We start from the raw sequence: 115,181 nt of genomic DNA on the forward strand, positions 1-115,181 counted from the left end.
CACTGCAACTTACAGTAAATTCAGTTCCCAGTTACTGTGTTATATTAAACAGTGACAGTGGCTGTTTTAAACAATACAACTGAGATATGAATTGCTTACTGAAAGATTTCCAGGGTTTTCTCACCAATTGAGGCAAGGAAAATGGTGGATGTTGGAAATATCTGCAGGAAAGGCTTTATTGCTTTATGCTCAGGATTCATTTTGTGGTTAAAAGATAGTTGTTACTGAACTCTAAAGCAGACAATAACAGTGGCAGCATATGGGACAGCTAAAGATCTATAACCTACAGGGCTCTAGACCAAGAGCTGGGAAGAGGTATTAAGCTGGAGTCCATGATTGGCTAGCAGAAACACAAGGGGCCTAATGGCCTTCTTCAGTGCCATGTTTCTAAGATTCTATAAACAAGGCTCTTTTCAATGCTGTGTTGGCTGTCATCATGGATTGCCTTGTTTAGTTCTAACCCATTGCTTGATTACTAATGCTTAGAAACTGGAATTTACCCTTATTTGATTTACTACACATTTGCTGGACACTTCCAGAAAATCATGAAGTCAGGAAAGCCTACCTTCAAAGATTATCATGGTGTTCAACCTGAATGCTGTGTTAAGATGCAAACTTTTAAGTTCTGGACAGCAGCCAAGTGCAGAAATGCGACTACCACTTCTCTGCCACCAGAGATCATGGAGCACGGGTCTCTATCTTGTAACCTTCTCTATACCAATTACAATACTTCAACAATAGCAGTTGCTATGCAGGTGAAAGGCAAGCTTTAGTGTGTGTGACCGCTCCCCAATGATTCAAAGATCAATGACACAAGTCAAGCCCTGTGCCATGAGACCACACAAGGTATTTCTGCCTCACAAAGATGCAATTAATAAATTGGAACCTACCAACGATGTACAAAATATGCAGAACATTAAAACCTCAGGCAGGTAGATGCAGGCAACAACTCATCAGTGGGTACTCCTTAGTTCATGCTTCCTAGCTGATGCATTGCTGAGATTGCTTCATGCTTTACTAGGAGTTAAAAATGAAAACTGCAAATTGAGCAATACAGGTGACCACCCCAGCATTACAGAGCGGTTTCATTCCTAGAAAATGGGCAGTATCGCTATTTTCCATAACGCGAAGCCACACCATCTGCACATGCGTCAAGAAATGCAAGTTTTAAAGATGTGTTGACTTATTTACCTTTTTTAAAATAAATTCTGTGAAAGCGAATTTTATTCCGTCTCAATTTTTGGGTAGTGATTTATGAATTCTGTAAGGAGAATTTTCCGTAACCCGAACCACCGTAACGTGGGTGTCGCTGTATTTCTCCAATTTCCATCAGTAAGGCAAAGCATTGCTCATGCTGATGATGTCATACATTGCTTACAATACCGGGATTTGGGGGGTGAAGGGGAAATCGCCCTTGGAAGTGTCTGATCCAACTCTCTGCTGGGCAGATTTCAACAGGGATCATTATTGCATTAAGCTATGCTTAAACAGCTTTTATGTGCAATTTAGGGTCCAATATCTGGATTCTGATGTTTATTTTTTCTGTACATGTTACTATAGTTTACAAGACCCATAATCTGGAATTCTAAATAGATGTAAATTAGCAATTAACTAAGTATGAAGGCCATGGAAATCAGATTTAAATGTGAGGCAATTGTTGCTAAAGCTGGTCCAGGGGACTAAATACACATTAGCTCAACACCTGAAGTCAGCTACAGCTTTTGCACGTGATGTCAGTTACTATCATTCTAAGAAAATCCATAAGTGAAAATTCTATGCCCATAATCTTATTTCCTGGTCCAGAGACATCAGCTCCAAGGCTAAGGCCTTGGCACTGTTAATCTTCAAACTGGAGCCTGAAGAGGAGAGACCAAATGAGACAGAAGGCAGCAGTCAGAGGTAAAGCCAACTGCCGTATTTGATGAAGGCAAATATTACAATAAATTTTTCCAGATTTGTTGGGGAAAAAAAGCAGATGGAACAAAACAACAGGATTGATGCTAGACAGTAACTTACCTCAGGTAAATAAATTAGAAAATAATATGAGCTTTGCACATTAGCAGTCAAAAAGGAGGAAGGGTGGTGAAAATCACACTGCTCTTATGTCAGGTACAGGTAACTAATTCTTCCAACAAATTCACTGAACTTGCTTAAAATGATGAAGTCATATGTCCTTGTAAACAAAGTCAACCTTTTTTAAAAAAAATGCCAGACATTGCACTGATACTCAGGGTGACATTGTGCCAAAAAATATAATTTCTAGTAATAGGATTCTGACCATGGAGGAATGGCAATATATTTCCAGCTTCAGAAAGGTGCGTGACCTGGGGGGCATCTGTGGGACATGGTGCCCCACGCAACTGATGCCCATCTTGAGGGTCATTGCTGCAAGTTGAGGAGATGTTGCTGCAGTGCATCCTGTAAATTATAGATGCCGCAGCCACAATACTAAGGCAATGGGATGAATGAATTTTAAAAGGTATTGGGTGGGATGCCAGTTGAGCAGATGCTTTGTCCTGGATGGTGTCAAGCTGCACTCATCCAGGCAAGTAAAGACCATTCCATCACAATCTTGATTCCACCATTGTAGATGGTGGAAAAAGTTTGGGGGAAGTGAGGTCACCAAGGAATACTCAGTCCCAGACCTGCTCTTGTAGCCACTGTACCTGTGTGCTTGGTCCAGTTAAGTTGCTGGTCATAGCAAATGATTTGGTGACTGTATTGCTGGTGAATGTCCAGATAAAGTAACAGAGAAGAACATTAGAACACCAGGTTGACGTTGCAACTGATGCAGGATTTCCATTATGGATTTATTAGGATTTGAACATTAAATTCTTTGGATTTAGGCCAGTAATATAACTACCACACTGCCATTAGATAGCAGATTACCAAATCATAATAGTGATGCAGCACAGAAAATTTTCTTTTGTCAGCTGAAGGAAAAAGCTGAACTAGAAAAGTAAACATGCCTGATATTATTGCATTGCCCAAAATCCGTTTGCTTAATATTTTGAAAGATTTTTCCCTCGTACATCAAACCCCAACATTTGGCAATGAGACCAGATTAAATTTGAGTTCTGTTAAATCTCATTTACTGTGGAAAATGTGTCAGAGTGGAAGAACACAGACCAAAACTTTTTCTGTATCCGTCATGATTATGCTTCCTCATTTCAGATTCTTAATCTAAATATGTGTTAAGTATCTCAAATATATGCCACAGGATACCAAAAATAGTTGCCACATCCTGAACAGAGCAGCATCTGCATTGAAGGCCTAGCTGGTAACATCGATTTAAAAGGACATTCCAGTCTGACGCAGTTAAATGCCTTTCTTCTTTTGCACAACTCTTTCCACCTCCTTCATAAAACGTAGGCAAAGTTCATCCTGCCAAGGTAAAGCTACACACTGCACAGCTAATGGCAGACCAACAGCACCCGACACAGCCTGAAATACAAGAGGGGGGATAAAAAAAACAGCAAAATAAGATCATTTGCAAATGAGATAATAAATGTTAAAATTAGTCATTAGCTTTCATTGGTTACATTGTCAATACATTTTTGGGTGGAAGATCAGGACACTTGCACTGCTTGAGAATGTAAAGCCAAACAATAAACAAAAATCAAAGACAATGGAATGACTTTCAGAGGCAGAGAGCTGACACAACCATATAGGTCTAGTATTAACAAATGGGGATGAAGTTCAAGGCATAAAGTGCTAGCTGGACCAATTCATTCTCACATTTACGTAAGGCAGTTTACTGTTAACATATGATTAGATGTGGGGTAATTTCTTCTCCAGCCTCACAGTAACAGAAAATAAATTTATCTTTTTCATCCCTTTGTCCAATTTGGTTCAGGAACAGTTTACATTAAAAATAAGTTATAGTTCCAGTTACATACCTCATCAAGCACTCCAACCTACCAGAACCCAGAAGAACAACACTATATAATGAATTTTCCTTCTATGATTGGACATTTGTGTTCTCCCAAAAAAGTGACATTATAATCACCCCTTCCTCTTAGTTCCAGAATAATTTTGAAGTTTCCAACACCCATCAATGTTAAAAACCTGTGTTGAGATTTTCAATTTAATCCTAAATCATGCTCATCAGAATTAGGTGAGAACTGTAACATTATTTTGTCAAGGGAGAATTCAGGGCTAAGTCAAGGAGGATTCTGCCAGCAAGTTGTGCCCCCAACCTAACTGAATTCCAGCAGCAGGCAATTCTGGATATGGCACCAGTACCTGAAGAGGTGGGGGACAGTCACGTACAGGCATCCTAAACCACATGGGAGGGCAGCGGTCACTGGTACTGGGATACTTGCTGCAGAGACCATGATCAGTGGCAGGGCTGACCCATCAAAGATGATGGTATCTTCATACCCAATCTCCCTATTCACATTCTTCCCTCTCAACTTGGATTGTGAAGGCAGCACTTATTACCACCCGCACCCCCCAACCCCACCCCCCCCAACCAACATTACAACCGTATCAAGAGCCCTTTCTCACTTCATAGAGCGGAGAACTGTTGGAGCAACATGCAGCAAGAAATCAGCGATAAGAAACCCACTTGCAATCACTAGCTCAGGTACTGGCCTTTCCCACAGATTAGAGGATAATATAAAGATGGATCACCATGGGGTGATACCACAGGAAAGAGTAGCTTCCATCTGGCAAAAGGTAAATTTCAACTGTGAGTTCATGTAGCTTGCAGGGAAGCTCTCAATTAATATCAAAAGGTTATGCAGTAATACAACATCAACCTGGTGCAAGACTAGGCACAGAGCTTAGTCCTCATCCTTTCCCATGTGAAAGAAGTGGACAAATCATCTCGGACAACTGAGGAGCCAGACACGATGTGGTGTTCGATCACTAATGTTGCTGCCTTTATCTCAGTATATGCAGTAGCCACCCAATATCTCCATGTGATGGATGCTCAGACTAGACTGTTGCCATCATGGACAAGGGTCTGAACATTTACAATCTGATTGGGTGCCTGTGAGGCAACACAGTTGTCCAGTAGTGGAATGGGAAAATTCCTAAAGGTGCCATCCTGTGCACAGCAGGCAGATCAGAGGCCTGCAGACCTCTTTCAAAGGTACTTTCCTTCCTCCACTGCCAGTTTCTTTGCCTCTGCTCATCAGCTAGCCATCATAGACAGCCTCCTCTCATGCCGAGTATGGCAGCCAGACCTCTAGGGCCAGTGCTTTGAGGAATCCTTAGACACCATCAGGAGTCTCTTCCACTAAAAGTTACCCCCTACAAAGCTTCCACATCCTTCCTGCAGTGTGGCAACCAGACTGCACACTGTACTCCAAATGTGGCCTAACCAAAGTTTTATACAGCTGCAATATGATTTTTTGACTGTTATGCTTGATGCCCTGACCAATGAAGGCAAGCATGCTGTACACTTTCTTTACCACCCTATGTACTTGTGATGCCACTTTCAGGGAGCTATGGATGAGTACCCCAAGACCTATCTATACATCAATTATCCTAAGAGTCCTGCCATTTAGTCTAGAGTTTCCTTTTGTATTTGACTTCCCAAAGTGCAACACCTCACACTTATTCAGATTAAACTCAATCTGCAATTTCTCTGCCCAAATTTCCAACTGATTTATACCCTGCTGTATCCTTTGACAACCTTCCTCACTATACACAACTCCACTTCACCAATTTTCGTGTCTTCTGCAAATTTAAATAATAATCTGGCTTGGAATGCGGTGGCTTTTATCTTTGCCTTGTGGAGCTGTTGAGACTGTAATTGGTGCCGTAGTTACTGGTGACTCATTAGCTAGAGTTCAAAAAACAGGCAATAGAAGGACAGTCTAGATTGCTCCACCTTTCCATTACCACCTCCTGCTGCTTTCCAGCTGCTGGTGATAGGCACTGCCCCTTATATTAGTGATGTTGCACAGCCTACGTTATCTACAGTGAATCTTGGCAGCCACTCTGTGTGTATTGCAAATCTCTGCCAGAGCGACTCAAGCAGTGAAGACCAATGACTTTTTCCATCACATTCCATGTTGCAGCATGGATTAAACAAGATAGGGGTGGAAGGCATTTTTTTCTAAACTCTGAGATGAGCTATGATCTGGAACTCACTGGCAGGAGGGGTGGAATTAAATGGGCACTGAGATACAATAATTTGGAGAGTTAGAGGGTGAGAGAAGTTGAACCCGATGGGATTGCTTGACTGGGAGCGGGCATAGACTCAGAGTGTCAAATGGCCTCTTTTGCACCATATCAATTCTGCGATTGTATGATCTATTGCAGGCCTGCATCTGGGCTGCGCATCAGTTATGAGTTAAATCATCACAGGTGGCCTTGTTGCCAAGACATCACCCTTTCCTTGGCCTTGGTCTCTCAAATGCTGTTAGCCAACTAAGCTACTTCAAAATGAAGGCCTCATGACTTGTGACAGAAATTAATGGAATCAAATTTTGTAAGAATGGATATGCTACTGTATTTGCCATTTAACACATGCAACAGAGGACAAAGTTCCAGCCCTGTATCTCCATTGTACTGAGTCTTTGTGCACCAGTGGGAATTGAACTCACAGCCTTCTGACTCAGGGGCACACGTGTTAATGCTAATGTCCTGGCACAAGAGAGGACAAGTATCAGCCAAACTGGTTTCATTGGTCAAGCAGAAAAATTGGAAACCAAACAAATGGGGAAGAATTAGACATCTGAAGAAAGAAGCACTGTTGCGTCACAGGAAACTAAAAGGTGACAACCCTCAACAAACAAGTTGGTAGTGGCATCCAACACTGTTAAATGTGCACTTGCAGACTTGCACAATGCTTCAGTGTTTGAAAGTGTGCATTGTGGTGACGCCCCGCCAACTGGACAGAAGAGAAAAGAAAGCAGATGCTTAAGGATAATGTAAGAATGACTTTTGTACAGTGGGATAGCACAGACCCATTAGGAACCAGGGCTACCATAGATCAGAAATAAAACTAAGACCAAAAGCATCATTTTCTTCCACTCTGTAGCAGACAGCACCCGAATCATTAGTACCTGGGGATGACATTTCACCCTCAGAATGAACAGTTTAAACTAGAAACTAGCACTAAAGGTCTCAAACTGTGTTATTAAGTACATGCTTGTTGAAGGTTATGACTTAAAAGAGTAAGATGTGATTTCCAAACAGTATGGGGAGGAAAAAAATGAAGTGAAAATAGCAAATGAGAGAGCTGAAATTGATCTCACATACTTACTGGTTTTGAGATCAACCTTTCAATGCAGACATTTCTGAATCAATTCTAAATCAAGGGATCCAGGGAAGCTTGGCCGTGTGGATTCAGAATTGGCTTGCTTGTAGAAAGCAGAGGGTTGTGGTGGAGGGAGTACATTCAGACTGGAGGGCTGTGACTAGGGGTGTCCCACAAGGATCGGTTCTGGGACCACTGCTTTTTGTGATTTTTATCAATGACTTGGATGAGGGGGTAGAAGGGTGGGTTGGCAAGTTTGCAGATGACACAAAGGTTGGTGGCGGTGTGGATGGTATAGGGGATTGTCGAAGATTGCAGAGGGACATTGATAGGATGCAGAGCTGGGCTGAGAAGTGGCAGATAGAGTTTAATCCGGAGAAGTGTGAGGTGGTACACTTTGGAAGGACAAACTCCAAGGCAGAGTACAAAGTTAATGGCAGGATTCTTGGTAATGTGGAGGAGCAGAGGAATCTGGGGGCTCCATATCCACAGATCCCTGAAAGTTGCCTCACAGGTGGATAAGGTAGTTAAAAAGCTTATGGGTGTTAGCTTTCATAAGTCGAGGGATCGAGTTTAAGAGCCGTGAGGTAATGACGCAGCTCTATAAAACTCTGGTTAGACCACATTTCGAGTACTGTGTCCAGTTCCGGTTGCCTCATTATAGGAAGGACGTGGAAGCATTGGAAAGGGTGCAGTGAAGATTTACCAGGATGCTGCCTGGTTTAGAGAGTATGCATTATGAGGAGAGACTAAGGGAGCTAGGGCTTTAATCTTTGGAGAGAAGAAGGATGAAAGGGGACATGATAGAAGTGTACAAAATATTAAGAGGACTAGATAGAGTAGAGGGCAACAATGCTCAAGACAAGAGGGCATGGCTTTAAAGTAATGGGTGGGAAGTTCAAGGGAGATATCAGAGGAAGGTTCTTTATCCAGAGAGTGGTTGGGGCATAGAATGCGCTGCCTGGGGCGGTGGTGGAGGCAGGTACATTGGTCAAATTCAAGAGATTAATAAATAAGCATATGGAAGAATTTAAAATAGAGGGATACGTGGGAGGAAGGGGTTAGATAGTCTTAGGCAAGGTTTAAAGGTCGGCACAACATTGTGGGCCGAAGGGCCCGTATTGTGCTGTACTGTTCTATGTTCTAAGGCTCACATTTCAGTCTGAAGCACCAACCTTTTTGAAACTCCTGTCCCAGAAATCGTTGCAGTAACCTACATAGTCCTTCAGCTCCTCTTCATCCTTCTCAGTCACCATACCCACTGGCACCACACCAGCTGGGAAATTTAACAGGTTGAAAATAATCTTGCTACTGGATGAAACTGTAGAAGAAAAATAGGCCTTCTCAATCTTCAAAACACATGGGGTACTAAATATCAGGAGTAACTGAAATAGAGTATTTTATATTGTAATATTTACAAGAAAAGACCACCATTGCGAATGTTCAGTCCTCTAGAATCACTGTGGTGAACAAGAGAGTGATGGACAAGGGCTGGTCCATCAGACCCAAGTGTACTCAGCACCCCTCAGGGTCCTAATGCTCATTGGGCTACGGTTCCTATGTTGATTGGTTAGCAAATAGTACTGTGAAACTGTGGTTATGATCTACCTCTGGTTTCTAGTGCCCCATCATTCATTTTTGATTCAACCATTCAATTATAAACCTCTTCCCTGACCAGGGAATGATTCGAAAGGTCTAACAAAAGCATGGGGGATAGAGATTGTTGGCAAGATGATAAAGAACAGCAGAGACTCACTGCATGGGGCAATGAGCTATTGAAATTGGTTTATTATTGTCACTTGTACTGAGGTACAGTGAAAACTTGTCTTGCATACTGCAGAATAAAGTGTAACAGCCACAGAGAAAGTACAGTGCAGGTAGACAATAAGGTGCAAGGTCATAACAAGGTAGATTGTGAGGTCAAGTGTCCATCTTATCATACTAAGGAACCGTTCAATAGTCTTACAACAGCAGGATAAAAGTTATCATTGAGCCCTGTGGTACCTGCTATCAGGCTTTTGTATCTTCTTACTGATGAGAGGGGGAGGCTGCTTTACTGATGCAGTGAAAAGTGTAGCCAGAGTCCATGGAAGGGAGGCGGGTTTCCGTGATGTACTGACCTGTGCGTCCACATCTCTCTATAGTTTTTTTGCGGTCATTGGCAGGGCAGTTGCCATACCAAGCCGTGATGCATCCAGATAGGATGCTTTTTATGATGCATTGATTAAAAATTGGTGAGCGTCAAAGGGAACATGACAAATTTCTTTAGCCTCCTGAGGAAGTAGAGGCACTGGTGAGCTTTCTTGGCTGTGGCATCTACATGTTTGGACCAGGACAGGCTATTGGTGATGTTCACTCCTAGGAACTTGAAGCTCTCAACCCTCTCGACCTCAGCACCGTTGATATAGACAGGACCATGTGCACCGCCCCTTCCTGAAGTCAATGACCAGCCTTTTCGTTTTGCTGACATTGAGGGAAAGGTTGTTGTCATGACGCCATGTCACTAAGCTCTTTATCTCCACCCTGTACTCGACTCATCATTATTTGAGATATGGCCTACTATGGTGGTATCATCTGCAAACTTGTAGAGCAGAATTTGGCCACACAGCCATGAGTGTAAGGGGAGTAGAGTAAGGAGCCGAGGACGCAGCCTTGTGAGGCACCAGTGTTGAGAAGAATCATGGCAGAGGTGTTGCTGCCTATCCTCACTGATTGCAGTCTGTTGGTCAGGAAGTCAAGGATACAGTTGTAAAGGAAGGTGTTGAGTCCCAGGTCTCTGAGTTTGGTGATGAGATTCTTGGAATTCTAGTATTTAAGGCGGAGCTGTAGTCAATAAACAATAGTCTAACACAAGTGTCTTTATTGTCCAGATGCTCCAGAGAAGAGTGCAGGGCCGGGGAGATGGCACCCACCGTAGACCTGTTTCGGCGGTAGGCGAATTGCAGTGGGTCGAGGTTTTCTGGGAGGTTGGAGTTAATGTGTGCCATGACCAGTTTCTCAAAGCACTTCATGATGGTGGATGTCAGAGTCACCGGGCGGTTGTCAATAAGGCACGTTACCTTGCTTTTCTTAGGTATCGGGATGATAGTGGTCTTCATAAAGCAGATTGAAGCAGGGAGGGGTTAAAGACGTCTTCAAATACCCCCACCAGCTGATCTGCACAGGATCCAAGGACACAGCCAGAGACACCATCTGGGCCAGATGCTTTCCGCAGCTTCACTCTCCAGAAGACTGATCTTACGTCCTCAATGGTAACTATGGGTTCAGGTGCATTGGAAGCTGTCAGGGTGGGTGGTGACATACCAATCCGCTTCTGTTCAAAACATGCATAGAATGCGTTAAGCTCATCGGGACGGAATGCACTGTTGTTGGCGATGCTGCCCAACCTAGTTTTGTAGCCCATTATAGCATATAAACCCTGCCACAATTGACAGCTGGTCTGGGACTCGATGTTGGACTGGTATTGTCTCTTGGCATCTCTGATAGATTGTATCTAGATTTCTTGTGATGGTTAGGGCCACCTGATTTGAATGCTGCAGTCCTAGACTTCTGTAGGGTGTGGATCTCCCGTTTCATCCATGGTTTCTGGTTTGGGAACACCCAGATTGTCCTCTTTGGTACACAGTCCTCAACACATTTGCTGATAAAGTCCGTGATGGTGATGACATATTCATCTAGGCTGGCAGCTGACTCTTTGAACATGGACCATTTTACCGACTCAAAGCAGTTGCATAGATGCTCATCTATTTCCGCAGAGCAGCACCATACAAATTTCTGCACTGGATCCTCCCGTTTCACCTTCTGTTTGTATGCAGGGAGAAGCCGCACAGCCTGGTGGTCTGACTTACCAAAGTGAGGGTAGGGGGTGCTTGGTAGACATCTTTCATGGTTGTATAGCAATGGTCAAGGGTGTTTGGGCCCCTGGTGGGACAGAGGACATGCTGGTAGTATTTTGATAATACACTCTTGAGGTTGACCTGATTGAAGTCCCCTGCAATGATGAAGAGGGCCTCAGGGTATCCCATTTCAAGGCTGTTGACCACAGAGTATAGCTCATTGAGTGCAGGCTTCATGTCTGTCTGGGGTGGGATGTAGACTGCCATCAGGATAGCTGAAGTGAACTCCCATGGCAGGTTGAATGCATGACACTTCACTGTTAGATATTTTAAGCTGGGGGAGCAGGAACTCACCAGGACTGTCACATCCGAGTACCACAAGTTGTTGATCATGAAGCAGACTCCTCTGCCTTTGACTTTGCCAGAGGACGCTGTACAGTCCATCCAATGAATTGAGAAGCTCTCAAATTGTATGGCACAGTCAGGTGAAGCAGGTGTAAGCCACATTTCGGTGAGACATAGCACACAGCAGACCTCAGTTCTCTTTGGTATGTCAGTCTTGCCCTTAGTTCATCAACTTTGTTCTCAGTGGCCTGGACATTAGCTAGTAGTATGCTGGGGAGGGGGGTCTTGAACCCACAATGTTTCAGCCTCACCTGCAGCCCAGCCCTCTTACCACACTTCTGAGGTAAGTGGCTGTGTCCAGTCGGTCCTGGAAGTCCTAGAGTGGAGCCAACCGAACTGGAAGGTAAGTGACCATGTAAGGACAGACCTGGAATGGATGCATCTGGACTGGAAGATAAGTGATTTCTTCTGGTCAGGCCTGGAGAGGATTCAGCTGGCCTGTGAGGTCAGTTGTTGTTCCCAAACAGATCTGAAGGTCTTAAAGAGGGGTGGGCTGCCCCAGAAGGTAAGTAGGGGTGTCTAGGGGAGCCTCAACAGAAGGGTAGCAAGAGACAGTGCTTAGATAACAACAGAGCTGGCATGGTTTTGATAATCAAAATTCAACCTAATTGTAAAGTTGATAAGATATTAAATTCAACAGACTGATAATAACACCAAGCTTTAACAAAGAATGGTATTTGTATCTTCATAAATGTAACTAAAGATATTAATATGATGCATGATTAAAATAAAACAGATTTTCATGAGCAGCCCTCGTAAGTGTTTCAGACTGTCAATCTGATCCACTCTGCAAAACCAACTGCATTTTCAATCTCCAAATTGGTTTACACCAAATGTGTTTTGCACCATCTAAAATAATCAACATTCACAAACAATCCCAACTGACTAGACATTATTACTGTAAATTACGAGCTGTGGAAAGTACTTTATCCACTGGATCATTTGTCACTTTTGATGCATGAGAAGATTTCATAGCAAGTGCCCCGAAATGTTAATTCTGTTTCTCTTTCTACAGATGCTGCCTGACCTGTTGAGGGTTCCTTGCATTTTTCTGTTTCTATTCCTATGTAAAAGCAAGTTATTGGGTAACTTTGGCATTCAGTCCCACTTGAGCATTAAGTACAAAAGAAACCCAGAGCCGCCATTCCCAATGAAAATCAAGCAAACCTTGGTGGAATAAGACATGAAGTGGGTAGAGATCAGACATCAAGGATGCCTGCCACCCTGGCCATTCCCTTTACTCCCTTCACTCCCTTCTACGAGATGTTACAGGAGCTTGAAAGCCCAGATGACTAGACTCAAGAACAGCTTCTTCCCCACTATCATCAGACTCCTGAACCAATCACCTCTTTCACATCCCCTTCCTGATAATGCTGCCATTCTCGAACCCTTAGTTCTACTTCTTCTATTATGTCACTTTAGCAGTTCTTTTTGCACTACCTCAGCTTGTACTACTATACTTTGCACCATTCCATTGTTATTGGACTCATCTCTGTATTTATTATTACCTCTGTGAGCTTCACAGGAGCGAGGGATTTCACTGCACCCTGATGTATATGACAATAAACTAATCTGAATCTGTGGGATATCCCATAATGGTCAAATAGGATGATGACACTGGAATATGACATTATAAGAAACCTTTATTTCAATTAAGGGCTTACTTTCAGTTTTACCTACCTGTTAGCTTTCCAGCATATCCAAGGCTGAAGGCAGGACCTAATGCTGGACAGAGCAGGACATCGAGCTTCTTGCTTTTCCACAAGTTGACGTACTCCTCGCAGTAAGCCTAGGCAAAGTACATTTACTTGGTTTTCTTACTGGTGGCAGTTTGCTTTGCATATATACAGCTCAATCTCAACCCCGATAATAGGAAAAAGTAGGTAGTTAATATTGCAAAAATTCACTCACCATTTTAACTGTGCAATTATTTCAGGTCACTTACTCATCCACCAAAAAGAGGAGACCAAGAGACTGCAGATACATCAGAAAGAGGCTGGCTCATGAATAAATTTCAGTAGGCATTCAATTATTTCACTCAGCTCCTGATGCAATTTTAACTGGACTGTTCAGCAAGCATACTGGGTGACAAACACAGTTCATCAAATGGAGCTTCACAGAGACTGACCGATATGACTGGGCACTCGAAGTGAAGGGGCAGTCACCTGCAGCCAATCTGTGCGCAATTGAGAGCAAGTGCAGCCTCAAAGCAGTTTGGAGCTTTCTAATTGGTGCTGCAACAATAACCTCTCATTCAACATCAGTAAAACTGAAGAGTTGATTGTTGACTTCAGGAAGGGGGAGGAGGGTGAACATGCACCAGTCTGCATTGGGGGAATCAGTGGGAGAGAGTCAGCAGCTTTAAATTTCTAGGCGTTAACATATCGGATGACCTGTCCTGGGCCCAGCACATAGATGTAGTCACATGGAAGGCATGCCAGCGTCTTTACTTTCTTTGGAGGTTAAGGAGGTTCAGCTTATCACTGGATCCTCTAACAAACTTCTACAGATGTACTGTTGAAGGTGTCCTGACTGGTTGCATCATAGTCTGCTATGGCAATTTGAATGCGCAGAAACACAAGAATTCAGAGAGTAGTGGACTCAGCCCAATACATCACCTGGACCACGACATCTTCTCACAGCTACCATCAGGCAGGAGGTACAGAAGCTTGAAGTTGCACACCACCGGGTTCAAGAGCAGCTACTTCCCTTCAACCATTTGGTTCTTAAACCAACTGGCAAAACCCTAATCACTACAGTTTAGCAACACTATGACCAGTTTAATCACTTTGCACTAAAATGGACTTTTTTTTATTCTAATTGTGTTCGTTCTTGTAAAACCTGTATTTAATTTATGTTTTTCTTGTGAATGCTGCTTATATGATGCTAAATAAGCTGGCCATTGACTTCAGGAAGGGGGCTGGTGCACACGCTCATGTTTACATCAACGGTGCTGAAGTCAAGCAGGTTGCAAGCTTCAAGTTCCTGGGACTGAACATTTCCAATAGTCTATCCTAGTCCAACCACGTGAACACCACGGCCAAGAAACATCACCAGTGCCTCTACTTCCTCAGGAGGATAAAGAAATTTGGCATGTCCCCTTTGATCCTCACCAATTTTTATTGATGCACCATAGGAAGCATCCAATCTGGATGCATCAGGGCTTGGTATGGCAACTGCTCTGCCCGGAACTGCAAGAAACTGCAGGGAGTTATGAACACAGCTCAGCACATCATGAGAACCAGCCTCCCCTCCATGGACTCTGTCTACACTTCTCACTGCCTTGGTAAAGCAGCCAGCATAATCAAAGACCCCACTTGTCCTGGACATTTTCTCTTCTCCCCCCTCCCACTGGGCAAAAGATACAAAACCCTGAAAGCATGTACCACCAGGCTTAAGGACAGTTTCTATCCCACCACTATAAGACTATTGAATGGACTATTGAATCTATCTACCTCATTATGGCCTTGCACCTTATTGTCTGCCTGCATTGCACTTTCACTGGAACTGCAAAACTTTTCTGCATTCTGTTATTGTTTTCCCTTGTGCTACTTCAATGCACTGTTGTAATGAAATGATCTGTATGGATAGCATGCAAAACAGAGTTTTTCACTGTACCTCAGTACACGTTACAATAATAAACCAATTTAAGTGCTTGAGATGCTGCTGCAAGTAAATTTTTCAATGCACCTGTGCATACATGCACTGGTGCATTTGCCAATAAACTTGACTTTGATTTTAGAAATAAGAACAATAGCAGTCATATAAAATCCAGACAGGGTAAGATAGGCAGATTTCCTTCCCTAAAGTACAGAAATGACCAAATGGGCTATTATGATTAAACAGCATTTCAATGTTCATTATTACTGCAACTTAGTTCTTAAACCATTTATATTCAATTAAGTTAATTTAAATTCCCCTATACACCAATAACTGAAATTGAACGTGGACCTCATCCATTACTCCTGCTCTCCAGTGAGATAACTATGATACTTACACCATAGTGCAGATTATACTTACAGAAAACATGTTTTTTTTTGGTGTGCATCCCTTAATAAAAGTCATAGATCTTATTGGACTCTTTACTGTTTCAGATTTTAAAAATATATAAAATATAAACAAAAGCCAAATAAACATTCTGCAAATGGAATACAGATTGGTCACTATCCAAACTATGGAATAACAGATCTCACCTCTACTGCAGTTTGGTGCTTCCATAGTTCAGAGACTGATCTGTAAGAACATAAACAGAAAACATTGAGGGCCTCACCAACAAGAGGAAAAGAATATGCAGCCTAGACTAACTGCATTCATTTTAACATTGGAGCAGTCCAACAGCCTTAACATTTGAACAACATTTCAAACCAATAAATACATTTAGAATCAATAATGTTCTATATTATAACTCAATAGCTGTAATATCTAAACAATCTGGATATCCAAAGTGCCAGGTTTAAACAAAAGCATTTTTAAGTTAGAGAGGGAGGAACGAGTAATCTGATAGCAGAGGCTGCCTGTTCAGGCACAGAGGTCCCTGACCAGCAATCCATGAGGTCCCCAAAACAATATCAGTTCCTCAGGTTCTGAGCCTGCAAAGAAGAGGGCTTGGAGTTATTTAAAATAAAATCCCTGTTCCACCTGCTGCCCTTGCCATGTGCCTGATGACTTCTGCTTATGGCTCCCCACTCCATATTGGAAAATCTTGATGGCACTTTATGGATATCCAATACTTTAACTGCTGCCAAATGTCAAAATGTCATTCACCCATTTTTGTTTTGTTTGGATCCAACAGCTACTCATACCATTTAAACAGCCAGTCATTTAGCTTTTCCCCTGTTTCACCACTAAGCTCTGCAATCCATCACTCTTTGTAGATCATGGAATCTGCCCTTTTAAAGTCCCATCCACTCCGTTTGCTCTGTTTCAGATCATAACTGTGAGAATAGCATTTGTTTGATTGTTCTTGCTTGTAAACATGCCCCCTTTTCCTCCAGGTCCATATGCCTGAGTCCTTTTCTGATTCTTTGATCACCAAAGAGACACGGATTTCCTTTCCATCCCTCACAAGAGCAGTGCAGCTCATCCCTGAAATTTAGAACCCTGGGAATGAATACTAAACCGGAGCCTCAGCCTGCAGGAAAATGATGTTAACCAGTGAAATATCACTGATTTCAAAAGCACATGCTAAACAAATTCAGGATGAAAGAAAAAATCAAGTAGTAAATGACTTGCCCTATTCCACAAAGGTTCTTCAAGATATCTGCCATTCTTCGACTCTAAGACAGGGGAACAAAGTTTAAGATTAATCACTGGGAAAGTATCAGCAGTAATTAAGCACTGTAACTAACAATAACTATTCTCACAAATCTCACTACAACTAATACCCGATAGGCTGACTAGCAACCAGTCACGAGTCAAGTAATTGGCATAAGGGAGAAGGAAAGTATGACAGACAAGGGTGGGGATAGAGAAAGTAGATCTATAAAAGTAAAAGAGCTTAAAATGTTGGGGCATTCTAGACAAGAATTTCAAGTTTGCTTCCAAAATGGGCTGCAAGGGAGACTCAAGGATCAGCATAACCCTGCTACCATCTCACAATTCTTTCTATGCTCCTAATACCCTGATTTTTAACAAGTTAAGCTGTATTAATTATTACCTTCTTATTTTTAATGTGTGTGCCAAAATATTGTTTCATATAGATTAAGTAAACTCAGTAAATGAAATTATATATATAAAAAAATGCAGATTCTGGAGATCTGAAAGAGAAAAAAGAAAATTCTGGAAATACTCAGCAAACAAAGAAATAAAGTTTCAGGTTATAGACTCTTCAGCAGAATAGGGTAAGGGTGAAAACAGGTTAGCATTATGTTGTCGAGAAGGTGGGGGAAATTTGGATAAGACAAAAGGAACACCTCTCATTGTACGAGGTTAGGCTTGTCTTGGGCAGACTTAGTACAAATCATTCAGTTGAAGAGTCAGTGGGGGCAGTTAGAGAGAGAGAATAACTGGAACAAACTGGGCAGTACAGTGGCCAGTAGAGCTACTTCCTCGCAGCACCAATGACCCGGGTCAATCCAGACCTCAGGTGCTGTCTGTGTGGAGTTTGTACATTCTTCCTGTGACCATGCCAATTTCCTCCAGATGCTCCTATGACCACCAGCACCCCAAAGACACGTGGGTTGGTAGGTTAATTGCTTCTCATATGTAGGTGAGTGGTCGAATTTGGGAGGCGAGGGGGGTGGTGGGGTTGTTGATAAGGTTGTGGTGAGAATAAATAAATGGGATTAATGTATGATTGGAGTAAATAGTTACAGGTCGATGCTGACTTAGTGAGCCAAAGGGCCCGTTTCTGTGCTCTCTCTCTCTCTCTCTCTGATTCTAAAAGCTACGAGGATTGGGAAAGTTAGAGAGTGAGAAATCAAACAAAGGAGCATGAACATGCCCAGCAGGTCAGGCCATGCTAATAGAGAGAGAAAAACAAAGCCAAAAATCACAAATGTGTGACTTACAGAAGAACTGACCAGTTCTGATACAGACAGAGAAAGCGAGTTACCAAAAGCTGTAGAATTCAATATTGAGTCCAGTCGACTACAATATGTCGAGATGGAAAATGAAGTGCTGTTTTTCAAGTTTTGATTGGGCATCATTAGAACAGTGTAGGAGGCCATAGAGGGAATGGGATGGGGACAACGGGGGCTCCAAGTCATCCCTGTGGACTGAACGGAAGTGTTCCACATAGTCATCTGCATTTGGTTTCTCCATTGAAGAGAGGACCACATTTTGAACACTGAATGCAGTACACTAGATTGGAAAAAGTGCAAGTGAATCACTGCTTCACCCGAAAGGTCTAGTTTGGGTCCCTGATAGTGGGACAGAGGTTGTGGGGGCAGATATATTAGGGACATTTAAGAGACTCTTAGATAGACACATGAATGATAGAGAAGTGGGGGGCTATGTGGGAGGGAAGGGTTAGATAGATCTTGGAGCAGGATAAAATGTCGGCACGACATTGTGGGCCGAAGGGCTTGTACTGTGTTGTAGTGTTCTATGATAGTACAGCCTGTCCTGCCAGGCACGTCCTACAGCCCTGCGTTTTGCACCTTTTCACATTCCTTTGTTTGTATTCTCACCTGCTAACTGCCCCCATCTCATAGCTTTAGTTCTACTTCTCTCCCTATTCCCCTATTAACCCACAACCAAATGACCTCTACTACTTATTCCCACAACAACCATGGTCTCACCCTATTAGAGATAGTCCATTTGTCCCACACATTCTCTGCAACTTAATACAAACTTGTTTTCTCTCTTTCTCAGTTATGGGGAAGGGTCTTAAACCCAAAACATTAACCCAGTTTCTCTTTCCACAATTGCTGCCTGACCTGATGAATGCTTCCAGCATTTTCTGTTTCTAATCTTATCTGATATTTAAGAAAACTAAGAGGGTCTTCCAAACAGATCTTAACATACTGAAAGTTCTTAAAAACTGGATTAGAAATTCCGTTACTTAAAGAATTCACTGGAATACAGATAAACCTCTCCACCTCTGTTGGAAGGTCACATTTCAAGCAAGTCAGTACAATTCATGCATCCAGGTGTCAGTGTGATTAGCAACATGAGTAGTGCTCAGTCAGAAAATAAACAGCTTTGTACACAGAATAATTAGGTTGTTAGGATTTCTCAGTGAATTTTGCAGCCATTAAGTAACAGGGTGGTGGACAAGATAGTCGGGGAGTAATTGATTATAATTATTGAAACTAGTGGGACAGTGACTTGACCAATCCATTAAAATAATGCTAATCTGGTGTCACTGTTGAGAATAGCACCAGCAACAGCTGAATAGTGGTACTGCAGATCTAAGGAACACTAGTGATCAGAAATTAGTCAGCCAGATAGATGCAGATAGAAGCAGCTCCAGCCTCTACAGGGTGCGTGGGGTGGAGAGTAGTGACGTGGACTCGACTTAACATTGCAGTGGAGTAGGTAGGGAGTCCTGCACTAAACACCTTCTGGTCAAGTCTAGTAATTCACTTTGTTAACAATAACCTTCAACTAAATATTATTTTATCTATACGATCCACAAAAGACAATAAAAATTTATACTCCGTTAACAGATTGATTGTTAAATTTAATCTCTACATCGATTTGCATTGCAACCTTTTTTTTTCTAAGAACGGGGAAAAAAATAAGTCAATTAAAAATGTTAACAATGCACATAAGCAAAAAAAACGAACACACCTGGATAAATAAGTCTATTGTCAAATATCTTTTATCATTTTCTAATCACCTAATACTTGTTTCACAAGTGATTGGCATAGAACCCCTTGATGGCATTTTACAGGGTGGGCAGTGACATCATACACATCTCGACCCCACACCAAAAAGGACACAGCCGAAAAATGCTTTCAGTGCTTCCATATCGAGGAGGAAGTGGGAGTTAGACATTTTTATTTGGGAAAAAATACAAAGGCCACCCACAGTCTTCATCTAATTATTTTCCCTGAATAACTCTGCTTTGTGGGTTGGCATTTTCTACAAACAATTATATGGGCACAGGATGTTCACAAAATTCCGCCCCACTCAAGTCCCAGAGACCCCATTCTTCCTGGGATCTTACTCAGCACAGGTCTCCTGCCATTCAATAGTCGAGGTGCATTGAATAGTTTTGGCAGAACTGGATTGCTGAATGGTGCCTGCCCAGAACACAAAACTCAGGAGATTCTAGCTGCCAGTGGCACACAAGCAACTGGCTTCACTTGTGAGCTGGCAGGTGGAAGGTGGCCACCTTCAGTGATCAGCAAACCATTCCACTGATCTGTCCACCCAACCAGAGAACAAAGCAAGAACCACATTTCCGCCTATAACTGGGCAGTCAGATGATCTGCTCCGGGGTGTATTGCTTAACACATTCTGTCACTGACTGCACAATATGCTCTTTCAATGAAATTCTGCATGTGACTATGTATGTTTATCCAGTACTTAACTAAAGACATTCTCCATTGTATTTCAATAAGCTAGCATTGTAAGAATTTTATACAGAGGCAATACACTCAATTTTAATATTCCCAAAGTGTAATCTCAAAGGCCCTTTTTAAATGCCTGAGGAGATTTATATTTACATTCTGTTTCAGGCCTTACTTTTTAAAAAACTTAAAAAAAATACTTGAGTGGCTTTTTAACTTACAAAAGGCTTCAGAAGGAAGGACATGATCTTCTTTATTACTGGAGGCATCTTGTATACATATAAGAGATCTTTCAGATTAGGATCAATGATGTCACCTTTTCTAGCAAATGCAAAACAAGAGTTACTTGTATTCTTTTGTCCTCAGCCACCTACTCTACTCCCTCTACACTCACGAATGCTTTAACTCCATCTACAAGTCAGCAGATGATACCACCAGAGTGGGCCATATCTCAGATAACGATGAGTTGGAGTACAGGAAGGAGATAGAGAGCTTAGTGACATGGTGTCATGACAACAACCTTTCCCTCAAGGTCAGCAGAACAAAACAGTTGGTCATTGACTTCAGGAAGGGAGGAGCGGTGCACATGCTCCTGCTTACATCAATGGTGCTGAGATCGAGAGGGTTGAGATCTTCAAGTTCCTAGGAGTGAACATCACCAATAATGAACGTCTTCAAACACATTGACACCATGGCCAAGAAAGCTCAATAGCACCTCCACTTCCTCAGGAGACTAAAGAAATTTGGTATGTCCCCTTTGACCTTCACCAATATTTATCAATGCACCATAGAAAGCATTCTATCTGGATGCATCATGGCTTGGAACGGCAATTGCTCTGCCCATGACTGCAAGAAACTGCAGAGAGTTGTGGACACATCCCAGCACATCACAGAAACCAGCCTCCCCTCCATGGACTGTTTACACTTCTAGCTGCCTCAGTAAAGCAGCCTTGGTAACACATTCATTTAGGATTTTGCTCACATCCTCCACCTCCAAGCACATGTTCCCTCATTTATCCTTGAGTGGTCCTACCCTCTGCCTAGTTATCCTCTTGTTCTTGATGCATGTATAGAATGCTTTGGGATTCCCTTTAATCCTACTTGCCAAGGACTTTTCATGGCCCCTTAGGCTCTCCTAATTTCCCACTTCTTTATAAACCTCAAGGTCTCCATTTGACTTTGGCTTCCTGAACCTTACCTACATTTCCTTTTTCTTCTTGACTAAGTTCATCACCTCTTTCAACATTCAAGGTTACCTTGCCTTGCGATCCTTCTTACTGGAACATACCTGTTGTGTACTCTGTGCAGTTGGTCTTTAAACACCCTCCACATGTCAGATATGGACTTGCCCAAAAACAGCTGTTCCCAAATAACTCTCCCTAGTCCCTGCCTAATATTCTCATAATTTTTCCTGCTCCAATTTAATACTCTTCCGCAAGGTCCATACTTATCTATACCCATCTTAAAACTTATGATCACTATTTCCTAAAAGTTCGGTCACCTGGCCAGGCTCATTTCCCAACACCAGGTCCAGTATGGCCACTCCTCTTGTTGGACTATCTACAGTGATTTATGAAACCTTCCTGGATGCACCTAACAAATTATGCCCCGTCTAAACCCAAGGAGCACTAAGGAGGCCCTAGTCTATATTGGGGAAGTTGAAATCTATGACAACAACCCTGTGGTTTTACATCTTTCCATAATCTGTTTGCATATCTGTTCCTCAGTGTTCCATTGGCTTTTGGGGGGGGGGGGGGGGGGAGGTCTGTTGTATAATCCCATCAGAGTGATTACACATTTCTTATTTTTGAGTTCCAACTACATAAACTCAGTGGATGTCATCGATTATGTCCCCTCTGAATGCAGATGTGATATTGTCCCTGATTAGTAGTGCAACTCCTCCTGCCCTCCTCTCTTACCCCCCTCTCTAGCTTTTCTAAAACATCAAAACACTGGAACATTAAGCATTCAGTCCTGTCCCTCTCTCAACCAAGTCTCTGTAATGGCCACAACATCACAGTCCATGTACTGATCCATGCTCCAAGTTCATCACCCTTACCCTTAATACTCCTAGCATTAAAATAAACACACTTCAACCTGTCTGTCCCATCATGTCTATTGACTTGGTCCTGCCTGTTCTTCCTTACAGACTTGCTGTTCGTGACATCTACCTTCCTCTCAATCCCTCTTCTTTCTGATCTGGTGCTCTGGTTCCCACCTGTAGAAGAATAAATGGTGTCTTTTGACTATACTGGGGCTGATGGGATACTTGACATTGTATAAGAGAACTATGCTTGCAGCCAGCAGTAAATCTGGGCTTGGAGCCAGCAGGTCTGCAGCAGTCTGCTGAAACCAGACTTTGACATAAAACAGAATGCAAGTTCAGCCTTAAGCATGCTGATAAGAGGAACTGGTTGGCTTTGTTTTATTTTAATCTATGTAACACATTGATTAAATTCTTAAGTATGTAACAACCGTAACTGAACTAGTCACATGATAGAGCTGGCAACCTTCTATATGTTAGAGTCTGGGTGACAGTGGAGATCACTGCCCACTCTCCGTGGTACCATGTAACAGGCTTGGAACGAAACTCTGAGTTATCATCTCTTATTGTAGATTAAATCAGAGTTTCCATGACACCATCTCCCTGTCAAACCAGTTTAAACCCTCCCGGACAGCACTAGCGAACCTCCCTGCCAGGATATTGGTTCTCCTCCAGTTAAGATGCAACCCATCCCCCTTGTACAGGTTGCCCCTGCTCCAGAAGAGGTTCCAATGATCGAAGAACCTGAAACCCTGCCCCCTGTTAATACAATGAGCAACAAAACAGCAAGAGGCGATGATTCAAATAATATTCAAAGAAAAACAACCTCAAGTAAAGACCTACAACCAACTAAAATTACCTTAAGTCTCTCTTTTCATAGCCGGCTGTCTCATCTGTTTTTGAGATCTATGCTGCACCAATACCTTTATAGGTTTTCTGTGAAAATGTGCCCAACAATATCTAGACATGGCCAAACCCAGCTGGCAGTGAATAGTGACTACCTGGCATCCAGTTGCTCTCAGCTGAAGAAATCTTAAGAGCAAACAACAAACTGCTGAGGAACTTGGCAGGTCAGGCAGCATCTGCAGAGGCAGAGGGATGGTCGACACTTTTAGCGTCAAGACCCTGCATCGGGTCTGAGGGAGTAGAGGGGAGATAGCCAGTATAAAGAGGTGAGGGGTAGGGATGAGGCAGGCAGTAGGTGGAATCAGCTGAGGAAGGGATGATGGGCAGATGGAACCAGGTTGGCTGCGGGGGGGGGGATGTGGTGGAGCAGGAGGGGAGGGCAAGGATAGAGACAGAGGCCGGAAGGTGATAATTGGAGACACGAGGCTGCAGATGCTGAAACCTGATAAGTAAAGTAAGGTGATAAGTGAAATCAGGTAAAGGAGGAATTATGGGCAGATAGTGCCGGTTGGGGGAAGGGATAGTAGACCCTATGGGTTAAGTGTGTTGGTGATAGGCAGATGGAACCAGGTGGGAGAAGGGAACAAAATTAATTGACAGAGAGATGGGTCAAGGGAATAGGAAGGCGGGGGTGGGTGGGAAATTGGGTGAGAGAACCTGGTTGGATCAGAAGGAGCAAGAAAGGGAAACAGGGGTGCGGGTTGGAAAATTCAATGTTCATACCATTGGGCTGCAGACTGGACGGGGGAATATGAAGTCATGTTCTTCTTGTTTGCATTGAGCCTCACCCTGGCAATGGAGAAAGCAGAGGACAGGTAGGTTGGTGTGGGAATGGGAAGGGGAGTTGAAATGGAATGCAATTGGGAACTCAAGATGACCTTTGCGGTGGTGGTGGAGGTGGGGGAGGAAGAGAGAGAGAGCGCGAGAGAGAGAGAGAGAGAGAGAGAGAGAGAGAGAGGTGTTCCACAGAACAGTTGGCTAGTCTATGCTTGGTTTCAGTGATGTAGAGGAGTCTACGTCAAATGCAGTAGACAAGGTTGGAGGAAGTGCACAGGAATCTTTGCCTGACCTGTAAATTTTGGATTTAGGTGGATCCGCTACAAATGTCAGATGCTGGCACATCCACCACTGGGTTGGATCCACCAGCGTTACGCTGGGGAATTTGTTTCTCCTGTCCCATGCCAGCCAGGTGTAGTGTAGGAGCAACAATCCTATTTATTCAACTGAGGATTCCTGACCCTATAGTTTAGATGAGAAAAGGCAAGGCAAATTCAGATTTCTAATAATTATTTCATTGTTTTTTTTAATTCTCTTAAAGTATTTTAATTAATTTAAATTCAGCATTTTTAAAACATTATCCTGCATTAATAATCCTGGCCTGCCTCCAAACACCTATAAAATCAGTAATAAAGCCCAGTTAGGCTTGACAGGTGGTGAGCCCTTCTCTTACTTTATGTCAAGGTATTCTGTGGGCTGGGCCCTAACAAGTATGCCTCCAAGGCCTATCCATTGCAGAGGCCGTGCCAGACACCTACCAGTGATGGAGGGGTCAACTCACTCTGCCCTCTATACCTGGGGCAGGTGGGGACTGCAAGTTGCAAGCTGAATCCTCCTCTTACTTGATCCAGTGCTGCTAATATGGCCTACGGTTATGATCACAATAGACACTAACTTCTTGCTTTCATATTCTTGACTTCAGGTGCAAAACTTAGATTTGCTTTCTCTTTTTCCTGACCTTATCCACTTACACTGCCACTTCAATTATCTGCACGTTTGCACAAGGAATGCAGATAATTAAAGTGGCAGAGTAAGTGCTTGAAGTCAAAACAATTAAAATTCATTGTCCAATCACTATTTTTTTTAAGACTGAATTCAATCACTTCTTCCTTATAATCCTGTCAAAAGTTACCATAAGAAATTTACCACCATGCATCCCCACCCACAACTGTACTCAGCAACATAATAGATAGAGGTGTATAAGATGATGAGAGGCATTGATCGTGTGGATAGTCAGAGGCTTTTACCCAGGGCTGAAATGGTTGCCACAAGAGGACACAGGTTTAAGGTGCTGGGGAGTAGGTACAGAGGAGATGTCAAGGATAAGTTTTTTTACTCAGAGAGTGGTGAGTGCGTGGAATGGGCTGCCGGCAACGGTGGTGGAGGCGGATACGATAGGGTCATTTAAGAGACTTTTGGATAGGTACCTGGAGCTTAGAAAAATAGAGGGCTATGGGTAAGCCTAGTAATTTCTAAGGTAGGGACATGTTCGGCACAACTTTGTGGGCCATAGGGCCTGTATTGTGCTGTAGGTTTTCTATGTTTCTATAAGTTTTTGTAAATCCCAAATCTGGACTACAGGCCCTCCCTGGGTTACAAACACCCAAATTACATATGTATGAGATCCCAGAAATATTGCTAAATTCAAATGAAAACCAGTCTTGAAAGAAAGCACCCATTTGCATGCAACCTTTCTGCAGTAATCAGACACCTTTGTCTTTTAAGAACACAGGCTGCCAATTTCATTGTGGGAGGCCACTTAAGAGAGTTGCTTTGGATATTGACAAGCAATTGCTTCTAATGATACTTGTGCAACAATACCCATTGAATAACAAAACATCTATTGATACTTCAAGCCCACTGAAGCCAGCAATTGAGTGTGGGACACCCCGATTCTATACCATTGTGAAAAGCAGGGGATGATGATAAATAAACGTTCACATTAATTGGCCCTCATCAACATCATTCATTACAATACAGTGGAGGTATGGTAACCGTATTGAGTGATTTTGTGTATATTCTGATTTGTGGTCAAAATAGACTTATGAACATTTGTAAAAACGGAATCCGTTCATAACCCTGGGACAACCTGTTTTTGTATGTCATAAATACAACTGGTTCCAATATAGGTTCCTGCAGAATAGCACTCACTACATCTTTCTTGTTCCGGAAACATTCTTCGACCCTCTTCTTTTGCTTTGTTTTCCCTCCACCTATCCATTCATGAAACCACATTCCCTTAGCTCTGGTCTACGCCCATTATCGAATCAAAACTCTTATCAAAATGTGTTTAAAATGAGAGTTGAATATCATTTTCACATCTGATTTACCCATTTTCCTTCTTTGATCAAGTATTTGGAATTCAATTTTGCTGGTCATGATCAACTCAACTTTTTCTCCAGGATATTTTTCAGGATGTATACATTGCTGGCAAGGCCAACATTTGTTGCTCATTCCTAATGTCACTCAAGGTGGTGGTGGTGAGCAGCCTTCTTGAAGTTCTGTAGTTCTTCTGGTGAAGGTACTCTCACTGTAGTGATTTAGACACAGGGGCTATAAGGGACAGCAATATATTTTAAAGTCCCAGTTGTATAATTTTATGTTCATATTACATGTTCAGATACCTTACAACAAGTAAAATGATGCCAAAAGCTGACACCTTATTTGACTGTCTTTATGACTGATGTATTACGTTTATCAAGGCTTTTTGGATGCTGTGAATTCATAGCTACTTGGAATAGTCAATGTGTATATACACTCAAGGTGAGCAGCAAAATCGAATTCCTTAAAATTTGGATAATAACTGCAATAAAGTTAAATATATAACACGGTACAGAAAAATAATCAATTCTCTGCAATCCCTCTGCTAAGAGGAGGCTTACAGTTTTTCCAGGATTACAGTGGAACCAGCTGACCCAAGACCCTTTATCACAAGCTCCTTAAACGCATATGATGGTTTCAAAGGTGTGAAAGGAACCAGCTGGAAAAAAAAGAATCAAGAATTTAGAGTATAGTTAACTCATCTCCAATAATAATCTAATCTATTGGAGAGTTCATGCAATTCATTGCACCAACTAAACTTATTTAATACTATTGTTAAAGTCCATTAATAGGGAATTCTTGAAACTAGTCTCATTTACACAGCCTTCTGCTGACTTAAATTCATTAACTGGACTAGTTTTCAGGTAAGCTACCAAGGATGTAGTCTTGACCAGACAGGGTACGAATAAAAGGACCCGCTTAATTGAGCTGGATGGTGATTCTTAAATAAATCCGAATCTCTCCTTCCAATACTGCTTCAGTCAGACATGAGGAAATCACAAGTTTTCCCTGTACTATTGCAAGAAATCTTTGTCCCATCCCATACAAAGTGTTAGGAATGGTACAACTGTACAGTTTTAACAAACACGAAGAAATAATGCAAAACACTTCAAAATACGAGACTGACCTTCCTGGCTCTTGGAAGGATTAAGCACAATTTAACCAAACAGTTCCCTTCAATCAAATAAAAAGATACTAATGGCATATTTCCTTCAAGAACCAAACAAAATTCAGATCCTATTAGGTAGAATTGTCTTAGTTTTTTTTAATTTTTAAACCATTAAAACAAATTTTGTGCCTCAGTTCCCAAAAGCTACTAGCAATCTCTCAATCATAAGCAAGCAAACCCACCGTATGGCCAGCCTCCTCCAGCAGCTGTTTGGTCTCCATGATTGCACGTTTCATGCAGGGCAAGGGGATCCAGAGCCCATCACTCTCATAATAACCTATTCTCAGCGGCTTAGAGCTAGAATACACCTAAAAGGGAAATGAACAGTTCAGACAGGACAGGAGTAAAGTTTACCTGTTGAGCAGAGCAACCTTGAGCTAGGCAGGCTTTTAACATCCCAATATAACATTACTAAGGAAAGGAGTCAAGAAATGTGAATCCATGAAAACTGCATGAAGGCAACTTGGTTCAGTTTTGCCACAATTTAATGATGTACAATATTTATCAGCTTTCAGCCATGTCTCATGCCAAGCTTGCCTCTTCAGTTATCAGCCCACAGGCTGTGTGTGCTCATTTCTGACACAAATCAAACTGCTGGTAACTGGCTCCTGGATTAACGCCACACAATTGCATAGCTGCACTTTACTGCAGCTGGTGGCACATCACCATGTCCCCAACTGTGCATCAATCTTGGTTATCCATCGGGCATCACAAATAGGAACTGTCCTCTTCTCACTGCAACTACTAGCTTCTCCCCTTGTACTAAGACAACACTGGCCACCCTCTGGTCTGTTGGATTTCTTAAAAGTGATTTTGCAAGCTACTGAGTAAGGTCCCAGCTGCTGTTAATGACTAGCTGACTGATACACGCTCGTAGTTAAGTGAGCCATTTCTACAAAGCACCTAAACTTGACAGGTGTGTGAAAACAGTTTGATACAGCTATTTAAAATTACTGTTGAGGAAAGGCATACAAGTTCAACACATCAACTTCAAACTGCATGTGTTCAAGTATCAGTGCAAGTTGGGACAAAAAGTAGAATAACATTGATTTCTAAATGTTCTCCACAAATCCTTTCTCTCCCAATTGATACAATTACCAGTCTTTACTGGCCCAGAATGTGTGCTCTACTGTAAACACATGTAGGTGACCCAAAAGCCACTCATTTTGGTGACTAATAAAGTTACAGCTGGGAAAATCCAATTTCTAAAACTTTGACTTTTGATAACCTAACAAACTGATTATAAACTGCCAGGATGGCCTTGACAGTCAGTGAGAGGTATGCCAAAAACTGTAAATCTGACATGAAAACATAAAGTGGCAGAATTTCTCGATGAGTCATTGGTGGAGAGAGAAACAGAGTGAAGGTTTCAGGCCAATGACTTTATATCAGAATGAAGCCCAGACAACTGGTGGAAATAGATACAAATTCCTTACAGCTCTGAAATCCAACTAAATCAATGTCATGAAAACCCTTCTTGCCACATCTTTTCCCATCATCATTCTTTGCCAATATATGCTTAAAATATATTTGCAAAGCAATTGGAAGGAGTTTGGCTGTGCTTCAAACTAGTCCCTTTTAATTGCAATTACATGACAGCACTAAACAATCTGTAATTTGGCTCTAGTTAGCCACTCATTGAATGCACAAGGAAACCCAACAGTGAAATTGAAATGATTGGAGAAACACTACAGAGGTGCTTTTGCAAAATGGGTTAAGAAAATTTTCAGTGTAGTATAAAAGGAAAGTGCAAGACTAATTTTATAATGGAAACATGTAACAGTAATTCAGCAAAGCATTTTACCTACGAAACCAAATGAATGCTGTAGACACTGAAACATAGTGCTTGTGTTACTGGATTAGTATCCAGATAGAACTCTGGCCTGGTGAGTTTGAATCCAATCACAGCAGCTAGGGAATACATCAAATAATTAAGTACTGTACCTTCAATTACAAGGCCAGTAATGTAACAGTGACTATGAAACTACCAGATTGATATAAAAACCCATCTGATTCGCTATCATTCGTCAGGAAAGAAAATATACTACTCAGTTTATTGATAATTACAGAGAACAAAGATGCTGGTCTGGCTGTCAATGACATCCTGAGACTGAATACATTTTAAAAAGTCATAGGAAGCATTAGTCTAAGGTTTAAATAAATATTCCCGTGCATAAAGTTCCAATTTGGGACCACAAATCTGCTTTGTATCAAAGTTTGATGTTATGATATAATGGCAAAGAATTTTACATACTTGGCACTTCTCAATGTAAACAACACAATATAATTATTCTGAGGGTGCAGAAGCTTTCAAACATACAAAGTACAAATGTCATTCACATCACACTTTACCTCATCATTAAAGGGCAGTGGTGGCACTGTGGAATCCAAATAGAACATGTCTTCACATAACAGGGCTTTCATGCACAATGCCAGGCTATCTACATCTCTGGCCAGGGGGCCAATGGCTGTTTCAACTAGAAGGCAAAGATTGTATCAACTCAAAAACATTTCCTGCACTGTGCCATGAAACAATTTGTATGCAGCTAGATCTAAAATGTCAAACCAATTTACCATTTCCAGGAGCAGACTATAAAACTGTGTAGGACATGTGTATTAGAACATGTCCTATCCTCCAACATTGAACAAAAAACATTTCTAAAGCAGCCTCTTTCACTTTTCTCCGTCCACCCCACACCTCCCCCTCCTTTTACTCATCGCCTCTAACACCCTTCTTCCCTCCCCAACACTTTACTCCCACATCCCAGCTCTCCAATTCGTCTCCCACTGCCCAACTCCTTACTCAGCCCATGTGTCCATGACCCCACCACCTCCCCTCCTGTCCCCCTTCCTCCCCCCCAACATCCCCACTACTCCCCGTGTCCCCTCCACTCCAACCAAATTCAAGGATCAATTACCAAGGAAATCTATCAACATTGACAATATAAAAACATTCAAGCAGCAATCAGATTTGGTACTGCAGGTATGTGTGTGCATGTGTGTGTGAAATATCATGTTGAAATCAATTATTATATTCTTTTCTTAAAATAAAATTATTGCTTAGGGAAAAAAATGCTATAACTCACCAAATTTCTGTCCAGGTACTGACATTTTGAGTCCTTTATAGCTGTACAAAGTATTAACCAAAATGTTACTAAAAGAACCACATTCCTCCTCAACCTTTGTATTGGATCACAGCAAAATTGTAAATTAATTTCAAAGTAAATGTGTATACAAAAACAAACAAAAAACAAATTTCTGGATCAACTTCCACTATCTGAAGTAGTAGATCTTAATAATCACAAGTAGAGCATTCCATTGCACTGTAATGGGTTAAGAATACTCCACAAACCTCATTTACATAGTAAACAACAATTTGACCAGTTGTATTGCAAGAATGCAATTTTTCAAAAAGAATCTGTAAGTAAACTGTACAAACTTCCCATTCTTATACTGTACATTGGAATAGTAATTTCTACATTACCACCTCAGATCTTTTTAACCTGATAGGTCTAAACATTATAAAGCAATCGGTACATCATATACAAAACCAGGCATGTAAATGAAAGTGAGACTCTCCACCTACAGCCACGTAGAAGAGACTTAAAGAAGCACAGAACGCAGTGTATTGGAGCCCCAACACATTCAATGCTAGATTGACAAATATGAGATTTTACACTGCACTATGCACAAACTCTGTTACTTTTCAGATAAAGGTAAATATAAACACTTCCTACAGGGGAGAAAAATAATATGCAGTATCAACACATACTATTCTTGTACTTCTTGGTGGTTACCTGCAGAGCAGAACAGAACAGATAAAGGTCTAGAAATATATCAAACCCATTCCTGAGCTTATGCAATGGCAAAGAAACAAAAAGTCATTATTAGATTTGAAGGGAAAAAGTGTGGGGCAAACTTCTTATTCACCGTTACTTTGGTCAGAGTGACGCAACAGCTGAATTTAAATAACTATACCACCACTTGTAACAGACCACCATCACAGCAAGTCCTCTTGTTCCATTTTAAGTACGTTGATGCCTTGTAAGAAGATTAATTGTCTAAACCTGCATCTAGAACATAGAACACTACAGCACGGTACAGGCCCTTCAGCCCACAATGTCGTGCTGACATTTTATCCTGCTCTAAGATCTATCTAACCCTTCCCTCCCACATAGCCCGCTATTTTTCTATCATTCATACAAATTAAATACAATACAAATAAAATACAAATTCTCCTCATCTTTTTGCTCATTCATACAACGTAGAAATCATCGACAAAGGCTGGCATTTATTGTTTATCCTTAATGGTCACATAACTGAGGAGGCAGTTAAGAGTCAAGCACATATAGTCCACACCAGGAACGATGGCCAATTTCTTGTATTGAAGCATATTAGTGAACCAGATGGGGTATTCTTACAATCCAGTAGAGTTGTCATTGTACCATTACAAAAAAGGCCAGAAAACTGTCAGAATTGTCACACTTCCACTATATTTTATGATCAAGCGGCATTATACTTTCCAAATTAGCAACTTTATAGGAAAGAAAGAGCAAAGGGGTTTACTGGAGTTAAAATAAAATGGTTATGGTTTATCCACACAAAACGGTGGCTTTTGAATTTCCTCAACAAAGTTGAGAACTAACAACATTAACAGGTAAAACCATTCAAATCCATTAAGTCAAAGGATGATACATTTCAAACCTTGAGATTTCAAACTAGAGGGCATCGGTTTATGATGGGAGGGGCAAGACTTAAAAGGGACCCGAGGGGCAACTTCTTCACGCAGAAGGTGGTGCGTATATGGAATGTGATGCCTGAGAAAGTAGTTGAGGGAGGTACAATAATGACATTTAAAAGAGATTTGGATAAATAAATGGATAGGAAAAGTTTAGAGGGCTATGGGCCAAACGGCAGCAGCTTAGGTTGGCACCTTGGTCAACATGGATGAGTTGGAGCAAAGGGCCTGTTTCCATGCTGTATAGTTTGATGACTCTCTCTGATGACAAGATTGTTAGGAAACCACTCATACTAATGCAAATGAAATTCTGATTTCCTCAGAAGCAAAAATAATTTGATTTTTTTTTTACCTTAGTCGTTTGCCAGTTGGTTTGAAGCCACAAATTCCACAGAATGAAGCTGGCACCCGGACGCTACCACCAATATCACTTCCAATGCCAAGGATGGAGCCGCCCGCTGCAATCAGGGCAGCCTCTCCACCAGATGACCCGCCGGATGTCCGCTTGGCGTCGTGTGGGTTGACGGTTTGCCCAAAAATGGGATTAGAGCATTCGTAGCTTTTGCAAAGAACAGATCTTTATCACAAGGTGTTCTATATTTTCCTGAACTTGCCCTATGCTCTTTCGTAACAGTCCTCCACAAAGACAAGGCTGCGCCAAAGTTATTCAATAAACAGGGGGAGGTAATTCATCTTCCCAGCCTTTTGCCCAGAAATTGGTCCTATTTATTCACTATTTGTGCATAAAAGCCATTTTGTGTCCATTAGATTATAGTAGTAATCATTCAAGTGCTTATTAGCAAACATGGGACATTGGCCCAAATAGCTCAGGACGTCTTAGCACAACCCAGCAACAGATTAACAACCGAGATTAACTGATGTGCGGCAGTTATTTTCATGTTTAGTGACAGTAATTGGATGGTAAAAGTGCTATTTGCATTTCCCACCCTTGATAAAACAAGGAGAAAAATCTTCAGCAAGTAGGAAAAGACTGTGAATTAAAGGGTCCTCACTGGGACATCAATATTTTGCCACTCATTTTTCAGCACATCACTTTTGTCCACAAGTTTCATTGACAAAGATGAGTATACTGTTATGTAGTGTTCTATGCTGTAGTGGCTTGTGCCCACTTGTAGCTCGGGGACCCATCAGGTGTCAAAAGGTATGAAAGTGGGGTGGGCGACAGTGACAAGATATGCAGGAAAGCACTGCCTGCCCCCCTCCTACCTGATTTCACTCTCCTCCACGCTGCTATATGCTGGCAGCCATAGAATGTGTTCTTTAAAATTGACTCACTGCCTATTGTCTTTAAGGTAATAATACAGCAGCCAGAAGCCCTGCTAGCAGCTGCCTTCAGAAAAAGTACAGGGAATATTTTGCAAATGATTCACACTGAAAACCACCCTCATAGTTTAACTGGATGTTTCACCTATTTCATGACTTACTTTTGTGTGGGACACCTGTCTCAGCTTCAGCATGTCACACACCACTTGTGTAATGCACCAAAAGAGGGTGAAGTCCAATTTCTAGCCACTTGTTTCTTTAAGAAGCATTGAGCTTCTGATTGGTTCTTAACCCAGCAGCAGAGGTGAGATCGGGAACTCATTATGTTGAAGAAATAATATGTTAGATGTCAATGATGAGAAATCTGATTCTGAAATAAATTTGCATTGAAAATAATGCATTATGAACAAGTTGGGCAAGGAGAAAAGGAAAAAGGGAATAGAGTTTCACTGATAGATTTACATGAGGAACGAGGAGATCAGAGATAATAGGGCTTAAGACAAGAACAAACAAAGATCTCTCAAACATTGCCTCAGTCTAACCATACAGTGTCACAGAGATCATGAGATTGATACAGAGCAAAGTTCACAAGACAGATTTGAGTGAGGAACACCCATCAACCCACTGGATCCCATTCCTCCAGAATATTCCATCATGGTATTTAGCTGTATTAAATGAATAAGGACCACTATTCCTTTTGCAGCACATCATCGCACTCTATGTAAAAAGGATCTCAGCCTTGATTCAGAATCTTCCAAAAAGGTGCTTGGTTGCAGGTGCATGAAGACCTCTGTGGTTGGACTGAGTGACAAGAAGAAATGGATAGGGTCAATGTATCTGAGCCTTGTAGAAAAGTGGATGGCACTGTAAGTGGGAAGTTGGTGAAGAATATGAGAAATAGGATAGGGAAATATTAGGATGAATAGAAAAGTGGGTATCCTATTGATGGAATATTAATCAAAACTGCCACTTAAGTTATGACAAGTCCATGTCCCACTTTGCTCCCATTAACAAACAATAATAGCTTTCACACAAATAAAAAAATAAATTACAGAGGGCATTTACAAAAATCCATAAATATTGTGTTTCAATGTAATAAGGGATGGAACCTATTTGGTCAACAAAGATAGTGGCTTTTGTTATTGTTAGTCAGCTTTTCCAAGTTTTATAGGTTGTATTATGTGCCCATCAGAACGAAGTCACTAGTGGAATTTATGGTTACAGAGAGAGAGATCCAGAATTAACAAAACATTCATTGTGATACAAGTATATATATGTTTTTTTTAAGTTTATGATAATTTAGCTTTTGTATTTATGTGTATGTTCTAAGTTTTAATTTATGCTCAAAAATAAAGTTTAAAATACTTCTTCAAAAATCTGCTTTTTACTTCCTGGTTTGCTTTCTGAGAGAATCCTTCAGTGTGAATAGTTGCACAGTCTGCTTGATAAAATATCATCTTTGCTAAATGGCAGGGATACTTTGCACCGTGGCCTTAGAACATAGAACAGTACAGCACAGAACAGGCCCTTCGGCCCATAATGTTGTGCTGATGTAGCTATTCCCTCCTACCTACAGGATGCCCATATCCCTCTATTTTCCTCTCATTCATGTGCCCATCCAAGCCCCTCTTAAAAGCCCCCAATGAATTTGCCTCCACCACCCTATCAGGCAACACATTCCAGGCATCCACCACTCTCTCAGTAAAAAAGATACCCCTCATGTCAGTTCTGAACCTAACCCCTCTCACTTTAAATGCATGCCATCTGGTATTGGACCTTTCAATAATGGGGAAAAGATATTGCTTGTCCACCCTATCTATGCCCCTCATAATTTTATACACTTCCAACAGATCACCCCTCAGCCTCCGCCGCTCCAGAGTGGAGTGCCCAAGTATGTCCAGCCTCTCCTGATAGCACATGCCCTCTAATCCAGGCAGCATCCTAGTAAACCTCTGCACCTTCTCTAAAGCCTCGACATCCTTCCTATAGTGGTGACCAGAATTGCACACAATACTCTAAATGCGGACTAACCAGAGTTCTACAGAGATGCATCATAACTTCTTGACTCCTATACTCTACCCCGATTAATAAATGAAAGCATTCCATAAGCCTTCTTAACCACCCTGTCTACCTGTATCATGGACTTGCACCCCAAGGTCTCTCTGCTCTTCAACACTGTTAAGGGTCTTGCCCTTAGGAGTGTACTGCCTCTTGACATTAGTCCTACCAAGGTGAAACACCTCACATTTATCTGGGTTAAACTCCATCTGCCATTTCTCTGCCCACACCTGCAGCTGATCTATATCACGCTGTATCCGTCGCCAGTCTTCTACACTATTCACAACTCCACCAATCTTGGCATCATCTGCAAACTTACTAACCCATCCATCAACATACTCTCCAGGTCATTTACATACATCACAAACAGCAGATATCCCAGCACAGATCTCTGTGGAACACCACTACTCACAGGGCTCCAGCCCGAATACGTCCCTTCAACCACCAACCCTTTGTCTTCTACAGGCAAGCCAATTCTCCACTGACCCCATGCATCTGAACTTTTTTGATTAACCAATTATGTGGGACCTTGTCAAATGCCTTACTGAAGTCCATATAGATGACATCCACAGCTCTACCTTCATTATTCTCTCTCGTCACCCTGTCAAAAAAAACTCAACCAGGTTAGTAAGACATGACTTGCCCTGCACAAAGCTATGCTGGCTTTCCCTAATCAAGCAATTGGATTCCAGATGCTCATATATCCCATCTCTAAGAATTTTCTCCAACAATTTCCCTGGAACTGACGTGAGACTCACCGGTCTATAGTTCCCTGGATTTTCCCTTGTTCCTTTCTTAAATAGAGGAACAACATTAGCCACTCACCAGTCCTCCGGGACCTCACCAGTGGTCAAAGAGAACACAAAGGTACTGGTCAAGGCCCCAGCAATTTCCTCTCTCGCCTCCCTCAGTAACCTGGGGTATATCCTATCAGGCCCCGGAGACTTATCCAACTTAATACTGTTTAGGAGACCTAACACTACCTCCTCCTTGACCTCTAAGGACAACAAATTTTGGAGAGAGGCGATTACTAGATCTTTATGATAAGTTTTCCTAGAAGTAAACATCAAACAGTCTCATTACCACTGATCAAATAAAAGCCATAATGAATATATTATAATCATGTGAACAGAAAACGAATTTTGATTCCTCCAGTTCATTCAGAGCATCCTTTGAATTACATCAGAAACAATTAACTGTTAAAAGATCCTTCACCTATTAGTCAATATCTGCCTCTAGGTGCAGCTCAGCGATACAATTATTACCTTAGCAAGGATTGGGGGAGGTTAGTTTTCACAAAAGGTACAGCCCCTTGTTTCTTCAGCACTTGGACGACGACACTGTCTTTAGTTGCAGGCCAGTTTAAGAATTTTCTGAGTCCACAAGTTGAATCATGACCCTGTGTTTAAACAAAAAAATTCTTCTTAACTAAAAAATATATTTTACTTACACAGCAGTGGATAACAGAAGATAGGAGGGATAGTGGAGATGGGAAGGGGTTGGAAGCTGTGGAGGACAAGCTCAGTAAACAAGAGAGAGGACAAAAATTACATCTGGAGGACTCTTCAAATCCTGCAATCAAAAGGCAAAAATCTGCAATGCTGTCCTGAAAAATCCTCAAGAAACCTTTCTACATTTACTGTAAGTGAAAATAGAAAATGCTTAAAATACTTAACAGATCAGGCAGAATTTACATAGAAAGAAAAAGAGTCAACTTTTTGACTTGAACTGTTTCTCTCTTCAAACGTTGCACCCAGCAATCACCATACGTGGGTCCCGCAATCAGAGCGTTAACTGTATTGTTTATATACAGTGTCTGAATGCACTTCAATGTGGCAACATCATATTCACAAAAATTATGCAATAGGTTCGGTATGAGAGCTCTGTTCCTGAGAACTGTCCGTAAGCTGATTTCTCCCCAAGTCAGAAATGCCCCTTTTCTATAGCTACCCATACCATATTGCTCTATATGCTCTGGCCATAATTCTTCCATTTCATCAAATATGCACCTTAAATAGCAAATTTTGCAAAGCTCTGAGATACAGAGCACAATTCTCAAAAGGCTAGAACAAAGGTACAGCAAGTAATTTATTGCTAGAGGAATTTATTGTTAAGGGAATTGAATTCAAAACTAGGAAAGCTATGCTTCAGTTATAAATGGCACTGGTGAGACCATATATAGATTACTGTGTTTAATATTGGTCTCTTTATTTAAGGACATTAGTGAGTTGGAAGTAATTTGGAGAACATTTACTAGATTTATACCTGGAATGGGTGGCTTGTCTTACAAAGATAAGTTGAACAGGCTCGGCTTGTGTCTGCTGGATTTTAGAAGAGCGAGATATGGCTTGATTGAAACATATAGTTCCAGAGGGGTCTTCACCTTGGGGAACCTTGGATGACATAGGTTAGTGAAGGTTTGATCAGAAAATAAAAGGAACCATATGACAGGTACAGGCAACAATAATCAAGCAAGTTCCTTGAGGAATATAGAGGGTGTAGGAGAGTACTTAAGTAAGAAATTAGGAGGGCAAAAGGAGGCCAAGGAATATCCTTGGCAGGTAAGATTAAGGAGAATCACAAGTCATTCTATAATTTGCTATCCTTAAATCCGTGGGAACTAATGTTTGAAAATGATCACCAATCACTATTTCTTGGGCCATTTCCTTACGCACTCTGGGATTCACACTATCAAGCCCTGCAGTTTTATCATCCCTCGGTCCTATCAACTTCCCTTACACCATTTCCCCCCTAAGGCTAATTTCCTCCCTCTCACTAGAACCTATGTTGCCAAATATTTTTGGGAGGTTACATCTTCCTTTGCAAGAACAGACCCAAAATATTTGTTCAGTTGGTCTGCCATTCCTTTGTTCCCCATTAGAAATTCCCTTGATTCTGACTCTGAGGGGCCTAAAATATGTTGTCAGCAATCTTTTTCTCTTCACGTTTCTATAGAAGCTTTTATAGCCTGTGTTTACATCACTTACAAGTTTACTCTCATTCTCTATTCCCCCCTTTAAATTAATGCCTAGGTCCTCATTTGGTACATTCTAAACCACTTACCTCAATGTAAAGTCTTTCCCTTTATTGTGTCTAATGAATTGAAAATTATACAACTATCAGCCAGATTCTAATTACAAATCACTCCTTGTAACATCCGCCAAGTCTCTCCTCCCATGCAGTAACTGCATTATGAAAATGTCAAGAGACTCACCACCCACCTACCAGACTGGCAAAAGTGTCACACTGCAGAAGCAAAGCACAGTGTTGAGACTCTGAGAAACCATAGAGATTCTACCCATTGTCACCCCTCCCTCAGTGAAGTCCACTGACTTATCTTGTGGCAGTTCAAGATAAGACGGCTTTATTAGTCACATGTACATCGAAACACACGGTGAAATACATCTTTTGTATAGAGTGTTCTGGGGGGCAGCCATGCTTCTGGTGCCAACATAGCATGCCCACTACTTCTTAACCTGTATGCTTTTGGAATGTGGGAGGAAACCAGAGCACCTGGAGGAAACCCATGCAGACAAGGGGAGAACGTACAAACTCCTTACAGACAGCAGCCGGACTTGAACCTGGGTCACTGGCATGTAAAGTGTTATGCTAACCACTACACTACCGTGCCTACCCGTTCCATGTCCCAGACAACCACATGTGTAGAAAGATCATTAGTTGGAGTTCACGAGTTATAGAGCTTGAGCAAACAGTTGCCATCACATGATCCATCCTGAAAGAGTTTCATGGATAGCATGTTTCAGGAGATGGTCATCCTGTAACACAAGACAGTGCAGGCACAGTGGGAATGATTAACTCTCAAAGTCAAAAAGGGCAGGACAGGTGAGGCGATACCTAAAGTCATCTTATTCGCTAACCATAACAGATGAGGAGATGGTTCCCCTGAGGAATACAGCCATCCAAGATCATGGCTGGCTTAGCTGCACAGAGAGGGAGAGGAATGGTCAACGATTTCATCTTTATTCAGGGGAGCAATCAGGTATTTCTGCAGCTGCTGATGTGATTCCATGAAGGTATGTTGCCTCCCTGGTGCCAGGGTTAAGGATATCACTTAGCAGCTAGAAAACATGTAGCAGGAGAAGGGAAAGCAGCTAGAGTTTGTGATTCATGTTGGTATAAACAACACGAGTAGAAAAAAGAATGAGGTCCTGTAGACAGATTTTAAGGAGCTTAAGTAGCAGGACCTCAAAAGGTAGAAATCTCCAGTGCCATACACAAGTGAGGAGAAAAGTAAGAGAATAGTACGGCTGATCAGATGTGGCAGGAGGAAAAGCTTTAGATTCTTAGGGCTGTGAGACCAGTTCTGGGGAAGATGGGACCAGAGCAGGATTTGAGGTGTGGTACCTCCACAGGCCCAGGACCAATATCTGCATGTGTAGGTTTGCTGGTGTTGTTTGAGAAGGATTTAAAACAGCTTGGCAATGGAGAGGAAGCAGAGGCAGCAAGTTCAATAAGGTGGTTAAGAATGACATGGATGCTTTTCTGTATTAGCCAAGGAATGGAATACAAGAGGAAGGAGGCTACGCTGGAACTGTACAGGCCATCCCTGGGTTAAGAACGCCCAATTTGTGGACATCCCCAACATACGAACAAGCTCCCATAATGTCATTAAATTCAGAAATCCAATGTGCGAACACAAGCTCATTATTACAAACAGCAAAACTAATTTTCTTTCTCTCCACTTATTGTGATGGTTCTTTCTTATGAGTCTTATGTGCTTTTGATGCCATTCATTACAATACTGTGCAGGTGTGGTTACCAGCTCGAGTGACTTTTGTTTATTTTCGGACATGGACAAAATTGACATGGATGTCTATAAAAACAGAACCCGTTCATTACCAAGGGGTAGCAGCCTGTATGCAATACTAATACCGTGTATGGTACTGATCACCAGATTAGAGGCAAGACAGGACTGGAGTCGAGGTTGTGGAGAGGAGATTTACAAGGACTTGAAAATCTCAGCTATGAGAAAACATAAAATAGGCTGGGATTGTTTTCATTGGAACAGAGAAACATAAAAGACTTAATTAAGATATATAATATTATAAGAGGCCTGGATAGAGTAAATAACAAAGACTAAAGAGAAGTCTAAAACCAGTGGATATGGATTTAAACTGATTGCTTGAAGATTATCGAGGGAATAAGAGTTTTCCTTTACACCAAGAGAATGACAGGGATCTGAAACTCACTGCTGAAAGGGGCAGAAGAATTGAAATCCACATTTTAGACCGGCACAGGCACAATGGACTGAATGGCCTCCATCTGTCATAAATTTACTGCGATTCAATCTCCATCTTTTCTCTGTCACTCTAGCAGTAAACTTTCAGAAAGAGCTATCTCCACTCTTTGGTGAACCCATACCTTGTAGTCAATGTTGTCTTTAATGCTGACAGGGATCCCATAAAGTAGTCCCTTCTGCTTCACCTGGGCATCCTGAACTTGTGTTCGACAGTCAGGAAGAAAATCCGTGAGGCAGTTCAGCTGCTTATTGACTTCCAAGGCCTTCAAAATAACACAAGGAAACTTTTACACAAGTCAAGCATGTAGATTTTACCATGAGATTCAAACTTTGGATTGGTATTGGTATATTGTTAACAAGTCAAGCATGTAGATTTTACCATGAGATTCAAACTTTGGATTGGTATTGGTATATTGTTGTCTCTTGTACCGAGGTACAGTGGAAAAACTTGTCTTGCATACCGATCGTACAGATCAATTCGTTACACAGTGTAGTTACATTGGGTTAGTACAGAGTGCATTGAGGTAGTACAGGTAAAAACAATAACAGTACAGAGTGAAGTGTCACAGCTACGGAGAAAGTGCAGTGCAATAAGGTGCAAGGTCACAACAAGGTAGATCATGAGGTCAGAGTCCATCTCATTGTATAAGGGAACCGTTCTATAGTCTTATCACAGTGGGGTAGAAGCTGTCCTTAAGTCTGGTGGCACATGCCCTCAGGTTCCTGTATCTTCTACCCAATGGAAGAGGAGAGAGAATGACCCGGGTGGGTGGGGTCTTTGACTATGCTGGCTGCTTCACCAAGACAGCAAGAGGTAAAGACAGAGTCCAAGGAGGTGAGGCTGGTGTCTGTGATGCGCTGGGCTGTGTCCACAGCTCTCTGCAGTTTCTTGAAGTCCTGGGCAGAGCAGTTGCAATACCAACACAAAAGGTTCTACGTAATATAATCACGGTACACCCACAGTTTTAATATTAGTGGCTTCAATTCACAATGGAGGAACCTCTTATGCAAGATTAGTAAAACTGTTAGCTTATCAAAAATAACATGAATAAAGTGACTTTCATGGTACTTGGGATTCCCAATGATTAATCTGCAATGCAAGGATGGCTTCTACATTGTATACCTCTTAAAGCCTAATGAAATAGTCAGATCCCTTTTTGGGCAATGATCGAGGGTGAGTGGGAGATTCTACATATTCATTCCCTCCATGTTTCATCACCCCCACTTGAAGTCAGGCTATTCAAGCCCAACATCAAAGTTCATTTCTGGCCTCAATTTGACATTGCACTTTCTGTCCAGGGGTTTGCTGTACATGCCTCTCAGTTCACTTCTGCCCTAGTCCAAGTGAAAAGTATCTAAGTCTCCCCTCACTCCACAATCCCACCCCTCCCTTCTAAGCACAACACAACACTACCTCATACCTTCTTCATGTAGGCATGCAGTACACTATCAGGAGTAAGAACGCCTCTCTGCAATTTTTCATGGAGCTCGTGAAGTGATAAGGACAGAATGGATTCAACGACTCCAGACTGCTTCTGAAAATGAAAAGTAAGTTTTGGTTACATTTTAAAGAAAAGCATCAAAAATCAATGGTGTCTCTGTAAAGAATTTTCTCGGAAGGTGCACCAGGATCTGAGCTGCAGAGTGCAGCTCCATACAGAGTTAGAATGGAGTGAGGGAGGGTACATTGCACAATTGGTATTAAACAGCTGGAAACATTTAAAAGGTTAGTGTAACAGATACAAAAAGTGACACATTGCAAAAGAGACAGCTAATTGGTAATTACAGGCAAGTACATCTACTAATTTGTTTACTGCTTATGTGATTTATTAGCTTAAGTGAAAGGACTTTACATTGCAGCAATTAGAATTTGGAGTGGAATAAGATCCCTAGCATTATTAGCATTCTTTAATTAAGGTGAGTAACTAAGGAGCTTAATTTAAGGGCAATTCACAGCAGGAGAGCATGAAGCTGCAGAATGTTCCTCCTGTGCAACGTGGGAAGTAATTGATACTTCCAGCATCCATGGTGACCATAAAGGTAGGAACTGCATCCAGCTGTAGCTACTGGTTAACCATATTATAGAGATGGAGCTGAAGGTGGATTCACTGTGGAGCATCTGCAGTGTTGAGATGTACATGGATAATATGTTTAGTGAGGTGGTGACAGCCTAGGTGAAGCAGGAACAAAAGGAATAGGTTTCTGCCAGGCAGAGCAGAGCAAGGCAGGTGGTGCAGGAATCCTCTGGCCATCCCCCTCTCTGACAGATATACTGCTTTGGATACTGTTGAGGAGGTGGCTCCTACTGCTTTCCTCTGGGAGGCCAAGTTTGTGGCACTGAGCAGAAGGGAAGGAAAAAGAGTAGGACGGCTATGGTGATCGGGGATTCCATTGTAAGAGGAACAGACAGGCATTTCTGTGGCTAGAGACAATATTCTAGGATGGTACGTTGCCTCCTTGGTGCTAGGGTCACAGATCATGCGGAAGGGGAGGGGGTGAGTAGCTAGTGGTCTTAGTACACATCACTACCAACAACAGAGGCAGAAAAAATGATGAGGTCTTGCATGGTGAATCCAAGGAGATAAATTTAAAGCAAAACCTCCAAAGGTCAGAATCTCACAACTGCTTCCAATGCCACATGCTAGGGAGTATAGGAAGGGGAGAAAAGACCAAATGAATGGTACAGGACGGAGTGATAAAGATTTCTCAGACATCAAAAATGGTTCTGGATAAGGTGAGACCTGCAAAAGCAGGTCAGCTTGCACCAAGGCAGGACCAGGACCAACATCCTTGTGGGTGGTGTGCTTGTGCTGTTGAGGCAGAGTTTAATCTAGAAAGGCAGGGTGATGACAACTTGAGCAAGGTAAACAGGGAGAGAAAAACAAGGACAATGAAAGAACAAACTGTAAAATACAAAAGAGCAAGGCAAAGAAGTCAAGAGGCAAATAGGGCAGGAAAGTTAAACAGATACTTCAGTTATAAAGTAATACAGCACAGATAACAGGCCCTTCAGACCAACTCTATTCATGCCATCCACTATTATGCATCAGTATTTACTGCAGAAAACACTGCTAACATCCCATTAATACTGAATAATGCCAGGGAGGAATAGAATACCATCATCCTCTCACTAGAGGAATAATGTAGAACAAACTAATGGAGGGAAAGGCTGATATGTCTCCTGGTCTGGAAGTGTCTACTGATAAAGTAGATTCTGGAGAAGTACCCAAGAATTAGAAAATTGCCAATGTGACACCCCTATTCAAAAAAAAAAGGCAAAAATAGGTAACTGTAGACTGTTTATAACTATTTATGCCCTTGCTGTTTATGTACTTATAAGTAGTTGTTGGGAGTTTCCTTTATTACCATTTTTTCCCTAGTACTTTCTTTACTAACTGCCCCTTTAATTTACTTTCATTTCTACTCTTTCTCTACCCTTCTGGGCTTTTTGCTCTTGGCAGAAGCTTCCACTTTTTGCCTTGTCCTATATTCTAAGTACCTTGTAATCTGTAAACACTAGATTTGATGGCCCACTCTTTCTCCTTGGGTGAAGATGATTACCCCAAACCTACTGAATGCCTCCCATTGCTCAGAGAGTGGTTTACCTTCGAGCAACTGCTTCCAGTCCACTTTTGCCAAGTCACTTTTCAGTCTGATAAAACTGCCCTAAATCAAACTCAGAACCAGTACTTCTACTTAATTTGTTTTTTTTCTTCTAGTACCAGGCTGAATCTAATTGGATTGTGCTCACTACACATCAATGCCTTCTGAGCAGGCTCTTTCCAGCTTCATTCCCTGAAACTAAAGTAGCACTACCCCTCACTAACTTTTTATGCCCACTACCACCAATACAAATGTCCCATTTCTATTCTTTGGTTCAACCCATAGGGGCCTAATTTGACATTTTCTTCTAAAACATCATCCCCTTGCACAACTGAGTACAGAACTAGGAGAATGTCTGACTGGAGAAATGGTTCCTGGTGCAATTTACAGCAATCTTTATTACTTCACCAAGATCACTTTGTTCCTCTGACACAAACTCTAAGTAATAGAAGCAAAAGCAATGGAAAAAAAAAAGCTGATCCTTAATTTCATATTCCTGCTGTCTCACTATACCCCTTAATGCCTTTTGCTTCCAGAAATCTCTATCCTTTTCATTGCCCTCTGTATGTTTCAAGGAGATCCCCTCTCATTCTTCCTAGACCTAGTAAATACAAATCTGGTCAACCCAATCTCATTTTTTATGATAGTCCTGCCATCCAAGGCATAAGGCTGAAGAATTTTTGTGGCACCTGCTCAAGGGCAATGCAATTATGCAGGGACTGTACTTTAAATGTACTACCATTTAGCTGCATTGAATTTTTTTATATACATTTGCCCATCATGCAATATTATTAATATCCTCTTGTAATTTGTTGCAGTGTCCTCATCCTAACAATTATGAATAAATGTTGAAATAGATTGGTAGATGTCCTTGTTTTCCTCTGGGTGGGGCTTTAAACAGCCAATCTGGTAGTTTTTCGGTCATTATTCCAGATTTAATAGATCATTTATTGCCCTGCTCACAGCTGCCTAAGAGAATTTTAGGGTTGTTCCCAGGGATGCATACCAGAACAAACCAAGCGCTGCTGAAAGATCAGCATTTTGGTGAAAGATGTACTTTGGTCTGCTTGTTACTTGTTGGACTTCCAGTACAATGAGATATACATAAGTGAATGCTGTCAATTAGCATATTCCAGGCTGGAGGAGTACGTGCTGAGGAACGCACTGAAGCTTGTTGCAGCCAACGTAAAGGTTTTGTGGGGAAGGACTGCAAGATCCTTCTGTCACGTGTACACAAAAAAAACTCTCAAAATACTAGTTCTGTATCGCCCATAGAGAGCCACATGCGAGGCAGCTGTACTCTGTATCAAGAGCGTGCTCACTATACACACATAGTACAACCGAAAACAGCAGGTCAAGAAAGCCTTGCATTTTATTTGCTTTATATAAAGTTAGGAACAAAGCTTATTTTTGAAAATAAAAAAGTTGTTGGACCCAAGCCTCTGGTTATTTGAGCAGATCCAGTAATTTAAACACAGTCCTATCAACCAAGCTCTGGGTCAACTTCAGTAACAACCAGAAGCTGCAAGGGGCGGCAGTCCTGGGCAAAAATGATGCTTAGGGCCTAGGAAGGGCCTGCTAACTCGGGGCGATCCGCTGCCGTGTTTGTTAATCCGTTTCCGCATCGGAATACCGCTCTCTCGAGTCTATCACAAGGGACCCCCATCGGCCAGTCAACACTTTATTAAAGCTTACCACCACACCCGGCTGGCCCATCCGCCCCATCTTTTCAACACATACCGACTCTTCCAAATCCATCGCCGCTCTCTCCATTTCCCTCAAGGCTTTCTCCCTGTTTGAACGAGCTTTCCGTATCTTTGCCTGATAGCTCCTTCTCTCCATCCATCTCGATAGAAGCAGCAATGCAGCACCGCCGCACACCGAGCCAAAGACTATCTGATAAATGTGAGGCTTGAGAAGGAGCTCATCCTGCGCCCAGAACATTGTAAACAGTCCTCGGGCTGAAAGTGAACGCCTTTCAGTGGTGATCATGTATATAACCAAGCACAGCTGCTCTAAAACCAGGCATGGATTAACACAACAAATGGACTGGATCATCCAATCCTTTGGGGATTATAAAAGATAACATAAAATATCTTTATTAGTCACATGTACATCGAAACACAGTGAAATACATCTTTTTGTGTAGTGTTCTGGGAGCAGCCCACAAGTGTCGCCACGCTTCCGGCGCCAACATAGCATGCCCACAACTTCCTAACCTGTACATTTTTGGAATGTGGGAGGAAACCGGAGCACCCCGAGGAAACCCACGCAGACACGGGGAGAACTTACAAACTCCTTACAGACAATGGCCAGATTTGAACCCGGGTCGCTGGCGCTGTAAAGCGTTACGCTAACCACTACACTACCATGCCTGGATTACTGTGGAAAGGTTGTGTAAAGCAGCACGCAACCACTGGCTGGAATCATACCTAGCACAAAAGAAGATGGTTTTGGTTGTTTGAGACCAATTATATTTTAGATAAAGTATTGTCACAGGAATTCATCACCACACTCTCGTCATCATGTGGTGCTCAAGTCGAGTTTATGATTATGTGCACAAGTATGGTGAGGTACAGGTACAATAAATAACTTACTTGCAGCAGCATCACAGCCAAGTAGGTACAGACAACACACAGAATATGAATTATGCATAAATTATACAAGACAGTGAAGAGGGAGAGAAAAAAACTGTGCAAAAAAACATGAACTTAATAAAAAAACACAAAGACACAATCAGAAGCAAGTCCATGGTAATGCCAGAAGTTGTATGTAAAGTTCCATTGCTGAGGTAGGATAATGGTTGTGCAAGTCTGTTCAAGAACCTGATTGTTGCAGGAAAGTACCTGTTCCTAAACTTGGTGTTGTGGGACATTGGGCTTCTGTACCTCCTGCCTGATGGTAGAAGAAAGAAGGGGGCATGATCCGGATGGTAGGGATCTTGATGAGAGATGCCACCTTCCTGAGGCAGTGCCTCCTGTAGATGTTGTCAATACTGCAGAGGGCTGTGCCCATGATGGATCAGGCTGTGTCCACTACTCTCTGCAGCCTCTTACATTCCTGTGCATTGGAATTGCCGTACCAGGTCGTGATACAAGCAATCGGGATACTTTCAACAGTTCATCTGTAGAAGTTAAAGAGAACATTTGGTACCACGCCAAATCTCTTTGAGCTTCTAAGAAAGCAGAGGTGCTGGTGTGCCTTCATCGTACTCCATCCATTCTTCCATCAATATGGTCAGTAGTGGAATTGTTTGATGCATTTCCCTTCTAAAATAATGAAGCAGTTCATGGCCACTTGCTGCCTTTTCATCATCTATGTGACACAAGTCAGGATGATGACAGAGAAGTACTTGCCTAATTGACTGCAGCTCTAATACCACTCATTCCATTATGGTCTTCTGTGCAAATGATACCCTTGCACACAAAGGCTGCTGGGCATGTTTGAAAAAATGTCAGTCTGTGTCCAGTGCACAATCGACATCACTTTCATGATGTTCTTCTGTAAGTGTGAGGAACACAATTGTGTAGGTCTCACATGGTTATCCAGATACTCTAACAAACTTCTACAGATGCACTAGAGAAAATTTCCTGACTGGTTGAATCATGGCCTGGAACAATACTGATGCAGATCCCCTGCATAACATCAGGTTGTTGTGCATTTTCACACAGTGAAGACTTTTCGACCCTCTGACTTCACCTCAGTTAACTTAGGCAAGCTTTTTCCTTTTAAAAGCATACCTGTCATATTTGCACAAGTGCAGATAAAATAGGCTTGCAATACCCTTGAATTTCTTTGTAGTTCAATTACTAACACTTTGAAAAACCAAACATTCACTATTTCAATTTGAATATTTTTATTTTGTATACTTCTGCTCAAGTTTTGGAATTACTTTGTTTAAATATTAAGTGCTACATTATCTTCCAAAAAAAATTCATTGTGAGGAGCTGCTGAGATCAATGCAAGGAGATAATTCCCCACCATCATTCAAGAAAATGTCCTAATAGTAGAAGTGTAATTGCAAATGTAAGAGCTAATCTAGCACATTGACGGTGAAAGACTAATCATCTCAGAGCAAAGCTTGCTCTATAAGTAACTAAGATTATCCTACGAATTATTGCTCTGGTCCAGAAATAGCTAAGTAATTTTCTTTAAATTGACGAGTCTTTCCACCTCCTTCATGAAACGAAGACAGAGTTCATCTTGCCAGGGTAAGGCCACACATTGCACAGCTAAAGGAAGATCAACACCTCCTGCCATAGCCTGAAATACATGGAATTCAAAGGTATTAGTACAGGGAGAAGTAGTTTACTGAAGTAGGATTTAAGATTCTACATTCCAATTCACATCTAAATCATTTAGATCTGTGGACATAACTTCCCTGGAATCCAATTTTTATGACCCTGCTGAAGGCTAAATTGAAAATGATCAAAATGGTGCACCATATTTATTTCTCATTGTTGCATCTTATTGCTATCCTAACATGCCATTCAGTTGAGGCAAAGATTCGCATGCACCTCCTCCAACCTCATTTACTGCATTCCCTGGTCCTGATGTGGCCTCCTCCATCAGCGAGACCAAGTACAGACGAGGTGATTGATTTGCAAAGCCTGTGTTCTGTCTGTAACTAAGATTATTCTACAAATTAATGCTCTGATTTTAGAGTTTCAGTCAATCAGGTAAGTACTTCTCCAGCATCATCATCCTGACTTGTGTCTTGAGGATGATGAAAAGGCAGCAAGTGGCCATGAACTGCTTCATTATTTTAGAAGGGAAATGCATCAAACAATTCCACTACTGACCATATTGATGGAAGAATGGATGGAGTACGATGAAGGCACACCAGCACCTCTGCTTTCTTAGAAGCTCAAAGAGATTTGGCGTGGTACCATTTAAGAGGCATTTTGACAGGTAGATGAATGAGCAAGACATAGAGGGATATGGAATTAATGCAGACAAGTGGCATTAGTCTAGATAAGCATGATGGTCAGCATAGACACAATGAGCCAAAGGGCCTGTTACTATGCTGTACCACTCTTTGATTCAATGACTCTAAAGATAGGAAAGTAATTTGTGATGAAGAGGGAATATAGGGAGTTAGGTAGGAAGATGAAAAGCAGGACCTGAAGGGTAGTAATCTCTATTGCTGCCTGTGCCACATGCCAGCGAGGGTAAGAATAGGATGATTTGGCAGACGAATGCATGGCTGAGAAATTGGGGCAGGGTTTCAGATTTGTTGATCATTGGGATCCCTTCTGGGGAAGGTACGACCTGTACAAAAGGGATGGGTTACACCTGAACTGGAGGGGACCAATATTCTTCTGGGCAGATTTACTGGAACTGTTGGAGAGTTTAAACTAATTTGGTGGGGGATGGGAACCAGAGTGATAGGCCAGAGCTTGGTTCATTTACTGTACAAGTAGATGCAGAGTGTAGAAAGACTGTGAGAAAGGATAGACAGTTGACTGGGCAAAATTTCAGTCAGTTGGATAGCTAAAGTGTGTCTAATGTGAGAAGCATCAGGAACAAGGCTGATGAACTTAGACTGTGGGTAAGTATGTGGAACTATGACATGGTAACCATTACAGAGACTTGGCTGTCACAAGGGCAGGAATAGCTGCTGGATATTCCGGGGCTTAGACGTTTCAAAAGGGACAGGGATGGAGGTAGAGGAGGTGGGGGAGTGGCTTTGCTGATCAGGGACAGTGTCACAGCTGTAGAAAAAGAGGACATCCTGGAGGGATCATCCACTGAGTCAGTGTGGGTGGAAGTCAGAAATGGGAAGGGAGCAGTCACTCTATTGGGAGTATTCTACAGGCCCCCCCCCCCCCCCCAATAGCAGCAGAGATGCTGAGGAGCAGATCGGGAGGCAGATTTTGGAGACGTGTAAAAATAACAGGGTTGTTGTCATGGGTGAATTCAACTTCCCTAATATTGATTGGCACCTCCTTAGTGTAAAGGGGATAGATGGGGCAGAGTTTGTTAGGTGTGTTCAGGAAAGATTCCTGACACAGTATGTGGACAGGCCGACTAGATGAGAGGCCATACTGGACCTGGTACTAGGCAATGAACCTGATCAGGTTTCAGATTTCTCGGTGGCAGAGCACTTTGGAGATGGTAACCATAACTCCTTGACCTTTACCATAACCTTGGAGATGGATAGGAGCAGACGATATGGGAAAGCATTTAACTGGGGGAGGGGGAATTATGATGCTATTAGGCAGGAACTTGGGACCGTAAATTGGGAAGTGCACAGTGGAAATGTGGAGGTTATTTAAGGAATACTTGCATGAGGTTCTAGATAGGTTTGTCCCATTGAGTCAGGGTAAGGATGGTAGAGTGAAGGAACCATGGTTGACAAGAGATGTAGAATATCTTTTCAGGAGGAAAAAAGAAGCTTACCTGAGATTTAGAAAGCTTGGATCGGACAGGGCTCTGGAGAGTCACAAGCTAGTCAGAAGGGAGCTTAATGGACTTAGGAGAGCTAGAAGGGGGCATGAGAAGTCCTTGGCAAGTAGGATCAAGGAAAACCCCAAGGCATTCTACACCTATGTAAAGAATAGGATGATTAGAGTGATGGTAGAACCGATCAGGAATAAGCGGAAACATGTGCCTGGAGTCGGAAGAAGTAGGGGAGGTCCTTAATGAACACTTTGCTTCAGTATTCAGAGAGAGAGACTTTGACATTTGTGAGGATGGCGTACGACAGGCTGATATGCTAGTGCATGTCAACGTGAAGGAAGAGGATGTGCTGGAAGTTTTGAAAAACATTAGGATTGATAAGTCACCGAGACTGGACTAGATATACAGTATCTAAGGTTATTACGGGAAGTAAGGGAAGAGATTGCTGTGCCTTTGGCAATGATCTTTGCACTTTCACTGGCCACAGGAGTAGTGTCAGATGATTGGAGGGTTGCAAATGTTGTTCCTTTGTTTAAGAAAGGGAGTAGGGATAACCCTGGGAATTACAGTCTTACTTCAGTGGTGGGCAAATTACTGGAGAAGATTCTTAGATACAAGATTTATGGGCATTTGGAGAAGCATAGTCTGATTAGGGACAGTCAGCATGGATTTGTGAGGGGCAGGTCATGCCTCATGAGCCTGATTGAATTCTTTGAGGATGTGATAAAGCACAGTGAAGGTAGAGCAGTGGATGTGGTGTACATGGATTTTAGTAAGGAATTTGAGGTTCCTCATGGAGGGCTCATTCAGAAGGTCGGGGAGGCATAGGATCCAGGGAAACTTGGTTGTGTGGATTCAGAATTGGTTTGCCCATAGAAGACAGAGGGTGGTGGTAGATGGAGCGTATTCTAACTGGAGGTCGGTAACCAGTGGTGTTCCACAGAGATCTGTTCTGGGACCCCTGCTCTTCGTGATTTTATAAATGACTTGGATGAGGAAATGGAAGGGTGGGTTAGTAAGTTTGCTGGTGATACAAAGGTCGGTGGTGTTGTGGATAGTGTAGAAGGTTGCTGTAGATTACAAGATATTGATAGAATGCAGAGCTGAGCTGAGAAGTGGCAGATGGAGTTCAACCTGGATAAGTGTGAAGGGAGATCGAATTTGAAGGCAGAATACAAGGTTAATGGCAGGACTCTTAGCAGTGTGGAGGAACAGAAGGATCTTGGGGTCCACGTCCATAGATTCCTCAAGGTTGCCATGCAGGTCCATAGGGCGTTAAGAAGCCTTCATTAGTCAGGGTATTGAGTTCAAGAGCTGTGAGGTGATGTTGCAGCTCTATAGAACTCTGGTTAGACCACACTTGGAATATTGTTTTCAGTTCTGGTTGCCTCGTTATAGGAAGGATGTGAGAGGGTACAGAGGAGATTTACCAGGATGTTGCCTGGATTGGAGAGCATGTCTTATGAGGATAGGTTGAGTGAGCTAGGGCTTTTCTCTTTGGAGAGGAGGATAAGCGGTGACTTGATAGAGGTGTACAAGATGATCAGTGGCATAGATTGAGTGGACAGTCAGACTTTTTCACAGGGTTACAATGGCTAACATGAGGGGACATAATTTTAAGGTGATTGGAGGAAGGTATGGGGGGGATGTCAGGGGTAAGTTTTTTTTTTGAGTGTTTGGTGTGTGGAATGCACTGCCAGCAGAGGTTGTGGGGTTAGATACATTAGGGACATTTAAGAGAAACTTAGCCCTCCATTTCTCTATCATTCATGTGTCTATGTGGGGGGGGGGGGGGAAGGGTTAGGTAGATCTTGGAGCAAGATAAAATGTTGGCAAAACATTGTGGGCCAAAGGGCCTGTACTGTACTGTATAGTTCTGTGTTCTAAGGTGAGAGATAGAGATCTGGATGACCTAGTGCAAGATTTACAGAAGGCTTCTATGTAGATACTGTTATTGAGAAAGCTAACAGAACAGTATTGTTTATTGCAAGAGGAATCAAATACAACAGTAGGGAGGCTGTGCTTTAGTTATACACCCCACTGGTGAGACCACATATGGAGTACTATGTACAGTATTGAAGGATTTAAATGTGTTGGAACCAGTTGAAACTGAAGCCTAAAATGAATAGGTTGCCTTATGAGGAAATGTTGGACAGGTTGGGTTTGCATCCACTGGAGTTTAGAAGAATGAGGGGCTAGATTGAAACATAATTAATTCTGAAGGGTCTTGATAGGTACCTAGCAAGAAAATGTTTCCTCTCATGGGAGAGACTACAAGGAGGGGGTCACTGTTTATATTAAAAATGAGGTTGCTCATCTAAAAAACATTAATGAAGAGGAATTTTTGCTCTCAGGAGTGAGCTTTTCTCTTTCTCAAAGGGCAGTCAAAACAGTCTTTGTATATTTTTAAGATGGGTAGATAGATGCTTGATTAGCAATGCAGAGAAAGGTTATTGGTGGTAGACAGGAATGCAGAGTTGAGATTACAATCTGATAAATCACCATCTTATGGAATGGCAGAGCAGGCCTGAGGGACCAAGTTGCTCATGCCAGTTCCTAGTTTGTATGTATGTTCATATATTCACTCTCTGAGCAGCTTCTCAAATGGACACTGAGAAAAACAGGGCCAAAACTAAGTACTACTAGTCTTTGACTGGACCTGCTGAAAATTCCTTCTTCTGCAATACCATTGCCAGCTCTGCCATACCGATGTTGATCATTCCTGAATGCCGAACAATTTACTCATTCCTGCAATTCACTATTTTATATCCTAATATTATCTAGTTCATGTTATAATGTGCCCTGATTTGCTAGGATACGTGAGTGGGTACAATGAAATTCCACTATCTACCGCCCACACCAAGAGTAACAACATCCTTTCAAGTCAATCAACACTATTTATGATTAGCTGCTGGCATCAAATCTCAGGTACTCTGTAGAAAATTTGGTGCCTCTATAGGAAAGACAAAGAAACCAGCTGATCCAGTACTCTATGTCGTGGGGTCCCTCCAGCTGAGCACGCCCAGATACAAAGATCGCCACTATTTGCTGAACTTTACACTTTGACTAAACATTAACTAGTAAATTCATATTAGAAGAAAATCAACAAGATATTGCAGATAGTAATTTGTTTACTGCAAATTTAATGGTGACAGCCATTTTAATTGGCAGCATTCTTGCCTCTTGGCCTCAATGTGGCCCTATAGTGTCAGCTAGATTTTGGTCTCTGGAATATGAACCCACCACATTTTGACTATGCTAAACTATTATAGTTGCTGCCTTTCAGGCAGACATCACAACAGTGAATGTACTTCAAAAGCACACTTAATTGATGTAGAGTACTTTGGGATGTCCTGAAACTGTATAAGATATAATTTAAATACATGTCTTTTTTTTAAACTTGCTCATCACTTCAGGTTGATAACCTTTTGGTGAATATTAATAACTGGCTTTTGGTCATTTTTAGGTTATCATCTTTCAGGATATGTAGTTTCAAATGCCACCATTGGCTCTTCCCCCACTTTGATAAACTGGCAGACTGCATAGGTGGTGCAGTATGATTCACCCTCGTACTGCTGCTTTATTCTTGACGATGGCTCATGTCACCTTACCAATATTCCCTCAAACATTGGTTCACAGTGAAACTAACAGAAAGCAGGATCAACCACCTGAGGTCTTCAAGCTGCAGAAGAGTTGTCCTGGAATTTAATAGGCCTTGTGATAAGAAACACCTTGCTCCTGGGAGGTTTAAGGCTTTGCAGTGCTGTGAAGTATCTCCAACATCTCTGGGCCTTCACCTGGATGAAGCTCTTGCTCCACTGGGTTTTGTAATATTGTTTTTTTTAAAAAATGAAAGTAAGTTTACCTTAGTTGGTGGCAGATAAAGAATCATTGTTGATTAATTTAGTAAACTGGTCCTTCAAAATGCGTTATATCTCTAACTATATATTAAAGAGATTCCACTGAAGTGCCAGAATAATGGGTTCTGCTAACTGAACCAACATCTGTGCTGTGTTTAAAGCCTGAAAAATAGATGCAAATCATGCAACCTTCTATGTCTTTTAATTTTATTAATTTCATGTTTGAATTTGGCTCATTATATAGAGTTGTTTGCTTCCTACCTTTTGAATGATGAGAACATACAAACATAAGAAACAGAAGCAGGAGCAGGCCAATTGGCTATTGAGCATAGTCTGCCATTCAGTATAATCATGCTTCATCAGCGTTGGCCTTAATTTCTGGAATTTCCGTCTTAAACCTCTCTCTTGCTCTTTGTTCTTTTAAGATCCTTCTTTAAAAATAAACACATTTGGAAAAAGGTCAAAGAGTATGGGGGGAAAGTGGGAATGTAGTGCTGAGGCCCAGGGATGTTAGAGATTCTTCACTGTGCTGTGAAGCCTTAAACCTCCTAGGAGCAAGGTGTTTCTTATCACCAGGCTCCAAATGATCATGCAGTCTTGCAAATCTGGAACAATTTCAAATAATTTGCATTTATATAATGCCTTTAGTACAGCAAAACCTGCCAATTTTGTGTACTAGTACTATTGTGCCACGTAAGTTGATATTAGGGCAAATGACTGAAAACTTGTTCAAATAGATGGTTTTTAAGGAGGGTCTTAAAAGAGCAACAGAGAAGTTTGGGAAGGGAATTTCAGAAATTAGGAAACCTCTGATGGAGCAATTAAAATCAGCAAGATATCTGAATTAGAGGAAGCTATGGGATAAGGAGAGGCAAGGTCATGGAATGATTTGAACTCAAAAATGAACATTTTAAATCCTCTCCCTATTCCTTCCTTCTCATGCTAGTTTGCAATCTGGGTTCATCATATCACAACTGTGGCACTGCAAATCACTAGAATTGTATTGCCTGCACAATGGTGAACATTGCTGCTCTGGTAAACACTACAGTAAAATTATTATGCTTACTATAATGCAGGAAATCAAAGGAAGTCAGAAAAAAATATTTGTGGTTTCATTTGAGCTTCTTCTATCTCCTGTATAATAATTGGAATCCATGATAAAGATTGTGATCACAGGGTGGCAAGTGAATAACATTTGGTGAGACTTAAGACATAGGCAAAAGTTTTGGAAGTGGTCAGGTTTATGGAGGGTGGTATTAGGAGAGCACTGGAATAGAAAGAAAGGCTGATGAGCTGAGGCAGGAGGAGTGCTGTTGATAGGTCAGCACCAGACAGTTTCCAAGGAGAGGTATGAAGTCAGTGGACTGAAAATTGGGAGGGACCAATGACATTGTCAATCCTAACATTTTGATGGAGGAATATTCTGCTAATGCTAGATGATGGACAATTTAGAGACCATGGGGGAATCAAGAGAATTAATGGCGAGGTAGTGTTGGTATTGTCAGCAGGTATTGAAGAACCTGCTATTGTGGTTTCAGCTGATATCACTAATAGATAGAGGAGAGCTATAAGGCACAGGCCACAGCACTGGATTCCACCGGGACCCCTATTCTCTGTCCCACTTTCTTGGTCTTCAGTGCCTCCTCATGTGTAATGCTCAATCAGCACCTTTTCCATTGGTATAATACACTATGGCCTAATTTTTAACACTCAGTCTTACAGCTGTCCAGACCTTCCAGATGGTTACTAGCAGAGAGGAAGAAGGGATAGATGGATTGTGCAATAGGAGGTTGATAGAACCAAAGCAGCAGGGTCCTTCCCACCTGTAGCTCTTTTCTTCCTCATTTTCTTGTGATTGTGCAGGAAAAACATTTTAATAATGCATTTGTAATACTTTTCATCTAATAAGGGGTGTATCTGAGAAGACTAGCATGTAGAAAGCTTTCCAAAATGAGGTAATCCCACTTACTGACAGTGATGGATGATGATGATCCATTTATGATCATGATTGTCAATATGGTGGGTGCCACTATTTTTAAATACGGCAAAATTAACACCCATATAGTTCAGAGAAATCTTGGCTATGCTGTTCTGGTGAGGTTAAGATTCTTTTGAACTGAAGAAATCAGAGATGGTACCACTCATTCACTGAGTGCAACTAATCTCTCACTGCTTTCTTTAAATTCCAAGTTCAAGGTTTTCTTCCAACCTCAGACCTTGCTTCATCAGACCACATCTGGCAAAATACACACTTCAAAATCCCTGAAGCTGAATGTTTTCATTCACATTGTGTCTGCCACTGCCAGTTCTGCTGCTTCCAAAGGAGATCTCAATTCCCATTTAAACAAAATGTCTATTCCTGCTGCTCTGGGAGTGCGTGCAGGACTTCTGGAGGGGCATCACACACATCACTAATGTTATCAGGTGAATATGTAGATGTGCATAACCTCACCATAGCGCAATTATAGCAATGCAAATTACTAGAATTGCATTGCCTGCACAACACTGAATATTCCTGCTATGGTAAACGTTAAGGTAAAATTATTATGCTTCCTAAATCACACATTTCCCAGCTAGCATCAATATTCTGAGACTTTGCACATGCTGTGCTATTTAATTTCATCGGTAAATCTGGATTTTAATCCCACATGCACTGAAACAAAAAGAACAGAAACCAATACTATAATAGAACATTGACAAAACTGAATCAATTTTTATCACACTGACCTTCTTGAAAGTTTTGTCCCAAATATCATTTAGGTAACCAGTATAATTCATCAGCTCTTTCTCATCTTCCTCTGTTACATTGGTAACTGGTACAACACCCGCAGGAAAATTTAACAAGTTGAAAATAACCATGTAGCTGGATGCAGCTGAAAAGAAATATTTTCAAATAATTTATTTGTAGCTTTATTTTTGAGTTTATTTTCTATCTCCTGTAATAATAACAAAGGACATTCTGGACAATATCCCTACGCAAAGCGAGTTACCTATGGTCTTTGAGGAAAGATGGACAGAATCACAATGTGATTTCCAAAATATGACAGAGGTTGTTAATACAAACAGAATATCATTAGAAAGTACAAAGCATTATAGGTCTGGTATAGTCCATCCCTATAAACTAATTCTTTTCAAGCCCCTTTGCATTCCAACAAATACTGGCACACTCCCATGAACACACACCTGTGGACCATGTGTCGTAATTGACAAAACTACCCAAAGAAAAGCAATTGTAAAAAACATTTTCCAAGCATGCAGCTGTAAAAGTTGTTAAGCTGGAAAGGGAGAAGAAAAGATTCACAAGGATGTTACCAGGTCTGGACAGCATGAGTTATAAGAAGAGACTGGATAGGTTGGTGCTTTTTTCCTCTAGGAAGCCGAGGGGTGAACTTATAGTGGTATATAAAGTCATGAGGGACATGGATAAGGAGAATGGTCACGGTCTTTTTCCCAGGGTGGGTCCCTAGAGTCTAAAACTAGATGGCGTACATTTAAGGTGTGAAGGGAGAAATTCAAAGGTGACCTGAGAGGCGATCTTTACGCATAGAGGGTGGTGGGTATGTGGAATGAGCTACCAGAGGAAGTGGTACAATTACAAAACTCAAAACACATTTTGTCAGGTGCATGGAAAGGAAAGGTTCAGAGGGATACGGACCAAATGCAGGCAAGTGGGACCAGCTCAGGTAGGCAGCTTGGTCAGTATGGACGAGTTGGGCCAAAGGGCCTGTTTCCGTGCTGTCTAACTCTATGGCTCTAAGTGAGCAGTGTTCTCAGTATTCTGGGCTCATAATGTTATGACTGTCCATATAAAGAAATCTAATGAACTTGTGGAGGCATTCAGTTTCATTGACACAATCATAGCAACTACACAAATGGTAATTATTTCAGGACAATGAAATAATGTCTAAAATATTGTGTATTGTTTGTATTTTATTTCTAAAATGTACGTGCCAACAAATTACAGGTTCTTAAATCAGTTTACACTATGTTTGTAATTCAAGATTTTCAAAGTACATGTTCATCAATAATGACTGCCTCCTAATTTATGACGTGTATTTCATCCTAATGCGACCATTTCTATTTACACTCAAACTGAAATAATTATGTTTCTACATCTAATGGAGGGGTTTACTGATTTTTTAATGACAACCATTGTTATTTAATTCATACATAAAACACAAAATCTATTGCACCCATATCTTAAGTTCACCGACAATCATCCTGTAGAGATGTGCGTGACCCTTCTGATAACCCCCAATGTGAATTATTAATAAACATTGAAGCTATTCTTATTTTTTGATGTAGTTCTAATTTCTGGCAACCTTTGAAGAAGTTCATCCTAAATTGTTCCTTACCCGACAATTTTCCTGCATATCCAATATTAAGTGCAGGTCCTAATGATGGACAGAGTAAGACTTCAATGTTCTGGTGTTTCCAAGCGTTCACATATTCTTCACGGTACGTCTACAGAAAATAAAAGAATTTAACCTCATTAATCTTTACAATGATTTTTTTCTGAAAATAACTACCCATGAAACAATGAGCAACCTAGTTTTATTATGTCAGGAGGAGGCCATTTGATCCATCACATCCATGCCAGCTCTCAGCAAAACAAATCACATTAATCCCATTCCTTTTCTTGTATCCTTGTGGCCTGCAAATTATTCTCTCACATGACAATCAAACTATCTTTAATTCATTTTGCCATTTGCCTATACTAAGTGGTAACGTACATTACCCAATTACCCTACCAGTACATCTATGGTATGGGAGAGGAATTTGGAGCAAACAGCAGAAACTCACATGCAAACTCCTCACTGACAGCACCCAAGGTCAGGACCGAACAAAGGCCCTCAAGCTAGGAGAGAGCAGTGCCAATTGGAGCCCCTACTTTTCAATAAATATGGCACTAGTTCAATTTTATTGTCATGAGCATGCATATCCAGGGTATAATGCCATGAAAATTACCCTTTTTTTCAGCAGTGGCACAGTACATTACAAACATAAATTACATAAATTTAAATTAACATAAATTATACAAAACTTACATGACACAATAAACAATAAAGTCAATCAAAGGCAGAACTCCCTGGCTCTGTAGCCTAGAAGAGTGCATCAAGAGCAGGAACAGCCGGAAGCTTTTCAAGCTGCAATTGGATCAACCTGTGAACTGGGATCTGAGAAGTATTATGAACATCTGAATGATCTGGTGATGGCTCCTGCACCTATACCTCCACTTCTTGTATCAGGTGGTCCAGGCTCTGGAAAATCCCTACTGCTATCTAAGTGGATTGAACATCAGCAAAAATGTTCCCCAAGCACTTTAATTTAATATCATTTTGCAGGACGGCCTTTAACCACCAGTTCTGAGCCTGCATTAATAACTTTATGTACATTTTTATGCACCGTGCCAAAAACATAATTAATATTGTTTAAGAGGCCCTATAAAGAAAATACACTAGAACCCAAATAACATTAGTTAACACTCTATTCTATGTTCTACAAAGTCTGTGTGCCATTTCTATATTTCATAAATCAGAAGCTGTGAAACAATAGCAGGAACAATGCTACAAAGCTGTAATTTAAGTACAAGGAAAATTTACTCAATCTTAAAGGTTATCTGGGAGATTAAAATAGGTGAGTATTCACTGAGTTTGTAAGCAAGATAAAATGTATTCTCCTATATTTGAGCAATGAGTAATACTGAAGCATCAAAATGTTTTCAGTTTATTTACAAATCAGAATGCTAGTGTTTGACCTTACCACTGCTGCAATGTGGTGCTTCCACAGTTCCTTAACTGACCTGTAAGTATATGAAAATAACAATGTCAAACATAGTTAGAAACAAGTTTCTTGATTTTGATCACACCACACTCCCATGCTACAGGAAAAGAGGAGGAGGGAGAGTGGGTCTGGCCGTAGTCCTGACTCTTCCTAATCCAGCCACTTCAAACCACTCAGGTTCAGTGCCCCTCAGAAATACAGGGCCTTACTTACATGGCAAAATCACTGTCTGCTGACATCAGACAGACATCCTTACCATTTTAACTTGTGACTGACTAAGAATCAGAAATGGCAGCATTGTGGCCATATAAAGCCTAGGCATGTTTAGATATTTTTTAATGATTCCTCATGGATTAGGAATGCTTCTCCTGGCCAAACATGGATACCTTGGACTTCCCTACCTTGAGCTTCCCCTGCCCATTTCTCCTGAGTGTGACTTTTGCTGAATATTTGAAGATCCATATCCATGTCCTGACATCCTGCAAAGTTTCACTCATCCATTTCGCATTGTTCTTGTGGAAATAAATTTCAGACTATGCAGATAAGTTCCAGACATCTTCAAGAACTCTCTCCATAAGATTTGCAGGAATCGCTCCCCATTGTGGCCCACCCTCCACATGTCAAAATCCTACAGCTTTTCATTGCATCCCATACAATCCTAATTAAAAAGGAAAATTTAAATAGTTTGAACAACAATAGCACAGTATGACAAATGGTTTGAACCATGTACTTTTGCAAATTCAACCCATAATTTAAAATTTTCACCTGTACTTCAGTTAGTGGCACATTTGCCTTGAATTCAGAAGGTTGTGGCTTCAAGTCCTTTTGCATAAACTTGGGCACAAAAATCTAAGATGACACTCCTGTGCAATACTGATGGAGTGCTGCACTCTCAGTAGTGTTGTATTTTAGGTGAGACATTGTCTAAAACATTGTCTAAGGACTTGTCTGGTCTTACTAGTGTATGTGCAGATCCCATAGCACTATTTAAAAGAGTTTTCCCTGTGTCATAGCCAGATGTCAGCTGCCACATTTTCTTTATTACAACAGTGAGCTCACTACACAAGTACTTCAGTGACTGTGAAGTACTTGGAACATCCTGAAGAGGACATGAATGGTACTTTAGAAATTCAAATCTTTTCTCATCCTGCAAAATATTCTAGGTCAGAAATATTTAATTGGTATTCTAAAATTCAAACAGCTCCACTTAACTATGCAAACTCATTTCCAGAGAAGCTTCCATGAAATTTCATCTTTTTTTTAAGTCCACTCCTTGTACTAAAGAAATGTTGTCTATGGCTCAGAAATGTCTGTCCTTCAAGAGTCATAGATCTGACATCTTGATCCACTCTCCACCTGTTGAGTATATCCAAAAAATTTTCTTTGGCATTAATTCCTGGCATTTGTGGTATTCTGTTTTTTGTTGATAATCCTTTAATATTCTAGCCCATTAGCACTGCACATGTATACCTGCATTTGAACAACCTGATTAAGTAGCACATTGAGCACTGTTGTCACCTCAGTAAGTGAAAATCAAAAGAAAACTGCAGATGCTGGAAATTTAAAATAAAAACAGATAATGCTGGAAACACTCAGCAGGTCAGCCCACACCAGTGGGAAGAGAAACAGAGTTAATGTTTCAGGTCATCGACCCTTCAGCGTGCTGACCTGCTGAGTATTTCCAACCTTCTCTGTTTTAATTTCACCTATTTATTTCACCTCAGTAAGTCTCTGACTTGCTTTCCCTATGATTGAAAGTCCTTAAGTTGTGGATAACATTTTTAAACATTACCAACAGCTCAGATGATCAGCAATATTAGTCAAGGGAGAAAGAAGATTAATGCTTCAGGTCAATAATTCTTAATAAAACGTATTCTGACGAATATTAACAATTTCCATCACCACAGATCCTGCCTGTCCTCTGGACTATTTCTAGCATTCTGGTTCAGATTTCCAGCATCTGCAGTACTTTGCCCATGCATTAGTGATTAGGAATGTTCAGTACATCACATTTATACTGTATGCACCTTTAAACCAGAAACGCTTCATAAGAATAGAACTAGACAAACACAGAGCTAAAGAAGAAGGTATTATGAAGAGGTGAAAGACATGGGTTATATAATGTGTCAAAAAGGAGGAAGAGAGGCAAGTTTAGAGAAGGAATTCCGGGACTTAGAGCTAGCATGACTGAAGACATGACTACCAAATAATGCAAGGAAAGAACAGGGAATGCCCAAGAGAGAAGAATTGGATGACAGCAGAGTTTTCAGAGATTTGTGAGGAAGTTAGAGAGGTGGGAAGGGACTGTTGACATTATTCCACTTTTGTCTCACAATACAAAAACTCTGTTTCTAGCTATTTTCTTTAAACATAGGATCAATTGTCTGTTTACAACGTAATCTTGTTCTTCAGAGAACTTCACATTTTCAAACCTGTAAAGGACCAATTCTTACCACAAAAAAGATTAACGAAAATCTCTATTAGAACTTGCACATATACATATCTTTTCACCCTCTTTCTTAGCTCACACTCACCCTATTCCCCCTATCGCCCTGAAGCCAGCAGCAACCCTGGGACTCTAGAAAAAGGAAAATCAAATTAAGTAACTGCCTGATATCATCAACATTACATTTGATCAGACCAAGTAATAGAATCAAACTTAATAGATTGCTCTATCATAACCTATTTCAGTATATAGTACACTTGTAGGAAAGACTTATGGCTTGCTTTATATGTTCTATCATGAAGGACCAGAAGTTAGACCAAACCCATAGAAATGTGCTACTGGCCTAGAAATGTTTGGTGGGTCTTAAATTGCAGTCTTTCAGAAAGTTTTATGAGCTATGCAGTTCTGCTGAAAATCCTCCAATGTGATAGCATTGCCACGACTCAAAGAATTCAAAGGTGAATAGTTACAAAACATTAACAAAGATATTAATAAATAATTGTATCAGATTTATGATTAATGGTGGAAGTTATAAAGCAGGCAGTCCCCGGGTTCCGTAAGAGTAATCCGGGGACTGCCAATTTTTCCATAAGTCAGAAACATCCATTTTCTATAGCTATCCATACTGCGTTGCGCTACACACACTTCTTTCATTTCATCTAATATCTTCTATATTCACCCTATCACTACCCATAATTAAACTAATGGAACATGTATGGTATCCAGTTGTTAATGAATACCACAAAACATTTTATTATTATTTATTGAAAAATTCTTTAAAATCTTATGGGAGAATTTGCACAAAGTCAGATTTCCATAAGTCAGGTCTTCCGTAAACTGGAGAGTTCTCCTGTACTGGATGAGAAATCACAGTGATAACTATTGAGCAGTCTTGAAAACTACAAGGCTCATGGTTGATAAGTTAATGAGCCTTGATCATAATGAGTATCAGAGGAAATAGTTGATAACAATTTTTTAAAATTCTCTTTATACATACAGATTTTGTTTGAATGCTGGAGGCTGCATAAATAAGGAGAGAAGTTTACTGGTTAGTTAGTCACTCTCTGGCAGCAGTCATGGTTCATTTATGCTGTACCACATTTGTTCCAAACAGACAGCCAAGTCATAAGTTGGCCTCTGGGTGACCGGGGTATTTTCCCCGGCTGGTCAACAACTACGGAATGGTCAATCAGCACAGACCAGCAAACACTATTCTGTGAACGAAATAGCACAGAGCAGACCTTCAGTGTATTCAAGCAATGCTTCTGCTGCCTGGGCTGTTTGCAATTCTGACTGGACTCATCATCTTGTGCTGTGCATTACACAATGTAAGTAACCAATCCTTACTCCTGCTGTGACAACAAGAAGTGGAGCAGGAGGAAAAAAGGTCAATAATATTAAGAAACAGTAGAGAAGAAGCACCACTGATCAATTGTGCCATTAGCAGTAAGAATTCCTTAGCAGCAGATTGTCCAAGAGCACCCTGCATCCCTTGCCGTCACCATACCTACTAAACCATCTGATTACTTCCCCTCATGTGGGTCATGCATTTACTATAAGTATTAACACCAGCACCAAATGCAGAAAACGTATTCCAATGACTTGATTTAATTGGTGTATAATAGTTAACAGCAATAGTTAATCCCAACTCTAAACTTTGAGCAACCTCGTGGCTGTCTTTTGTGCTTATTAACATATCCTAGTGCTTCAACAAAATCAGAATCAGGATTATTATCGCTGACTTATATGACATGAAATTTATTGTTTTGTGGCGGCAGTACCGTGCAAAGACATAAAATGACCATAAATCACAGAAATAAATAATAGTGCACAAAGAAGTGCATCCCCAGTAGATGCAGGTTGGTGTAACGAAGTACATCTTCGCTACAAAATTAGCGTAGTCAGCAGGATTCAGTGCAATGTTTCGCAAACAACAGGATGTACCCGCAGGTGGGACTGAGTTTAGGTTACCGGTGTGGACAGACAACACCCATGGTTTTGGAGCAGTGGCCGACACATTGTCTGCGTGTTGCTCTCCCACGTGTTGGAGAGCCGAAATGTAAAGCAGGAGTGGTGATGTCCTGGGTACAGTAGCCACTCTGTTAAATAAGGTAGGGTTTCCCAAACAGAAGGAGAGTAAGGGTGCAGCCTAATGGATCTTGCTGTGCACCTTGAAAAAGGAGCATGACTTGCGACAGGCAGCAGAGCAACGAGTGGCCACCGTCACTGGGAAAGTGGTAATCCTAGAACAGCAAAATGTCACCTTAACTGAATCAGCTAAGTCAGCCCACGAACGGGCCAATAAAGCTGAAACCCAGCAAACCACCCTAGCCTGTAAACTGACTAAAGTACGCCAGGAAGATTGGGCAAGGCTGATGGATCAGGATCCGGATCCCGTCAGAGTAAGGGCATTAGTGGCCAAGGGTTGGGACCCTGATAACTCTAATAAAGTAGTTTCTATAACCTTTAACACGTGTACAGTGCCTCCTTTGTTTGCGAATACCTCTTGCTGCTGAATCAGGAAAGAACAAGGAACGAATTTTAAAATATTTTCATTACAGTTGGGAGATGAAAGGTTAATGAGCTTCTGTTAAAGATATTCAGATGGCCAGATGCTTACAAAAATAATTCACTTCACTTTTTACAATCTTAGCAATGGTCTTGTAGGAGACCCAGTGACTGCTGGCCGCTCTGGGAATTCCAAATGAGTTTTTGATATTTGCAATGTCTGTAACAGCCACCCATCTCCCCATCCCAAACCATTTATAAGGTAACTATAATACTTACAAAAGGCTTCAGAAAAAAATACAAGAGCTTTTTCATTATTCCGGGCATAGAGTACGTCGATACCTGAGTTCTTAAATGAGGATCGATAATGTCGCCTTTACTAGAAAAATTAAACAATTTTTAGTGCCTTTAGTTATCTTTACAGTGCATGCACTAAAAATAGATCACTGTTTGAAGATAAAGATACTGAGGATATCTGTGATATTAAAATATATTCTTCCTGGAGGCTAACAGCTACAAACTCAAAAATTGGTCTGTGATTATGGATTTATGGTGACTGAATACATCAGCTTTGTTCCTTCTCCAAGTGAAATTTTGGCCTGTTTTCAGGTTCAAATCTTAAAAGTCAGCCTTCCTTCTCTTATGATTATAAACTAAAGGCATGTGGACAACAAGTAACTGTTACATTTGAAGAGCAATTGAATAGGACAAGCCCATATTCATTCTAGTTGAATGAGAGTTTACCAAAAGATACAAGATTCTGAGGGGGATACATAGGCTGGATGCTGAAAAGATACTTCCTGCAGTGGGAACATCTAGAACTAGATGAAATATTTTCAGGGTTAGGAGTTGCCCACTAATAGTGGAGATGAGGAGGAATTTCTTCTCCTGGAAGGTTGTGACTCTTTGGAATTCTTTACCATAGAGAGTTATGGAGGTGCAGTCAAGGGAGCAATTGACATACCGTTGAACTACAAGGGAGTCAGGAGGTATGGTGGGAAAGTGGTAAATGGTGTTGAGGATGAGACTAGATCAGCCCTGACCTTATTGAGTGGCAGAGCATGCTTGGAGCTGACTGGCCTTTCCCTGTTCCTGTTTCTCATGTTCTTATACTTAGTGGGACATGTACTGACTGTAACTTAAGCTGCTTATAACACAACAGTCCATCGCCGTATAAAGAAAAAATCTAAAGCAAAGATACCAGCATTCGTTTTGGAAGGTTTACAGATTCCCAAAAGGAGATTTACCTGACTTTTAATGCACCTTGAACAATGCAATTTCAGCTTTTGGATTAAAATTGCATTAACCAGCATTCTCTTTGTGAGCCCAAAAAATTCTAAAAGAGTAGTTGACAGCTTGCAATATTGTTCTCCAATTTAGTATTTAGCCCATTGCTCAAGTAGAACAGGAAAGTGCTTAGACATCAGGTAAATCTGACAACAACGCAATACCGAAGGTGAAAGCAGAGCACAGAAATATCTGCTACAGACACTTCCAATCCATCCTTACATTTAAATCATTAGGAGAGAGATAGATAAAAGTAGCTCACTCTTTAGAAACAGTAAGTGACCGTAACTTTCTCCCCTTAACTTAGGCACAACATTTTTCCTCAAAACCATTTGTTTTTCACTTTATTCTTGGTGAAGTCAGATGCCTTCTCGAACCTGTTTGTGCATCCGTCTTATATTCCTCTGATTCTTCCTCCCCAGCACATTTGTTCAACAGAATGTATGCAACCATAGCAATTCCAAGGCAATGTTAAAGGTTGCAACATCTAACAGTCTCCATCAGAAATGATCAGAGCATACTGTGGCTATGGAAGCCTTGGACTCTTTACAATGCATTAAGGGAATTGATGAAGAGAACAGTAATGGGAGACTATAAGAAAAAGTAACCAGCAAGGAGGGCACGCCTGGAGTATGTGTTGAAATCCTTCCTTCTCTGGGTGATATCATATTTTTCCCCTCCCTTCCCAAATAGTAAAATATGCAAAAGCAACTGTGCAAGAGCAGCCAAGACAAGACTCAATGTGGTGCAGTCAGTTGCTGTGCAGACCTACATTTAGTGAGAACAAACGCAGACTCAATGCTGCAAAATGGGGTACATCAATCTCTATCCATCTGCAAGCCCATTGCACCTATGCAGTCATGCACTTTGGAAGAATTTCTCTCATAATATTGAACATAATTATTATAACTATTTTTTGTCAAGCACCTTAAAATTTTCTTATTATCCAAATATAATGCTGCCCCTAGGCTCCCTTTGTTTATGCAATTGGCTATTTATTCATTAATTTTATCTCTAATTATGGATTAAGGTGCTTGTGTATAACAAATTGACACATTGGTTGACTTTCCCCTTTGAATACATCATGAGCAAAAGGACACAGAGAAGGGTAAACCATGGAAAGATTTAGGATAACAAGGAGGAAAAGGGATCCTGAGAGGAGAACATCATGTAATAGACAGAGGTTGCAGGAAAATGATTGACACAGCACTCCTTGAAAACATGGTTTGGCCAGACATAGTAATAGACTTCATTGGTAAAACCTATGCAAAGTTTGCTTGCTGTCTCTGCTTAGTACATTGGATTTTCTAGACAATCAAATCATCTCATTTGTTTAATATGTATATATTTAAGCAATGAATTCTGGTAAAATAGAAGGGGAATGGGATAGAAAGAATTGAAAATTTTAAAAAATTGCCAATGCTGTAAAACTAACACAAGGTTTGAAGTTTAAAACAAGGTTTGAGGTTCACAGGATGATCCCAGGAATGAAAGGCTTAACATATGAGGAGTGTTTATGTCTCTGGGCCTGAACTCAATGGAGTTCAGAAGGATGAGGGAGGATCTCATTAAAACCTACCAGATACTGAAAGGTTTGGATAGAGTTGATGTGGAGAGGATGTTTCCATTAGTAGGAGAGTCTAGGATCCAAGGGCACAGCCTCAGAATAAAGGGATGTCCCTTTAAAACTGAGATGAGGAGGAATTTCTTCACCCAGAGGCTGGTAAATCTGTGAAATGCGTTGCCACAGAGGGCTGTGGAGTCCAAGTCACTAAGGCAGAAATTGATACGTTCTTGATTAGTAAGGGGGTTATGGGTTACGGGGAGGAGGCAGGAGAATGGGATGAAAAAATTAGCCATGATTGAATAGGGGACCAAACCCGATGGACTGAATGGCCTAAGTCTGCTCCTATATCTTATGGACTTATGGACTAAATGCAGAAAATGCCAGAAATACTCAGCAGCACAGGCTGCATCTGTGGGAAGAGAAACAGAATTAATGTTTCAGTTTGGAGGCCTTTCGTCAGAACTGAAAAGCTGCAGGCAAGGTGGGGGGGGGGGGGTTATGTCTCTGATAAGGTGACCATGGGGATAAGTGGTAAGGAAAGGTATCTGGTCAATGAGTGAATGGGAGCAGTTAGAGGGTGAGAACACAGACAAAAGAACACAGTCCAAAAAATGCAGGAACTGCAGAAACGCAGAATGGGAGAACTGCCCAAAAGGTCAGGCTGAGCATGTCCCTCACTCCCAGAGAGATTTAAAAAACAAGCTGGGCTAATATTACAGATGGATGGCTGATGGATTTCCTTGGGACCTCACCTTCCACCCCACCAGCCTTCACATTCAACAGCAATACACAATGTTCACATTCAACAGATCACTCTCTGCAATTGCTGCCACCTTCAAAGAGAGTCCCCTCTCCTTCCTTCCGGCATTTCGCAGAGACCATTCCCTTCATGCCTCCCTGGTCCGCTCTTCCATTCCCATCATCCACGCACCTTCTTATCCTTGCAACTGGAGGCAATGCAACACTTGTTCCTTCACATTTTTCCATTCCACCACCTAGTGACCCAAACAGTCTTTCCAGGTAAGGCAGCAATTCACTTGCACTTCTTTCAATCTAGTTTACTGCATTCAGTGTTCGTAATGTGGCATCCTCTACATAGGAGAAACCAAATGCAGATTGGGTGATTGTTTTGTGGAGTACTTGTATTCATTCTGCAGGAGTGACCCTGAGCTTTCTGTTGCCTGCCACTTTAATTCCCCAGCCCATTCCGAGTTATCATTCTGTGGCCTCCTGTACTACTACAGTGATTAAACTTGAGGAGCAGTACCTCACCTTCTTGTTTGGATACGCTTCAGCCTTCTAGACTCAATATTCAATTCTACAATTCCAGGTAACATAATTCCTAAGTCTGTGTTAGTCATCCATCTGTAACATTAGCTCAGCTTGTTTTTTTTATATATATCTCTGGGAATGAGGGACATGCCCAGCCTAATCTATTGGGTAGGTTCCCACACTCTGCATTTCTGTATCTCCCACATTCTTTTGTCCATGTTCTTTTGTCTATGTTCCTGCCCTCTAACTGTTCTTATTAAGCCACTGACTCAATAATCTTGTTCACATATTAGCCCCATGGTTAGACTGGTTTTCTTCTCCGTGGATTGTTACCTTGTCGTGGTGGAGAAGCTTGTGTGGTCCTGATATCCCGAGAGCGATGCTGTCTGGAGCCATGCTCCTGGTAGGGTCACCCATGGCGGTAAGGTCGATGGGGAGGTCCCTGACAAAGAACAATCCAACCAAGATCTCAACGGTGGAACAGGCAAACAAAGTTATTTCGAACTCAACGGCTGTGAAGGCAGATGAAGGCGGCAACAAATCCATTAGCTCCAATCGTCATGGTTTCCATGCCATTGGAATCAGTTGGTTGATTTGTGAAATATCATGTGCTTTTTGTAGTGCAACATCAAGTACACATTAAACAAATACACGCACAGGTGTCTTCGCTCTGTGGGCTACCTCTCAAGTCTTTTGGCGATCGGGGAAGGGTGACAGGAGCAGGCAACATGACGATTGGACTCATAAGCTACTTGAGAGCCCATAAGTAGATCAACGGAACGAAGACCATCATCCTCGTCCTTGAGGGATAGCCACGACGATGACTGGTTTTACCCTATCAGAGACATCCCTTCCCACCCCCGCAGCTTTAGAAGCTTTTTTGTCTCCTTTTCATTTCTGATGAACAGTCTCCGACCTGAAACATTGACTCTGTTTGTCTTCCCACTGATGTGGCTTGACCTGCTGAGCATTTCCAGCATTCACAAAAGGCGCTGGAGGAGCTCAGTGGGTCAGGCAGCATTTGTGGAGGGAAAGGGACAGTCAACAATTCGGGTGAAGATCCTTCATCTGAACTCAATATTCAATTCTACAACTTCCAGATGAAGGGTCTTGACCAGAAACATCAACTGTCCATTTCCCTCCATAGATGCTGCCTGACCCACTGGGTTCCTCCAGTGCCTTTTGTGTGTGTTGCTCCACATTCCAGCATCTGCAGTCTCTTGTGTCTCTATTTCTAGCATTTTCTGTTTTGAAGGAATTGCTGTTAAGATATGAGGGAGCTAAAAATCAGAAAGCTTATTAAAGATAAACAAATTGTTAAGAAAGCAAAGAGTGGGTATATTTCGGCAGTAGTAACTACCATATCATTTTATAATTCCATTAACACACCCAATTCACTCTGAGGGCATTGCCCCAACCTGTGCCACCTATTCCAAAAGTAAATCTATTGCAAAAAATTTGTTATAAAAGCAGTTAGTGATTACACATTTTTCAGTAATTTAAACTCTGAGGTTACCTACAGGTTTTCCAGGAAGGTAGCACCGCTGTCTGCAAGAAGTCCCTGAAATATTACTTCATTCATAGCATAGAACATTTTTGGTGGTGTGAATGATATCAACTGGAAAGTGGGAGAAACAAAAAGAAAATTGTTTGGTGTATTGAAATTAAAATATAAGCTCGACGGGCCAAATGGCCTAATTATGCTCCTCTATCTTATGGTCTGTAGAATCAGTAAAAAGTTGCTACAATGGATTATATATTGACTGCATTCCATAGACATAGTATTGTTGCTCATGGTTGTGAAGCAGCTTGGATATCGGTGCTACTCATGTCCTATAAGGATCAGTGTTAGGGTTATTGCTATGAATATTGATAGGAAAGGACAGAGTAAATGTGGCTAGGCTGTTTCCCTTGGTGGGTGAGTCCAGGACCAGAGGGCACAATCTTAGAATTAGAGGATACAGTTTCAAAACAGAGATGAGGAAAAATTTCTTTAGCCAGAGGGTGGTGAATTTGTGGAACTCCTTGCCACATACAGCAGTGGAGGCCAGATCAGTGGGGGCGTTCAAGAAGGAGATAGATAGATATCAAAATAGTCAGGATATCAAGGGATATGGGGATAAGGCCGGAAATCGGGATTAGAATAGTTTTTTTTTCCTTCTTCTTCCCCCATTCCCCATTTCTCATTTCTATTTCCCTTTCCTTGGAGCAGACTCGATGGGCCGAATGGCCTGCTTCTGCTCCCTTGTCTTGTGATCTTGTGAATCAGATATATGTGTTTGGGATAGTTACCAAGTTTGCAGATGATAAAGAGATTTATGCAAAAATTAGGAATGTGGAAAAAAAATAAATTTCTGCAAGGATATTTAAATATTAAAATCCACCTAAGATTTTACTTGGATCCCATTTTCACGTGTTCATATTTTAAATGGTGAATTTAACAGCAACTTTTCATACACAGCATAAAATATTATGTAAATAAAACAAAGAAAAATATATTTTTCAGACTTTGATACATGTTTCTCGATTCATTTTGGGATGTAGGGGTTGAGGAAATAGTGGGGTGAAGGGGGAAAGGATATGGATGAATTAAGAGTCTTAGGTGAATTAAAATAATTAAAAGTATATAATTTCTTAATCCTCTCAGTAATTTCCCTCCTCAACCTCCCTCTAGCTCTAGGAATTTCTCCATTGCCCTTGCGCATCAGTTAGCACACCGTGTGTCCAGCATCCTTCAGTAGTTGTTTAGTTTCCAACACGGCACGTTTCATGCTTGGGGAGGGGATCCAGTATCCATCGCTTTCAAAGTAACCGATCTTCAAAGGCTTGGTATCGGCATAGACCTTCAAGATGATTTTAAAAAAAGTATACGTTAAGAGGCAATTCTTCATGAGTTTGTTTTCACTATGAATCCATAGTTTGCAATACTATAAAAAGCAAAACACGTTCAATGTTTTCTCTGCACATTAAATGGTTAGACTAGTGACTGACAGAAGCTAAGAATAAATATTTATTACATACCAGTTTTAACCTGCATTTAGGAGAAGTATACTCAGAAAATTTGTTATCAAGATTATTTGTTGATTTTTCAGGATTCAGCTGTGGTTACCAAATATCCCTGATCATCAAAGATCAAATGTCTCTGACAATCAAAGATATATGGAAACAGTGAAGGGTAATCCATGAGACTGCACTGCCCTAAGCAACTACTCCACAGTGTAGCAGTTCAATTCCGGCCATTGTCTGTAAGGAGTTTGTACGTTCTCCCCGTGTCTGCATGGGTTTCCTCCAGGTGCTCCAGTTTCCTCCCACATTCCAAAGACGTACAGGTTAGGAACTGTGGGCATGCTATGTTGATGCCGGAAGAGCAGCAACACTTGTGGGCTGCCCCCAGCACATTCTCAGTAATGCAGGAAGATGCATTTCGCTGTGTGTTTCGATGTACATGTGACTAATAAATAAATATCTTATCTTATAACTTCAGGTTTATTTCTAAACACTGTTACTTTCTTGTGTTTTCTTTCTCCTGAAGAAAAGATCTCCAAGGACAACCTTACTGAGGTTGCACCTGAAGTACTCTAGGATTTGCAATTAAAATGCTCTCCTACAAGCTAACTATTTTCTTTTTTATCTGGTGCAGGATTAAAATACAGAAGGTGAGGGGCCACAGATTATCTTGTGTGGTTGAGGATTTAAGAGTGCTCACAGAATCTCCAACACCAACCATTCTTTGCAATCAGAGATCATGGGAGTTACAAAAACCAACTGATTTTCATTTATTTCAATGAAACAAAAATTGAGCATGTTCTACAAGTCGAGAGTCTACTTCTCACAGTCCCTGAGGATGTCAGTAACCAAAGCCAGACACCTGGCTATCAATCCATCCAATAAGGCAACAATGTTTGTCAGCAGATAACTGGGAGAAATATGATAGAACATTCCAATTTTAATAACCTTTTCCTAGTTCCATTCCCCTCCCTGGCTGCTTATCCCAGGATGAATCTAATAGCACACAGCTTTAATATTTGGTTTAATAATGAACTGAGCTTCAAAACTCCAATATGTTTAACCCATTTAACCATTTCAATATTGTCCGCCTCTACCCTAATCTCATCTCCACACCCTATCAAACATAGTCATGGTTTTGTTAGCTTCAAGCTCAAATTTCTTAATAGCCCTTTCGGCAGAATGTTCATTCCAAACTGTGTAAACTTGAACTCCGCTAAAAATCTTCAGTCCCTCATTACTCCTGTTAATTCTATCTTCATTAATATTCCATATACCCTAAAACATCAGCTCCTGCTATGCATCCCATGCTTTGTTCTTTGATCTTATCAAAAGCTTCCTGTGTATTTCACCCTTATTTCACCACATCGCTATCAGCCAACTTGCCCAGCAACCTCGCCCCGCTTTCAAAATCCTTTATGGAACCTGTAATTTGAACCTTACTTTCAGTCATCCCTCTTCACTAAATTCTTTGCAGAAACTATTTCTTTTATTTGAAGCTTTTTAAAGTATTTAATACTTGGCAAGGACAATATAAATGTTAGCAGTTATAGCTTTGTACATTACCATATCATCGAAGGGAATAGGTGGCACAGTGGGATCCAACTCAAACATTTCTTCACACAACAGAGCTTTCATGCAATATGCCAAGCTATCCACATCTCTGGCTAGTGGACCAACAGATGATTCAACTAGAAAATACAAATCACTCAAAAACAGCATTGATTGTTAAATAAATAGAAACTTTGAATGAGACATCTTACATCTTGTGCTTTCAAGTGTGAATTTAAGTAAATGATCTCATAATCTTGGCTGAGCAGTGCACTGGTGAGAGGCAACACGAACTGGAATGACAAGGGAGGATGATGTTATTCCAGACAACCACAAAATAACAAGTCATTACCAAACTTGCAGAATGGGCATGTAACATGCAAATTATTTTCAGTATAAAGTATGAGGTAATAATTTTTAGCAAGACAAATAAGGAGACAATATACCCCTTGGAAAATAACTGTCTAAATGGGGAAGAGGAAGATTTGGGTATACAGATACACAAATTACCAAAGGGTGCAATTCAGTGTTGTTAGGCAGTAAGAAATAACCCCAACAACTAATGGAATTAATTTCCAGAGGGATAGAATTAAAAAGTTGAAAGGTTGTCTAAAACTGTATTTTGATTAGACCACACTTGAAGTTATTATGAAGAGCCTGTAGAGGCAGATTTTAGAAGACACAAAAAAAGTTTACTAAAATTATACTAGAACTGAGGGATTATATCTTTTGGAAAACATTGAATACCATCTTTCTGATATGAAAAAATTATGAACGTGGCTTCCTGACCCATGAACACAAACTTAATGCCAATATATAAATTAACGTATCATTAATCCAGCTGTACAGCAGAGGGCAAATATTAATTTATAGTGAATTAATAATGTCAATTAATTGGCCAGGCCATGGAGATCCTTATAAATTCCATTTTTACTCTCCCTCTCCTCACTGAGAAATTATTTTTCAGTTGTCTCAGATGTTCAGAATCAGAATTCAGCTGCCCACAGAAATCCAGCTGCATCTTGCATTCACTCCGTGATGACATGGAAGCCATGATCCTAACCAACGGGTTAACCTAACAAAGTAAAACACTGTGAAGAGCAGTGTTAAACAACGCCATGTCATTGCTCCTAAACTTGCTTACTTTTCTCACTGCAGTGCTGAAGCTCATTTCCAACTAATTGCCTGTGGGAGTGGAACTAATGGGAAACTGTTCAACTATCCAGGACCAAGGTTACTCAAATCTCAGCAGTCAATTGTAGATGATGCTTGTATTTACGCACACTTGGAGGATGATCTCCAAGCCATCATCCACTGAAGTACAAAAGTGGATGAGTTTTACACTCAACATCTGCAAGACAAAGATACTTCACAAATTTTCCCTGCTGAACAGCATTGCCCTCCAACAATAACAAGACCCCTGAACATGTGGACCACTTCCCATAACTTGGAAGCCACCTCTCAGTGAAAGGGGATGATGAAATTCACTACTGTTTTCAACGCACCAGAACAGTCTTTGGTTGAATGAGGGAAGGGGCATTTGTGCATCAAGACCTCAGACATGCAACAAAGCTCATGGTGGACTAGACAGCAGTATTCCCTGTCCTCCATCTAGCTTCTGGAACTCAGACGACCTACAGCAGGCACCTCAAGGTACTGGAAGGACACCAGCAATGCCATCTCCTTATAAATCCTCCTAAACATTGCAAGTATAAGCAACCAAAATCAGTGTGCTCCCCCAGATCAACATCATTAGTACTCAGGCCCTGATTACATTTAGACCATTGGCAGACCATGTCATCTGCATGCCCAACACCAGGCTCCCAAACCCCTAAATAAACTAATCCCATCTGCCTGCACACAATCCATACCCCTCCATTCCCTGCATGTTCATATGCCTGTCTAAATACCTCTTAAACCTGCTTCCACCACCAGCCCTGGCAGCGTGTTCCAGGTACCTACCACCCTCTGTGTAAAACGCAAGCCCCTTGCATCTCCTTTAAACTTTCCCCCTCTCAGCTTAAGCTATGCCCTCTAGTATTTGACATGCTCACCCTGGAAAGGAGACTCTGACTATCTACCCCATCTACACCTCTCATAATTTTATATACTTCTATCAGGTCTCCCCTCAGCCTCCAACGTTCAACATAGGGATAATGACTATTGGTTGAAGCAGCTTCATTTCATGAAAACAGACAGTGTGTGGGGGGTAACATCCATCTTCTCCCAAGCTTAAGAATAATTCTGGTTAAGTCTGGCACATTGGCATAACTGCAGAGCATTCATGCAGAGAAGAAACTCACCCGTTCTCTGTCCAGATGCATTTACTGTCAACCCCTTTTTGCTGCATGAAATAAAAAACATATTATTTCCTCAAATGAAGGAAGACGTTTCTTCATAAATGTTCCCAGTTTAGTCAATAGTTTTGGATGTAGCAAATTATTTACTCTTATTTTACCAAAGCTAACCCTCTGAGTTGCCGGGTTTAGCTATTAGTTAAAGCTGCACAGCACAGAAAACAGGCCCTTCGTCCCAACTCATTCACACCGACCAAGTTGTCTGCCTGAGCTAGACCTATTTGCCTGCATTTGGCCCCTATCCCTCCAAACCTTTCCTATCCTTGTATCTGTCCAAATCTCTTTTAAATGTCGTCACTGTACCCATCTCTACCACTTCCTCTGGCAGTTTGTTCCATATAAGCACACCCTGTGTGGGAAAAGTTGCCCTTTGGGTCCCTTTTAAATCTTGCTCCTCTCACTTTAAGCCCATGCCCTATTGTTTTGGACTCCCCTACCCTGGGGAAAAAAAATGTGGCTATTCACCCTATCTATGCCCCTCATGATTTTATAAACCTCTATAAGGTCATCCGTAGGCCTTCTATGCTCCAGGGTAAAAAGTCCTAGACTCTCCAGCCTCTCCTTATAACTCAAACCCTGCAGTCCCGGTAACATCCTTGTAAATCTTTTCTGTACCCTTTCCAGTTTGATGGCATCCTTCCTACAGCAGGGTGATCAGAACTGTATGCAGTGCTCCAAATGTAGCCTTACCAATGTCTTGTACGGTTGTAACATGACGGCCCAACTCCTGTACTCACTAACCTGACTGATGAAGGCAAGTGTGCCAAACGCCTTCTTCACCACCCTGTCTACCTGTGTTGCCACTTTCAAAGAACTATGTACAATCACAGCATTTAAAAAGCATTTCAGTAGGTATATGGAGAGGAAAGATATAGAGGGATATGGGCCAAATGCAGAAGTAGATAGGCACCTCAGTCAGCATGGACAAGGCGGGCCGAAGGGCCTGTTTTCTTGCTGTATGACTATGACCCTATTATTTGCTTTCTTTAATTTTACTTTGTTGCTAAACTCTTTATTTATCCACAATATTGTAAAACTTGAAACTATCACTTTGTAGGATTCAATCCACTAACTGCACAAATCTTGAATGTACTCTAAGTATATTATTCTAGATTTTATTAAATAATTTCTTTTCTGCTAATATCATTGCAATTTTTAAAACTGTATCCATGCAAAGTCAAAACAAAAGCAACAATTTTGTAAAATGCAGCCATATGTGTAATTTCAGTCCTTAGAAAAAAAATGTTTGCACTGCATCTTATGAGAGGATTTTTATTGGACAATCTGCTGGGAGCATCTGCTGTGAAAATGTAATTTATCCTCAACTCAAGACTATCTTAGCCTTTGAGTGCACGGCAGAACAACCAACAATGATAATGAGCCTTAAAGATTAAATATTGAGGACAAATTGCATAGAAGATTGAAGTGTAATCTGATTAAGGTGCTTAAATTGTTAAAATGGCCAGGGGGGAATAAAAAAAAGGAACATAATTAAACCCAGGCCATTCAGGGGAGATATCAAGAAGTACTTTTCCACACAAAGGCTGGTGGAACTCTGTATTTCTCTCCTTCATAAAGATATGGATGCTCGAGCAATATGGGCTTTTAGTAAAATCAAGATAAAATGAATTTGGTGGCAGGCATCAAGTAATATTGTTATTCATCAAGCAATGAAGACTCAAGGTACAAATCAGTCACAATCCAACTGAATACCAGAGAATGGTAATGTGATGGTTAAGGGAGCAGCGGGAGTGGCCATTTACTGGATTAGCTTCGTGGTCTTGACTTTTGATCCAGGGATACGAGTTTGAATCCCACCATGGCGCCATAAGACATAGGAGTAGAATTATACCATTCGGCCCATTGAGTCTGCTCTGCTATTTGATCATGGCTAAGGGAGTAGTAGTCAACCGGAGAATTTGAATTCACATGAATGACATAGATCTGAAATGAAATACCAGTATTGATAAAGAGACTATGAAACAACTAAAGTAGCTAGATTCAAGGGGCAGAATAGTCTATTCCTTCTTCTCTAAATGCAACAAAAATATCATCTCACCTTAATCGGCTTGCCGTTGGTTTGAAGCCACAGATTCCACAGAATGCAGCTGGAAAGCGTATGCTGCCACCGACATCTGTTCCAATGCCAAGGATGGAGCCACCTGCTGCAATCAGGGCAGCCTCCCCACCAGATGACCCGCCGGATGTCCGCTTGGTGTTGAATGGATTGACGGTTTGACCATAAATGGGATTACTGCATTCATAGCTGTAGCAAGAAATAAGTCATTTTCTCATGGATGATCTGCAACTTTAACAGGTGACAAGAAACCTGAAATGACTTTCTCACCCCATTTATATTTCAAAAAGGCTACTGTAAACTTATTGACAGGAAGGGGACGTCACAAACACTCAGATCTCTGTGACATCGGTTATATGGCCCACAATCTGCCACACACGTCATTCAGTAAGTTTATATACTCACCCGTGATTTTTCAATCCATGTGGCAATGTCACCATTTCATAAGCCATTCTTTTTCTTTGGGATTGGAGATTGTCAACAGTACAAGAACAGAACAGGAAGTAATATAACCAATCTATTCCACTTGAGACATAAAGGTTTCGAGATGGGCTAATAATGAAAATTCTTATAACAATGTCACAGAGAACTGAGTGTTTATGATTTCACTGCAGTGCACCACTGTGATTTATGTTGTAGGTCTTTGATGAGGGGTGATAGCTGCTGTTTTTATTTTCTTAGCCAGTTTCAGACTTATTATGAATACATTGCTATTGCTGTGGAGGAACTGGAGAGAGACATTAGGAGAATCAATGTCCACAAGAATGTATGAGGAATGATATCAATAACAATTGCACTAATCATTACCTCCAGACTGAATGTGGTTGTGTTCTTGAGGGTTTTGCAAGAACAAATTTCAGCTCCCTATGGCTGTTCTGTGGAAGCTGCGGCAAGGCGAGGGTTAAGATAGCGTGCAGACAGAGATGGTTTGCAGATAGTGTGCAGAGCAAAGGTCCTTGAGAGCATAGCTCCCCTTTGTACAGTATTTCAGCATTTGAGAAACTTTGGCAATTCTGTTTCCACCTCCACCACTGCCCCAGGAAACACAGTTTCACTTTAAACGACCTACCTGATCAACACCGACAGCTTGATTTCTTAATTGATATGGGAACCACTTATCCCACAGTTCGTGCTTCTGATTGTCCACTAGCACCATTGAGCAATGAGTCAGTAAGTGTTGTGGGATTTTCAGGACAACCAGTCTCTCGACCTGTCTCTCGTGGGATCACTCACCATCTTATCGGACGTGAAGGAAAACATCAGTTTCTCATAGCACAGAACTCTCCGGCTAATCTTGTGAGGCAGGATCTCTTTTGCAAGCTAGGTTGCACATTGGTATGTTCCCCTGATGGAGTACAACTTGAAGTACCAGAAACGGTATACCCAACTGTTTGTGCCTGGTTAGAATCTGCTCGGGTAAGACCCGAAGTCTGGTGGTGGAGGTTTACTAACAGATCTTTGTCTACAAAAGTGTTAGCCACAGTTAATCAACTGCTGCAACTCCCTGAAGCCTGAATAGTACCTGCCTTTGTGTAATAGGGCTTTATATTCACCCTCTTTGGTCCTGATGGGGTGAAGGAAAGGTGAGGACTGTATCTGCCAATGGGAAGGTTCTATTCTAGTAGACAAGAGTATATGCATATTCAATAACACACGGGCTACTGCGCCACTCCTGACCCTCAATGGGATGTAATGGATGTGAGGCATTAAGGCATATCCATGGTTGCCTATGGAGTGGAAAGGTTGCTGTTACTTGGCCTATGTGGTCCCATATATGTACCATCAGCAATCATTCTCCTTATATCCAGCCATGCAAGGCCACCATCGAAGGGCTATCACAGAGGCTGAATGCTTCTGGATAATGGTGGCCCCATTCTGGGGACCTGCAAGACCGGCTCATGAAAACATCAATATGGCCTCGGCAATGGAGAGATTGGCTAATGAGATGGCCCTCGCATTACAGGACACGAGCCAAGCCATTAAGGGCATTACATTTGAGATGGTAGCAATTCGTACTGTGGCCCTCCAGAACCGGTTGGCTTTAGACTTCTTGCTGGCTGAGGAAGGCGGTACTTGTGCCATTATTGGTTGGGAATGTTGCACGTACATTCCTGACTCATCTGAAAACATCACTGATTTGGCTGCACACATCCAGAAGAAGGCTGACAAGGTCAGAATGATTGGGCAGGAGTTACATAGGACCCCTTCATCACATTGGGGACCCTTTAGCTGGCTTCATTCCCTGTTGGGGGGGGGGGGGGGTTGGGGCAGCTCCATCATACAATGGACATCGGGGGCGTTATTTCAGCTGGCTGTGGCATTTGTTTTCATCTCATGCTTGAGATCACTCTGTGCAGTGATGGCCCACAGAACAGCCGTCTCCATCATGATGCAACAGCCTGGTGATGTCATTACAGAGTTCCAGAAACTCTGTGCAATTGAAACTCAGTAAAATTTGTGTTGTCCTGTAAAAGGGGGGGGGGGGGGGGGGGGGGGGGGGGGGGGGAGTGTGGAAGCTGCGGCAAGGCGAGGGTTAAGATAGTGTGCAGGCAGAGATGCTTTGCAGTGTGCAGTCATCCGTGCTGAGCAAGGTCCTTGAGAGCATAGCTCCCCTTTGTACAGCATGTGACCCAAAGTCACCAGACACACCAAGACAACGATGCAAACAAAGGATTGCAAGGCACACAATAACTATTGGCCAATTATTTACTAACACTGAGGTATTTTTTATCATTAACATGTAGTTTTTATTGGTTATTAATACCTATATTAACATAACGATTGGCATTTTATGTATGCAAATAAGGGATTCTAGGGGGCACAGGACTTTAATTGGTCAATACCTGTATAAAAAAGAAAACTCTTTGTTGAAACTTTGGAATAGTTTGGTGACAGGGGTCGGACTGTTCTCCTTGTACACAAGTAAATAAAGTGTAATTGAGAAACAAGTGCAACTTGTCAGAGTCCAGTTGATATCGGCGACAGCAGTTCCAAGAAATCAAGTTTTTTGAGCACTTAACAATTTTTATGTGACAACATTTCATAAGGAATCTCTAATAGTAAATCACCAAAACAGCACCTTCCAAACCAGTAAGTTCCAACTAAATGCATAAGATTCCCATTGGTATATCTTCCCTTTTAATTTTCCTTTTCCTTCAAGCACTATTCCAATTTGGACATATTGGTGCTACGTCAAAATCCTGGAACTATCTACCTGCAGAGATGTTGCAGAATGTTCATTCACCACGGGGAACAGAACTCAGGAAGGTCGACCTCCACCCTTCTCAAGAGTTCTAGGAATGGGCAATAAATACTGCCCTTTTCAGCAATATCAATAACCATGGATGGAAAAAATTTAAACATATTGCTAATTTCAAAAAATACTACTAACTATAAATCCAATTTCTATGAAAAGTAAAATGTTGATGAAAATACAGTGCTTCATGTCATGTGCTCCAGGGTCTGGATTACCTAGTGGCAGACTCACAAGCAAAACACATGTTGGCCTCTGTATTGGGTCAATTTAATGTGCCTTAATCGGTACTATTTAAATTCTGGACAGGGACGTGTGCATGGCTACATGCATGGCAGATATTGCATTGCCAGCACATGACTTAGGAACCTCAAACTGTACAGGTAGCTCAAAATTCTTTCAAACTCTTCACATAACAGCAAGATGTATTATGGATACAAAATGGCATGTTGGAACAGAAGCAGCATTACCAACATGGTTGTGAAATCATAAGAGTCATGGAGAGATACAGCACAGAAACAGGCCCTTCAGCCCACCGAGTCTGCGTCAACCATCAAGCACCCATTATTAGACTAATCCTACAATAATGCATTTTGTTCTCCCCACATTCCAAGATTTGGCCACTCATCTACACACTAGGGGCAACCTACAGTGGCCAATTATCTTACCAACCTGCACATTTTTCAAATGAGGGAGGAAACCGGAGCACCCTGGAGAAACAGACATGGTGACAGGGAGAATATGCAAACTCTGCACAGACAGCAGAATTAAACCTGTGTTTCAGGAGCTGTCCCAAATTAGCCAGCATTACACCATTATTTATTTTATAAAGACAGTTCACTGGAAAACAATATGTAAGGTTGACACATTGCTTGGTCCAATAATCACCCACTTTTCTGCCCACATCACAGTCTGCAAAGTTCTCTTGGTGCTCAAATGTTCAGTATTTTTCAATTGCAATTTATTCAATAGTACCTGAATAATGTCTGAGGAACATTGGTTTTCACAAATGGAATCGCTCCTTGTTTCTTCAGCACCTGAACTATCACACAGTCTTCACTGACAGGCTTATTTATAAATTTCTTAAGTCCACAAGTTGAATCGTGACCCTGTATTAAAATAATTTTAGAACCTTTTAGTTAGGTTGCTGTCATTGGTTTACATGAGATTCTGACTGGATTATTGATCATTGACTAAAATGTAATATATGCTTGCCCTGCATTGGAGTTCTGATAAAATTGCATTCCACTTCGCTGACATAAAGACATGCAACCAGAAGCATGGAGTATGTTTTTGAACTGTCAGCAACTAACCTTCAATATAGGCACAATGAATGGATCATTCTTATCCTCTCATGATTGCAAGCTCATCCATGCCCCCATCCAGCCTGGCAGAGTTACTGGTGACTGTTCAACGTAACAGTTGTGCAGTTCATTTACATTCACCTCTCTCAGTGTGCCCTTCTGTTCTTCCAAGAGGTAATATTACAGAGCAATCCCCAATAGAAAAGCCATAAAAAGTGGGCGACGTTAACAGTAACTCTTCAGCAAATGATACAAAGGGTTAAACAACAAACTTAAACAATAATTATTTTTACATATTAATACAGAGTAAGCTTGTTCCTTCAAACTTATTTCCAACCTTCAACCCTCTTCACAAAAGCTGGCAGGCCTGTCTTAGAACATAGTACAGCACAGGAACAGGCCCTTTAGCCCACGATGTTGTGCTGAACTAATTAATTTGGTAATTAAATGCCTAACTAAACTAATCCCTTCTGTTTACACAATATCCATTTCCCTCCTTTCACTGCACATTGTCTCTCAAACCTCTCTCTTGTATTTGCCTCCACTACCACCCCTGGCAGAGCATTCCAGGCACCCACAACTCTCTGTATAAAAAAACTTGCCCCGCACATCTCCTTTGAATTTACCCCCTCTCACCTTAAATGCATGCCCTCTAGGATTAGACATTTAGAACCTGGGAAAAAGATACCGGCTGTCTACTCTATCTAAGCCTCTCATAATCTTATAAACTTCTATCAGGTCTTCCCTCAGCCTCCGGCACTCCAGAGAAAACTACCCAAGCCTGTCCAAGCTCTCCCCATAGCACATGTCCTCATAACCAGGCAGCATCCTAGTAAACCTCTTCTGCACTCTCTCCAAAGCCTCCACATCCTTTCTAAAATGGGGCAACCAGAATTGAATCCAATACTCCAGATGCACGGGGGGACATAATTTTAAGGTGATTGGAGGAAGGTATAAGGGGATGTCAGGGGTAAGTTTCTTTCACACAGAGAATGGTGGGTGCGTGGAACGCACTGCCTGCAGAGGTTGTGGGGGCAGATACATTAGGGACACTTAAGAGACTCTTAGATAGACACATGAATGATAGAAAAATAGGGGCTATGTGGGAGGGAAGGGTTAGATAGATCTTAGAGCAGGACAAAATGTTGGCACAACATTGTGGGCCGAAGGACCTGCACTGTGCTGTAGTGTTCTATGTTCTATGTTCTATGCAGCCTAACCAGAGCTTTATAAAGCTGCAACATAACTTCCTGACCCTTGAACTCAATGCTTCAACTAATAAAGGCAAACATGCTGCACACCTTCTTCACCACCCTATTAACCTGTGCAGCCACCTTCAGGGAGCTATAAACTTGGACCCCAAGATCCCTCTGTACATCAATACTGCCATTAACTGTGTACTATCCCTTTACATTTGATGCTCATGATTCTACTTGGACCATTAACCTCAAGGGCTTCCTAGGTAATGGCTATAAGGTTAGCTGCCCTTCACTGGTCTTGGTCTTCTCCCTGCCTTGGTCTTCTCCCTGCCATAACCTCTGTCTTTGTCTAGAGAAAGAGAGCAAAAGAAGCTGTTGAAAACGTAAATGGATCTTGGACATATAGTGCATGTGCTAGAAGTGACGAAGATGGAATGAAATGGGGAGATAATGAACACTGACCCTCACTGACACTCCACTCTGCTTTGGAGCACCTAGACAACTGCAAGACATATGTCAGGCTACTGTTTATCAAGTACAGCTCGGCGTTCAACACCATCATTCCCTCGGTACTAATAACCAAGCTTCAAAACCTGGGCCTCTGTGCCTCACTCTGCAACTGGATCCTTGACTTCCTTTGTCAATATTTTTATTAATTTCAAATAAGAAGTACAAAATGCATGAAACAAAGGAAAAAAAGAAAATGTTACAAAATAGATTGTATTGAATCACACAAGAAATCACAATGCTTCATATTGATAAACAAAAAAAATCAATTGATATTGATAAGTTGGAATAATTTTATTATAAAAAAAGATCTAACCCCACTACCAAAACCAAAACTGTTTATTAACATCCTAAAGACTTAGTAGCATTGGCCAATATCTGTACATTTAGCACCAAATCAGTGGTTTTGAAAGTAGTTCAAAAAAGGTCCCCATAATATTTGAAAGTACAAAATAGATCCAGAAATAGAGCAACGGATCTTCTCTAAATTTAGATATGACATAACATCCTGTAACCATTGAGCATGAGTAGGGGGAATAGTTTCCTTCCATTTAAGCAATACAGCCCTCCTGGCTATAAGAGAAATGAAGGCCAATATATGTAAATCGGAAGTCATCAGAACTATATCTTTTTCTCCAACAATCCCGAATAATGCAGTTAAAGGATTTGACTTAAAATTTATTTTAAAAAGTACGGAAAAAGTTTGAACTACCTCTATCCAGAATTTTTCCAAACTCGGACATGACCAAAACATATGGATTAAGGAAGCCTCTCCATTATTGCATTTGTATCAATAAGGAGATATATCTGAATAGAAACGCGCTAACTTGTCTTTGGACAGGTGGACTCTATGGACTACTTTAAATTGAAGGAGGGAGTGACGTGCACATAATGATGAAGTATTAACCAGTTTAAAAATTTGATTCCAAGTTTCCTCAGAAATTGAAATCTGCAGATCACGTTCCCAAGCATTTTTAATTTTGTTTAAAGGGACCTTATTCATTCCTGATAATCTACCATAAATCTTAGATATTGAAGCATCATAGAAAGGCTTCAAATTAAAAATTACATCTAATAAGTTCTTATCAGGACTTATAGGGAGGGTATGTCCTTGAGATCGGAGAAAATCTCTAATTTGCAAATATCGAAAAAAGTGAGTTTTTGGCAAGTTATATTTAGTTGCCAATTGTTCAAACGTTAAGAAATTTCCTCCAACAAACAGATCCTGAAAACGAGTAATACCCAATCTATCCCATTCTTTAAAAACTGTATCAGTCATAGAAGGTTTAAAGAAAAAATTAGCAAAAATGGGACTAGACAAAGAAAAATTCAATAAACCATAGTATTTTCTAAATTGTAACCAAATCCTCAAAGCATGTTTAACTACCAAATTATCAGTTAATTTATTTATTGATAAAGGAAGTGAAGAGCCAAGCAAAGAAATACTAGAACATTTTTTAACAGAATTAACTTCCAAAGAGACCCATACTGGACAGGCTTCGTGATTAATATAATGTAACCAAAAAGTAAGATTTCGTATATTGACTGTCCAGTAATATAACCTAAAGTTAGGTAAAACAAACCCTCCATTACTTTTAGCTTTCTGGAAATGAACTTTATTTAACCTAGGATGTTTATTTTCCTATATGTAAGAAGAGATAATTAAGTCAAGAGAATCAGAAAAAGACTTAGGAATAAAAACAGGTAAAGCCTGAAATAAATACATTAATTTAAGTAAAATATTCATTTTAATAGAATTAATGCAACCAATCAGCGATATAGAGAGGGGTGACCAATTTGGTAAGATTCTTTTCACATAATTTAATAAGGCAAGAAAATTCTCTTTAAATAAATGTTTATAATTCTTAGTAATAGTTACACTCAAATAGGTAAAATGGTTTCTTACAGTTTTAAAAGGAACATTAATATCAAATGGTATCAGATTGTTCAAAGGGAAAAGTTCGATCTTGTGTAAATTCAATTTATATCCTGAAAAGTGCCTAAAACGGGAAAGTAAAGAAAGCATAGAAGGTAACGAAGTCTCAACATTAGAAATGAAGAGCAGTAAATCATCAGCATAGAGCAAAACTTTATGGATGGTACCTCTCCTAGAGATACCAGCAATCTCTGTAGATTCTCAAAAAGCAATAGCTAAAAGTTCTAGGACTAGGTCAAATAGCAGAGGGCTCAAAGGGCATCCCTGTCTAGTTCCATGTTGAAGTTTAAAAGGTTCAGAAAGTTGAAAATTAGTAAGAACAAGGGCAGAAGGAGATAAATAAAGTAATTTAATCCATTGAATAAAATTGGGCCCAAAATTAAATTTCTCTAAAGTTTTAAATAGGTAACTCCATTCGACCCGGTCAAAGGCCTTCTCAGCATCTAGAGGGATCACACATTCCAATATTTCATTAGGAGAGTAAATAATATTCAATAAACGACAAATATTAAAATGGAAATAATGGTTTTTGATAAACCCTGTCTGATCATCGGATATAATTAATGGTAAGATATTTTCTAACCTACAAGCCAAAACTTCAGATAAAATTTTAACATCAACATTTAGTAAAGAAATTGGTCTATATGAAGAACATTCCGTTGGGTTTTTAGTCTTCTTGAGAATAAGTGAAATGGTAGCTTCATGAAAGGATTGTGGTAACCTTCCCGATTTAAAAGAATCCAAGAACTTAAATAAGGTATAAGCAATGAAGAGAAAGCCTTATAGAATTCTCCCGGAAATCCATCAGGGCCTGGTGTCTTTCCAGAGTGCATTGATCGTATAGCCTCGGCAATTTCCTCATGAGTAATAAATTTATCTAATTGTTTTTAGTTATCAGCAGAGAGTGTAGGAATATTTAATTGGTCGAAAAAGTTGTTCATTACAGTATCTTCTTTAGGAGAATCAGAACTATAAAGTGTAGAATAGAATTCTCTAGAAGTATCATCTAAATGATCTGTTGTCCTTTGTCCATTGGCTTTGCGAATTTCTTTGATTTGCCGTCTAGCTATAGAGGTTTTTAATTGATTAGCCAATAATTTACCAGTTTTATCTCCATAGATATAAAATTGAGTTTTATCTTTTAAAACTTGATTCTCAATTGGATATGTTAAAAGGAGATCGTATTTGGTTTTAATTTCAACTCGCCTTTTATATAAAGTGGGATCTGGATCCAAGGCATATTTTTGGTCTAAAAGTTTCAATTGATTGGCTAAATCAATCCTCTCTGCATTAGCTTTTTTCTTAACGCTTGCCGTGTAAGAAATAATTTGTCCTCTAATATAGGCTTTAAAAGCATCCCATATAATAAGACTAGAAGTCTTTCCCGGGGTATTCTCTTTAAAAAAGAAAGTGATTTGTTTCTCCAAAAATTTTAAAAAATCTTTATCAGATTGCAAAGTTAGATTAAAATGCCAGGATCTGTTTACTTGAGGGAGTCCGGGGAGGTTTAAAGATAAAAACACAGGAGCACGATCTGAAAGAGCAACCTCTTTATATTCACAGGCTCGGATTGATGAAATCAATTGACTATCAATTAAAAAAAAATCAATCCTGGAATATGTGTGATGAACACGAGAAAAAAAATGAATATTCCCTGTCTTCTGGATGTAAAAAACGCCAGACATCAGCACCACCAGTTTTCATTAAAAAAGATTGAAGAAATAAAGCTGATCTATTAAGAGCTGCTGGTTTAATAGATGACCTATCTAACCTTGAATCTAACCAACAATTAAAATCTCCTCCTAAAACCAGAGAGTAAAGATTCAAATCTGGCAAAAGTGCAAAAACATCGTTCAAAAAATCCTGGATCATCTGTATTCAGAGCATAAATATCGGCAAATACCACTAGTCTATTATCTAACTTCCCTGATACTATAACGAAACGACCATTAGTGTCCATTATAACCTTATGTTGAACAAATGAAACTATTATCTATAAAGATTGAAACCCCTCTGGATTTAGCCCGAAAAGAAGAATGGTATTGTAACCCTCTCCATCGGCTGAGGAAACGTAAAGTATCACAATTGTGTGTGTGAGTTTCTTGTAACAAAATAATTGAGGCTTTGAGCTTTTTAGTATAAGCAAAAATCTTGTTTAGCTTTACAGGATAGTTTAAGTCCTTTAACATTAAAACTCATTAAATTAATCACTCAATCCATTTTAATATTGTTTAACTGTGAGTAATAAACAAAGTAATATACAAGACATATTAGGATGTAGATTCAAATAAGACATTGAACTTTCTGATAAGGTAGCTGCACAACAGACTTGGCTAAAAGCCCAAAACAGCTTGCAAAGAAAGAACCCAATCCCCCTCCCCACACCCAAAGAGAGAAAGCAGCCGACGAAAAGAAGGCCGGCATCTCTACCTAAAGACAGTATAACCCAAATAAACCTGTTGCCAATTTCTCAAGGTTGGTAAAATTCAACCCAGTCAAAACAGTAACTCAAAAAGAAACACCACAGTTTCAAAATATGAAATAACAAATATCTTGGTTAGTTTATTAGTAAAAGACATCAAAAATATATACATAAAATAATATGTCAAAAAAAAGATCAAAAATCAAAGTACATAAAACATTCAGAGTATTAGTAAAGAGTTACCAAAAAAAAATTTAAGAAGTAGATGTAAATAAAGAAAATTACGAAGTATTTCAATTCTCAGATTCCAGAAAAGCCTGAGCATCTCCAGGAGAAATAAACCATTTATACGAGCCATTTTTCAGAATGATTCTTATTTTTCAATCTTTTTATTAGTTTTCAAATTAATACAGATTAATATATAACATCAATGTTTGTACATGTAATACAAAGAGATCGGAAGAACAATCATGGCATGGATAATCATAAAAAAACAATAAAGTATATTAAAAAATCTGTAGATCCAATGATCCCTTAGTGAATGAATATAATATAAAAGAAAGGAAAGAAAAAGATTTATTATAAAATATAAAAGAAAAAAAATCCCCAAAACAATAAGAAAATTTATAAACAGTATATCAAACCAAACTAAGCTAAAGAAAACAAAATTCAAAAAAAAAACAAACAGAAAAAAACTGGACTAAAATTTCTCAGTAGAAACAGAGCAACATTATGTCGTCAACTCCATTCCTCTAAGTTGAAAGGTTATTACAAGGGGATCTATATCATGTGAAAATATTGAATAAATGGACTCCAAACTTCCTCAAATTTAAGCAAAGGATCAACAGTACCACTCCTAATTTTTTCCAAGTTTAAACATGATATAGTTTGAGAGAACCATTGAAAAGTAGTAGAGGGTATTAGATCCTTCCATTTAAGCAAAATGGATCGTTTGGCCATTAAGGCAACAAAGGCAATCATACGGTTAGAGGAGGCAGATAGATGGCCAGACTCTACCCTTGGTAATCCAAAAATTGCACTGATAGGATGAGGTTGTAAATCAATCTTCATTACATTTGAAATAATGTTAAAAATATCTTTCCAAAAGAGGACAGGACCAAAACATATGTGTCAAAGAAGCCACATTCGATTTACATCTGTCACATATAGGATTTATATGTTGATAAAAATGAGCTAGCTTATCTTTTGACATATGGGTCCTGTGAACTACCTTAAACTGTATCAAAGAATGTCTGGCACACATTGAAGATGTATTAACTAATTGAAGAATTTTCTTCCAAGTCTCTGTAGGTAAAGATGTCTGGAGTTCACTTTCCCATTCATTCTTAATTTTGTCCAGTGGTTCTGAACAAATTTTCATAATTAGATCATAGATTATTGCTATCAAGCCCTACTGACAAGGATTAAAACGGAAAATTTTTTCCGTAATTTCAGTTTTGTAAGGTGTCGGAAAAGAGGGTATAGTAGCTTTTAAAAAATTTCTAATCTGCAAATATCGAAAAAAGTGTGATCTAAGCAAATTGTATTTGTTAGACAATTGTTCAAAGGATGAAAAACAGTTATCAATGAATAAATCACGAAAACATACTATTCCCTTCCTTTTCCATATGGAAAACTCTGAATCAACTCTGGGTGGATGAAAGAAATAATTAGATTGAATGGGACTTCATAGATTAAATTTATTCAATCCAAAAAATTTACGAAATTGAAACCATATTTGTATTGTATGTTTAACAATTGGGTTAATCATATGTTTACTTAATTTGGTAAGTGCAAAAGGGAGTGGAGCTCCTAAAATAGAAACTAATGAAAATTCAAGTACTCATTGGGACTCAAGGTGTACCCAGTTGGGGCGTTGAATTGCATCTGAATCTTGTATCGAAAAAATTAAATATCTACTATTGATTGCCCAATAATATAATCTAGAGTTAGGCAAGGCCATACCACCATCCTTTTTGAGTTTTTATAAATATTTCTTACTTAACCTTGGGTTTTTATTCTGCCAAATATATGAAAGAATTTTAGAATCAATAGTGTCTAAAAAAGATTTCAGAACAAAAGTTGGAATCGCTTGAAATAAATATAAAAATTTTGGTAAAATATTCATCTTAACTGCATTAATTCGGCCTACCAATGATAGAGACAGTGGGCACTATTTAGTGAATAATTGTTTAACATGGTCAATTAAAGGTAGTAGATTAGCTTTAAATAAATCCTTATGTCTCTTGGTAATTTTAACACCTAAATACATAAAATAGTCAGTTACCAATTTAAAAGGTAATTGGCTATAAATTGGGGTTTGCATATTTAATGGAAAAAGTTGCTCTTATTAAGATTTAATCTATAGCCAGAAAAAACACTAAACTGATCTAATAGTGATAGTACTGCGGGGATAAATTCCCCCGGATTAGAAATATAAAGTAACAGGTCATCTGCATAAAGAGATATCTTATGAATCTTCTGTCCACGAGTAATACCACATATATTTGAAGAATCCTGAAGTGCAATAGCCAAAGGTTCTAAAGCAATATCAAATAATAAAGGGCTTAATGGGCAGCCTTGTCTAGTACCTCGAAAAAGCCTAAACAAAGGAGATCTTTGATTATTAGTAAGTATTGAAGCCATAGGTGCATAATAAATCATTTTAATCGCAGATATAAATTTAGGACTAAAATTAAATTTTTGAAGTGTACTGAATAGATATTCCCATTCGACCCTGTCAAACGCCTTTTCAGCATCTAGTGAAACAACACATTCTGGAATTTGGGATGAAGGGGTATATATAATATTCATTAACCTCCTAATATTAAAATGTAGATAACTATTCTGAATAAATCCTGTCTAGTCTTCAGAGATAATTTGTGGAAGAACCTTTTCCAATCTAAAGGCCAATATTTTGGAAAATATTTTGGAATCTACACTTAATAAAGAAATAGGTCTATAAGATGCACAATCAGTGGGAACTTTATCCTTTTTAAGAATTAAAGAAATAGTTGGTTCATAAAAACATTGTGGTAGTTTACCCACTGATAGGGCATCTTTAAAAATTTTGGCTAACCAGGGTACAAGAAAATCAGGCAAGGATTTAAAAAATTCAGCTGTATATCCGTCAGGGCCAGGTGCTTTACCCGAATTCATTGAAAATATTACTTTCTTTATTTCTTCCTCTGAAATGGGAGCATCTAATGTAGAGCGTTCATTTAAAGATAATTGGGGAGTCTTCAAATCTCTTAAAAATCCATGTATTAAAGTAGGATCCTCAGGGGATTCTGATTGGTATAAAGAAGAATAAAATTCTTGAAAGGATTTGTTAATTTGAACTTGATCTATCGTGTAGGTACCATCTGGTTTATGAATTTTATTAATCTGATGTTTAGATATAGTAGCTTTCAATTGGTTGGCCAATAATTTGCCAGATTTGTCACCATGTATATAAAATTGACTTTTGTTTTTAAGTAGTAGGTTTTCAATTGAAGATGTTAATAATAAACCATGTTGTAGTTGGAGTTCTGTTCTCTTTTTAAAAAGCTCCAGATTAGGAGTAACGGAATATGGTATCTCAATTTCTTTAATCTTGCCAGCCAATATACGTATTTCATTATTAGTTCGTTTTTTCAATCCAGCAGAATATGAAATAATTTGACCACGGATGTATGCTTTAAACATATCCCATATTATCCCACTGGAAATTTCTTCAGTAAAATTAGTTAAAAAGAAAAATGAAATCTGTTCTTTAATAAATTGGACGAAATCTAAATCTTGTAACAGCGAAGGGTTAAATTGCCATTGTCTGACATCAAAGGATGCATCTGGTAATTTAATTGATAATCTCAATGGTGCATGATCAGAAATGGCAATTGCATCGTATTTCCAGTCCACAGTAAGTAGAGCTAGTTTAGCATCAATAAAAAAAGAATCAATCCTCGAGTAATTATGGTAGACATGAGAAAAGAATGAAAATTCTTTATCAAATGGGTGTAGAAATCTCCAAACATCTAAAATTCTGGATTCAACTAAAAAGAAATTAATAAAGACAGCAGATTTGTTTGGAAGTGTAGGATTTGACACAGATCTATCCATCGAAGGGTTTAGACAGCAGTTAAAATCTCCACCCATAATCACAGTGTATTCATTTAAATTAGGAAATAATGCAAACAAATGTTTAAAAAATTCAGGGTTATTTACATTGGGTGCCCAAACATTAAACATAACTTTTTTATTATGAAGTAGACCAGTAATTAATAAAAATCTGTGGCGACTCACCGTCTAGTCGGGCGAACCAGCTCGGCAGTCGGGTCGCGCGGTGTCGGAGCGACGAGGCCCAAGATGGCGGCGGGCCTCGTCTTTCCGAGCGACGGGGAGAACCCGCGCGCAGGAAAGTCCTGATGACGTAGGACTTACGTCTTTGCCGGTTGTTTTGGGCGGGAACATTCTCCCTTAAAGGGCCCGCGCAAGGCGGGAAAATGAACCAGTTCTGTTTGGCAATCCTCCGAGTAGAGTCTTGTTTTATTCCACGGTAGCAACCGCTACATTGGTGACCCCGACGGTCCAAATGGCTTTTGGACCCACGAAATGAACGACAGCGCAGCAGCCAACGCAGTGGCCCTCAAGCTGCCCACCTTTTGGACACTTCGGCCCAGCGTCTGGTTTGACCAGGCCGAAGCACAATTCCACCTTCGGCAGATCACCTCCGACTCCACGAAGTACTACCATGTGGTTAGCTCTCTGGACCAGGAGACAGCCGCCCAGGTTGGAGACTTCATCCAGTCGCCTCCGGAGGAAGATAAGTACCCGGCTTTCAAAGACCTTTTGATCCGGACCTTCGGCCTCTCCCGTCGTGAGCCTGCCGCCCGCCTGCTTCATTTGGATGGCCTGGGGGACAGATCCCCATCCGCCCTAATGAATGAGATGCTGGCATTGGCCGAGGGACACAAGCCATGCCTGATGTTCGAACAGGCCTTCCTCGAACAGCTCCCCGATGACATCCACTTGTTGTTAGCTGACGCCGACTTCAGCAACCCCCGTGAGGTGGCCGCCCGGGCAGATGTCCTGTGGAGGGCCAAGCGCGAGAGCAGTTCGTCCGTCAGTCAAATCACCAGGCCGCAAGCCCAACGCCCGCCTCGCCCGGCCCCAGCAACCACGCCCCAGGAACGCAGACGACGACACGGGTGACCAGCTGTGCTTCTACCATCAGAGGTGGGGTGCGGAGGCCCGTCGATGCCGCCCACCCTGCAAGTTTCAGGGAAACGCCAGGGCCAGCCGCCGCTGATGGCTACAGCGGCTGGCCGCCGACAGAGCCTCCTCTTCGTTCAGGACAAGAAATCTGGACGGCGTTTCCTCGTTGATACTGGAGCGGAGGTCAGTATTTTGCCCCCGACAGGCCGCGACACTCGTGACAGGCCACCAGGTCCTCTACTCAATGCCGCCAACGGTACAACGATATGGTCTTTCGGCACCCGTACGCTTCAATTACACTTTGGCGGCAGCCATTTTACCTGGACCTTTACCCTTGCCACCGTCGCCCGACCACTCCTAGGAGCCGATTTCCTTCGGGCCCACAACCTGTTAGTCGACCCGCGAAGGAAGCGGTTAGTCCACTCGAGCACTCTCCGGACCTATCCCCCTGGGAGAAATCAGCCCACCAGCCCCGCGCCTGGACTCCATTTCCCTTTCTGGCGACGATTTCGCCAAGCTCCTAGCCGAATTCCCATCGATCTTGGCACCTTTGTTTACAAATTCTAGGCCCACACACGGGGTACGACACCACATCATTACCACAGGGCCACCCCTTCATGCCCGAGCATGACAATTACCTCCAGACAAGCTCCACCTGGCAAAGGAAGAGTTCCGTCACATGGAGGAGCTGGGGATTGTCCGCAGGTCAGACAGCCCCTGGGCCTCCCCCCTGCACATGGTCCCCAAAGCCACTGGAGGGTGGAGGCCCTGCGGCGACTACCGCAGGCTGAATGACGCCACCACCCCGGACCGCTATCCCATCCCTCACATCCAGGACTTCGCAGCGAACTTACACGGGGCCTGCATCTTTTCCAAAGTGCACCTCATTAGGGGATACCACCAAATCCCGGTCAATCCGGATGACGTCCCCAAAACTGCGATTATCACCCCATTCGGCCTGTTCGAATTCCTTCGGATGCCGTTCGGCCTTAAGAACGCCGCGCAGACCTTCCAGCGGCTGATGGATGCGGTAGGCCGAGACCTGGACTTCGTGTTCATTTACTTGGACGACATACTGATCGCCAGCTGTAACCGCCAGGAACACCTTTCCCACCTCCGCCAGCTGTATTCCCGCCTCCGCGATTTCGGCCTCACGATCAACCCGTCCAAGTGCCAATTCGGACTTGACTCTATCGATTTCCTCGGCCACAAAATCACCAGCGACGGTGCAACACCTCTACCCGCCAAGGTGGATGCTATCCACTATTTTGCCCGCCCCGACACAGTCAAAGGCCTACAGGAATTCCTTGGGATGGTCAACTTTTACCATCGCTTCATCCCTGCAGCAGCCCGTATCATGCGCCCTCTGTTCTCGCTGCTGGCTGGTAAGGGCAAGGACATCACCTGGACTGACGAGGCTGCGGCTGCTTTCGTTAAGGCCAAAGACGCCCTGGCAGACGCCACGATGCTGGTACACCCCAGGACTGACGTCCCGACTGCCCTCACGGTAGACGCGTCCAACACCGCGGTGGGTGGGGTACTGGAACAGCTACTCGAAGGCCGCTGGCAACCCTTGGCATTTTTCAGCAAGCACCTTAGACCGCCCGAACTGAAGTACAGCGCTTTTGATCGGGAACTTCTAGCGCTGTATCTGGCGGTCCGGCATTTCCGATACTTTCTAGAAGGCAGGCCTATCACCGCTTTCACCGATCATAAGCCTCTGTCCTTTGCCTTCTCCAAAGTCTCCGATCCCTGGTCAGCTCATCAGCAGAGACATTTATCCTACATTTCCGAGTTCACAACTGACATCCAACATGACTCCGGAAAGGATAATGTCGTTGCTGATGCACTTTCCAGACCAACCATCCACAACCTATCCTTGGGTGTCGACTACACGGCCCTAGCTGACGCACAGCAAGCCGATGACGAACTGCCCAGCTACAGAACCGCAGTCTCGGGTCTGCAGCTCCGAGATTTCTTGGTTGGTCCAGGTCAGCGGACCCTACTTTGCGACGTTGCGACTGGTCAGCCCTGACCTATAGTCCCTGCAGCCTGGCGAAGATGCGTTTTTGACTCGGTACATGGGTTGGCGCACCCGTCCATCAGATCTACTGTCCGACTGGTCGCCAGCAAGTTTGTCTGGCATGGCCTGCGCAAACAGGTCAGTGAGTGGGCCAGGACTTGTCCGCACTGCCAGACGTCAAAAATCCAGCGACACACCAAGGTCCCACCACAGCAGTTCGAGCCTACCCGTAGGAGATTCGACCACATACACGTCGACCTCGTGGGCCCTCTGCCGGTTTCAAGAGGAGCCCGGTACCTCCTTACCATCGTGGACCGGTTCACGAGGTGGCCTGAGGCAACCCCCCTGACTGACATCACGACTGATTCCTGCGCCCGGGTGCTGCTCACAACTTGGGTCTCACGTTTTGGCGTTCCGGCCCACATCACTTCAGACAGAGGCACCCAATTCACTTCCAGTCTCTGGGCTGCATTAGCGAACCTGCTAGGGACGCAGCTGCACACCACCACGGCCTACCATCCTCAATCAAACGGGTTGGTGGAACGTTTTCACCGCCATCTGAAATCGGCCTTGATGGCCCGCCTGAAGGGTCCTAACTGGGTTGACGAGCTGCCTTGGGTCCTGCTCGGCATACGCACTGCCCCCAAAGAAGACCTCCACACTTTGTCAGCTGAGCTTGTATACGGGGCGCCACTAGTTGTCCCCGGGGATTTCATACCTGCCCTTCGGGACCAAGGGGAACAACCCCCAGCAGTCCTACAAAGACTGCGCGAGAAGCTTGGCGCCTTGGCCCCGATTCCCACCTCATGGCACGGTCAAGCCCCATCCTGCCAGCCCAAGGAACTACGGGACTGTAAGTTTGTTTTCGTTCGCAGGGGCACACCTCGGGCGCCATTGCAACGACCATATGAGGGACCGTTCCGAGTCATACGGAATAACGGATCCACTTTTATTTTGGACATTGGAGGCAGGGAACAGGTTTTCACGGCGGACCGCCTCAAACCGGCCCATTTGGATCTGCAACAGCCTGTCGAGGTTGCCACGCCGCGACGCAGAGGCTGCCCCCCTAAGCGGCAGCTGGCACAGCCCACGGACCTTGGGGACTGTATCGCCGGTTCTGGGAGGGGGTTGTGTGGCGACTCACCATCTAGTCGGGCGAACCGGCTCGGCAGTCAGGTCGCGCGGCGTCGGAGCAATGAGGCCCAAGATGGCGGCGGGCCTCGTCTTTCCGAGCGACAGGGAGAACCCGCGCGCGGGAAAGTCCTGATGACGTAGGACTTACGTCATTACCGGTTGTTTTGGGCGGGAACATTCTCCCTTAAAGGGCCCGCACAAGGCGGGAAAATAAACCAGTTCTGTTTGGCAATCCTCCGAGTAGAGTCTTGTTTTATTCCGCGGTAGCAACCGCTACAAATCTACCATTTGGGCTGATATTGTCTCATGATGGACAAATGAAATTGAGGAGTCTATAAAAATAGAAATTCCTTTCACCTTTGCTTGTGAATTTGAATGGGACTGTTGACTCCTCCAAAATCTAAAAAAACGTTGATTATCTTTCTTCCTGATGTGAGCCTCCTGAGCAAAAATGATCTGAGCATTTAATCTATGAAAAACTTTAAAGATCTTCTTGTGCTTAAGCAAATTGTTTAAGCCGTTAACATTCCATGAAGTAAAATTAATAGTCTTATCCATTTTAACAGATTAAAAAACATATGGTATGTAAAGGGTTAATCTTGGTATATATGGATCTTACCAACAGGAAGAAGTAAAAAAGTTCAAAGAGGAAGCAGATATGATGACAATTTAGAAAAATTTGTAGTTTAGCCCAGAAAAAAACCTAAAAACAGCCCCACCCCCTCCCCCAACAGCCCGAAAACTGGCCAATAGACAGCCAGAAAGCTACCCTCTAATTGAATTAACCCCAATTCTATTGGTGGCGGTAGTCCAAATTAACAAATATATAAACCACTCATGTTTAGACTAAGAATGAACAAGATAACCAAAACAGAAATATCGAAATAACAACAAAGATGAGGAATTAAAACAGAGCCAAAGGGCATTAACAGTCAACATTTAAAGGATACAGTTTAATAATTATTTCAGAAAGAAAGCAAATGATCAGTCATTGGTTAAATTCTTAATTATAATAAAAACAAAACATTAAAAATATTAAAAGAAGAAAAAAGAGGTTTAAATCTAAAAATTAGATAATAAAGCGAGTAAGTCGTAAATCAAAGGAAAAACACTGTATCTCTTCTGCATTTCTTAGCTTTTAAAATTAAAAGCTAGTTCAAAAGAAATTGCTCGGCTTCTTGAATAGATTTAAACCATTTACGAGATTTATCAGGCAGTGTAATTCGCAGCCTTGCTGGGAATAATAATGCAGGATGATAATTGCTTTGATAGAGATGAGCCATAACTGGTTTGTAGGTCAGCCTTTCTTTCATAACTTCTGGTGTGTAATCTTCAATTATTCAAAACTTCCATTGTTTAAATTGAATCATTCCACATCGACGAGTGGTACAAATCAAGAGTTCCTTAACGCTGACAAAATGAAATCTCAAAATTACTGGCCGAGGTTTTTGATCCGGAGCAGGTTTGAATCTTAATGCTCCATGAGCTCTGTCCAGAATAGGGTCAGCAGGGAACATATCGGAACCGAACACATCCACCAAAAGTTTAGAAAAGAATTCTGTAGGGTTACCAGTCTCAGTGTCTTCTGGAAAATTGATAATTCTTAATTTTTTCCTCCTGCTGCGTCCTTCCAGGTCGATGATCCTCTGTGGGGCGGCACGGTAGCGTAGCGGTTAGCACGATGCTATTACAGTGCCAGCGATCGGGGTTCGATTCCCGTCGCTGTCTGTAAGGAGTTTGTACGTTCTCCCCATGTCTGCTTGGGTTTCCTCTGGGTGCTCCGGTTTCCTCCCATGTTCCAAAGACATACGGGTAGGTTAATATGGGTTTAAAATGGGCGGCGCGGACTCATTGGGCCGGAAGGGCCTGTTACCACACTGTAAATAAAATTTTTTTAAAAATTTAAAAGTTGTTGCTTTTCCAGGTTTTGCTTGGTCGTAATTAAAGCTTTTTCAAGTGAATGAAGTTTGGCATCTCTCTCTTTACCAGCTTGGTCGAGTTCAGCAATTAGTTGCATTTGTTTGGCATTCTCCTGGATAAGAGTATTTTGTTTTTCTTCAAAGTCCTGTAAAATGGACTTCAATTGGTCAAAGCTCCAGTCAAACTTTCTATCCAGATTAGAAATAGCTTCCAAAGTAGGTTGGTCTCCATTACCTTTACCATTAGCTGACGCTTTAGATCTGGTATTCATTTTAGCAGTTAAAAATCAAAATTAAACTTGTGCCAGTATTGTAAAAGACTTATTAAAGAGTGGTAAATAATAAATTGAAAAGTGCTTGGACCAAAGCCAAGTTATGACTTAGTCCATCGAGCACCACCAATAGACTCTCCAGAATGATTCTTAGCTTTGCAGGGTAGCGAAGTGAAGGCTTATATCCTTGGTTAAAAAGCTCTGACATGACCTTTTTAAATTTCACACGTTCATTCATAACTTCAGGTGAGAAATCTTCAACGATTCTAATCTTGTAATCTTGGTAATTAATCATTCCTCTTCGGCGAGATTCACAAATCAAAAGGTCTTTAATTTGAAAGTCATGCAGTGAGATAATGACTGACCTGGATATGCCTTCCGTAAGAAATTTGTTCATCGGTGACCTATGTGCTCTGTCAATCTTAGATGCAGCTTTTAAAATAGAAGGAAACAATTCAACCAGAAGGTTTGCAAAGAATTCAGTAGGTTGATTGCCTTCGACAAGCTCTCTAAGTCAGAGGATTCTGATGTTGCTCCACCTGGTCCTGTTAGAAGTCAATAATCTTCTGTTTTAGCTTTCCATTAGCTTTAGATTGTTTTTCACAAAGCTTTTCCAAGTCATCAATTTTTTCATCCAGAACCTAGAGAGATGCTTCACGCTGTTTAATCCGTTGGTCATGATCATGTAAAGTTTCTTGGAAAGAATCCAATTTAGAATTAATCTGCTGAAGGTGCTTTTGAAATTGTTCAAATTTCTCGGAAGAATCATCTATATGTTTTCGAAGCAATTGCAAAATAGATTCCAGAGATGCAGAAGGGTCATCTTCTTTAGTAGTTTTAGTACCTTTGGCAGCCCTTGTAGCCATGGTGAAGTAAAATTGCAGAGAAAAAGTTTCAAACCGGGTTGAGAAGGTAAGATAAATAGGAGCTCCAGCGTGTAGCTGTTACTCCATTGATGACCAGCAGGCTTCTCGACTTCCAGGAAGACCACAGTCAGTGCAGATCGGTGGTAACATCTCCTCTTCGCTGACTATCAACTCAGGTGCACTCAAGGATGTGTGCTTAGCCCACCGCTCTACTCTCTCTACACTCATGACTGTGTGGCTAAGCACACTCAAATACGACCAATAAATTTGCCAATGACACCACTGTTGTTGGCAGAATCTCAGATGGCGATGACGAGGTGTACAGGTGTGAGATAGATCAGCTGGTTGAGTGGTGTCACAACAACAACATAGCGCTCAACATCAGCAAGATCAAGGAACTGATTATGAACTTCAGGAAGGGGAAGTCAGGAGAACACACACCAGTCCTCATTGAGGGATCAGCGGTGGAAAGGGTGAGCAGCTTCAAGTTACCAGGTATCAACAACTCAGAGGATCACAGCCTGGTATGGAGCCTCCAATGCACAGGATCGAAAGAGGCTGCAAAGGGTCATAGACTCAGCCAGCTCCATCACGGGCACAACCCTTCCTACCATCGAGGACATCTTCAAGAGGTGGTGCCTCAAGAAGGCAGTATCTATTATTAAGGACCCTCACCATCTGGGACATGCCCTCTTCTCGTTACTACCATCAGGGAGGAGATACAGGAGCCTGAAGACCCAAACTCAACAATTCTTGCCCTCCGTCATCAGATTTCTGAACAATCCATGAACACTACCTCATTATTCCTCTTTTTTTGCACAATTTATTTATTTTTGTAATTTATAGATCTTTATGTCTTTGTACTGCACTGCTGCCATAAAACAACAAACTTCACGTCATATGTCAGTGATATTAAATCTGATTCTGTTTCTGAAGAAAGGCCTCTCATGTGCGGAAGGATTGAGGGTTGGGAATGAATTTTGCCCTCGCAAAATTCTTCTTCTCTGAAGGATATGATGGGAAGTAGGGATTTGTTTATACTAGGTAAGTGAAGTAAAGTGTGCAGACAGTTATTACTGAGGGAACAGAGAGAAGAAAACAATATCAGCCGTTACTTCTTTTGTGAGGGGAATGAACCTCTGCTTACCTTGTAGCACTGTCCTGTGGACACAGCTGGTGATTTTGGCGCTATCAGATTTTGTTCAAGCACTTGGGAACCAAGCAGCATTTGGGAGAACGCTATTCCCTTTCTTGCTTGATCCCACTCCAACAGAACCTTAGAGAGCCATGAGTAAAACTGAGGGAAATCTTGGGGAGAAGACTCTTACTTGTAGCACAATTGTTTCCAGCCTTCTTCAAATCAAGGATGCAACTTCACTGAGCGAGGTGCCATCCCTCTTTAGAACAGGGTCTCAGAGAGCCTCTGGAAACCAAGCTGTTGAATCTAGGTATGGTCAGGTGAGAGAGCCCATCAATTATACTGAAGTGAAGCCTTGAGGTTTAAGTCAACCAGCCCTCGCATCCCAGCCTCAGGGATGCTTTATTTGCCTGAATCGGCCTGATGATAAAATTTCTTGAAGTGTTAAATTTTGATTGTGCTTGCCGAACTGTGTGCTAGTGCATCAGTTACCATACAACTATTCACAGGCCTTTTTACAGTGAGAGAAGTGATCAGTTACACTGATACAAAAGCAAAATAATGCCGCTGGAAATGTGAAATAAAAAACAGGAAGAGCATTGCAATTGCCCAGATGTGTTGCTAGGTTAAGAAGAGGAAAAAAAACTGCCTCTGAGCATAATCCACCAGTCACCGATGGAAGTGCAGGTACAAAGTCATGGTGTGAGGATATGATTAGATTTGGCAATGGTGGTCCTATAGTGGTATGGGCTTGGCAATGTTCAATGTCAAGACTCATTCATAAATAACTTACAGATGTCAGAAAGTGATGGAATCCTGTGTAATAAAATTCTGGCAAGGGAGTCAATAACTTTTGGACAAAAGGGAAAAAAACTGGTGAAAAACAAAAATAAAAATTGACCATTTCCAATCAACAAATTGGATTAACAAAGGTATGATTTTGACTCTTCTCTTTACTTTTAAAGGACTTCCTGACTTTTTAAACTTAAAGCAAACCATACATGCAAACCTACAGTACTCAATAACTTATGCTTTTTCCACAAAATTTCATACCTTGCAGTTAATGTTCTCCTTGATGCTGACAGGGATCCCATACAGTAGTCCCTTCGTCTTATCTTCTAATTCTAAGAGTTGTGTTTGGCATTCTGGAAGAAATTCTGTGATACAGTTGAATTTTTTTGTGGCTTCCAAAGCCTGTAGAGAAAGCAATATAGAAATATAAATTGAACAGAGCCATTGTAAGTTAGTATTGGCATCATGTTGTAAAAATTCTTTTTTTTTGAATAAAATATTACCGACCAAAACAAGTTTACGTGCCTTAAAAGGCAACAGTGTTGTTTTATTATGCTTTTAATTCTGCCTTATTACATTCATAAAATTTATGGGAATGACGTTCATGATTATTGTAGATCTTATAGCATGGTGCAGTATCGTGTGCTGCCTCACATATCTTCACCGTTCTTCTGCAGGTCATGCATCAATTCATGCCCACTCTTTTATGAACACAGAACAGTACAGCTCAAGAACAGTCCCTTTGGCCCATGATACCTGTGCTGAACATGATGCCCAATTAAACTAATCCCTTCTGCTTGTACAAAATCCATATCTCTCTGTTCCCTGCATATTCATGTGCCTATCTAAAAGCCTCTTGAATGCCACTGTCGTATCTGCTTCCACTGCCACCCACGGCAGCATGTTCCAGTCACATACCACTCACATTCCCTTTAAATTCTCCCCCCTAGTATTTGACATTTCTACCCTGAGAAAAAGATTCTGACTGTCTATCCTATCTAAATCTCTCATAATTTTATAAAATGTTATCAGGTCTCCTTTCAGCCTCCGACAGTCCAGAGAAAACAATCTGAGTTTGTCAAACCTCTCCTTATAGCTAATACCCTCTAATCTAGGCAGCATCCTGGTAAACCCTCTCCAAAGCCTCCACACCCTTCCAGTAGTGGGGCAACCAGAACTCCACAGAATTCTCCAAGTGTGGCCTAACCAAAGTTCTATATAACTGCAACATGACTTCTTGACTCTTATACTCTTTGCCCCTAGCAATGAAGGCAAACATGTCATATGCCTTCTTTAACACCCTCTCTATTTGATTTGACACTTACAGGGAAGTATGATCTTGGACCTCAAGACCCCTCTGTACATCAACGCTGTTAAACATCCTGTCATTAACTGCATACTTTCCCCTTACATATGACTTCCCAAAGTGCAACACCTCACACTTGGCCAGTTTGGATGCATCACGGCTTGGTATGGCAACTGCTCTGCCCGTGACCGCAAGAAACTGCAGAGAGTTGTGGACACAGTTCAGCACATCATGGAAACCAGCCTCCCCTCCATGGACTCTGTCTACACTTCTAGCTGCCTCAGTAAAGCAGCCAGCATAATCAAAGACCCCACCCACCCGGGACATTCTCTCTTCTCCCCTCTCCCATCAGACAAAAGATATAAAAGCCTGAAAGAACGAACCACCAGGCTCAAGGACAGCTTCTATCCCGCTGTTATAAGACTATTAAATGATTCCCTAGTACAATAACATGGACGCTTGACCCCAGAATCTACCTTGTTATGACCTTGCACCTTATTGTTTACCTGCACTGCACTTTCTCCTTACATAGCTGTTATACTTTACTCTGTGTTCTGTATTGTTTTACCTTGTACTACCTCAATGCACCGTGTAATGAATTAATCTGTACGAACGGTATGCTGGACAAATTTTTCACTGTACCTCGGTACAAGTGACAATAATAAACCAATTCCAATAAACTTCATCTGCTATTTCTCCGCCCATAGCTGTAACTGATCTATGTCCTGCTGTTTAAATAGTTCGGAGGTCTTCATAACTATTTTTTATTATTGCAGGTCAAAATAGCACAAAACTGCATGGAGAGTAACAAAGTAAAAAAGAAAGGTAACCATGTTGTCAAAAAACATACAAAGAAGCCTGCATTGCACTGAGTTTCATCTGCTTTACCATTACAGGATAACACTTGGTAACTCTCACCATTTGCTATGTCCTTTAGGTTGGGCGGACAGAGGATACAGCCTTTGCTGAAGATGCAGTGCCACTCACTCTCACCTTTCCCATCATCAGTCAAGATCAACACCCCAGGTGGTATAAGTAGAGAGAACAGGAACAGGTACAAGTGGAAGTGAAACAGATAAACCAGGAAGTGACCTGCTGAAGGCCAGACATGAGTACTAAGTTCTGCAGAGAGGCCAGACTCACAGTTTGTTGGCCTAGCTTTAAAAACAAAGAGGTTTACTCAGTGACTGCTCATTATATTGGATAGCATGCAGGATACCACTGGCTGGATAGAAGCCGTGGAAAAGAAAGGTTTTGGTACACGACATCAATAATCTGCAGTGGACCTGGTGTGTGCTGTGATCTCACTTGTCATCATATCTGGCCCCTTCTTGCAGGAGTCTGCAGCAACCATAGCAGAATCTATCAAGGATACCCATTCTGGCTCTGGATTCTACCACCTCCTCCACCCTGGACAGTCATGTATTCTAAGTAGAGCACGGTGCCCTCTACCAGGATGATGGCACTTGCACATTCTGGCTAACCATTGACCAGAGGGCCAGAAATTGACCATGGGCTGAGAAGCCACTGAGATGCCACAGTCTGTAGCTGGGCCTTTTCATGCCTGATCTCCTAGTGGTCGCCAGCAGCAAACCTCTCAAAAGCCCATGCCTGAGCCACAGCAGCCTTCCACCTCTCGTGCTCAAACTGTTGGCAGAGTGCCTCTAAGAAGTAGTAAGACACCACTTAAGAAAAGCTAATGCAGTAATTAGATTATTAGATTGCTGCCAGTTCTGTAAACCAGTTTGGCAATAAATCTTTTAGGGAAATCTTTGCAGCACTGTTGACATCCACCATCCATGCAACACATGAGAATAGAAGATTGATGGAGCACTGTTGCTGTAATTGTCAGTCACCTTAGGAGAGACAAGGGGAACACCTGAGGGGATGGAGAGGGCCTCCACAACACGTGACCCAAAATGAAAGGTGACTTTTCTCTTACTTTCTCCATGTAGGCATGTAGTATGTAGCTTGCTGATACATCCCCTACTTTTATCGATTTACAGAGATCACGAAGTGAGAGGAGTTGTTCATGGTCAATTTTTGTTTGATAGGTACCCTAGAGAAAAGAGAGAATGAGTTCGGTTACATTATAAACAAAACCGTAAATAATTATCAATCATTTTCCTTCAACCTCAGAAGGAGAAGCATAGAGACCGCTTATACAGGACCAGGACCTCAGAGGGTGTTGCACTGTAGCAGCAGCATTGACATTGTGAAACTGAATCCAATAATTCTGGGGATTTTTGCACTGGACCAGAAAGAAAGACTGCATGGTGAAAAAACCTACTACGTTCACTAACGCCCATCAAAAAAGGAATTCTGCCACCCAGTCCACCCCTCATCTGCATCACACACTGAACATTACAGCCCTTAAAAATGGCATTCAGTTGAGAGAGCAGAAGGGGCCTTGGTTTAACATGCTTAAGTATCTGGAGTGGGATCTGAGTCCATAACCTTCTGAGTCAAAGGTTCAATTGCCTTGTGTTTGCAAATCAAAATAACTGTCATCAGCTAGCAGGCAATTAGATCATGCCTCAGAACTGTAACTTAACAGAGAAAGTTGTTTCATCATAACTCCAATTATTCTGAACACAATACCACGTATAGCTCCAGTCAGTTAACAAAGTGAAAAGCGGATTCAGATGAAGAACTAAAACACTCCTTTGGTTGCAATTCCACTTACCATGATGTCAGGAATTACAGTAACCATTTTTGGTAATGCACATCATTTTATTAAGTATTTAGCAATTTCAAAATGTTAATTATTTTATTTTTCTATATGGGTGAGCGCACAAAGCTGTCTTCATTTGTATACATAGATTTATAGAATCAGATAATACTGGAAACCCTCGCCATACTTCTGTAGTGAGAGTAACAGAGTTCAGGACTTTATTAGGTATTATTGGCTATATAGATTTGGGAATAAATGATGTTAGAACATAGAACACTACAGCACAGTACAGGCCCTTCAGCCCACAATGTTGTGCTGACATTTTATCCTGCTCTAAGATCTATCTAACCCTTCTCTCCCACATAGCCCCTATTTTTCCTATCATTCATGTGTCTATCTAAGAGTCTCTTAAGTGTCCCTAATGTATCTGCCCCCACAACCTCTGCTGGCAGTGCATTCCACGCAGCCACCACTCTCTGTGTAAAAAACTTACCCCTGACATCCCCCTTATACCTTCCTCCAATCACCTTAAAATTATGTCCCCTCATGTTAGCCATTGTCGCACTGGGAAAAAGTCTCTGACTGTCCACTCGATCTATGCCTCTCATCATCATGTACACATCTATCAAGTCACCTCTCAGCTTCCTTCTCTCCAAAAGAAAAGCCCTAGCTCACTCAACCTATCCTCATAAGGCAAAACTTAACTGAAGTTAAAGTCAGCTTGTAATCTTGAGCCTAATTTAAGTTCAGTTATGTTTTGTTTTGTTTCACAAAATAAATGAACCACATTGAAACTGAAAGACATTCCAAAAGCTTCAGCTTTTGATAAAATTCCACACCCCAGAATCAGAATTATTATCACTGACATATGACATGAAATTTGTTGTTTTGCGGCAGCAGTAATCATAAAAATCTATAAATTACAAAAATAAATAGTGCAAAAAAAAGGAATAATGAGGTAGTGTCATGGGTTCATGAATCATTCAGAAATCTGATGGAGGAGGGAAGGAAGCTGTTCCTGAATCGCTGAGTTTGGGTCTTCAGGCTCCTGTACCTCCTCCCTGATGGTCATAAGAAGAAGGAATATCACAGACGGTGAGGGCCCTTAATGATAGATGCCACTTCTTGAGACACTGCCTCTTGAAGATATCCTCAATGGTGGGGAGGGTTGTCCATGATGGAGCTGGCTGAGTCTATAACCCTCTGCAGCCTCTTGCGATCCTGTGCATTGGAGGCTCCATACCAGGCTGTGGTGCAACCAGTCAGAATGCTCTCCACCGTCCATTTGTAGAAATTTGTAAGAGTCTTTGGTGACATACCAAATCTCCTAAAACTCCTAGCGTGCCTTCTTCATGATTGCATCAATGTGTTGGGCCCAGGATAGATCCTCCGAAATGTTGACGCCCAGGAACTTGAAACTGCTCACCCTTTCCACCGCTGACCCCTCTATGAGGACTGGTGTGTCTTCTCCTGACTTGCCCTTCCTGAAGTCCACAATCAGTTCCTTGGTCTTGCTGATGATGAGTGTGAGGGTGTTGTTGCCACACCACTCAACCAGCCAATCTATCTCAATCCAAACTGAGCAGAGTAGAAATGATTAAAGCCAACAGTATGTTGAATTACATGGCGAAAACAGTAGAATGTACATCAAGTAGTGATCAAACTGATTGTCCTCAGGTTAGACCATTCCTTGAACGCCTTGTTTAGCTGTGTTTGTCAAGTAATGAGAGAGGTTCAAACAATAGAGATGGTGTAAAGAAAATCTGAGAGACTATCTCCTGAGGGAAACATGAGCTGTCAGGATAAATGAGCTTTTCTATTTATAAAGGGAGTGTCTGAGAGGTGCTTGTAGGGTGGCAAAGAATATTGCTAAAAGCATTGAAAAAGATAAACTTTGAAAATAGGGTAGATCAGTTCAAATTCGTAAGTTATAATTTTAAAATAGCTGTCAAGAAATTCTTCTGCAATGTCTCAGAATTGTGTGATATCAGCTTCTAAAAAGTGTACTGGATGCAAAAATCTAAAATCATTTAAAGGAACTATTACATTCTTGGGTGAGGAAGATGTTAACTTCTGTCTGTTTGAAAACTGAAATGGATCATATGGAGCTTCCTCATCCATAAATTATCTTTTGATCTTATACATTCTTTAATTAAGCTGATACACAAAAAATCCTAGTCCAAAATGTATCTAATCAAGTGGCACAAATAATACTTTCCTGTGATGAAGGCATGCACTAGTCTTCAATCCCAAAAGTCTTGAATAAGATCTTAAATAACATTTCTGAAATTACTACTGCATAATTATGAAGATAAAAGACATAGAAGCCTCTTGAGCATGCTCTACTATTTAATAATATCACAGCTCATCCTGAAGCTAAAGTCGTTTTTTCAGTCCTTATGTCCCTTGATCCAATTAGAGTTTAAATGAACAATCAAACTCACTCTTGAACATATTCAATGACTGTGCATACATAGCCTTCTGGGATAGAGAACTCTAAAGATTTATAAACCTCTAAGTAAAGAAATCGCTCTTCATCTCAATCCTCGGTGCCTGGTTCTTTAACTTGAAACTATGGATTCTTGTTCTAGTATTACCTAGAGATGTGGTGTAGCACCAGATTAGCTTTGAAAATAAGGGTGAGCACAATACAAATATCAAACACAATTTAATCTTACCTGAGCTGTGTGGTTGGTTGTTTATTTCAGGAAAGGAACAGGCATGACTTTGTCAAAGTAAATTCTGGTGGATGATCAGGAGACAGGAGTCGTGTATGACAGGGATTCTACCAAAGCCAATATATGAATATGAGGCAACGCATCAGGCAGTGTGAGCAGCATAGGGGTACAACAAACCTGTCTTGTGAACTTTAAGCGGGTTTTTAAATTAATTCAAGTGCTTATATACCAGTTTTTTTCATTCTGGGAGAGATGACAGAAAAACAGAAGGATTTTGTGACTGAGCCCTACTCCAACAATGTGATGATGGCAGACAGGGAATTTGTTTCCTGACATTTATGACCTTGTACAAATCTTTGTGGTCAGCAATGTTTGCACATGGTAAATGACTTTTGTGCCAAGACCACAATTGAGGTAAACTTTATGTAAGATGAGAGTGGTGAGTTAGTGGTAGAAAGTAACCTTAATGGTATGGTGTTGACAACTGCAGGCAAATGTGGACAATGAAGCACTTTCCTAAAATAAAAAACAGTTCCTTTTCCCAATAAAGTTGGTCATTTTATAATTCTTGGTGCTGAATCTGAAAAGCATTTGGGTTAGGGGGCAGTCCCGACTATTGATGCACCTCCACTCCATGCAAATATACAATACTACAGGATAATCCTGCCACATGAAGACAAATCATTTTCATGGTGTAACCAGCCAAAGAGGAGGGTGCATGAAAATACAAGCTCTACCTACTTCTAAAGTTTCTGGAATTCCCAGCACATTCCAGATGGCCCAGAGATGCAGTGTAATGGGGTTCCAACCTTCAATCTGTCCAATCTCCGTTGATAATCGCCAGAATCAGTTAAAAAAAAACTATGGAGTTTTGTATCCTATTCCACTATGATTTAAAAGCTATGTTTAGGAAATGCTAGGTTAAATATGATTTTATAAAATGGACATGAGGAAATGCTCAAATCCAAACAGGGAATTTTGTCAATAACCAGGCTGGAAGTCCTAGCTCTTACCATCGTTTTAATCCCATCCATAACATTTCTCATGTCCTTTAAAGATTGTTCCCTCCTCGAGCGAACTCTCAAAATCATTTGACGATAGTTCCTTATCTCCAGCCATCTCATCAGCTTCAAAGATAGGACAATGGAGATTGCAATAATAGAGATGAACTACAGGGAAATAAAAATAGTTTGAAACTAGGACATCAAAGTAAGGACAGTGGTTAATATTTTCATTAGTTTTTCACAAACCAGCTATCTGTTAATGAGATTATTCAATATTGTACCTCAACAATAATAGTCACTTGACAAGCTGAACATGGTAACATGCCAAAAACAAATCACTGAACCACTTATGTAATATTTTTGCAACTTTTCCTGACTAGTATTTATATTTTTGTGCTTTTCTCCTTCACATTAAGCACTGTTCCCAGCTAAAATGTTGGACAAAGGTCAATCATAAGTATTGTAGCTGGGGACTCTTCCAACTGGTACATTTCAATTTGGCTAGGTTATTATTAACAAATTAAAGTTAATTATATTTAATACTTAAGTTTTACTATAATAACAGATATAACTTAAATATTTGGTTAATCATCTATTTTGCATTTAAGATTTCTTGCATTGGTCCAAATCATAATTTTCTAACCTTAATTTTATTTCTAATGACAGATATCTGTACTGTATTAAATAACTTTTTTGAATTCAAGCATTTCCACTTCCTACATATCATAAGATTGAATTCACACTTCATTCATATATATAATTAATGATATTATTAACAATTTCATTAAAATAACGACTCAGTTGGAGGATTTTCATCTCGGATGATTGGAGTTCAAGGTCATTCCAAAATATGAGGATTAAAACCAGAGCTCAACAGCTTCAGTGCTGCACTGAGAGTATGCCTCAATGTATAAAAGTAATATCTTTAGGATGAGTCATTAAGTAGAATTTCCTCATTTCAAACTGCACAAAAACTCAAAGGCACAAGTAAAAGGAGAGTAAGAAGGTAATTCCAATGCCCTGCGTATGATTGAATCACAAAAGCTGGATTAACTGACTATTCCATATATTTTCCATCCACAAAATGGTGCTCATTACAGATTGTCTGCAGTATTTCTTGTTGTAACAAGTAAATGCTATGAAGGGCTTTGGGATGTCCTGAGAATATGCGAGTCATTCTACAAATTCAAGTTTTGTTTGCCACTCTTTGCAGAAAGAACTCAACCTCTCTGCCATCCCTATCACCATCACCAAATAACAAAATTAAAATTAAAATTAATGAAATGGTTGCACATTGTCTGACAAAACTATTCAGAATTTGTGCAGCTACATTTTACCATCTGCATCAATTCTCCAGGTAGTTTTGTTGGATTGTTTCCTTTTATTCATCTTCATATATTCTTATTTTTTTATAGTTTTAAATCTAAATGCTACCGTTTCTTGAGAGGTTAAGTAGCTCACCTCTATCTTGACAGCTTTTTGGGACGTAATTTTCAAAATTTTTGTTATCCTATTTCTTTAGGTCTTCTGTCACTTGTTCTAGGGTTCTTCCGTTACTTCTTACCAAGTTAGTTCTTGTTACCTTCTGGATTTGCCCAACAGCATTTCCACTGCTTCTGTCTTCTCCTCCTCTCTTTAGGTTACTTATTACCAGTTCCAACAGTCTAAACTGCCACATTCTCACCTTTTTGTACTTTTACATTGCATTCTAGAACTTGACAGTTTCAAACACCAATGTTCCAAACTTCCAAAGGACTGGTATCATTATCTAAAATGTGGCACTCTTTGTGCTAGCCATTGGATTAGTTAAAATGGTCCCGTGTTGTTCCTTGTGTTGAAGCAGGTAAGGATGTGTTCAGTTACTGTCCTTTCATGGGCAGGCACGGTAGTATAGCGGTTAGCATAACGCTATTACAGCGCCAGCGACCCAGGTTCAGTTCTGTAAGGAGTTTGTACGTTCTCCCTGAGACTGCGTGGGTTTCCTCTGGGTGCTCCAGTTTCCTCCCACATTCCAAAGACGTACAGGTTAGGAAGTTGTGGGCATGCTATGTTGGTGCCGGAAACGTGGCGACATTTGCAGGCTGCCCCCAGAGCACTCTACACAAAGATGCATTTCACTGTGTGTTTCAATGTACACGTGACTAATAAAGAAATCTTATCTTCTTCCTTTGAAAGGTTTAATTATGCTCAAGGCTCAACTCTGATCCAGTCTTGAGCGTCTCGATTAGGGCATGAGCTGCCTGCATAGTATTGTCTAATCTGAAGACACATCTGGATGAATTTAGAGCATTTACAAACAATGAATCACTTACCTTTAAATGCACTGCTTATGAAAACTATGGCTCTGATTCTTTCCTCAAACTTCAACACAATTAGATTGGTGCATACAACTCCTCATCATGTTCTTGTTTTACTTTTATATGACCACATTCAGCCAGAACTGCCAAACAGGTGATTCATCTTGCCCTCCTCCATCAGTCTCCAGCCAATTTGAATCAATCTATTTGGCATCATTAAATGGTTGAGAGGACTCGACACAGCAAAGAATAAGCGATCACAGTATTCCAGTCCTGAAAACCTGGGCTCCAGCACTAGCAGTGCATCTTGCCAAGTTACTCCATAACACAGGCATTGACTCAACAATGTAGAAAGTTGTCACATATGTCCTGTTCACAAAAAGCAGAACAAATCCAGTCTGATTAATTTCTTGCTGAATAGGTCAACTCTCAATCATCAACAAAATGTTGGAAGCCGTCGCCAGTGGTGCTACTCACCAAAAACTGCTTACCAATATCCTGCTTAAGTTTCAATATTCAGCTCCTGACACCCCTACACCTTTCTACCATCAACATGGCACAAGTCAGGAGTGTCACTGAAGACCCTCCATATGCCTGGATGACTGCAGCTCCAAAATCTTTTAAGAATCTTGACAAGAGAGAACTGCCCAATTTATTGGAACCACACCTGCCACCTTAAACATTCATTTCCTCATTTACTGGTGCAGAGTTGAAAGAGTGTGGCATCGAGGTGATGAATTATCTACTGTTTACTTATTCACCTATGTTTTTTCCAACAGCACCTCCAAAACCCCACAATCTCTACCATCCAGAAGACAAGGGCGGTAGCTGCATAGGTCACTACCACATACAACTTCCTCTCCAAGTCTAACATTATTCTGATGTGGAAATATGTCGCCAATCCTTCATTGTAAATCCTGGAACTTCTAACCCAATGGTGTCTTCACAGGAAGGACTGCAGCAGTTTCAAGGCTTACCATCACCTTCTCAAAGAAATTAGGGAATGCTGGCCTTGCCAGTGATAGCCAGGTCCCAAAAGATGAAAAGATAAAACAAATCTGATGAAGCCTTGCTGCCTCCTGTTCTGCAAAACCACTAACACAAGTGGCCATGTTTAGAGGCTATTTTTACCTAAGTAACTCATACAGTGATGACTGATCGTTGTTTCATTCTCCTCAATCTCAGCAGAGTCATGTGATTCTTCCTTCACTGTTGCTGAAAGCAGCTTATCTTGGAACAATCAGAAAGGAGTGTGTTCTCACCAGCTACATTTACTGATGAAGGAGATCCAAACTTGATAATAGTTAAGTGAAATACCATTCCTATATATTAATTTCCCTTTGTTATGGTACCTTCCAATGCCTGTTTTCACTTATCTGCCATAGGACCTACTATTCAAGCAACTGAAAGGTTTAGTTTTAGTAGACCAGCAGTTTCAATACATTGTGTACATCATTAGTCATAGATATTACAAAATTATTTGTTTATATTAGAATGACTTAAAAAGTATATATTTTTTTAAAATTAAGTGCTTCTCTGTTTATGTGACTGCTATGACTGATAGTAACAGTTGCTCATGATGAGCTTGCTGTTATTAAAAGCCATATAGTCTCTTGGTAAAATTCCAGCAATGCATAGGGATCTCTAAACTTCAGTCCTACCAAGTGGCAGCTGACTGGACATGGGCAAGTGTGTTGTATCCTCACAAGGGATTGAGAATATGCTTCATTTCACACAAAATAATTGAATTTTTCCACCATAGTTCAGGTAGACTCAGGGAAAGCATGAGGAATCTGAATTAATGGGAATTGCATGAAATTCCTGATCTTAAAAATTATCAGCAATTTTCCTTTGACATCCTGCAAGAGACAGTATTATGCCATCAAAGACGAGAATTGGGGGATTAAAATGAGTTCCTATCTGTTTTCTATGTGGACACAAGGGCCTTTCTGCATGTTTCAAGAAGGGAAGTTCAGTGTCCTGTCCAAAATTTACTCCTCAATTATTAACAATTAAAATAGCAGATCTGGCCATGACACTTGTAAAAGCTAAGTATCTGCAAATAAAAAACTACACTTTACTGAATTACAGCAGTGGTTACCATTCAAAAGTACTTCCCCGGGGCATCTTAAAAGACACCTTAGAAATGCAATTGCTTTCTTTCTCATTAGGTTGTACGTTCACTGGAGGAGAGGTAGTCAACCTCCATTGCACAGCTATTTCCAAAGCCAGCAAGTTTCAGACACTGGGATGCAAATTATCAGGCCTGGGAGATTTATTGGCTTTCAGTGCCATTGGCTTCTCCAGGACTATCACATTCCTCATTCAAAATACCCAATCCAGGATAGTCTGTTCCCTGGTTGGCTGCTCAACATACTAGTCCAAAAAAAACATTCCATGCATATTCCAGGAATTCTTCCTCCATGGTGTTATAGCTGATTTGGTTTGGCCAATCTGTATGTAAATTAAAGACACATTTACTTACTGCAGCACCCTTGCTCCATGCATTTCTAATTTCCTGTTCAATGACATTGCCTGCATCACCACCACTGTTCGGAACTGGAATT

At 41.0% G+C, this 115,181-nt stretch overlaps 2 protein-coding genes across 2 annotated transcripts; both read right to left on the reverse strand.

The window, feature by feature from the left end:
* Positions 1-2,791: 2,791 nt before the first annotated feature.
* LOC127568256 (vitamin D3 hydroxylase-associated protein) lies at positions 2,792-46,596 on the reverse strand. The gene is made up of 15 exons (XM_052011786.1): positions 46,318-46,596; positions 42,396-42,509; positions 41,097-41,237; positions 36,980-37,113; positions 32,725-32,931; positions 30,721-30,761; positions 29,987-30,111; positions 27,817-27,942; positions 27,027-27,124; positions 20,639-20,738; positions 16,690-16,733; positions 15,651-15,690; positions 13,138-13,246; positions 8,392-8,537; positions 2,792-3,444 (listed from the first exon to the last, which is right to left on the reverse strand). The coding sequence occupies exons 1-15, from the start codon at positions 46,567-46,569 to the stop codon at positions 3,319-3,321; spliced, it is 1,803 nt and encodes a 600-aa protein (XP_051867746.1). The 5' UTR covers positions 46,570-46,596; the 3' UTR covers positions 2,792-3,318.
* A 1,866-nt stretch (positions 46,597-48,462) lies between these two features.
* LOC127568968 (vitamin D3 hydroxylase-associated protein-like) lies at positions 48,463-111,995 on the reverse strand. The gene is made up of 16 exons (XM_052013242.1): positions 111,900-111,995; positions 110,327-110,482; positions 105,904-106,020; positions 102,917-103,057; positions 82,923-83,056; positions 78,677-78,883; positions 76,564-76,604; positions 74,276-74,400; positions 72,421-72,546; positions 71,224-71,321; positions 65,857-65,956; positions 63,158-63,201; positions 60,603-60,642; positions 59,195-59,303; positions 57,567-57,712; positions 48,463-48,840 (listed from the first exon to the last, which is right to left on the reverse strand). Exons 1-16 carry the CDS (start codon positions 111,993-111,995, stop codon positions 48,715-48,717), a joined length of 1,806 nt encoding a protein of 601 aa, XP_051869202.1. The 3' UTR covers positions 48,463-48,714.
* Positions 111,996-115,181: the final 3,186 nt, after the last annotated feature.

Source organism: Pristis pectinata, chromosome 3 (assembly GCF_009764475.1).
Source record: "Pristis pectinata isolate sPriPec2 chromosome 3, sPriPec2.1.pri, whole genome shotgun sequence".
Lineage (NCBI taxonomy): Eukaryota > Metazoa > Chordata > Chondrichthyes > Rhinopristiformes > Pristidae > Pristis > Pristis pectinata.

Excerpts from the sequence above, each read along its gene's own strand:
- LOC127568256 (XM_052011786.1), bottom strand. The coding sequence starts at position 46,569 with ATGATCACCACTGAAAGGCGTTCACTTTCAGCCCGAGGACTGTTTACA. Across the intron at positions 32,932-36,979 it reads CTCCCCCAATCCTTGCTAAG|CTACGAATGCTCTAATCCCA; the intron begins GTAATAATTGTA and ends TCTTTGCAAAAG. Across the intron at positions 3,445-8,391 it reads GGGACAGGAGTTTCAAAAAG|GCTGTGTCGGGTGCTGTTGG; the intron begins GTTGGTGCTTCA and ends CTTGTATTTCAG.
- LOC127568968 (XM_052013242.1), bottom strand. The coding sequence starts at position 111,995 with ATGTGGCAGTTTAGACTGTTGGAACTGGTAATAAGTAACCTAAAGAGA. Across the intron at positions 71,322-72,420 it reads TGAAGGATGCTGGACACACG|TTGATATCATTCACACCACC; the intron begins GTGTGCTAACTG and ends CCCACTTTCCAG. Across the intron at positions 59,304-60,602 it reads AGCACCACATTGCAGCAGTG|ACGTACCGTGAAGAATATGT; the intron begins GTAAGGTCAAAC and ends TATTTTCTGTAG.